The sequence below is a fragment of the Cottoperca gobio genome, chromosome 7, assembly GCF_900634415.1.
Source record: "Cottoperca gobio chromosome 7, fCotGob3.1, whole genome shotgun sequence".
Taxonomy (NCBI): Eukaryota; Metazoa; Chordata; class Actinopteri; order Perciformes; family Bovichtidae; genus Cottoperca; species Cottoperca gobio.
Window position 1 is genome coordinate 11,381,510 of NC_041361.1, and position 131,671 is coordinate 11,513,180.

The 131,671-nt window shown below is 40.1% G+C and overlaps 15 protein-coding genes, 1 long non-coding RNA gene and 1 other non-coding gene across 24 annotated transcripts in view; 13 read left to right on the forward strand and 4 right to left on the reverse strand.

The window, feature by feature from the left end:
• The window catches only part of ppardb (peroxisome proliferator-activated receptor delta b), an 8,258-nt gene extending 4,495 nt beyond the window's left edge, over window positions 1-3,763 (forward strand). The window contains exons 6-8 of the mRNA XM_029435102.1: window positions 5-211; window positions 819-1,062; window positions 1,678-3,763. Coding sequence (XP_029290962.1) covers window positions 5-211; window positions 819-1,062; window positions 1,678-1,925 — 699 coding nt within the window. The 3' untranslated portion in view covers window positions 1,926-3,763. The remainder of the gene's footprint in view (window positions 1-4; window positions 212-818; window positions 1,063-1,677) is intronic.
• Window positions 3,764-4,410: 647 nt separating this feature from the next.
• On the forward strand, window positions 4,411-10,654 carry mkrn4 (makorin, ring finger protein, 4). The gene is made up of 8 exons (XM_029436025.1): window positions 4,411-4,522; window positions 6,390-6,518; window positions 6,627-6,865; window positions 6,939-7,024; window positions 7,128-7,381; window positions 7,471-7,578; window positions 9,588-9,687; window positions 9,774-10,654. Exons 1-8 carry the CDS (start codon window positions 4,491-4,493, stop codon window positions 9,864-9,866), a joined length of 1,041 nt encoding a protein of 346 aa, XP_029291885.1. The 5' UTR covers window positions 4,411-4,490; the 3' UTR covers window positions 9,867-10,654.
• Window positions 10,655-11,104: 450 nt separating this feature from the next.
• fance (FA complementation group E) lies at window positions 11,105-16,340 on the forward strand. 2 transcript variants are annotated; one of them, XM_029436160.1, is made up of 11 exons: window positions 11,105-11,394; window positions 11,997-12,558; window positions 12,925-12,969; window positions 13,067-13,123; window positions 13,791-13,934; window positions 14,016-14,139; window positions 14,749-14,835; window positions 15,604-15,679; window positions 15,788-15,854; window positions 15,952-16,077; window positions 16,191-16,340. In XM_029436160.1, exons 1-11 carry the CDS (start codon window positions 11,183-11,185, stop codon window positions 16,293-16,295), a joined length of 1,605 nt encoding a protein of 534 aa, XP_029292020.1. In that variant the 5' UTR covers window positions 11,105-11,182; the 3' UTR covers window positions 16,296-16,340. The 2 variants fall into 2 exon arrangements, with proteins under 2 accessions (XP_029292020.1, XP_029292021.1); XM_029436161.1 differs by lacking the exon at window positions 14,749-14,835 and having other exon boundaries at window positions 11,106-11,394.
• A 2,712-nt stretch (window positions 16,341-19,052) lies between these two features.
• rpl10a (ribosomal protein L10a) lies at window positions 19,053-21,778 on the forward strand. Its single transcript, XM_029436578.1, has 6 exons — window positions 19,053-19,121; window positions 19,548-19,619; window positions 19,930-20,010; window positions 20,666-20,814; window positions 21,287-21,459; window positions 21,558-21,778. Exons 1-6 carry the CDS (start codon window positions 19,117-19,119, stop codon window positions 21,726-21,728), a joined length of 651 nt encoding a protein of 216 aa, XP_029292438.1. The 5' UTR covers window positions 19,053-19,116; the 3' UTR covers window positions 21,729-21,778.
• Window positions 21,779-23,165: 1,387 nt separating this feature from the next.
• Window positions 23,166-24,553, forward strand: LOC115011134 (lymphoid-restricted membrane protein-like). The gene is made up of 5 exons (XM_029436113.1): window positions 23,166-23,323; window positions 23,708-23,768; window positions 23,852-23,924; window positions 24,009-24,036; window positions 24,404-24,553. Exons 1-5 carry the CDS (start codon window positions 23,312-23,314, stop codon window positions 24,551-24,553), a joined length of 324 nt encoding a protein of 107 aa, XP_029291973.1. The 5' UTR covers window positions 23,166-23,311.
• Window positions 24,486-27,929, forward strand: LOC115011133 (uncharacterized). The gene is made up of 8 exons (XM_029436112.1): window positions 24,486-24,761; window positions 25,652-25,808; window positions 25,886-25,926; window positions 26,016-26,066; window positions 26,151-26,284; window positions 26,381-26,503; window positions 27,355-27,468; window positions 27,546-27,929. The coding sequence occupies exons 1-8, from the start codon at window positions 24,564-24,566 to the stop codon at window positions 27,691-27,693; spliced, it is 966 nt and encodes a 321-aa protein (XP_029291972.1). The 5' UTR covers window positions 24,486-24,563; the 3' UTR covers window positions 27,694-27,929.
• A 179-nt stretch (window positions 27,930-28,108) lies between these two features.
• Window positions 28,109-35,339, reverse strand: inavaa (innate immunity activator a). Its single transcript, XM_029436111.1, is given in 11 exon segments — window positions 28,109-28,612; window positions 29,421-30,117; window positions 30,260-30,406; window positions 30,769-30,986; window positions 30,988-30,995; window positions 31,745-31,798; window positions 31,904-32,138; window positions 32,224-32,346; window positions 32,504-32,637; window positions 33,075-33,164; window positions 35,326-35,339. Coding segments are annotated over 10 exon segments (1,773 nt in total). The 5' UTR covers window positions 33,139-33,164; window positions 35,326-35,339; the 3' UTR covers window positions 28,109-28,519.
• Window positions 35,340-37,817: 2,478 nt separating this feature from the next.
• LOC115010696 (uncharacterized) lies at window positions 37,818-42,081 on the forward strand. 2 transcript variants are annotated; one of them, XR_003832514.1, is made up of 4 exons: window positions 37,818-37,952; window positions 40,747-40,836; window positions 41,542-41,651; window positions 41,776-42,081. It is a non-coding gene; the product is annotated as an uncharacterized LOC115010696 (long non-coding RNA). The 2 variants fall into 2 exon arrangements; XR_003832513.1 differs by having other exon boundaries at window positions 41,542-42,081.
• LOC115010694 (protein FAM107B) lies at window positions 40,720-43,160 on the reverse strand. Of its 2 annotated transcripts, none has more exons than XM_029435409.1 (5): window positions 43,107-43,160; window positions 42,036-42,063; window positions 41,759-41,909; window positions 41,500-41,644; window positions 40,720-40,818 (listed from the first exon to the last, which is right to left on the reverse strand). In XM_029435409.1, exons 1-5 carry the CDS (start codon window positions 43,158-43,160, stop codon window positions 40,720-40,722), a joined length of 477 nt encoding a protein of 158 aa, XP_029291269.1. The 2 variants fall into 2 exon arrangements, with proteins under 2 accessions (XP_029291269.1, XP_029291268.1); XM_029435408.1 differs by having other exon boundaries at window positions 43,007-43,126.
• A 1,262-nt stretch (window positions 43,161-44,422) lies between these two features.
• On the forward strand, window positions 44,423-44,814 carry LOC115011476 (small Cajal body-specific RNA 2). The gene has a single exon (XR_003832594.1).
• Window positions 44,815-48,787: 3,973 nt separating this feature from the next.
• On the forward strand, window positions 48,788-60,847 carry smc5 (structural maintenance of chromosomes 5). The gene is given in 25 exon segments (XM_029435405.1): window positions 48,788-48,853; window positions 48,855-48,964; window positions 50,983-51,124; window positions 51,330-51,382; window positions 51,656-51,818; window positions 51,965-52,099; window positions 52,273-52,413; window positions 52,522-52,683; window positions 53,186-53,257; window positions 53,687-53,942; window positions 54,076-54,230; window positions 54,517-54,630; window positions 54,755-54,849; window positions 54,975-55,107; window positions 55,582-55,755; window positions 55,874-56,043; window positions 56,219-56,342; window positions 56,645-56,767; window positions 57,217-57,342; window positions 57,470-57,565; window positions 57,780-57,884; window positions 58,025-58,144; window positions 58,369-58,548; window positions 59,227-59,322; window positions 60,260-60,847. Coding segments are annotated over 25 exon segments (3,231 nt in total). The 5' UTR covers window positions 48,788-48,802; the 3' UTR covers window positions 60,395-60,847.
• A 31-nt stretch (window positions 60,848-60,878) lies between these two features.
• cfap276 (cilia and flagella associated protein 276) lies at window positions 60,879-63,773 on the reverse strand. 2 transcript variants are annotated; one of them, XM_029435411.1, is made up of 6 exons: window positions 63,679-63,773; window positions 62,759-62,830; window positions 62,302-62,415; window positions 62,096-62,211; window positions 61,484-61,590; window positions 60,879-61,278 (listed from the first exon to the last, which is right to left on the reverse strand). In XM_029435411.1, exons 2-5 carry the CDS (start codon window positions 62,768-62,770, stop codon window positions 61,491-61,493), a joined length of 342 nt encoding a protein of 113 aa, XP_029291271.1. In that variant the 5' UTR covers window positions 62,771-62,830; window positions 63,679-63,773; the 3' UTR covers window positions 60,879-61,278; window positions 61,484-61,490. The 2 variants fall into 2 exon arrangements, with proteins under 2 accessions (XP_029291271.1, XP_029291270.1); XM_029435410.1 differs by lacking the exon at window positions 63,679-63,773 and having other exon boundaries at window positions 62,759-62,898.
• A 52-nt stretch (window positions 63,774-63,825) lies between these two features.
• Window positions 63,826-75,543, forward strand: elapor1 (endosome-lysosome associated apoptosis and autophagy regulator 1). The gene is made up of 22 exons (XM_029435407.1): window positions 63,826-63,918; window positions 65,788-65,908; window positions 66,080-66,260; window positions 66,722-66,869; window positions 66,958-67,038; window positions 67,144-67,249; window positions 67,357-67,506; window positions 67,769-67,857; window positions 68,049-68,226; window positions 68,481-68,609; window positions 69,522-69,612; window positions 69,699-69,804; window positions 69,893-70,030; window positions 70,599-70,862; window positions 71,549-71,725; window positions 71,808-71,958; window positions 72,768-72,861; window positions 73,046-73,147; window positions 73,324-73,450; window positions 74,168-74,346; window positions 74,501-74,666; window positions 74,750-75,543. The coding sequence occupies exons 1-22, from the start codon at window positions 63,832-63,834 to the stop codon at window positions 74,834-74,836; spliced, it is 2,952 nt and encodes a 983-aa protein (XP_029291267.1). The 5' UTR covers window positions 63,826-63,831; the 3' UTR covers window positions 74,837-75,543.
• Window positions 75,544-76,046: 503 nt separating this feature from the next.
• On the forward strand, window positions 76,047-88,167 carry mapk14a (mitogen-activated protein kinase 14a). 2 transcript variants are annotated; one of them, XM_029435089.1, is made up of 12 exons: window positions 76,047-76,509; window positions 79,353-79,482; window positions 79,657-79,715; window positions 82,047-82,158; window positions 82,380-82,409; window positions 83,037-83,084; window positions 83,178-83,292; window positions 83,396-83,467; window positions 84,231-84,310; window positions 86,393-86,471; window positions 86,659-86,832; window positions 86,948-88,167. In XM_029435089.1, exons 1-12 carry the CDS (start codon window positions 76,391-76,393, stop codon window positions 87,010-87,012), a joined length of 1,083 nt encoding a protein of 360 aa, XP_029290949.1. In that variant the 5' UTR covers window positions 76,047-76,390; the 3' UTR covers window positions 87,013-88,167. The 2 variants fall into 2 exon arrangements, with proteins under 2 accessions (XP_029290949.1, XP_029290948.1); XM_029435088.1 differs by lacking the exon at window positions 84,231-84,310 and adding an exon at window positions 84,746-84,825 and having other exon boundaries at window positions 76,048-76,509.
• A 1,017-nt stretch (window positions 88,168-89,184) lies between these two features.
• srpk1a (SRSF protein kinase 1a) lies at window positions 89,185-102,371 on the forward strand. 2 transcript variants are annotated; one of them, XM_029435735.1, is made up of 16 exons: window positions 89,185-89,370; window positions 90,015-90,069; window positions 94,299-94,426; window positions 94,583-94,691; window positions 94,849-94,936; window positions 95,214-95,301; window positions 95,734-95,840; window positions 96,039-96,204; window positions 96,286-96,311; window positions 96,436-96,661; window positions 96,761-97,126; window positions 97,296-97,396; window positions 97,625-97,732; window positions 97,908-97,977; window positions 100,800-100,892; window positions 101,239-102,371. In XM_029435735.1, the coding sequence occupies exons 1-16, from the start codon at window positions 89,358-89,360 to the stop codon at window positions 101,421-101,423; spliced, it is 1,929 nt and encodes a 642-aa protein (XP_029291595.1). In that variant the 5' UTR covers window positions 89,185-89,357; the 3' UTR covers window positions 101,424-102,371. The 2 variants fall into 2 exon arrangements, with proteins under 2 accessions (XP_029291595.1, XP_029291594.1); XM_029435734.1 differs by lacking the exon at window positions 100,800-100,892 and adding an exon at window positions 99,503-99,595 and having other exon boundaries at window positions 89,190-89,370.
• Window positions 102,372-103,883: 1,512 nt separating this feature from the next.
• On the reverse strand, window positions 103,884-106,305 carry lhfpl5b (LHFPL tetraspan subfamily member 5b). The gene is made up of 2 exons (XM_029435927.1): window positions 105,894-106,305; window positions 103,884-104,140 (listed from the first exon to the last, which is right to left on the reverse strand). Exons 1-2 carry the CDS (start codon window positions 106,300-106,302, stop codon window positions 103,884-103,886), a joined length of 666 nt encoding a protein of 221 aa, XP_029291787.1. The 5' UTR covers window positions 106,303-106,305.
• A 21,422-nt stretch (window positions 106,306-127,727) lies between these two features.
• Window positions 127,728-131,671, forward strand: part of cpne5a (copine Va) — a 68,604-nt gene continuing 64,660 nt past the window's right edge. For both annotated transcript variants that reach the window (XM_029435702.1, XM_029435703.1), the window contains exon 1: window positions 127,728-128,071. In XM_029435702.1, coding sequence (XP_029291562.1) covers window positions 127,962-128,071 — 110 coding nt within the window. In that variant the 5' untranslated portion in view covers window positions 127,728-127,961. The remainder of the gene's footprint in view (window positions 128,072-131,671) is intronic.

Genomic DNA, 131,671 nt, shown 5'->3' on the forward strand with positions numbered 1-131,671 from the left:
TTAGCCGTTTGTGATCTACGATATGGACACACTGTGGAAGGCAGAAAGTGGTTTGGTATGGAGCCAGTTAATTGCAGGTGCGCCCCTGACCAAGGAGATTGGGGTTCATGTGTTCTACCGCTGCCAATGCACCACGGTGGAGACTGTGCGAGAGCTCACCGAGTTTGCCAAGAGCATTCCAGGGTTTGTGGACCTCTATCTTAATGACCAGGTGAGTCTCCGTCTACACAGGAAGCTGATTTGTCGGGCTGTTATCCCCAATAGTTTGAATCTTCATTTTATAACGTTGACATTTAAATTGTAAAACAAAACAAATGCCGTGAAGCTTCTTCTTCTTTTTTCTTTTGCATGTCTGTTCATGTTCATGTTCATGTTCAAAACTGCATATTTCTGCACAGTTGCAGATAAAGATGAGGCTACACTAACAATATTAGTATTATACTATTTGGAGAATTAGGTTCCAGTGGTGCCTGCGTAGGATTGTTTCCCAACATTTCCAATGTTTCCAAAAGTGAAAGCATGTTGAGAAAAGATTGCTGTAATCATTTCTAAAATTCTCAACATGTTTTATCTAAAAGTATTGTGCTTTAATCCATAGTCATGGCGTTTAGCCTTTCAAACCCAACATGTGTGTTAGCAGGGTGGTCTAGCAGCAATCTAATGAAACTGCCGAGTTATATTCATTGAAGAAAGTTGACTAATAATAAAACTGTAAAAAAAAAGAAACTCTTTTAATTTGATGAATCACTTTATTCAAATTGAGGATTTTGTTGAGAATTTTAGGCAATATTGTACAATTGTCTGTGTGCTTTCTGCAGGTGACTTTGCTGAAGTACGGTGTGCACGAGGCTATTTTTGCCATGCTGCCCTCTCTCATGAACAAAGATGGACTGTTGGTGGCTAATGGTAAAGGCTTTGTGACCAGGGAGTTCCTGCGCAGCTTACGAAAGCCCTTCAGTGAGATCATGGAGCCCAAGTTTGAGTTTGCTGTCAAGTTTAATGCTCTGGAGCTGGACGACAGCGACCTGGCCCTGTTTGTTGCTGCCATTATTCTCTGTGGAGGTGAGAGAGGTTTTCTTGTAAAGTATGAAGAATGTCATATTTGCTTGTTGTTATGTTCAGGGTATCTGCAGGTCTTAAAAAGCATTAAATAGTTTCATCAAAAAGCGGCCTTAGAAGGTCTAAAAAGATTAATTTTTGTCACGGTTATTTCATTCATAAAATGTTTGGTGTCCGGTTGCAGGCTGTCGAGAGACATTGCCGGTTTCTCTAAGTCCAAGGTGACATCTTTAAACGTCAGAGTAAAACCAAAAGAACAGTTTAATATGATATAAAACAGATAAAAGCAGGAAATCTCCATCATTTCCCTCCATTTCTGGATGAAAAATTACTTTAGCGATTAATCGATTATCAAAAAAGTTAGCGATTATTTTTCTGTCGATTGACTTAATAATTAGTCAACTGATCGTTGCAGCTCTACAATAATACTAATTCATTCTTGGCTGTATTGTCCCTGCGGGTTTTCCATCATTCTTTCATACTTTTGTCGGTATGATTTGAAGCAGTTATGTTTGATGTGGCATTAAAAAGGTGTTTTTGGTGAACCCTGCAGAAACCCTGTATATTACTCAGTGGAAAATGTGACTCATCATAAGGTGTTCCTTCTTGTTCTCCCAGATCGTCCCGGGCTAATGAACGTGAAGCAGGTGGAGCAGAGTCAAGACAACATCCTCCAGGCCCTGGACCTCCACCTACAAGCAAACCACTCTGACTCAGCCTACCTCTTCCCCAAGCTGCTGCAGAAGATGGCCGACCTCCGTCAGCTAGTTACTGAGAACGTTCAGCTTGTCCAAAAGATCAAAAAGACTGAGTCGGAGACCTCGCTCCACCCTCTACTACAGGAGATCTACAAAGACATGTATTAGTATTCTCCAGCACAGACTGCTTTTAGCAATACTGTAACAGACTGAATTTACATTCATGATACTACACTGCATTCAGTACAAGCACTGTTCCACGTACCGGCATGGATTCTAACGTACAGAAGAGGCAAAGTCACGTGGTAGGGCTAACACAATCAGCAAAGTCTTCTCAATGTCAGCATTACCCTCAGCACAGTGATGTGTGCGTGTGCGTGTGCGTGTGCGTGTGCGTGCGCGTGTGTGTGCGTGTGTGTGCGTGTGTGTGTGTGTGTGTGATGAGCATCTGGAATCATTTGCTGCAAGTCCTAGTTTCCCACAACGGTCACTTAACAGAGAGAATGGTTTGTTTTCTCGCCGAGGCTGCTCCTGTTACTTTCTAATAGCAAAGCTGACCCCAGAGCAGCGTCTAGAGAGCGCTCCTCCTCGCTCACCTCGCCTCTGTGAAGGGAAAGCATTTCATGTTCTTAACACCAATGGCAGAGCTGAAATAGAAAAGAGCTGTAAAGTTTGAGCTGTGCAAGAGTTTCTTATGATGCCAATGTCTTTGGTAGAGTGATTGTTCTCAGACTTTTGGTAAAGCTGAAGATGCACAAACTAGTTTTTGTTTACATCATCATCATCATTATCATCAATGACTGCTATTTTGCCATTTGGTTAATAGAACACAAACTGGGCTGGCTCCAGCAGTGTAGAGCTCTCTCAAAGCAGCTGTCTGTGCAATACCGTTTTTCAATAAATGTGGAGATCCAAGTTATATAGGTTTTGTCTTAAAGCCATCTACCCAAGTGGTAACTAATGGACTATGCTGCACAGATTGTCTCTAAATTGACACTATAAACACATTACCCACTTAAGTACAAGGGACCGCATGTTTTTATCTTTCTTTTGACATGCAAATGATCATGAATTTGCCATTTTAAGGTTTTTTCTTAGTTCATTCTTTGTAATTATGTTACTAACCATTTGTAATTGTTCATATTTGTAAGGGCAAAACATGAATTATTATCTTGTTTTATGTTTTAAGTTGATGTGTTCTTACATTTTACTGCCTATTTAGTTTAGGTTGTACCAAATATATCTTCAGGCATACCAACAAATGTTTCCTTGATGAGGAATTTGGATTTCACGACTTTATCAGGATTTACCTTAAACCAGCATACTGTACCACAATGTCATTGGGAAAATTAATGATGATTTAGAAATCAACTTCTAGCCTCTGGTATCATAAGTCACTTCTGTATTCACTTCTATAAGCACAGTCCTAGATTAATACCCTTTTTGTGTACAGTCTGATTTGTCTTGTTAGGAGAGCCACAAAGTGTAACAGCCTTACAATACTGTAGACTCACATTCACAAGTTTCCAACTGTTTTTCTTCCCCTCATATTCTTCAGGACTTCTTTCTTCACTGTACTTACTCTAAATGGACTTCAGTATGTCAGCACTGCTGCACACAGTCCACCTTCAGAAATCTCCCCTTGTGCTCTTTATCTGTCTTGATCCCTATCTACCTCTAATGTATGATCTGTGATACATTTCCACTGTCATCTGATCGCTGACATTTTTTTTTGCCTTAATTCCTGCTATTGGTACACGTTGCAAATTTGATATTGGTGGCTGATGTGCAGTGTGCCAACATAGCAAAGGGTGTGGATGGAAACGAGAAAGTACACCAAAAAGTTTTTGTAAGCTACCTCTATGCCTGTTTAAGTGATGGATTGACATATTTGTTCACAAAAACATGTTAAGACTTGAATTAATTTCGTCCTTATAGTCACATGTAATCTATCTGCAGATCTAGTTTAGTTACATCTCACTTATAAACTTTATTAGAAATATTAATGCTGATTTTCTCAATTTTTAGTTTTTCAGTACTGTATGTAAGTACAAAATTGACATATTTGTACTTGAGGATTTTCATTGTATGTGACTCTACTTCTGCTCCACTACATCTCAGGAAGAACTATAGTACTTTTTACTCCACTGCATTTATTTGACACTTAGTTATTTTTCTACAAAATAAGCATATGATATGATGCAGTACTATTCTACTAATTTGCTACATGTTGATAAACTACAATAAAATACTCAAGAGTATTCGTTAGTGATAAAAATATATATATATATTATTCTATTATAATATAAACGTTTGAAAGGAGCCTTTCTGCATAATGAGTACTTTTACTTTTGATGCTTTGAGTACATTTGATAATACTTCTACATAAGAATTTTTTTTGAATTCAGGACTTGTAATGGAGTATTTTTAGATCATGGTACTTCTACTAATTAAGTAAAGGATCTGAGTACTTCCGTCACCTCTTCTGAGTATATGTCTAATACACATGCCTGCAGTTTATCAACTTTTTTCATTTGTTAAAGGTTTGTTTTCATTTGGTATGACGCAGTGAGGATGAATAGGTATTTGGAATACGTAACGTAACGTACTAACGTCATCGGCGTCACGTTTCTATTGGTTCGTTGCTAAGTGGATTGGTAAAAGGCACCGGCTGTCAACTATTTAGATAGTGAGATTGACGGTGTTTGGCGGCATACTCAAAATATACGGAGGATGAACGCAGCTCGTAGTGAAAGTATCTGTAGGTAAGGGGCGGTTGTATTACAAAGCCATCAAAGTGAATATAAATCTGGAAATGAAGTGTTAATCTGATGGTGATAAACATGATCAACTTGCCCGTTAGTGCCTGTGCTACTTTTATATTCTGTCGGGCTGCATTCGAAGGCGGACGTTATGGCGCAAAAGTTACTTTTGACAATTAAAAAGTCACCTTGTAAATAAAATAAGACACCTTAGTCGGTGTTTGAGGGCGTTTGTACGAAGAGCCAAGTGAATAAACGGGATGGGAGTGTGTCAAGAAAGGATTAGTTTCGTTCAGCGTTGAACTATTAGCCAAAACTGTTGTATAGCGTTAACGTTAAATTCAATCAGTTTGTGGCAACCGCAAGCTCTCTGCCCGAGGTTAGCTGTTAACGTTGTAACCTTTGTAACGTTAGCTGTTACAAAGTGAGCCCTCGCGTTTCCACAGCAAGTAAACAAAGTCTGGAGGATGGTTTTAGCAGTTAACACACCCCTTTTCATCTTTTCACCTCTAGCTTTATACATTTGTTACTGTTCGAATTTGGCTTTTGCGAGATATTGTTGCCATATTTTTCTTTGCGAATGTGTATTAAGTGCAGTGTCTCGTAGGACAACAGCTGTGTTGACTTTAACCGATGTATTGTTTTTCAAACGGTCGGGTTACCTGTTATGTCTTAAGCTTCCCAAATGCAATTGCTACTCCCACATACAATGGTCATATTGTAGGATTTTTCTATTCGTTTAGTTTGCATGCTTATAAACTAAATGTAACCCATTTGTGCATTTAGTACAACCAAACATGCCACATTTGTTCTGATTGGTCCAAAGTCTTGACATTAGGTACGTGTGGTGGTAATTCAAAAAATGAATCTCCTTCCAGTAAGATATGAACACGTATAGAAGTTAGAGCTTTGGTGTTATTTAATGAAGCCATTTAATGAAGCCATAGAAGTGTTTAACAGAATCAAATTAATTCCATGCTAAAAGGACAGATAGCCTGCACTTTGTGTGCTACAAGTATCTGATCCAGAAACACAAGTCATTTATACAATAGAATTGCATGGGCTGGATCAGGTAATGCACATTTCTGTCTACCAAATGGGAACAAAAGGCACCGAGACATCATGCATGTTAACATCCATCTGCTAATTGCCTGACAATGGTCGAAGTGGCGCCCTACTGTCTGTCAAATGCTAGCAGACACAGGGGCATCAGACATGGATATTACAACTGTGAGAAAACACAGGGTTAGTGACTGTAATGCCAACAACAACTATATAAGAAGACTATATGATACATTTCCACAACAGTACGGATATACTTTGGGCAATAATCTAACAGCACAACTTTGACATTTTTTGATCACATGACACTTTTATCAATATTGGAAGTAAGATTAGAGAACGCTAAATTGAATTGTCTTCCGGATAAAGTAGTTTTGTTATAATGCATATCTTTTAACTTTTGAGTTTAATATAAAATACTTGTACAGCTATTTTCTTATACTATTATTAGTCTTTTTTTCTTTTTGAATTGTTTAGAGAGAAGAAACCGTCCTGTGTCTAAAGACTAACTAACTATTGTGTGATTATTTTTATTTCTTGAGATTTGTGCTAAGGTGAGCCCAGACAACACTTCAAAAAATCTATTGTGGTCACAAATGGGTTAAGACTTGAGACTTGGCTGCTCTGTGACTTGATGGATTTAGGACATGAAAGCAATGGTCTTGGGTTTTGACCAGTGTAAAATCCAGGAGCAATAAAAATATATATTTTAATTATAATGCATTGAATGGACCTGGCCTCAGCTATGTAAAAATATGCTGCTTCTGACTCTACATTGTAGAAATTTACACCTCCTTTTTCATTACAGGCGTTTCATAAATGGCTCATGCCGATTTGGTTCAAGGTGTAATTATCGACATGAATGGCCAGTTATACCGCGATCCCAAATATGTAGGTACTTTCAGAAAGGTGGATGCTGGTATGGCGAACACTGTAGGTAAGCTTTTATTTGTTATTGTCCCACTCAGTTGTATGTAGCTGAATGAAAAGAGAGGATGTTAAGCACACAGATTACCTTAGCCCATTTAATTTTTTTCACCACTAGGTATCTCCATGTCCTTCACCCTGAAGTTGATGCAGCTGTTGCAGGTAGAAGAGGTTCAGTCCCTACCGTTTCATCCTCCAGTGTGGCTTACGCTCTGCCTGATAGAAGAGGGTCAGAGCCTGCTCTTTTGCAGGCTGAGGTGACGTCCAGGGGCAGGTCACAGTCGCTGGTTCATATCTCAAATCCTCAACACAACATTGGACGCCTGGCAGCGGATATTGCTGAGGAACAATCACAAGGTATTGGATGATTTATGGGTAACTGACTTTGGTCAGCATTTCTCCATACTTCACTTTACTTTTTCCTTTACAGATACTCGCACTCTCTCTGCTTCTTGGGAATCTGTCCAAAGTTCAGAAGTTACTCAAGCATGTGCATGTCATGAAAGAAATGAGCAGGTTTGCTTAATTTTAAAGTGTGATCTTTCTATGGTGCATATTGGTGACTCAAAGAAAGTTAAAACCTAGAGGCTCATACTGACTGCGAAGTTTCTTTATGCAGGAGACTTCTTCCTATGAGCCGACGGACAATGGTGCAGCTGCTGCAGCCTCCAGTTCCCTGAGGAGTATTGAGATAATGGAGGCCTCCCTCCAGAGTAAAAACGTGACCTGTGGCATCTGCATGGACAAGGTGTATGAAAAGCTAGACCCACGAACCCATGTTTTTGGAATCTTGCCAAACTGCGATCACGCCTTCTGTTTACAATGCATTATGACCTGGAGGAAAACGAAAGACCTCGGGCCGGATGTGGTAAAGTAGGTGTCCAGTAAAAATTTTAATATTTAACTGCAGCTCACTACGCATGTAAAGGATTTGACATCAGTATTTTAATGATATTCCTCAGGACCTGCCCACAGTGCCGCGTGAGGTCTGCCTTTTATGTGCCTCACAAACACTGGGTTGAAGGGCGAGAAAAGGAAAGCGTCATTGCTGCCTTCAAAGATAAATTCAGGTAGGTCATGAGATTAAGTTTGGATAGCAGCACATATTACTACAGCTGGGCTTAAAATCTAACACGACTGACTGACTTCTGAATCTTTTACAATTGCACACCACACTTGTGAAGAGATAATTATTTTGCCTGACATGCTGTAGGGCAGGGGTCGGGAACCTTTTTGGCTGGGAGAGCCATAAAAGTCAAATATTTGTTTATGCATTTCCTTGAGAGCCATATATTTAATCAATTTGAACGCAACTTTATGCATGTATTTTTTTTTTTTAAGAATAACACGTCTCCGAGTACTAATAGCGGTATCAGTGTTGCATTGAACAGGTGCTCTTTTATTAAATAAACTAAACGCTTACGTTATTTATCTCATATTTCAGTGTTTACTGCACGGGTGTCAAACTCAAGGCAATTATGACCTATTTAACCTCTTATGTCTGTTGTTTGTGTTGTTGTCCTGCATTTTAGTGCCTTGAGATTGCTTTTAGCTTTGAAAGGCTGCTTTACAAATACAATTTATTATTATTATATCCGGCCCGCGAGAAATATCATATGTCTGTCATAACTGGCCCGCCGGTTTTGGTAATTAAATCAATGCATGGCACAACCACGGGAAAAGACATTTGAGGAAGTATCTAAATGTGAGAATGGAATGAAAGTTTTTGGAAAGCAAAGGGAAACACACGACAGATCTCTGGGACGATGTGAGCTGGACTGTTTGTGCGACATAACGAAGCATCTCGCTGTTAAACCTGCAGCTTCAGGGCCGTGTGATCAAGGACATGTGTGATGCCGAGCTGCCTGTGGCAGACTCTGATGCAGCAGGAAACTTTGGTCACTACGTGTTTCCAAACACTGAAACATCTCTACCGCTGTGTTCCCGACAGCATTCTGCTGATCAACTGAGACCAATTGCCGACTTTGCTGCTCAGATATTTTAATTGAACTGCTCAGCAACCCGTCTGCAGTTAACTTAAATATGTTCCATATCTTTTTGCACTTTATGTGTACCCTGTTTAATACATGTGGACCGTGTTTGGCCCTCGACGTAGTCCCAGTTTTTAATGTTGGCCCTCTCTGTGAATGAGTTTGACACCCCCGGTCTACTGCTTGCTTTGCGCAGTTTCTCCTCAGCTGTTTCGCGAAGGGCAGGGCTACACACACACACACACACACACACACACACACACACACACACGTGTGTGCTGCAGTCAGAGACAGAGCGGAGGAAAGGAGAGGGGAGAACTAAAAACAAATCCGCTGCTAAATGTTTTACTTTAAAATGACACCGTATAATTGTTTATTACTTGTTAATCATATTAAAAAATGTCAGCTCAAAATTGTCTGCGAGCCATATCGCGTCATCAAAAGAGCCATATATGGCTCGCGAGCCATAGGTTCCCGACCCCTGCTGTAGGGTTACATTAAAGTCAAGCAAGAAACTTGGTTGCTGTTAAAAAAACCCTCCAAAGGCGTTAAACAAAATGGCCTATAATGCATGCAATATGTGAAACGACATCAGCAACTCAAAGCATTTATTTTTAAAAGCCAAAAAGAGTCTGACTATAATTGTCTGGCTGATTCAACCAGCCTGTACATGCTAAAGTCACCTCACAATCCATAATGGGGAGGAGTCATTCTTGAGGTGTGACGCAATGTGTTCAGTCTCAACATGTTTTTAACAGGAAACAGGAAAAGCCTTAACATGAAGGAGATAATGATGCATGTTACACAGGGCCTGCAATACTTGCCCTGACTGATTGGATTTTAAATCTAGTCTCAAGCTAGAACTCTATCCATTATGGACTCTGAAGGTGCTACTTTAATACTGAATACTAAATGGGGAAGCAATTAAAAAAAAAAAAAAAAAGCGTTGCATTTGTCCATGCAGTTAAATTAAATGCAAAATTGCTTAAAATTTCAATCCACTGCTGAATTGTGTATTTTCTGAGAAATGACCATATGCAATCGAACCCCCTCCGCCCCTCATGTTCTGTCTCGTTTCATGATCGTAGTAAGAGAAGATGCACTTACTATACCCGATACGGATGCTGCCCCTTCAAAACGGAGTGCCTTTATCAGCACGACAAACCTGACCACCGCGGGTCATTTCCGGTAAATATAATTCCTGTTTTATGCTCCCAAATTCTTACCATGCATGAGATTTTATTTTTCCCTTACATTTGTTTCTTGCTCAACAGTATTATTCCGAAGAAGAAGAATACGACGGTGTAGATCTGCTTAATCTTTTCATAGCCATGACCCTTCTCGGTGATGAAGAGAGACGACGATGATGACAACTTTGGCTTTCCTTTTTACTTATCTGAGGAGTATGGTTTCTGAGACGTCTTCTATTTTTGTCAGTGCCTGAAACCACTGACTGGGGTCATGATTATAAAATTGGCCCAGAACATCACATGGCTGTGTTTTGACTCTTCTGTCAGTATTGAAGCTTCGTCTTGAGTAGCTGTGATCAAGATCCGGGATGTCAACCATGCACCATGGAGTGCCCAGTTTGTTGGGGGTTTTAATTAGTCAGGCTACAGCAGGTGATTTCTTTTCTTTTTTTAACTGACTAGCACTCCTTCGACCAGAGGAACTAATCTGTGATGTTACCTGCTGCAGTCTCTGTTTGGAAATGAGGAAGTGTACACTCGTCTCTCTATGCCACATGGTTTGTTGCCCCTGTTCTAGATGTAAGCATTCCAGATGTGATGAATCTTTAATCTGTCTAATGACCTTGTGGTTAATCTGTGGCCTTTTTAGTTTGGATTTATTTCACTCTGTGGCCATAGTGTTTGAAACAGGTTGCAGATTAATTATCCCTCAACCTGACTTCTCAACTAGCAATTTGCACAATTTTGATATTTTAAAGTGTTGTGTGGATGGTAGTTTTAATTGTCTATAGATAAAAAGTATGTTGTACCCCTTCTTGCTAATGTCCACTACTGATGCCTGCCTCAAGTGATTGTCATGAGACCCTTTTTCCTAGTTTTGGCAAGAATATAAAATGTTAAGATTTTATTTCTTTTTAAACAAGTTGTACTTGTACACAAAAAATAAAACATTGCTTCACACTTGTCTCACTGAAAAGGTGTTTTGCTTTTTTCATTTACGTAGCTATAAATTGATGGGATTTACCCACTTGTGCTATTGACTTACTTTTTTTTTCCTCTATAAAACTCATTATATTCTAGGAAATGAACAATAGTCCCATGTGCCCCATAGACTAAATAATATAAGAGTCTCATCTCAAACTTAAGGAGCACAATGAAGCTTTGAATCTGTCATAAAAAGTTGAATCTCAAAAATATGTGGTGTTAAAACCTTTAATGAACACAATGTTAAGTTTGCTTAATGTCTTCAATAAACCTCACTACGACTTATGATAAAGTGATTTTGTGTGAACTAAACATTTCTGCTCAATATGTCCGTACCAGATTTTAAGACTGAACAAATGTTATGGCATTTCCCATTTAGAATCTATTGCTTCTGAGTTTTACCACTAGGTGGTGTGGAGCACAGTTTTAGGGAAATGACACTCCCGAAGAAGAAATGTCAACAAAACTGGCGGGCTAGGTAAGCTGATAAACATCGCCCAGCCGCGAGTATGGACGCCAGTATGTTTGTGAGTCGGTTTGACGGACCGTCGAAGCTGCTGGTCCGGTCGCTGCTGTGTGGAAGCTCCGGTGCACACCGAGCTCTGAGCGTCTTCCACCGGCAGCAGCGAGCCAACCCTGACATGTCGCTGTCCACCTTCATGGAAATCCTGTGCCAAGACGATATAACCTGTCCGCGTACTGAAGCCCAGCCACTGGCGGTGTAAGTAAAAGTACACCGCATTAAGTTTCCATAAAATAAGTGTAACGTTAAATTAGTAAACTAGTTGGTACAAGTCACCAGAGAAGGGGCAACGGTTCTTCAGCGACGGTGACGTTTCTTTCTGCTAGAATTTACCATGGCAACATCAGTAGGACATTCATGTTGCTATAGAAACGACTAACAGGCGACACGTGCAGGAACGGTATAAAGAAAGAATACACCAAGATATGCATAACATTAAAATACATTGTTTGAAAGAGTTAAAAACAATGCAATCAGAAGAGTGGGGTCTGCATTAGACATACTCCATGTAACATCCAGCATCATAGCACTCCTGTTTGTGCAATCTGGGCAAAGAAAAACATTTGCCTACATCTGTAAAAAGTGATTGCAGGATATTTTAGGACAACAAATTAAGTAAACAGTTACATATATACAGTAAATATAGTGTGTTTTCTAAAGCCATTACAAATTGATAGTGTATTCGAGAATCAATAATGCGATTACTCAAGTGTGTTGATATTTTCTAACACCCTTATCTACCATAATGTCACATACCCATGCCTATGCTCAAACCCATTTTTGTTCCTCCACTATTCTAGTAAACCCCTGGTGTGCCTGTTTCCAGCATTATTCAAACAAAACCTGCTGTCATTCATTTATCTGGTCCACGCGATTCTTCCTCGGCCCCCTGTCCTCCATCTTCTCAAATGCCTCAGCCAGGACTCTCCTACAAATCCCTGGATCACCGCTCTGGTTAGACAGCTGGAAAGAAACCTTATAGCCCACAATGAGGAGCCTCTTTACACTCCAATGTGCAGCCAGAGACTCCAGGAGCTGTCGCAGCGTTTGGTTGGTTTTGGTGAGACTGGAGGATGGTCCAAGTGCCTCAGTAGTCAAACATTTGGTTTATCAGAGCTGGCGACACAACGGAAAAGAAAAGGTAGCTTTGTCACTCTGGACTCAGATGGTGAGGAAACAGGACAGCAGAGTAAACGGATAAAGATGGATGTCAGTGGTAGTGAATGTCTCGAGGCTGTAGAACAGAGGGCAACAGAAGAGACAGCAGGAAGATTAGGAAGTGATGCCCCAGCAGAGACTCCTGCTGAAGAACTGCAGACAGCAGCAGAGAGTCCATGTGATGTCCTGCCTGAACATATCAAGGTAGAGACACTCAACTGTCCTGTCTACACTGAAATATATCATCCATTTTACCAATTAGATTTCTTTCCATAAAAGAACTGAACAGAAAGTGATAAACTTATACATACTACAATATGAAATCTGCCTTTTCTTGTTGCTTCTGTTTTCTTTTGTCTGAGTCTAGTCCCCCCGCTTGTCTTGTGCTGTCATATGTTTCTCATATCGTACAGCTCTACTGACTTTTCAAGTGTTGATTGAAGAGCCTCCTGGCAGCAAGTTTCCAAAGTGATCAAATCAAGTGTACTAATCAGACCATTATATTTATTTTTATCACACAGGTTACAAATAGTTGAAATAACTAAACACTTTATTTGTGTGTATATTTAGGTGTCTGTTCTTCAAATAAAAGAATTACTGGAAAGTCAGACAGAGGTAAGAAAAAAAGGTATTATTTTTTTTTGCCAGCACAGACAGAGAGATATTTGATACTATACTAATAATAATAATTATTATTATTATCTGTTTGCAGTGGGACCAGAGCTCCATGGAGGTGTTCAAAGTGCTGAACGACTGTGACCCTGGCCAAGTATGTCCTCAAAATAATATAGCTGACCTTTTGTTAATGTTTTACCCCTGCATTAAATACGTCTGTAAGTGTAAAATGCACTACAGATTACCCCCCCCCCCCCCACTCACAATATTTTTATTTACATTTTTTGACTATGAAATCCAAGCATGTCAATTAGGTATGGGAGGGTAATTATTGCCAGATAAACCCCGACGATGACGGTGATCAGGACTCCGATGTGCAATAATGACCTGCTCGCCGTACATTATACCACTTATTACATGGCTACTTATTAAATAAATCAATAATTTGTCTCAAAATATTTGTTTTTAATAAATATTATTTTACTTTCGCAAAAAAAAAAATGTGCTCGCTTAGTTTGGAGATCAGAACTCGGTCCATATTAACGGTCTGTTATTCATAGCAGCAGTTTGCTATAAAGAAAAAACTGTTGAACTAAATTAAAACAAAATTGTCAATATTGAAAAATAAATCAAAAGTAATAATGCAGATGATATTGAACAGAAAGAGATCACCGTAGTTACCACTGGTTACTTAAGCTTGTTGTGCTCTACAGCGACACACAGGAGAATTACACCTTAGCCCCACCAGGGAGCCTAACTACACGTTTTCTTGCTGAGAACGGTGCCAGGACTAATCGCACATCTCTACCTCTCCTGTTTAGGTGGAGGTGTTATGCTGCATGCTGCGTTTGGCTGACTTACCGGAGCAGACTCTGCCTAAACTGTGCAGCAGTATTTTGGCTCCCTCTCCCGACTTCAGCTACAGCACGGCAGCAACACTCATCAAGAGCCTCCTGCTGCAGAAGGTCCATCACTGATTATGCAAAACTGTGTCGTTGTGTTTGATACTGACATCATTACTGACATCGGGTATCATTTCACTGCAGGTCCTGTCCCTGTCGGAACCGGCCTCCAGATGTCTCGTCACTGCGGTGACGTCACTATGTAGCCGTTATCCCAGACCAATGTGCCACGCTCTGATGGGACCAGTTCTAGAGGAAAAGAGCATCGGTGAGGAAAGGGTTGAGCTACAGCTGAGTAGTCAAGCTTAGTAATCAGTTATTAAAGTAATACTCCCGCAAAATGATCATTTGTACATCTTTGAATTCTTGAAGAAAACTTTTGCATGCCTTCATAGTGAACGAAGAAAAGTCTTGGTGAATTGAAGTAAATGGAGGGCCGCGTTTATCAAAACATCTGTTAACAAACTCACACACAACTCGTGCAGTAAAATCTAGCTCTCAATTATCCAGTTGTATACTCACTACTTCCATAGTAGTGATTGGAGCCACCTGCTCCAAAGAAATAGGAGGCAGTATTTCACCTCCAAGCTGGGTTCATACAATCTCTATCGTATTGCATTCCCTCCTGTGTAATGTCTGTCAGTCAGTCAGTCGGCAAGAATATCAAAATTCGACCAAACTGCTGAAACTCTGAGAGCCGGTCAAAAAACCCTGCTGTCTTATAATCTTCACGTGGGGCTGATCATCTGTGTTTACTGGAACACTAATGTTAACCGGGGGCTGCAGTCCGTGTAACGTAACCGTAGTTTGTTTATTGGACTAAATCCAAAGTGGCAGAAACTAGAAAACGACTCGCATATTCCTCTCTTCTTCCCAGTGGTAGCGCAGCCAGGAGAGCAGCCCGCCAGGGAGGAGAGAGGTCGGCAGAGCCCCAGTCTGTGGCCGATGCACAATACATGGTCAGGTACATGGTCAGGCAGCTACGTGGGCGGCAGACTGGTGCTACAGCGACTCACTATCGCCTCTAGAGGAACAAGTGGCATTACACACTGACAGCGGAACTGTCAGTTAGCATGCTAACTTCAGCAGATATCTCTGCAACACATCACAGAGACGTCAACACTGTTACCTCTTCACATAATGTTGATAATGTTAGTTCATTGCTTCAATGTTTTACGTTCAAATTATGGCATATCTCACGCATTGAACCTTTAAAACACTTCAGCACTTGCACAGGCGCTCTGTGTCCGTGAGAGTCCCAACTATTTTAAATAATAAGGTTTTAGTGGACATGCATGTGTTTGTGGAGTAGTGAGCGTACAACTGAACAAATGAGACTTTGATTATCCCGCACGAGTTGTGAGAGTTTGTAAATTGATGTTTTGTCATAGTTTTGCTGTTGTTGAATGTAGCCCATTTACTTAAATTCATTAAGAGGTTTTCTTCATTTACTGTGGAGGCATGCGATAAAAACAAAACATTGAAGCTAACACGGGGTGAGTAATTGATTTACAGATGATCATTTTGGGGTTGAAGTATTCCTTTAACTTTTCCTGTTGCAGGGGGGGGGGGGGGGGGGGTCAGAGTCAGTTAGTAACAAAGCAGCTGGCATGGATTCAGTGTCCTGGTACAAGTACATTTAAACAAGACCGATGCTTTGATGCCTTGTTTTCCTCACCTCTTGGTCCGAACATCAATTTATCCACTGTTTTGAACTTTGCTTTGTTTTCAGGGAATCCACAGGCTGAGCTGCTGAACAGACTGATAGAAAGCTGCCTGGATTCCCATTACAGACTGCTGGTGCTTCAGTAAGAAAAAACATTTCATTTATGTAGTCAAAGAAGCAAAAAATAATAATGGACTCAAAAGTTTACCAGTTGTTTGTTGATGCAGTCTTTTATTTAATTTCCCCCCAGAATGACATTCAAAATAGTGTGGAGTGAGGCAGTGCTTTCCATTATCCACAGCTTGCTAGACTCCAAGGTAACATGAATATTTACTGATGGGAGAAGTGCTGCAAGGCCACTGAGTTATAATATTCACTGTTATTAAGCTGCAAGTTTTCTTTGGTTTTTTTCAGCCCGACTTGAGTCAAGAACTGTTCACGCAGTTCACCGAACAGCTTATCAGCCAGGGTCCTCAATTCACAAAGTCTATGAAGTTTGCAAAAATGATGCTTACTGTCCTCTCCAAATATAACAGTCATGTAAGTAACACACACACACACGCACAGCAGCACTTCTCAGCACACTACATTTATATCATACATAATGGCTGAACAGTGGATGAAATAGTATTTGTAATCTTTCTGTTTTCCAGGTGACAGCTGCACACAAACACTCCCTGCACGGTTGCCTGATGTTAAATGAGACCATCTTGAAAAAGTCTCTCCAAGCTGCTTTGAAAAGAATCACACACTCCTGAAGTTTCTTCTGACTTAATGCATGCTAATAAAACTATTTAAAAAGTTCTTGTCTCCTTGGCAATATTTTAACTTGAAAATGAAGCATCTCATTCTACCAGTTTGACATAGAAAGACATCACAGTCAGGGTTACAGAAAATATTTTAAAATGCTGACCTTTGTGTTCGGGACTTTAAAGTTTGGTGTGATCGTTTAAACTTATTCTGTGGACATATGCTTGTCAAATATAATCCACAGTTATAGATTAACAGTAGAGTGAATAGAAGAGTAACAAGATAATGCTTCACACTTTACTGTCATCCGTCCTGGGAGAGGGATCCCTCCTCAGTTGCTCTCCCAGTTTCTTCCATTTCCCCCTTTAATTGTGGGGTTCTTTTAGGGAGTTTTTCCTTGTGCGGTGCGAATGTCTAAAGGCCCTGTCACACATATCCGTATGGCAGAAACGTATGCTGGTGAAATATCGGCAATAGGTTGATATAAATTAAGGGTAAGTTGTGAGCGTTTGAAGGACGCAGACGATACGCCGAACACGCCAGACATACGCCCCTGTCACACAGTTCCGTATGGCAGAAACATGTCGGCGTATATGAAAAGTAGCTCAAAATGTGTCAGAGTCCAAATACGTCCAACTTTTCCACAGCGGTGTTGTAGCTGACGTATACATAAAGAATACATAACAAATTATTATACGTATGTCAAACCTATTGATAGCATATCACTTACTTATTTAAAACGTATCAGAGCGTCTGGACAACGGAGCTGGAAAAGTGCCATCTGGTTCACGTCATGCTGATGCTGGAGAACAGAATGTACTCTTGTTGCAGCCTCTCAGCATCCTCCATGCTCTGATGATGGGTTGATGTATTCATCAAGACGTGCTGTGAAGAAGTGAGGATAAGCTACTCACAGGGACCCTATATACTATATTCAAACCCCAATAAGCTCCCACAACGCTAGCTGTACTGTAGAAACACGTTTAGTAAATTACTCCGTCATCAGGGATAATCTTAACATAGGTTACGAATAGGTTATCCACTCGTTATCAATAAATAATCCGCGAGACCATTTGATCTGGCCCTCGAGGTAATTCATAAACACACGCAAAAAATCAACTCCAAAGAAATGAATTCAAATCTACTCAGCAATAGAATAAAACGGGCGACTGACTGTTTTTCCTAGCCAAGGTCAGGGTCCTTGAACGAGTGGAACATGTCAACATGTGGTCACTTCATGTCAAAAAACTTCAATATTAAACGAGACTGTCATTGACGTCAGTGAACGCAGCATGGCGAGTGTAAAAGAGAGAAAGCTGGATGCGGAATGTCGCAATTTCCAGGAGAAATGGACGAACGATTATTTCTTAGAGGAAGTAAAAGGCCAGTGTGTCTAGCAGTGACGTAGCTAGGCCTATTTTAGGTGGGCTTCAGCAAAATAGGTGTGTAGTGGCTTTGCTCAGTGCAAAACTCCCTGACTTACTTTTCCATCATCATGCCATCTGAGTTCCTTTAATGGTAATTGTACTACCATGCAGGTGCACACAGCTCCACCTCACCTCTGGGCTAAGCCCACCCAAACTTGAAAACCTAGCTACGCCCCTGGTGCCTAGTTTGTGGGGACGTGCTTGCAGTGATAAATAAAAGGCTCTCGAGCGTCATTACAGCGCGAAACATGCCAAACTGCACGAGCTGAAAGGACGAGTGCGTTTGGATAAAGTTAACGCTCTTCAGTGGAGTTTGGCCCAAAAAACAGCTCTCTCCAGAGCGTAACATAAAAACATGGAAAAATAAAACATGAAAAAGTTGCTTTTTTTGCACAGCATGAAAGAAAGGTGAAATGAATGGGCTGTGTCTTACATTATTTTTAGCAGAGGTTATGAGTTCAATAATTAGTATGGCCCTCGAAGGATGTTGTAAAAATTTAAATGGCCCTCGATAGGAAAAAGGTTCCCCACCGCTGGTCTATACGTACAATAGAAACCACATATTATAACTAATACTACATCTTTGAACTTTGTTTTATTGGGAGCCTTTACATTTGGTCAATACAGTCTACAATTCTTTTTTGACAATTTATTTAGTTGATCAAAGCACACATTTTAACTTCTCTTCACAGGCTTTTTAATAGGGGTAAAACAAATAGTTGCTTTTAAAATACGTAATGTTTTTAAATGACTATAATAAATTCTAAATCGGCTCATGGTGCCGTCAGCCATTATTGCCCGTACTCTCTGGAATTCTCTACGACATGAACTGAGGTCTGCAACAAGTGTCTTAAAAAAAAAAATTTCCACAAGCTTTTAGTTAGGTTTGAAGTATAAAACCTTTATTTAAGAATCAGACTTTTTACTTTATTTTTATTTTTATTATAATCATTCATTATTAACAAAAGATCTGATTATTATTAATATATATATTTTGATAATACTATTATTAATAATAAAAATGATAATAATAGTACTTTCTTATCTGATGTGCTCTTATCTTATGTTTTTCATGTAGGATCTATTGCTTTTTGCTTTTTGAACCACATTGAAACTGTCATATGAAATGTGCTTAATATAAATAAACTTGACATAACATTGCCATAAATAGTAATCAGACATCAGATACAAATATGTATTTAAAAATAATTAGAAACATTATAGAGCGACACAGTTCAGTAATATAATGAAAAGTATTTTTTATTTTTAGATAGATGTGTCTAAAGAATAAACGTCGTTTGCGCTTTTGTGATGACGTCAGCACCAGGCCGCCTTTATTTTGCGTCACTTCCCGCTGCACTTCCTTTTCATCGCAGCGAGACGACAGGGACCAGCCGCAAAAATGAGGTTAGACCCAGTTCAACGAATAAATGTCACAAAGATAAACTCTTTCCACGTTTACACTCAGCTGTATTACTCGTTTAAGCTTGTAGTGTTGATAACTTGTGTGGCAGTTGTGAAATTTAGTAGTTATTCAGAATTAGTTGAAGCTAAACGGGACCGGTTCCTCTCCGGCTCTGACGTTAGGACACCACGCTCAGTTTCAGATACAATCCACCTTCATCCACACTTTTAAAACTTGTTTTAGTAAACGACGAAGCATCGGATGCATACATTAGCATCCCTAGATAATATTTAATGATATCTTTCAGAACTTCATACCTGTTTTATGAACGATTAGTCGCCACCATTGACCGAAGAAAGTAACCTGATTCATGGAGGTGTTCCGCTCTTACATTAGCTTTAACATGTTTCTTTATATTTTTGTAACAGTAAGGTCTCCAGGGACACGTTGTACGAAGCCGTGAAGGAGGTTCTGCAGAGCTCTTTGACCAAGTCAAGGAAGTAAGTTCATCTGTCATCGGTATTATATTTCTGATCTGCAAATGTCAATAACTTGTCAACTGTTAAATCTATCTTAAAATGGCTATCGTAACTTCAGAGTCAAATGGGACTTCATTAAATGTTTTGTTGGACTAAAAGTTCAAATACCAAAAAATAAAACGTTTTATGAGGCATCAAAGTTGAATATTTGAATTGTTTTGTTATTTGATTGAAAAATGACAATGTTATCAAAATATTTGCCAATTGTTTGTTTAGCGATTCTGTAATGTCAGCTCTGTGATGCCATGTGTAACTTTGTGTCTGTCTGTAGGTTTACGGAGTCGGTGGAGCTGCAGATCAGCTTGAAAAACTATGATCCCCAGAAGGACAAGCGATTCTCCGGCACCGTCAGGTTCGACCTTTTACTGTTTCACCCAACCTTTTCCCTGTGTGCTTCCAGCCCTGTCTGAGTATTAAAACAGCATTGTCTGTATGGCAAGAAGTTGCTTAAATCTCAAATTGAAAAACAAAGTCCAGACAGGCCAGGGGCAGACATGGAGAAGTACTCTGGGTAGTCTGACTGAGCTGACCCGGCTTCGGCTGGTGGAGGCGAAGCAGACGGACCCCTACCCTGGGTCTTAAAACATGAGGGAAGGTTTTGAGTGGCTGAGCTTTAAGTTCATGTCCTCAAGCCGACCAAGTTACTTTATGTAACGAAAGAGGTCAGCTGGACACCGGCCACTGTGGTGGTATGGGTAAGAATTTTTCTATTACACAGTAAAATGAGGAAGGTGTCATTTGGGGATGGCAGAGTATTTGAGTTTCAGTGTTACTAGAGAAGCAATAATTAATCACAAAATGTAAGTCTTGTTTCCTGTTCTACAAAATGAGTTTGTAAAAAAATCATAAATTGATAAATGTACATGCCAGCTTTCATTAAAGCCATCATGATTCAGTCTCTGCAGAAGTAAGCTGTCTCAAACATACTCTGCCTTGCTTCCAACTGATGCCCCTCTGTTTTACGTGGGGTTGTGTGCGGTGTCTCTAATGGCTTTGTTCCTCTGCAGGCTGAAGACTCTGCCCAGGCCCAAATTCTCTGTGTGCGTCCTGGGAGACCAGCAGCATTGTGACGAGGCCAAAGTTGCAGAGTTGCCACACATGGACATTGAGGCTCTCAAGAAGCTCAACAAGAACAAGAAGATGGTCAAGAAGCTCGGTACGAAGTTGGCGTCATGACCCATGAGACGAATGATTTGTAACGATTTAAGTGCAAAGGCTTCTTAAAAAAATTAATCAGTCTTGTTGTAGTGTTAATATTAATTTGTAGTCTTATTCCTGGGTCAAATGTCCTTGTTAGATTTAGTCTGACATCAGTAATCGTATTAAACATTTCAGTCAGTTTAGCCAAAATATGACCTTGTTTCTTTCTCCCAAGTGCTATCGACACTGTCAATTGCTCATTTGAATTATTCCTAGTCCTCCTGACTGCTCATTGTGAGCTGCTGCTGTAGTCGTGATATAGTTAATATATTTTAGTAAGTAGAACTGCATTTTAAAACAATATTGCATGTTATAGTAAGCGTCTAATGGCGATTTGTGTCCTTTAAGTCACGGGTGGGGGTGAGGTGTTTGAGGAACAGTTTCTTTCTTTTGTAACAATATTATCTCTTTTCTGTTTCCTCCTATAGCCAAGAAGTACGATGCCTTCCTGGCCTCAGAATCTCTGATCAAGCAGATCCCTCGTATCCTTGGTCCTGGGCTGAACAAGGCCGGCAAGTTCCCCTCCCTGCTCACCCACAATGAGAACCTGAACACCAAGGTGGATGAGGTCAAATCCACCATCAAATTCCAGATGAAGAAGGTACGTTCGGCAGTGCTCAAATATCCATGACGCTTTAATGGCAGTTCACTGTAAATCTGTCTTTTAACTGAAATTAATGAATCTACTTTGTGCTGTAGGTGCTCTGTCTGGCTGTGGCTGTCGGACACGTCAAGATGACTGAAGATGAGCTTGTGTACAACATCCACCTGGCTGTAAACTTCCTTGTGTCTCTGCTGAAGAAGAACTGGCAAAACGTGCGTGCCCTCTACGTCAAGAGCACCATGGGCAAACCCCAGCGCCTCTACTAAAGGACAGATTTTCTATTAATAAATGTGGAGATGCTCCAAAGTTGACTGTTTCTGGGAGTTTTTCTTGTGAGATTGAACATTTTCATTGAGTTATCTTCATAGAAATCTTCAATATTTTGAGTTTCATGTATTGGCAAAGAATTTAAACTACGACCATAAATGCTTAACATTGTACCCAGTAATGTAATTATCTTGTTTCATAGTTGGTCTAATCATTTTGCAAACATACTTATTTATATCGTTATTGTATTATTAGGCTTCTATTGTAATTTATTCATAAAAGTATTTAACTAAATGCATGGGAATAAAACCCAGGAGAAATATAGTGAAGCTCGTTTGTTCTCAGATAAAAACTTTTAAAACTGGACAATGCGTTGCTTGTGATCAGTAGATTCGTTATGAGATTGTGACTGATGAATTCTTGATGCCTCAGTGCAGTAAAATCTCCATTTTAATTTATTCTAAGCCTAACTACTACTTTGAGGTGAATGCAACATGGATATCTACAAAACTGATACGCTGTAGTTTTTGGGATTAACGCAACGAAGTCTTGATCAGACCGACCCTAGTTCAGTAACCTCTGAAGCTCTGAAGTATTATCAACCCGGTTGAGCTCCCTCTGCACTTAATACAGAATTATCCCTCATGTTAATTAACTGCAGATGTGTCTTGAAGGAATCGAACTTGTGACTGAAAGTGACGAAAGAGGTGCGGATGGAATTGGTCATTTTTCCAAATAACAAATTCTTGCAGACTAATGTAAATGTTTACAATAAATATTACCAACACAAAGTTATATTTCTGTGTGGCCTGCTACCTAATGATCCGCGGCCCGGTACTGGTCCTATGGTTGGGGACCCAAGTAATTGCAGAATACAGTGAATGTTTAAAATCAGTAAAGTGCCCTGTACACTCCTTTGACAGGTACTGTGTCAATTTAAGGGTAATAAAATATCCCCTGTCACTTTACCTGAAGTGTTTTTAGAGGAGTGTATAGTTAGGAGCCAAACGTTAGCCGACCATCTTGAAATGATAGTTGATTCATCCTTTGGGACCAGATGAGACGCACTTTGTCACCAAGGGGAACATTTCCTCGGGCAATAGTGCTACAAACGGCTGCATTCAACAATCCACAGCCAACAAAGCAGTGAAGTGGTACTCCAGAGACAAAAAGATAAGTAAAATATTGCACATGTAATATCAAATATATAGACATTATACAAATATGGAGAGAAATCATAAAAACCATAATACTTAATTCATAGAACTAAATACAAGAGTGCCTCCTTCCTATGAAATGCATAGGTAACAGGTACAGCCTCGGCTACCCATGAGCCTCTTGGGGCAGTCGTCCTGTGCTGCTTTGACTGTGGATCTCTTAATGGGATTATCTATTCTCAGTGCAGGAGAAGGGCCGAGGGAGAAAATAAACCAAACACGGACAGAAACTCAGAATATATTTGTGTTTCCAGCAACAATAAAAACTTCGCTTTTGACTGTGAGGAGAATTTAAATAATAACCGTTTGTTTAACCTGAGGAACACATTTGGATTATTCTTGTGAAAACAGCATCTGATGAAGAGATGAACGCTCAGGTGAGTTGAATAATCTACCAGCTGTCCTACCTGTTCCTGTTTATACTGAGGAATAGAGGTTATGTTTCTAAATGTTGAAAGCAAACACATCACTTATTGTGAATGTGATAACTATTGTTACCTTTTCTTTATCTTATCAGGGAAATATATTCATAAAGCAACATTTCTTAATTCAACCCTATCTTTTCAATTGTTTTCAATTGAAATTGAACGTTAGCTTGAGTCTCTAAAATGTGTCACAAATAAGAAATGCATGTAAGAATCTAAAACTTACTATTTATATTACATTCTGATGTAGTCAATACATTTTATTATTTCGTTATTATTGAAATGCTATGACTGATTGTTTGTACATAAAAAGTTATGTTTCTGAACTAATTTCAGCCTGATGAAGAGACAAACAGTCTGCCCCGCATGCTGCTGGACAGTGAGGACTCTGACGAAGGTAACAGCTTTGAAATGTTCATAAAAAAGTCCAGAAACCAGTATCATTGCTCTACATGTAAACGGGTCGTATCTCTACAACAGAAGTCAGTCAAGAGGAACCGGCACTCACAAGCTGGAACGAGCTGTCCATCATAGAGCGTGTCGGCCTCAACAGGTGACACCATAACAGATTTATCAAAGTTTAACATGAGTTAATCTGACTTTTCATCACACTTTCTCCTGTCTTGTTTTCTGACAGTGTGGAGATGTCAGAGAAAGATCTGGAGGTAAGTAAAGTGACATACAACACATGTTTCAAACAACACGGAACCCACAGTCCCCGTCCTGTAAAAACCTATTCAGAAGTTTAGCTTTTAAAGACCCTTATAAACTGGAGGAATGATTAAAGCAAGCAACACCTGTTTCAATGCTCATATGGACACCTGACTAGTGTTTGAAGACAGACTTGAAAAAGTGTGAATCTATCCTTTAATGTTTTAATTCTAACCTTTTGTGTATCGGGGGTTTTAACGAGTGTGGCTCTTGATTTTGTGCTGCACATGTTATCATTTAAACCATAAAGAATACATCTTAAAACCTCACAAAACATAAGCATCTGACATGTAAGGGTGTAATAACTGGTGTTGCTCGCAGACGGCCTTCTCTCAGATCGCTCTGGCCGTCCGCTGTGATCAGTACACGCTGAAGCAGAGGCTGCAGGCGGAGGAGCACGCGCGCAACTTGGCTGAGGAGAACATCCAGCTGGAGCTGACCAGAGGCAGGGAGACCCTGGAGGTGCAGTAAATGACACGTGATGTGTGAAATAAGCTTTAATGACACCACCAGAGGGGCAGGTGCACGTGTGTGTTTGTGTTTTCAGACGCTGAAGGGCCTGTGTCTGGACAGTAGGCGCAGTGAGATCCTGCAGAGGCTGGAGCTGTCTCTGGACATCCTCACTGGGACTGTGGAACGAATCTTCAACACAGCCGAGGTGCTCGGCGCTGTGCACCAGGTACACTGAGGCTCCTGTGCTCCTGTTTTATTTTGGGTGGCTCAATTTAAGACTTTGGTTTCCAGGCTGTGGGTCAGGGCAGCAAAAAGGGTCCCAGAATAACTCTTTTATTCATGATTATTAGGTAGTCTGAAATTATTTATTTTCTACAGTTCACTGTAGATACTTTTTTTTTGCCACTCCATTGTTTTTGTCGGCTTCTTCTAAAAGCTATGTAGAACATAAAGATCATGTAAACTTAATAAATAAATACATCTTCTATTTAGCCTGTGTTTGGTAGGTGGCACGTGCTAATTTAATTCCCTGATATGCAGAAACAAAAAATCCAAAGCATAACATACGCACACCACATCACATGATGTTAGAAGACAAATAAAACACAAAGTTTTGCTTTTCTCTTGTGAAAATCTCAATGCTTTCACCTCTTTAAAGGAAAAAAATAACCTTTTTGGTTTAAAGATTTATACATTTCTATTCATGACTTAATGAATGATTCATAAAATCATTCATTAGTGTGGAAGCCCACAGTGTACAATAGGACACCAGGGATACTTTTTAAATGCTTGACCATCATTAAAGCCTATTAAAGATTTACTCTATGACATTAAACTATACACATGAAGGATATATAAGGCACACATGAGATAAAGATAACAGGTAATAAATAAGTACAAAATATAAGCAATATGAAGTATAATAAAATACATGTGAAATAAGATTCACTAAATAAGCAGCACAGCTGTGTACACCAACTCTCTATTCTCTGTTCATGCATTTCAATATCATAATATTGATCTGCAACACATTATAAATGTATTACATTAAAGCTTTTAAAAACAGCTAAGATCTTTGGCTTTTTTTCCGTGATATTTTATTTTCCTGTCTGATAGGAGGCTCGAGTGAGTCGTGCAGTCGAGCTGATGGTGGCTCACGTGGAGAACCTCAGGAGACGACATGACAGAAGCGTGGCAGACCTGGAGGAGGCCAAGAAGACGATCCAGCAGCAGAACCCCTACAGAAACATCATCGACCCCAGAGCATCGCCAGGTCTCTGGTATTCTGTCTACAGCTGTTTGTCTTGTCCTGCCATCATGTGCAACATTTGACTGAATCTCTTGTTCTAGATCCAGAGGAAAGTGACGGCAGAAGAAAAACCCTTCAGCAGGTATGCAGATATTTGTCTTATTGAGCCATCTATTACACGTGCAACTACCTTTCCATCACTTCAACTGCCTTTTATTTATGTTCTTTCAGAACAGTGGTCGTCGCAGAGTCAGCATAACACTAATTCCCAGCCAAATCCAGGTAGGGCGGTCTCTTTAGTGAACTTCTTTCACAAATGTTATCATCCAGAAACCCAGATGAGTGTCACCCTCTTTGTCTCTACAGGAGAAGATAAAGAGGAAACGAGCTACGAGGTCCTTCAGCAAGGATTCCTTCCTCACCTGCTCGTCTTCCCACCCGAGCTTCGAGTCCAGCTGCTCTCCCATGACCAATGACGACGACTACTCCCTGGACGACAGGTTAACTAGAGACTCAATGTTTACGTTTTGTATCTGGGACACATGTTCAGCAAGTGTGCACCACCTGATTTCCCTTTTCTTTTCTTTTTTTTCCAGGCCACTGGATCCAGATGAAACTCCGCCAGAAGCTCCAGCTGCTGAGCTTCCTCCACCTCCCACCCCCGATCCAGAGTGCCTCCCATCAAAACAGCTGACCACCAGAAAAATACAAAACCAAAGGTCTGGAATCACTGTTCATGGACGAAATAGCAGAAACACTACATGTGATGAAGCTTTTGATCTTTTACCGTTTATGAAGTATTACTTTTCTTTGACAAGAGTGTAGTTAATAACCTTTATCATTAATGCTGTTAGTAAACCTGTGGTTGTCCTGCTGGGAAAAAAGTCTAATTGCAAGAGCAACAATACAAGTTTCATGTTTTATTAAATGTTTCGGTTTCATGAGAAGCAAATTATTACATATTTTCAGTTTTTAAGACAACTTACAAAGAGGACAGATGAATCGTTGGTACTTTAGTCACAAACTTGCAAAATCATTTCAAGTAACGCCTCAAAACCTCATCATGGCAGCTCACAAACAGACCTTCAGGAGTTGTAGTTGAAGGACTGTATCTGTCCTTGTTGCAGTGTGAATGTGTCTGTTGATATGCACCACTAAAGCACAATTGAGAACTGAAATGTTAAAGGTATTAAGGCTCTTGCATTATTACCCATCGCTGTCTTATAGAGATCCCTGTGTATTCATTGAATTTCAAAATCTTAAATATTTCAGTTAGCATTAGTAGGCCTACATGGTGCATATTCTTACACACATTTAATTTCATCAATGTATCAAATGAATACTCGTTAGTTTCTAGGATTGTTTTTTAATATGTATAAATATCTATTTAATTCTCTATCTTGTCCTTTTTGTTTTGTCTGTGGGCGTGGGAATAAATGGAACGATGACTAAAAGCAACAGTACTAACTACAGCCTTAAAAACACTATCAGTAAAAGTTAGTTCCCGTTGTTTTGTCCACCCTTTGTAACTTTTTGTTGACGCTGTACTGGAAAAATGTCTTTGTTACAGTTCCCCTTTGGATACTTTGCGACAGCGACACAAGGGCAAAGCTGCGTTAACAAAGAAAAAAGCAGACAAGGATAAAAAGAGGACAAATGTTCACCGACAGTTTTCTGTGAGCACGTAAGTCAACATGTTTTTTTTTTAAAAAGACACTGTGATGATGTTTCCTGCGGACACTGACTGACTGCTCTCTTCAGGTGTCGATCTTTGTGGAGAAAACGTCCTCTGGCTCACTGGCTGTATTGCTGCCGTGCGCTCTTCTGCACGTACCTGTTTGTGCTTTTCTGTGTCGCAACAATGACGTACTTCTTGTTGAAGCACCACGATGAAGCACCTGCGCCATGAATATCATCATCGGGACGTTGTCTAAAGTCATGTGCATCACTCTTTGCATATGAACATAAAACATTTTATGTTTGAAATACTTTGTGTTCTTTTACCTTCTAGTTAACAAAGCCACACACTTAACTTTCAGCTGTATTTTTTTATTATAAATATACAAAACATATCAAAACTGATACAATCACTTGGTTAGTAAGAAAACACCAAACTGCAGTGAAGACATCAAACCACCGTTTAAAGCATCAGTGACTGATTATTAAGAGTTAATAGCAAACGTTAAGATTCACTTCACCTCAAGGCTAGATGTTAAGTTTGAACTATATTTATATAAAGAAGCGCAAAGCATTTCCAAAGGTCTATCAACATTTTAGCAATATATATTTATATTTATTTTGCAAGAGGGAAACTCTCATCAGCAGATAAATATAGTATAATATAATAATTATATTAGGAATGGGGAAAATGATTTGAAAACTACTGTAGAGGAATTTCATGTGCAAAATGTGTGCCAGACACAAAGAAACTCTTGAAACCACAGCAAATGTGATTTAAATCTGTTTTGTATGAACCTAAATTCACTTCAGAAATTTTAGAAACATCTATTAGAAAACAATTTAATATAAATAAAACTGGCATACCACCTTACATTAAGTTTAAATTAAAAGACGAGAGAGAAATGTGCTGATCGGGGAACCGATAGGTCCGCGTTTTCAGCATCATGTCAACATACGATCTCACAGAGAGTCCAAAGCCTTAATAAATACAGAGATAAATAGAGAGGAATAACACGCTTCCTGCTGAACACACTACAGAGCAGCAGAGCGCTCAGTTACACCTGGCTCACAATTTCAGCATCCTCTGCAATGAACCACTGGACTGGAGTCCCGTCTGCAGCTCTCTGGAGAATCACATGACTCAAACCCTGTGAAAACAGGAATTCAGTGTTCATCTTATGCATTCTGTACATAAATATATTGTATATCCGGTTAGTTGGTCAAAAAAACATTAATCAGCAATTATTTCAATAATCAATTAATAAATGTTTGAAGCAAAAAGGCCAAATAATGTAATGTTTCCAGCTCCTGACATGTGAGAGCTGTTAGTTCATTGATTGCACTTTGAAAGTTCAACGGCAATCAAGGTCAAAGTTGAAATAATTTGAACTTTGTAGGGCAGCGCCGCTCTCTCCAGAGGAAAACAACCCCGCAGCCAGCGCAGAGTGCTTTTAGCGCTGATCATGTGAAAGCAGCTTTAGAGGAAAGAGAGCATCAGTAGAGAACAGACCCTTAAGATGTCATTCTTTAATGATCCTTTTTTGTTTTTATTGGTGCCTTTTGTGTTCAGTTTAATGTTTCATTTGTTCAATAAACTAAATAATTTGCTTCACTTTGTTCAACAAGCCATTCGTTGTGCTTCAGCAGTGTACTGCAAGCAGCAGAAAGGTAGAACCGAGCACACTGCGATATCTGTTTATCTTGAGTAATATCATTATCGCAGTCTTCAACAACATTATGGAATATTATCGTGCAGTCCTAATTAACATGGTTAGAAACTGAATATTGGGTTCAGATGTCAAACCAAGACATTTGAAAACGTCATCTTTGAATCATATTTCATTGATTTCTGACGTTTTATAGACCAATTAATCGATTTATCAGGAAAATAATCGACAGACTTGCTGCAGCCCGAATGTATATTAGAAGTCTTGTTTTTGAAAACATTATCAGTACCTGTTTGAATGGAGCCAGGTGAGGTGAGGTGGGGCTCCTCACATTCAGGGAGCTCTGCTGATCCACACAGCCTGGCCGTATCTTCTGCAGCTGATTCCTCTGATGCCAGGACTTCAACTCCTCTGACACAATATCCCTGGGCAGCAGCCTGAAGGCGTGGTTCGGGTACTCCTTCAGTGAGGGCGTTCGCACAAGCCTGGTGTAAGGTGGAGGGGGCTTTAGGATTCCCCTTGGGAACGATGCTCCCTCCTGCCACTGTCCCTGCCGAGGGCTGTGTGCCACAGGAGGAGACGACAGGAAGAACTTTCCAACGTCTGGGTCTTGAGGGGAGAGGAGGCCTTCTTCTGCCATCGCCCTGGTGTAGCCGGGGCTGGCCTGAGACTGGTTGTTGTTATTGGGTGAACTGGAGAAGCTGGAGAGCCCTTTCTTTTGTGCTCCGAAGTGGAATCCGTAAGGGGGCGGGCAGAGCTTCGGGATCTCAGTGGGTCTTTCCCTGCCAGGAGAGCTAATGTAGGAGGAGGACGAGTGCTCCGAGCTGCTGTCCTCCGAGCTGGACTGGTAAAGACGCATGGGAGAGTACTCTGGAGAACGCACCATGAAGTCAGCCACGCAGCGCCGCTGAGGCAGCCTGGCTCGCCCTCGATTTTTCTCTGAGTTGAGGCGCTCCATGTCAGCAGGTGGCTTACTTTTGGGAAGTCTGAGGAGACATATCATGTGGAATTATAAAATTATAATACATGTTGTTGTTAAAACTGTATGTAAGTATGTTAAAGTTGTATTAGTTGAAATGAATGCTCTTTGTGCATTAGTGTACTTATGAATCTGACTTCTCTGTATACCTGAAGGACTGGGAGTACTGTCGGCGTACGTGCAGCTCCGGGGTGGAGGGGGCGCTGGTGGAGTGGTTCTGACGCAGGGCCGCGTTCTTTATAAACTGCGACAGAGGAATTATGCTCTCTGCAGATATCTGGGTTCCTGCTGGACTACTGCACACAACAAAAACAGAAAGGATGATGTGAGATTTGAACACTGACACCAAGCACCTTGTTTTTCTTTTATCTTTTTATTGCTCTCTTATAGCAAAAAACTGAAATGAAAATAAACAACATTCTTCAAGAAAAGCTTAAAATTAACTGAAATTAACTGAATTGATACTAAGTAAAAATGAACGTTGGTGTATTTCATATTTAGTTTTTTAGCTATAATATATCACCAGCACCAGGGGACAGCATGATCTAAAAAACGGTCAAAATAACAGTCAAAAATAAAATAAAATAAAAACTAACACACACTCTACCCAGTGCAGTCGTGTATTCAATGGGTTGCTATCACATGTTGAGACTCCTACCTGGACCTGCTGCTGCCAGCAGACTGAAGGTTTGTGGCCTTCTGGTAAGGCTGATCCAGACTGGACTCCTTCCACGGAGAGTTCTGGATGGGAGAGCGTTCGAACTCCACACTGAGCTGGCTCGATGACTGCTGGGACGACTGCAGGGTCGTGGCTGACAGCTGGAGGGGATCTGAATGGGAAGTGCCCAACCCTGGAGGAGCGAGAGAGGCCGGGGGGGTCTACATCTGTGGACGATCACAGAGAACATCAAACAGTCGGCATCATGCTGCTCCAGAACATCTCCCATCTACGTTATCGATTACATCCTTCTAATTCACACATATGGACGCACTTTCTATAATGCATCATAAACATACCTATGATCTGCTTATAGCACTGTATAATTATAGTTACAAGCACTCATACATATTTAAAATGTAATGCTTTATACAACAACAAATTATAAAGCATTTTGTAATGACTTAAGGTCAAGTATCATAATATTTCAAAAATGGTTTATTTTCCATCTTCTTTTTTGCAAGGTGTATTATAATACCTATCGTTTTATTATAATATAATATTTTAATAATGCATTATAATCATACACTATAAGCAGTACAATCATATAATGCATTATAAGTATGTTTATAATGCATTATAGACATGGGCTTGCAAAAATATGTTAGTGAGTGACCAGCAAATTATGAAGTATTATGATCCTTATTACCTTATAAGTCATTATGAAATTCTTTATAATGTGTTTTGATCAGTGTTGTATAGCAGTTTGAATATTTATGCATGCTTATAACTATAATTGTACCGTGCTATAAACAGAATATAATGCATTATAAGTATGTTCTTTAAACATTATAGACCTGAGTGTCATAGAAAGTCCTAGCCATACTTTTATTTACTCTATGTCTAAATCTAAGCATGTTTGTCAGAGTGATGATAATCTTCAAAGCTTATGTTTATAAATTAACTCCCCACTCACCATCATCCAGGGCCACCACGTCAGACAGGGAACTGTCATCAGACATGCTCAGATCTGCAGACAGAGAGGGAACATTATAAAAGTGTCCATCAAACCCACTGAATGTGTTCGTGAGTGCAGTGCACAGTTTGGCCTGCAGAGGGCGGTCGTGTCCCTCACCTTTGTTTTGGTTGTTTGAGATGCTGATGCACGGAGAGTTGCACTGGCTCTTGATCCTTTGCTGGAACACGGCCTCCTGCAGATCCTTCACCTTCTTCTCCTCCCTCTTGCACTGCTGCAGCCGGCTCTTCTTCTGTGGTTTACTGAGCTTGTCCTCCTGGGAGAGTTTGCGGGCCGCCTCATAAATCTGCCGCTGAAGAGCCAAGTCAGTTTCCAGCAATTGCAGCTCTGAATCCTAAAATAAAAACAGATTCTGACATTTAGTTTTTGAATTGTAATCGCTTTCTTTCCACAAAAATAGCAAACACTGAGGCCCCTACCTGTGTATCCAGATGGATCAGACCTTCGTCGAGCTTGAAGGAAGCTCCAATCCTCCTTCTGACCCGGGGTAGCTTCTCATCGGGCATCAGAGGATAGTCTGAGGGCAGCTTACCAGTCAGCTCCTGTGAATTCAAAATAAAAGAGATTACAAAAAGGGGGAAAGTGTAACCCTTACACACAAAATGCAAGTATAACTAATCCTCACAATCTGTAGAACTAATCAAAGCACACAGTAATATATTGGTAGGATGTAGATATTATCATCTAAAAATGACTTACTGCCTCCCTGATGCAGAGCTGCCTGAGCTCCAGCAGGCAGAGCTCCAGACGCTCCTCCAGCGACTGGTGCTTCAGCTTCAGGGCTCTGGTGTGTGTGGTCAGGTCCTTCACTGGGGACGTGGGGCTGTCTGGAACTGCAGCGAATACACAGAAGATCAGATTATTGTCTCTGATCTTAGATCAGGCTTTCCTCATCATGATCTCTACCAGTCATTGAAATAAATTAACTTTTCAATATTATTACTGTATATCATTTATACAATTTCTCTATGGATGACCCAGGAATTCTTTCATTCCATCTGGCATTACATTTTATAACAAACATACTTGAAATGTTCTTTTTGTGTTCCTATACTGTGAGTCAAATTCACTTTGGGACGATAAGGTTAATCAAAAATAGCATAAAATGTTAATGAATCTTAAAAGTGAGCCATTAAAAGATAAATAAATATGCTGTTTTCCTATCAGAATTTCTATTGTTGTGTGTTATATTGATTATGCAGCCCTACTCTATACTCTAGACATGACATACGTGGAAATCAGATGTTGTATTTTTTGGTGATCTTCTTACCAGAGTGCACAATAATCCCACTGTCAGTGTCACTGATCTCCTCTTTACTCTCGATGGCCGTCATCTCGACTATTAACCTTTTTGAAGAACCTGTTGAAATAAGCAGATATGACTTAGATTTGTAAAAATAAGATTGATTACTTATACAGATTCTCCTGTTGTTTTCCCACCACATGGCTTCATTCATGCTCCCTGCTGCTGCTTTACGTAACAAAAGTGAAAGACTGGCGAGTGTCCTTTCACACACTTATCCATGCAGCTCTCCATCTCCCCCCTCCTCCTCCTCCACCTCTTTCTCCCTCACAAAAGAGGCAGACCCCCATGGTTGACTCGGCACATGTGCGGGGCTTAATCCGAATCCTGGTGCCATGGTGATGGGGCACAGTGCGGCTGGCTAGGGGAGCGTGTCGCCATGAGGCGTGTCAGAGGGCGTTTAAAGAGCCCGGACCCCGAAAAAGAAAGCAGATGGCAGCGGGAATTACCCCACTCATGGACTGCACCTGTTCCCCCCACGCACCCCTCCCTTTGCTCCTATTCAACCAGTGTCCAGAAAACCCTCTGGGGGCTTTGAAGTGGAAGAATGTCTCAATGCTGGGCTTGTTCACGCAGCATCAGATCACAAGGTCCCTGCTGACTCCTGTGCAACACTGCCCATTTCACTAACACACTTTCACAAACAGCACAATTCATGTTTACGGCCCACTCTGTTCCATTGCCGTCATCAGATGTTTGGTGGACAGCAACAAGAGGAAATCAATAACAAACAACAAATTGGAGAAAACATGTATCTGTGTGTGGCTGTTTTGGTGAAATCTCAATTCTTTTTAGGTCAAGTAATTTCTTACTGCTTTCACATGACTTCTCATCCCCCTAGACTTCTCCTAAAGAAGGTCGAGCAGATCAAAAGGGACAATGTTACAGGCACTAACATGATTAAAGGATATTGTTAGCCTCACTAATTACTTCAATGATAACTCCTAGAGTAGTTTCATCATGCAAACACAGCTCAGTTGAGAAGTAAATGATTAGTCAGGAATAGGGCTGAAACTCACGATTATTTTCATTATCAATTAATCTGCAGATTATTTACTAGAACAATCAATGATATTCAGTTCAATGTGACATAAAACAGAGAAAAGCAGAAATCTCCATATTTGAGAGCATGAAAACAGCATTTTCTGCCATTTGTGCAAGATTTAGCATTATTTTTACTGACTAATCGTTGCATCTGCTGTCAGAAATAATGGGGAAGCAAGTTGACATGAAAACACACTCCACATGAATGAATGTGATCCATGTATAATCCTCAACTCTTGTCTCACCCGTTATGTTTGGAGATTGGTATCAGGCCTTTTCCTGTAGGGACCAAGAGGACTCAGAGGTAGACAGGATATTATTGTGTATCTCATAGCCTGACCTATTCACCACCGCAACTCATGTGAACTGACGCAGCTATGAGCAGCTGTATCGTACAATGAGGCACAGGCAGCTCGAGTCAGTAAAACAACACTGCAACAAAGGTCCTGTATCCACCAACCGGCCTCAATAATCTGCTGTGGGCGCAATATCTGCTGACAACTCTGCTTCAGGCCTGAGCACAATGTTGGGCCAATATTGAGACAAGGCTGCAGAGAGAGATGGGGAAAGGAACAGTGCTGAGTTTTAACTGGGTGAGGTCGAGGCCTGCTGTACGCTCAGACACATTGCTCCATGTTGCAGCAATCTAAAACTAAAGACGTCAACAGGAATCCAGCCTGGTAATCAGAGACAGGCAGGGTAATGTGGGATTTACCAGCTTACACCCCATAACTCTCTGAAGACTTTCACAAGAGTCTGTGGTCGGAGGTCTAGGCTGTGTGAGTGGGTGGGTGCATTCGGGTAAAGAACAGATCTGACTAGAAGTTGCTTATTGCCAAGACGTTGATGCTATTTGTCATAACTTACATAAAAACCTGGAGTCGTGGGAGTGTTGATGGAGAGCCAAAAAGAACAATACTTTTTTTTGATTGAGTGTAACCGGAAAAGCAGTCCATTTCCTGGAGGAATAGTTGCTGATAGCACAGTCTCCACCCGGCTTGATTGATGTAGTCAAAACATCTTAATTGTGGCACATGTGATCACAACGCTAATGACGACTATCTAGGAACGTGTAAGCTGACCATCCCATCCATCCTCACTGTTCAGCAGACTGTGACAGTGTAACATCTACGGAAGTGGGTGTTTATGGCAAGAGATCATGATGTGGACTCACTGTCTCCCAGACTTCCCCCACCACCCTTTCCCATGAGCCTTTGGAGCTGCGATCTCCTGGAATGCGGCCACCACCGCCGCGCTCATTACCACTGTGGTCGGCCCTGGAATTACCGATGGGGACCAGCCTCGCCGAGGAAACAGTGAGGGATGCCTGAAACCAGACCGAGGCCTGTTCAAACCCTGTAATTAAGACTCTCCACTGAGTGCTGATACTATGGAAGAAACCAAACGACTTTACAGCATGCCTTATTTCAGAGTCTGACGAAAAGCCAAAATCCATTCAGCAAAATGGGTACACTCTGCACACAATATGGGCTGCTGGAAGAAAAGTGCATCGATGTGGGGGACCGGCAGGAGAAAAAAAATGAAGTGTTGTATTACGAAGCTGGAGTCAGATCTTTGTCTTAAGAAGCAGCGTTGAGTGTGGAAACTCCAGAGACTGCAATAAAAAGTGGTGGAAAGTAACTAAGTACACTGTACTTTATACTTCTACTACATTTTAGAAGCAAATACTTTTCACTCCACTACATTTATGACAGCTGTAGTTACTTTGCAGAGTCAAATTATTGATTCAAAATATAACAAATTTATAAATAATGATGTATTTTTATGCATTAATGCATCAGGCAGTATATAAAGTAGCCCCACCTGCAACATTAAACAAATTAATGCATCAAAATGTATAATCCAATAATATAATATATATGTTCTAAAATGGGCCATACTGCATATGAGTACTTTTACTTTTGGTACTTTAAGTATATTCTAACGGTAATACCTTTGTAAGTTTATTAAGTAAAGTTTTGGATACAGGACTTTTACATGAGTATTTCTACACTGTGGTATTATTATATTTAAGTAAACGTAGCAAAATGCAGTCAAGAGGCTGTGATAACATAAAACGCCAAGGTTATTATTAAGAGCACTGTCTGTATCAAAGACTGAAACACTGTCAGCCTCTTTCTTCATCTTCTTCTTTGTCATATCAACACTGTTAGGAAGTGCAGGGGTCTTAGTTTTCTAGCAGAGACAATGCAGGGGTAATAAGCACCATATCGGCCTGCGCTCAGTCACTGGAGGCCATATGCTGGCCAGACACACCAGCTCTGTCACAGCCAAACGACAGCGTAAATATAGAGGGCAAGAAGAGATGCTCCATTGTTCTCCAGAGGCTGAAGGGCTGACCAGGGATCATGACACCTTGTCCCTCTGAGTCATCATTTCTGAGGCCTCTGAATGGACAATGATGGTCATCTCGGGCTCCTGTGGCAGGATGTGGTTACAGCTTTTCACCCACAAGTACCCACCGTTTACAAAAGAACTGGGGGACTCCGGGGGCATAACCACACCGAGGTGTTGTCTTTAGCACCACGGTAGCACTGCATGTCTGTCAACATGTGGACTGATGGAGATTTTGTTTATTCTGCTGCTGCCACCAACCAGCCTGCTGCCCCAAATAAATCCTACAGAGTTGTTAATCAGTGAAAGCAACCTGTTCATATTGATGGTACAGTACGGAACAAGTATTGCAGAGACTTCCAGATTGTAGCTGTTTTGTATTCATTCATCATAATTGCTTAGTCTTGAAAGTTGTGATTGTGAGGAGCTTTAACTCTTTGTATATCTACATACATTTATTGTATAGTTTTTTAAAGAGCAGTGGTGGAAGAAGTACTCAGATCCTCTTATAGTACTAAACATGGTAAATATCACACAATTTAAAATCCTGTGTGTAAGATTTTAGTTCAATAAAAATACAGCGGTATTATGAACACAATGTACTTACATTATCAAAAGTAAATGCGTCATACTTTCTGTATGTTTTGGATTTAAAGTATGTTAAGTGACTGGTAACTACAACTGTCTTCAAATAAATGTAGTTAAATAAAAAGTAGTGTAGAAGTAGAAAGTAGCAGACAAAATAACGTTACCTCATAAATGTAGTTAAGTACACAACTTGAGTCAGGCCTTATCTTAATTACATTAATTCCATGTTTTTAAGAGTTATATACAGCCTAAATAGCAAATTAACGGTTCTCTAAAAAGTTTACCGACCTGTAACATCATCCCTCGCCTCACACACCTAATGCTAGCTTAATACCGGGAGTACTAATGTTGCTGCTAATGTGTTTTCCCTTTAAATATAATGTTGTTAAGCTACAGAAAGTATGTTGTACTCACCTTGAGTATATTCTCTGCTCCTCTACAGCATCTTCTCTGACTTTCTCTGCTCAGATGTGAGAACGACGCTTGGGACATCTGTTTCAGTCAACTCCACTGTCTCGGTGAAGGGGGAATCATTTAATGCATATTTGCTAAAATGTTTCTTTGGTAACTAATTTCTTCTTATATTTACGTCAAAGGGTATTGTATATCTCTTTACTATCTTAAAACTATTTGTTTTTACTCAAGTAAGTTTTTAACAGGAAAAGTAAATTGATCGGTGCCTTTGATCTCCCCGGACTCTTTAGAAATGGTTTTGCCCGTCATTGCTGACTCTCCAGACACGCTCTGCTTATATTGACACAGCACGCGACTCACTGAGGGGGCTTTTAATTTGGAAAGAGGCACAAAAGAAGAATGGCCGGAGGGAGAGACAAGTTTTGGTAAAATCCAGGACAGCTGGTGAGTAAGTGGTGGTGGTAAAAACAAGACCACACTCACCTCTTCCTTCCGCCATGATGATGATGAAAAATGGTGTTGTTTGTGCCAAGATGTGCCACCCATTCATCTAAAAATACATAAAAACATAATTATATTGTAGAGATGGATGCATGCTACTTTTGATTGCTGACTCACATTATTTCTACTAAGCTATAAATGGGCTACTTGCAGTGGTGGAAGAAGTACTCAGATCTTTGACTTAAGTAACATTAACAATAGCTAGGTGTCAAATAGGCCTACTCTGTTACAAGTAAACGTCCTGCATTCAAAATGTTACTTTAGTAAAATTATAAAAGCATCTAAATATAGGCTACTTAAATTAGGCCTAGCAAAAGTAAAAGTAGTCATGATGCAGAATCGCCCATTTCAGAATCATATATTTATTATTGGACTATAATTATTGTTGTATTAATGTGTTCATCACTTTAAAAGTTGCAGCTAGTACATTTGAATCACTTTATATACTACTGGGTAGTTTAACCTATAACGATATTTCATGAAGTTTTTGTTAATTTATCATTTATATTAATAATCTAACTCTGCAAAGGAACTAGTAACTAAATCATTAAAATAAATGTAGTTGAGTAAAATGTACTACAATATTTCCCTCTGAAATGTTGTGGAGTAGAAGTATATAGAAGGAGGAAATGGAAATAGCCTACCCATGTAAAGTACAAGTACCTCTAAACTGCACTTGAGTAAATGCATTTAGTTATATTCCACCACGGCCTGAGGAGAATTTCATGCTGTAGGATGATTTTCTTGATTAGTTTATTTATGCTTACTTTAATCTTTATTGTATCATATGTTGTGGTGAAAAGTAATTAATATATTTACTCAAATATTGTAAGTGAAAATGTATATACCTTTTTATTTGATGCTACTTTTTACTCCACTACATTTCAGAAGGAAATATTGTTATTTTTACTAGCCAACGTTACTATTTTTATTTTATTTCATTTGGATTCCCTTTAGCCACTACCAAGGTAGCAACTACTCTTCCTGGGGTCCACACAAGTAAACATTACATAATGTTAAACAAATGTGCTATTAAAAATCACATCACTCCAGTCCTGTCCTGTCCTGTCCGAATTACACTGGCTGTCAATTCTCTACAGATTTCAATTTAAGGCTCTATTGATTACTTTTAAATCGCTAGACGGTCTTTTTCTGACCCTTCAGGTCAGAGAATCAAATGTTGTTAAAAGTATCACGATCCAGGCTTAAAACAAAGGTGATCATGCTTTTTACTATTTCAGCTCCAAAACTGTGGATCACACCTCCCCTCAATATCAGATTAGATTTTAGAAATAAGATTATTGGAGTCCTGTTTTAATTCATTTTATTGTACTGTGTATGAAGTTCTGTTCTATTGTTTGGTGTTGTATTCTGTGAAGCACCTTGTAACTCTAGTTTTGAAAGGAGCTATAGAAACAAAGTTATTATTATTAAAGCAAAGCATTTCCGTGTTTAGTTACTTTGCAGATTATGATTTCTCAGAGCTATTATGAACATAGACATGGATACAACAACAGTATATAAAGTAGTTTGGATTAGCTCCACCTGGACCAGCAATATTAAAATGCTGCTTACATGTTAATGTATCAGTATCAATAATCTAGTATTATGATATATAGTATATACTAATAACAATCTTAATTATTGAGTATTTTTACTTTTGATGCTTTAAGTAAACTTCGCTGATTATACTTAAGATCGGATTACTTCTTTCATCACTAATTATGTGTTGTACTTTGGGTTTTATTTGTGTATGAGTTCCAAAAATAATCTAATTGTAATTCTGAAATAACAAACAGGCTGTTTTTATTTGCCTTCATCCCTGACTATCCCAAATGTCTCCAGTGCCTTAACCAGGCCCTTGGGTATTGCTAGCCTATATATCCTGAAAGCCTCCTCCAGATGGCCTGTGCTTTCTCCTCTGGTCCCGTGATGGAATGAAAAGATCATCTAATTAAACAAAGTCCAATATCCATGTGAAAGAAGCGTGAGAGTCCTCAGGGAGGAGAGCTGCATGCAAATCAATCCCCACTGCTTTGAATTGTGTCAAACAAAACAACACATCTCTGCAAACCATAAAGCCTTTATTTCCACAGCACACGGACACACTAAAACCAAAAGTCATGACAGAAACAGATACACAAACATGCACATTTGTGGGGGATTTCTATTAATACAAAACAGTTCCGTTGAGAAATGTCTCTGTTAACAATCCCATAGTGGACTTATAGAAAGTGAAGAATTAGACGGATGTAGCCCTTTCACTCAACAAACAATAAAACATGCTCCTTTAATCCAAGAGGAAGCAGAGAAGTTGAAAAATTAAATAGAACAATGACCATAAAAAACATAAAAAACATTAACCCTCTTGTCTTCAACAAATGTCGATCCACATAATTATGAATAAAAAAACGAGCACTTCCACTCCCTCATCAGAAACAGAACTGTTACAAAGTTTTAAGAAGGATTTTTGATGATGCCTGATGAAGATCTCTGTTAGATCAAAATGCACAATTAAAATAGCTGGAAGTTTTCTGATTCTTGCCTTAGTTTGATTTTTTGTTTTGGATATGCACACCCTACAACCTGTTTATCTAAAAAATGATGAATAAATAATAAAAGATTAATAATGAGCTGGTGCCTCTGTGATGTACAACTCAGCAGTGAACATAAAGATTGGCAGCTATGGTGAGATACTGAAGGGGCCTAACTACTCAGATGTCTGTGTCCGCCTCAGGTTGTCCTTCACACGGACAAACTCTGGGATCTTCTGCTGGTTCTCCCGCTGCCTGATCTCCTCCTGCTCATACTGGAAAACAAAACACAAGTCAGTGTCATCCATGTTACCATCCAGTTAGTACAGATCAAAGGCAGTAACCAAACTTCAATCACCAAGGTTTAAATAGTATTTAGGCGTAAACACAGTTAGATTTAGCCAAGAAATCTTGCTAGTTGTTGATTTCCAGCCTCGGGGTTGTACCCCTCGTAAACGGTTCAAAGATCAATCAGAGGGGTCTCGCATTATTTAAAGGGTAAGAGTGAAGAAAAAACGTTCTGCTACAGACATTTGTCTTAATTTCTTTGCTTTTAAGATTTTTAATATCTGATCATTTGTCGTCTTTGTTGAACTGTTATTTAAATGGCACCATTTGAAAGGTGACATGGGGCCGAACTAAACACAGCTTTTTTTTATAAGGGGCCACAACCAGAAAGGTTTGGGAGACACTGATTCATCTTTAACAATGCATTGTGATTTTAAGCTTACCATACGGTTTTTTTAATGTAAGATCTAAATTTGAAAGTAAAACACTTACAGCTGTCAGATAAACACTGTGTAGTATTTAGTATTGAGTAAATATACTAACCTTCCCCTGCTAACCCCTGGTATTGACTCTGATAATCCTTTACTAACAACCCCTGTGTGTTTTGGCCAAAATGAAATCATTTGTATTCCTTTATTAATGTCTCTCATTTATGTGCTTCTGCTGACCTCTTGCATCTTCTGCTGCCTCTTGCGGAGCTCCGTCTCCAGATCTGATGGCCGCCGTTTTGCCATCTCCTCCTCCTTGTGCAGCTCCAGTCTGCGCTGCTCCAACACTCGCTTCAGCTCCGGTTTCTCCTCCAGCAGCAGGCCCCTGCAGGGTCAGTCAGAGTCACAGTTACACACACAATCCACCCTGCTCGGTTTCTAATGTTGACCCCATTAGGATCAGATAGAGGAGGTGTTTTCAGTGTTTGACCTCCTGTACCGTTTATGGCTGAGCAGCAGCTCCCGGTGCAGGTTCTGGTAGCTCGGTGCCTCCACTGAGGAGCCGTTCAGTTTCCTGAGCCGAATGCCCTCGTCCCCGCTGCAGTCTGCTGTGGACTGACGGGCCAGCCGCTGGCGGCCAACAGACGTCTCTGACGAACACAAAACAACTCATATCACTACCTGTTTACTTTGACTTTTACCTCCTCAGATCTGATCTCTAATTCTGATACAATCTTGAAATGGATGAATAGAAAAATGTTTGACACGTTAAATACCTTTTTTGTGATTTCCATATCCTGGTTTCTGTTGGTTAAAAAGTATGAAAGAATAAAAAAGAGAAGAGACACCCTGTTAGTTATTTGACAAGTACATTATTACACAGCCACTAGCTGAGCCAAACATGTTAACATTGATGAATCAAACATCTTTATTTTGATATTTGCCTGACTGGACAGGGGGTATAATTAGATACTGTAAGAGCAGGAAGGGACAGTACCCGCTGTGCTGCTTAAACAGGTGAGCTGTGTTTAATTGGAGCAAGAAAGTGACGCAACAGCTGATCAAAACATGAACACAGTCCAAGCAGTAATTTAAAAATACAATTATCTAAATATCTGCATTTATTACACTCAACAACACGGGTTGAAAATTTGGCATGACATCCTACTGTAACACAATCGGACGCATACCTCTGCCACACCCACTGAAACCAGATAACCAGGAGGAGAGGATCACATTGAGCAAGTAACAGATGGTAGATGCTGTTGTAAATCAAACATGTTTCTGCTACAAACTGCCCTGCGGCTGACCATAAGATCCCTCAGCTCTGCTCCTGGGATTCTTGGAGCTCAGAACTTTATTGTGCTTTTTACTGTTCCTGTGACAGACATAAGCCTCCAGATCCTGCCCCTCCCTGGGCTCCTGCAGAGAGTTTTGAGCTGACAGATAACCTGACGAGTGTCTGACCTGATGGAAGCCATTGTTCCAGTCAGAGCCTGCAGGGCTGGGATGGATTCAAGCAAAATCACTCCACCTAATCTCATAATTTCTCTTACTCTCTTGAACAGACGCTCTGAATTGTCTGTGAGAACATTTTAGACAAAGTATATTGTAATTCAAACAAACCACAACTGTAAACTCACTGACAGCCTGACAGAAGTCAACTTAACCTCTGACAGATGGCCACCAAACCAGACGTTGACCTGTCACTCACCAGACAAGAGTAAACGTGAAGAAAACAACTCACTTTTTTTGCAGTTGACCCCTCCATGGCAGGACGGTGGAGGTCCACTGTGTCTGTCCAGTTACAGGGTTTCTGTTTTAATCCATTGTTTAAAGAATCACACCTCCTCACATAGTCGGTCTGTTGTCTGTTTCTCTGCTGCGTCCAAGTCCAACATATTGCTGTTGGTGAGGGATCCTCAGACTCAATGTGCCACCTAGCCGTAGTCAACAGTGGTACTATGCACTGAAATCTTATTATGCCTTTCAAGATTACTGCACAACCCCCACTGGGCATAGGAGGCTAGATTAGGTAATTGCCACAGACGCAAATGCAGCTTAAGACCGACCTAACACAGCTCTATAACAAATCAACTCCAACAACAAAGACTTTCCGGCATACTAACATGCTGCTTTGTGTCGGATTTTTCACTTTATAATTGTTCTTATTGGTTGGAGGCGTACAAGTATAACAATTAGTTGCAATTACCAGTTTATGGTATTGTGTTTGCTGTATTTGAACTAATTTAGTAAATCTTTACATTGAGGTGGAAATGATCTGAACTGTGCATAATCAACATTTTCAAAACTTCTCACAGGTCACACTGCCTTAGCAACACTCTTGGTATATCTTTGTGGTTTCTGAGCAGCACTCAGTGTGTGTTTGTACCATTACAACCTGAAGTGATATGGCACAAGCTTTAGTCATGTAGTTGTTTGCTTCTTTACTTGTGTGTTTGTTTAATGAGACAATACAGCCAGAGTAATATAAATAGGGTGTCCAGCTAAATTTAATTTGCAGCCTCATTCAATTGTTAGGCCTTTAAGGGTTAAACCAACTAAACAAACACATGGATTAAACGGCTTCAGGATAAAAACAACAGAACAGCCAAAACAGACTGCATTGACCTTAACAGTAGGAACAAAGTGTATGTGTGTGAGTGCAAGTATACGACCAGTTAATTCATTCAAAACTCATCAAATGTTCACATTTGTGTTGTTTAAGCCTCTGTTTTATTTTTTTAATTGAAACCTTAAAATTAAGATTCAGTTTTTACAGTAATTCAAGTGGTTTGTGAGATGGTAGATTGATCAAATGGCAGTTTCCATGTATACTTATATACTGTATACTTATCCATATATTTATGGATATGAACATTATTTATCTCAAACCATTTCACTTGAGGTTCAGCTTTATACCTGTTTCTTGTTATAGTCTTTTACATTATTATTTAAGTAACTTTTTAAATCTTATTATATTTGTACTACTTTATTATTGATAGCTTATAACAAGATGTTAAATTTCTTCTGTGTTCATAGATTTGCTCATTTGATGGAAGAAATAGAAGAAAGAGAAAGAACGAAATGTATTTTCCATGTATGGCCACATGAGGTCGGTATACAAATATGTGCTGCTTTCAATGTCCCATGATTCCGTTCGGCTTTTAGCTTATAACCCGACCCGGATGTTCCTCATGCTCATAGTTTGAATGGCTTGTGAGTGGGACGCGTGTGTGTGTGTGTGTTTGGTGACTTTTTGTGTGAGTAAATGTGGCGTGTTTGTGTGTGAGTGAGTCTGTATTTCTCTAAAAATCTACACAGTGATCTTATTTGATCTGGTCGGAGTTTGGCTCTACTCCGATTGGAAATGATAGGAAAAGCGCCCGCGAGCCTCTATGGCGATGAGCAGCTGGCGAGATGTTAACTAGGGCCTCCACGCTTTAATGTTGTGGTCAGAGGTGATGAATTGATCAGATATACTAGTTCTGGGTGAGTTTGGGTTCATCCCAAGCTTCACAATGGACAATGAGTAAAGAGGCGATTCTGATCTAACCACAACCGAGAAGCGGCGCGAGGAGCCCTGCGCGTTATTGATCGTTTTAAAGGTTAACGTAGGAAACGTAGATGTATGGCAAGACCGCTTGTTTCAAAAACAAGATGTCTGCCTCCTTTTTTTTGCTAAAATTGTCTAAACATTTAAAGGCACTCAGAGGTTTGAGATGAATTTCATGCAGGCCTTTTAAAGGCAAGGTAAGCGTATTTATAAAATGGGGTGGGGGGGGGGGGAACAGCGGCAAACGGGAAGTAATCCTTTCTTTTGCACCCGAAACTAAAGTTGGGAGGGTCTGATTCAATGTAATAACCGCTCTACTGTTTCCATCTAACCAAGTTTCAGTTAAGAAACAACAACTAAGTAATTGTTTCGGGACTGTTCTCCCGTTTTAAAGGGTAGCTTTACCTTTTCCCAGTCTGTTAAAACAATACACGCCTTTGCGTATATACATTTAAATTGTTATTGGGTGCTGTACTTGTTACTCTTGTCCACATGGTTGTGAAGAGATACCAAAGCAAGTTTGGTCAAAGCCACTTAATGGCCTATGCAGTCTGCTTTTGGAAGAAGGAATAACTCATTAAATTTACATTGGTATGTTAGTATTGTTTTAAAACAGACTTGAAAAAATACGAATCTATTCTTTAATGTCTTATGTACCCAGCAGTATAATTCTCTCATTTATGCAACCTTTTTTCATCTGCCCCCTCCCCCCCCTTTAAAAACAAAAACAAAAACTATCTTTTCACTCAGTTTATCAGGTACACATGGCTAGGACAAATTTCGTTTAAACGCAACACCTTGCAATAAATCTTACCCTAATGACCAGTTTCTAATGTGTCCTCCCCATTTATAACAATGAGGGTAGACTAAATATTAAAACATCTCCAGTATTTGCATTTCAACTGCACTGCAAAATACCTTCTCTAAAATGACTAAAGGTGAATCAACGCCTCTCTTAAATTGTTTCATTAAAAGCTAATTAATTAAATAAGATCTTTACTATTATGTTCTTTATACTATATTACATTTGATTATTCACATTGTGTTTTGTTTGTATTTGTGTAATTTTGCCATTAATAAAACTGATTGTAAAGAGAGTCTTTGTATTTTTGCTTTTTCATTCCCTCAGTCCAAAAGGTCCATCTAGAACAGGGATGGACAATTAATTTTTACAAGGAACCACATGAGAAACCCGAGCTGTGTTGGAGGGCCGAATCAACAATAAATTGAACTTAATTCTGCTCAATATTAATTTTCTCCCATTGTAAAAAGCAGTACATTATATATTTTGATTAGCTGCTACTGTAAATCAAAAGAATAAGGACATTCTCTTCCAATAAATATATGAAATTGTGGAGTGGGTCAAATAGGAAAATACTCCTAGAGAAGTAATAAACAGTAAAAACAATCATTACATCATTATTTTATTTTTAACATGTTATTCTTCACAAACCAATACTGAGAAGGTGTTTTACAGTATGTAAAGATAAGCAATTAATCAACTTTATACAAAAAGCAATAAGTGCTTTTGATGTTTTTCAGTTCACTTTACTTGTTCAGTGAGAAACATCCAGTCTGTCTTGAGCTTGAACAAGTGCACTGAAATCTGGTTGAATGTCTGAGGTGGATATGCGCAGGACAGCTGACAGCTGACCATCAGTGATGGAGGATCTGTATCTGGATTTGTTGAACTATATCACTGAGAATGTCTGTTCACATATGTAGGTAGATCCAAAGAGGACCAGAATCTTCTGAGCATGTCTCCTCATGTGTGGAAAGTTCTCCTCTTTCAGGGAAGAGTAAAACTCAGGCAGTGAGACTGACCCAAAGTGCTCTGACAGAAGTGTGTCAGACTGCAGGTCAATGAGTTCAAGCTGAACATCACTGGGTGCATCATCCACATTGCATGTAAATGGGGAAAAATCATGTGCATTTCATTCTCAACTGTTTTAAAGTCTTGAAATCGCCTCCAAAACTCACCATGCAGTGCTTCTAACATGGATGAGTACCTGTGGAGGTGATCAGCTGATGGTGTGGCTTCCTTCAGTGTTGGCAAGTGGGTGAGAATGTTGTCCTCCATTTGGCTTGAGAGAAGCTGCAACTTTCTCATGAAAGCTTTCACTGCGCTGTACATTTCATGCACAAAAAGGCCCTTGCATTGCAGTTTGACATTTAGTTCATTCATTAGTGCAGTCACATCTACAGCAAAACCAAGGTCTGCCATCCAGTCTGCATCTGAAAGCTGTGGGACGTCTTTTCCTTTCTTCACACAGAAGTATTGACTCTCTTCTCTCAGGTCCCACACTCTTTGTCCAGGCTGAGCCACCTGACAGCGGCGAGGTAGCCTATGTCACGATATTCAGTCTCATTTTCCTCCAAAAGTGCAACAAACTGTCTGTGATTCAATGCTCTTGCCCTGATGAAGTTAACTATTTTAGTTACAACATCAACAACATGGTTAATTTTTAGAACTGACTTACACAACACTTCCTGGTGTATAATACAATGCAAAAATACCCATTTCTCTTCAGGGTTAATTTCTGTCACTTTATACTGCATTCTCTTCAAAGTCCAACATTTTTCGCTGTCAGATTTGGACAACCATCCGTTGTCACGCCTGCCAGCTTGTCCCATTTCAGTCCCAACTTGTCCACACATGCATTTACCTCCGTGAACAAATCACTCCCTGTTGTTGTCCCTTTCATTGACTGCATGGCTGCCAGCTCCTCCGTCATTTTGAAGTCCTTAGTTATCCCACGTAGGAAGATGAGTAGCTGGGCAGTGTCATTCACGTACATCGCAGCTCTCATCCAAAACCAAGGGGGAAAAAAATCAAAGTTGACCGCTCTGTTCTGCAGCTGAAGCTCCAGATTTCTCAATCCTTCTCTTCTCCGGGCATATGAGTGCTGCAGAATCCACCAAACACTCCTTGATAAACTCTCCGTCAGAAAACGGTTTACTTTTACTAGTGATTTTGTGGGATAAGACATAAATTGTCTTGACAGCTGCATCTCTGGATGTGCAATGTTTTGTAAAAAGTACTTGTTGGTTTTGCAGTTTAGTTCTTGAAAGGCGACTCAAATTGTAATCCTTGAACACAGCGACCTGTGCACCACAAACTAAGCACACTTTACCTTTGACTTCTGTAAATAAAAGTTAATTACACCATGCACGCAATACAATGGTGTTGCTTTTATTTTGAAAAGAGTGCTGTTAAAAAATATATATATACTTTTTCATATATGTTATAATTTACGATTGTCCTCACGCGGGCCGGACTGGGCCGGCCAAAGGGACGGATGTGGCCCGCGGGCCGTACAATGCCCAGGTCTGATCTAGAATATTTGTGTGTATATATAATGAAGGAACATATGACCAGTCGTTTTGTTTTTTTACTCTACACAACTCACAAGAATATTCAATGTATATCCTGCTGTAAATTTGGATATATGGTACAGAATTACAAAATAACTATTATTCTGCCTTCGTCTGCTGAGTTGTCAAATTGTATATTTGAATATATGTCTGTATTGAGAGAATTTATAATCACATTGTATTTTTTCTAAATCATCTTGTTTTAATACATTTTCCTCTATATTTGAACTAATTTAAACACATTTTCAATACTTATGTTTTCTTCATGTTTATGATATTTCGCCTGTGAAAACATTGATTTGTTTTATTTCTGTCATGACTGTTTTATATTATGAATTTAATGAATTAAAATGTCTACGTTATACAAGTGCTTAAAATTGTATGTTTGAATGTAAAAACTCCAATAAAAAAGTTCTAGAAATAGGAAAGGCTTAAATGATCTAATTGTCTGTGTCTCGCGATAATGAACGTTAGCTTGGACGATTACGTCAGTCTTTGTGTATACACGTGACATCTTTTGTCCAACCAGCCTTCAGTTAAGACGAGGCGAAGCGCGCGAGGGTGAACGAACGTGCCTGTGTTTCCTTTAACAGGCTTCTCTTTTTATTTACCATGGCGTCCAGCAAAAAAAAGCGACAAAGTCATGTTAACAGCGACTCTCAGGATTTCTAACAGCATAGCGAACATATTCACCGGCAGTCAGCCCGACAGAACCGGAGCAGAGGGTCATTTTGTGGAGGGATCCATCATTCGCCTCGTCATGAAAAACTTCCTGTAAGTTACTGCAGCTGTCAATCAACAACACCGAACAACGTCTATAAACCGAAACTCAACTGCCGCCAGCCTGCAGGAATATCGTTATATATCATGTACATATTATCACCTTGGTGACCAACGACGACCAAGCTAGTAGCACACATGCTAACATATTAGCGCTAACTTACGCTGTATCAGGATGCTTTGATCATACCGGTCATCATTGGAATTTCAAAATAAGGGAAATGTTCTGGCGGACTCCGCCCATACCGTAACAGCTCTGAGCCAGCCAGCCCCAATCCATATCATGCAAATGTCAACACATAAGGGACGGGTTCAGGAAATACATGTTTATTTAAAGTACTTGTACAGACATGTTTATAAGATGTATGTATTTTAATTGCATATATACATTTTATTCAGTGTGGGAGTCCCTAGCATCTGCAAGGGACTTGTAAACATAGGTTGCAGACTATGCCTGCCGGCTAGCTGAAGGCTACATTATATTTGGCGCAAAGCATTGACATCTTTACCTCAGCTTTGGTCACTTGGTCTGCCCCCGAAACAGATCTTGTGACAAATGAAGTCATTGACAGTGTATGTTTTGTGCCTCTTGGGCGTGCTTGTGCTTGGACGATTTTTCATGCAGGCGAACATCGCTGCCGTATGCAAAGCTAACATTTGAATGGCACACTTTACAGAAAGCATGAGTTTGCCCGACTCTGCTTTTATTAAATAAGGGAAGGTCTCCTCTCATTTGTCTAGTTACTTGCATACAGTTTTAACTTTTTTGGCAGGTACAACTGCGTCTCCACCTATCTCCCATTCACTGTGACTCTCATCATATGTTTATTTCTTCTTCTTCTTCTTCTTCTTCTTCTTCTTCTTCTTCTTCTTCTGTGTTATTGTTCCTGTTTTCTTCTTCTGTGTGTTCACTGGCGGATAACGTTTTTCAACCAATGTTAAACATAATACTGCCACCTAATATACCGGAGGCCACTTTACCACTGTACTTTTTTAAATTAGGCCTATTTTTATTTTTGAAAGGTTAAAAATATGGGATGATTACGGGAACATATTTAAACGGGAGGACAGCGGGATAGAAGGAAAAATATGGGATAATCCCGGGGGAAAAAAAGAGAGGGTTGACAGGCTTTGATCTGTATCTAAACATCACATAGTCGTCAATTAAGCAGCGACATAATGTGTCAGTTGTTCCAAGACTGTCCTATAACAGTTATTTATTCACACTGTGACTAACTCACTATATCAAGTACAAAATCATATGTTTTAAGTCCATGACTGTGAGATGCTGTTTTATTAGCATGCTCATAATGTCTTGCGTAAATGAACGATAGCTTTGACAATGGTGAAAATATTTGTGTATATACATATACATGATGATTTGTCCAAATAAATATTTAGTCTACTAAATTGAGTATTCTACCCAAGTAATTAGGTATACTATACTAAATATACTTTAAATACATTTGGGAGGTGAGGATCGACTTCAAGCAAGTGTTACTCTTTGAGTCTTCAGTACAGTGGGAGTTGGTGTCAAAAAGCTTTAACTAGTACATCCGTATAACCGGGTCCTTTATAAAGTTTAAAGGATTGTCTGTGTTGTTAGTTCTTGCTCTCTGTGCCTTCCAGTTAAGCCCATGTCATTGTAAAAGGACAGTTTTTTTTATTGGGTCTCTCATTAGCATGGTCTTGATAAACTGTGTGGAACATTATTATTGTAAACCACTCAGATCCGGAAGCACCTTGTCTTATACAATTTAGTCAGTGCATCAAAGCCTTACCAATAGCCACACTTCATCTGAATTTAATGAAATCGGAATGGTATTATGGCAGACTTTGTGATATCCTATCGTCGTCCAACAAAATCGATTATTATATCGCACTGTGATAAAACTTTTAATGTACACCCCTAATCATTTTTGATGTATGTGGAGGTAGGTTCGATATCAAGCAAGGTGGCCCACCCCTGCTATAAAACACTGCATATAAATGCCTACCTTGTACTCCAACAGGACCTATGACTACTCTGTGGTGCATCCTGGACCTAATCTGAACATGATTGTTGGAGCCAATGGAACTGGCAAGTCTAGCATTGTGTGTGCCATCTGTTTGAGTCTGGCAGGGAAGACCGCAATCCTGGGCAGAGGCGACAAGGTAAACAGCAGAGTAGCACAAACAACTTTCTTTACATATAACCAGTGAGTAAATAAAATGCATGACATAAGGTTAATAGAGGAAAGGTTTACAGCTGATAGCAAAAGCATGAAGCAGGTGATCCCTGAACCAGTGTTGATCCGTCAAATTATTTTACAATTTTATTAGCACAGAAATAAAACTATTTGTTTATTTTTCCCTGTAGGTTGGGCTCTATGTGAAACGTGGCTGCCATAAAGGATTTATTGAGATTGAACTGTAAGTTTTGTGAAAGGGTATGCGCACTGTTCATTTGCTAATAGCAAGCTGTTAGGTCAAATATTGTTTGCATTTATTCAGAAATTTCGAATGAATCCGTTTAGAAATCGTGACAAATAAATCTTGTTAACATAAATCAGCATTTTAGAAGTACAGACAGTTCAACCTTAAACGATGCTACTGTTTTAAGCTATTTAAAGATTGAGGAATATTTGTAATATATTTCTTTCCTAAATGTATCTGATTGTAGAATCAAACCTTTTGTTATTCCAGTTACAAGAGTGGTGGTAATGTAGTGATTAACCGAGAGATCCATGTGGAGAACAATCAGTCGCTGTGGATGCTGAATGGAAGACACTGCAACCAGAAAGCAGTGGAAGAAGAAGTCAAGGCCCTGCAAATCCAAGTCGGCAACCTCTGCCAGTTTCTGCCTCAGGTATGTTTGTGTCAATTAGGTTTTCTATTTTTCAAACGTAGCTTTCAATATTTGATCAATGTGTCGGTGTGTAGACATGGAAAACACAGAATAAGGACACTGTTACCTCCATTAATCCTCACGGTTTTCCTCTTTTGTCCATACAGGAAAAAGTGGGAGAGTTTGCCAAGATGTCCAAGATTGAGTTGCTGGAGGCAACTGAGAAGTCAGTGGGACCACCAGAGATGTATGCGTACCACTGTGAGCTCAAAAACTTCCGCAACAGAGAAAGAGAACTAGAGGTAAACACAATTGTCGAACAATTAATTGCTATCAAAAAGCTGTAGAAAAGATGTTGGAATGAGAAATTCAGACGTCTTTAACAACACAAAATCAAAGTTGCACCATCTATTATTGAACTTTTTTCCTTTTATTTAAAGATGTAAAGGCAGCATTGGTTTGTTTCCCTTTTTAGAACGTTGTGAAGGAGAAGACCAGTTTCCTGGAGAAGACCAAGCAGAGGAACGAGAGGAACAAACATGATGTAAACCGTTACTACGAAAAAAAGAGGCATCTGGACGTGATTGAGTTACTTGAGAAGAAGAAACCATGGGTGGTGAGTGGTTTAACACTGTACGAGTGGGAGAGATAAATAAATACAGTGTGCAGTCAGAGTTAAACTGAATGGTTTTGACCATGTTAGATTCTTTCTCTCTGATACTAGGAGTATGAGACCACCCGTAAGGAGCTTGAGGGCGCGAAAAAGGAGCGAGACGAGGCCAAAAAGCAGCTCTCTGCCCTGAAGCAGGCCCAGGCGCCCATGCTGAGGAAGATCCAGCTGATTGAAAACCAGCTCAAACCCACCGATGCACAAATAAAGGATAAGGTGAAATAGCAAATGTTATGGGTCGAAAAGTAGAAATACTGATAATGATTTCTTTCAGCCTATTTAGTACTCATGATCTGTGCGTATCTATGTAGCTGAGAGGTCTAGCTCTCAGCTCCCTCTGATAGTTGTAAATGCACTTAAAGTGTTTTATGGGGACCCTCTGTGGGCATGTACGAGGAGTTCACATAAATTGTAAGCGCATTATAAATAAATCAGAGCATTATGCTGCCCATAGAAATGCATAATCAAAATGTTGAAGACCTTTTTGAGCGGCACCCTTGAGAATCCTGCCAGCTATATAATTACATTATAAAGTGGATTTATTTCTTAAATAATCAAAAGGTTTACACTTCACATTAATTACTTTCAAAGTAGGCCTAACGTTGTTATTAAAATAAGTGGCTAGTATGTTTGAGCATATTTTTCTACAGCACAAAGAATACTGGCTTGTGATGTTTGATATTCTCGTGATGATAACTGTGAGCGTGTCGTTTTTCAGACTGCCGCTATCAAAGAAGCGTCTCTGAAGTGCAAACAGAAACAAGATCAGTTGGATCGAAAACACAAGGAGGTGAGAAAGAGGACGAAAGCTTACAGACCATCACAGCTGATATTAAGTGCTCTATGTTGTCGTCATCTACTATTACAACCCTCTGGTGGACTTGACCACGTATGGAAGCCGATCGCTTATATCTTGGAAAAAACTAGATTTTCCTGTTAACGTTGATTGTTTCATATTTGTGTGTCATCAGAACATTACACCTAATTCATTAATCCATTTTGTAACTAGGAGCTTTAGGAACATTATTTCAGTTAATTGAACAATATATTTCTAGCTTTGTATCACGTAAGAAGAGATAACAGAAGCTTGCATTTGAATGCTATAACCTTTATTTTTATGATGCAATCTTTCATGTAGTCTATGTTGCTATGTGTGACCTTATCTGCAGCTCTGTGCTGTTCATAGCGAATGATAACTCTCCCTGTTTGTCCTCTTCAGATTGACGATATTAAACAAACACAAAGGCTGAAGCAGATGGAAGAGGAAGACCACCAGAAGCGAATCAGCAACACCAGACGGACCATTGACGACTTGAAGGCAGAGCTTGCCAAAATTGGCGACCAACCCGATGTGACGCCGCAGATCAATGCTATCAATGTCGAGCTGAGGCAAATCCGGGAGGAGAGAGCCAAGATCGAAGGAGAGAAGGCCGACCTACGCAGGGAGAAGGACAACATCTATGCTGAGTCGATAAGTGAGTTTCTCACAAACTATATCTTCAGTATCTTCTGAACCAGTTTACACAAACAAAGATCTAATCCTGCTGCTCACACGTGTATCACAGGATGTGGTTTCTGTAGATTATGTTAATTTATTTTGCTTTGCAGTGTTGGAGACAAAGCTCACGAACATGAACAACTTGATGAATGCAAAAGAGTTGAAGCTGCGAGCACGCCACAGGGACACACACACTGCCCTCCAGTGGCTCAGACAGAACAGACAACTCTTTGGTGGACATGTCCATGAGCCGATGATGCTGGTGGTGAGTCCCCGTGAATCATGCGGGTAACACTTAATTGTAACTCAACTCCCTTTAGCACTTATAAACACAGCATAAACATTTGAATACATTGTTTATAAATGCTAAATGCGGGTACATATAGCAGGATGACAGAATAAAACCTGTGCGTACAGTGCTAACTGAACCCTGAGGGTTCTTCTCTTAGCAGTGCGTCTTCACAAAACATTTGCAGCAGTCATTGTTGTGATTGTGATGCTTTTTGTATCAGTCGCACAACCTACATGCTAATCCTTTCCTCATTACTCAGATCAATGTGAGAGATCATCGCTTTGCTAAATTCGTGGAGACCCACATTTCGTTCCACGATCTGCGGGCGTTTGTCTTCCAGAGAAAAGACGACATGGAGATGTTCATGACCGAGGTCAGAGTACTGCAGATTATGTTGATTCTGGGTGGATCAGATGAACAAATCCAAACTTTGTGTGTGACATTCAGTTTTTACCTTCCCAGTTAAGTAATTAAGCTCGATGTGTTTCGACCTTCAGGTCCGTGACAAGATGAATTTGAAGGTGAACTCCATTTCTGCTCCAGAGGAGTCGTGTTCTGAGCGGCTGCCGTCCAGAAAGATTGAGTCCCTGAGGTGAGAGAAAGTTAATTTTACTTGAGGCATAATAACCTTTAAGATCAAATTTAAACTTGTATAGTTGTGACTTTTTAGTTTATATACTTACTTTGTTATGTTTTAATTTCATTACTTATTTGTAGACGTTTCGGGTTCTTCACCTACCTACGGGAGATGTTTGACGCCCCTGATGAGGTGATGAGTTATCTCTGTCACCAGTACAAGGTGCATGACGTCCCTGTGGGCAACGACCAAACCAAAGCCATGATTAAAACGGTACGTTCCTTTTCCCACATAATTCAAGTTCTCACAACACAACAGCAGGTATTAGTGTCATTAGTCATTTAAAACTCATCTTTGATAAAATAAAATGTTGTCTATCAAGATAAATGGCGTAGGTTGAGACTGGACTAATCAGTGAGGTTGGTAAAAACACACCACCAATAAAAATCACATTTAATACAATTATTTATTTTTCCCTAGTGCCTTTCAGAGAGGTCAGAAAGTTGAATTCTTCAATGCGTCAAAGAAATGAGTTGCTGAATTGAAAATATAATTTAATTGTGTTAAATTGTTCTGTGTTTTTCGTTGGGTATCTGACAGGCGTACATTTTTCTCCTGATATTTCCAAGCTGGGCCATTAACGTTAAGAGAACCTGTTAGAAATTCTTAATGTTTAACTTTGTATTTAGTGTTGTATTCTTTAAGTATAAAGGTGTTGATCTTTGTCTATCATTTCCTTCCTCTCAGGTGATTGAGGAGCCCTACCTCAAGGTGTTGTACACAACAGAGGAGAGGTACACATTGAAGAGGTCACATTACTCTAACAAGATCAGCACCAGTAACTCTGCAGTGAATCCTTCCCAGTACCTCACCATCACTGTGGACGCTGAAGAGAAACGGCAGCTGGAGCAGCAGATGAAGGTAAGGGACAGACAGGGGACCCTTTTTTCAGATCCAAGATTTCTCTGGTACTCTTGTAAATACACCTTGAGACATCTTAATATGCGAGAGTTTAACTGTTAACCCCCACTGTGACTAGACCTGTGAGTTGAAGTTACGAGAAATTGATGAGCGGCTGAAGGCCCTGCAGGCGGAAGCTGTCGCACTGGATCGCCGTGACAATGAATTGTTAGCAGAGAAGAAGCATCTTTCTGAAGTAAAGGGCAAAAAGAGACAACTGGAGCAGAAAATCAGTACCAAACAGGACAGGCAAGTCTGCCTAAAATAATCAATTGGCCCAACAGGCACAGCATATTTCTCTATCTTGTAATTTGTTGGCATATGTGACTTGATCAGTTAATTGTCTCTAGAGATGTATTGGTTTGGTTATGCAAATACTCTGGTTAATAAATTGGTCTAATTCCCTTTTGTGGACTATGTTTAGTCTGAAGCAGATGGAGCAGAGTGTCATTGACCTGCAGAAGATTGAAGAAGAGACTAAAGAGAAAATTGCAGCTGTCAATTCCCAGAAAGTGACCATAGTTGCAGCGTTCATCGCCCAAATGAAGGTTTGTATGAATGAACGTAGACCTAAGGAGCTGTGTGACTGTTTGATAGCTTAGATATGATGAAATTTAGATTTATTTATATATTGTTTTAATTACTTTAACCATGATGCTTTTCTGTGTCTCTGCATCTTCATGCTTCTGTCTTTCTCGCACTAGAACTCTAATTTCCTAGCAGACATTATGTAGATATCTTATTTGATTCATTAAACGGGGAGAAAGACCATTGAATATAGTGATAGCTTTTCTTTTTTGTTATGTTTGAAAAGCCATCCTCATAGTCTTTGTGTCTCCATCGTCTGTAGCTGAGGGCCAAGCTGACTATGGAGAAGGTGTACCTGGCGTTGGAGACGGTGGGTCTGATGGCTGAGAAGACTAAGCTGGAGAATGACTGTCGAGAAGGCGCCTCTGAACTCAAGGCTACTGATGTGAGCGTTTCACTCCCCTTTATATGCAAAGTCCTGAAAGTTTGGAAAAGGAATTAACTTAAAATAAAAATGTTAAGTTATGTTTTCAATGTTAGCTCTATGCTCATGTAATATTTGAAATAAAACATACAATCAAAGTTCATTTGAAAAGCTGGTGAAATAAACAAAGTGACAACATACATAGATTGCTGTAGGTATAAAGGAAATCTGTTAACTTTATTTTTTGCAAAATGCATTTATAGTAACACATTTTAGATGTAATGATAAAGGCTTTAGGAGTCTGGATTTCTTGCATTAAGTACCTTGAAAGTGCTTGAAAAGTGTGTGAATTTTACTTTCAAAAAGCTGTACGAACCTGCTGTACGGTACATGATATTAACTCCTCTTATTTCACAATCTACTCCTTGTTCTGTATCTTTGGTGTCTGCTCACTGCACTTGCTCCTGCAGCAAAGATGCAGCCGTCTGGAGCACAGGAAGGTCCAGCTGATAGAACAATGCAAAGGCCTGATGAAGAGAGCAAAGTCGATCTGCAGGATGCAACATGATGAGTCATTAACTGAAGAGCTGCGTAAAGTTAGTGTTTATCACACTGTTTATTATATAGCTGAATAAATCAAGCCTCAGACACAATACAATACACAAGATAATATTGATATTAGTTTGTAAATATTCATAGTTATTTTTCCCCCCGTTAATGCAGGCTTTCAGCGAGCTGCCTGACACGCTGGACGAGATCGATGCCATGCTGAACGAGGAGCGGTCCAGAGCCGAGTGCTTCACTGGCCTCAGTGAAAGTGTAAGAGCACATGAAACTGTAATCTGGCCATACAATGCTGTTAATTGTTATTTATTAATCCATTCTTAAAAATGTAGACACGACGCGATTAACTCACAATTCGTTTTTTTGGCATTCTTTCTTTTTTGGCTAGAAACGAGTGAGTCTGAATACGTCGTGGCTTGTACCCTCAGAGTGTGAATGTTTCGTACTTTAATTCTTCTTCTCTTTGAAGGTTGTTGACGAGTACAACAGGAGAGAGCAGGAGATCAAACATATGGAGAAAGAGCTGGAAGATAAGAGCAACGCCCTGAACTCCTACCGACAGAACATATCAGAGGTACATGATACGTCACTGCTGGGTGATTCCTCTCCGATTGTTATGTAAAGAAATATGGTTCAGTGTGTGATTTCTTATATGACAGAATGGCCATCCTGTGAATAGATGTGTTTGTAGTGATTTCTGTATGCGTCTCACAGGCTAAGGAGCGCTGGCTGTACCCGCTGAAGCAGCTGGTGGAACAGATTAATGTCAAGTTCAGTGATTTCTTCCGCTCTATGCAATGTGCAGGAGAGGTTGATCTGCACTCAGAGAATGAGGTAAATGCTGAGAACACGGAACGACACGCGCACTGACATCTTGGGGTCAAAGAGTGATTTCAGTGGTTGTTTCCTTTTTGAGGATTGCTCATAATTATTCACATAAGATGGTGTTGATATGTGCAACAGATCCGACCACAACAGATCTAATGGTCATTTTTTAGTTTCAGTCGATAAGAATTTGAATTATTACCACTCTTTTTAAATGCTGTCTTTCAATGCAGGAGGAGTATGACAAGTATGGGATCCGAATTCGGGTGAAGTTCCACAGTAGCACTCAGCTCCATGAGCTGACGGCCTATCATCAGAGCGGAGGAGAGCGCAGCGTCTCCACCATGCTCTACCTCATGGCCCTGCAGGAGCTCAACCGCTGCCCCTTCAGAGTGGTGGACGAGATAAATCAGGTAGTTCTCGCTCGCTCGCTCACACACACACAAACAAACAAACAAACAAACAAACAAACAAACAAACAAACAAACAAACAAAGTTGCATCAGCTTTGCTTTTGTTGAACATGTCCACACAAACAGCTGCTAAAGAGGCATGACTAACCCGGAGTCTTTGTCTCATAATATAGGAATTATGAGCCAAAACATAAAAGTGCCAATAACTCTTATTAAAACGACAATAGTTTGTTTTGCTGCCCCCAGTATTCTGGGACCTGTAGTATTAAACCGCATTTCCTGTTACCACCAGTAAATGGGGTTCAAATCAACCGGGCCTGAAATCTTAAGGATTGTCACTTTAATGAGATGATAATGTAGCACATCTTCAGATGATAAAACAACCAATGCATGCGAGACAATTTACAAATCATCGTTTTGTTCTGTCCTCTGAAGATTTTGCATGTAACTTAAGGATCTGCTCACTAATATAAGTTGTTAGCAAAGCAGCCAAGTCGTCACTTTTTCTACACAGACACAAAACATTGACAAAGACAGATGGAGTTTATATTTTATTATTTTAACAGGAATTTTGTAACAAAATTGTGAAAAGTTTTTTTATAAACCCATTTAATGCAAAGGTTAGTTGCCCGCTGCTTGCTTATGTGGATGTGACTGAAAGGATTTCTCTCTTGTGTAGGGAATGGATCCTGTAAATGAGAGAAGAGTCTTTGACATTGTGGTCCGCACGGCCTGCAAAGAGACAACATCCCAGTACTTCTTCATAACACCCAAGGTGAGTGTTTGTACCTTGTTTATAAGAGTGTGTGTCCACATATCGTTTTTTCTGGCAGCGAGGCTCGTGGGGGGAAGTCACACGTAGACACAAGAGCTCAGATGGTAAAAAGAGATGGATCTCAATTAGTGTGTATTTACTTTTACTGTGTATTCTATGATGGCTGCAATCAATATTTTGATATTAACAATGGATCCCATGACTACGTGTGTGTGTGTGTGTGTGTGTGTGTGTGTGTGTGTGTGTGTGTGTGTGTGTGTGTGTGTGTGTGTGTGTGTGTGTGTGTGTGTGTGTGTGTGTGTGTGTGAAAGGTATTGTGATGAGAGAGAAAAACTCTACAGTTCCCCTGAGCTCAACTGAATGCTTTAACATCTTTCAGCTCATTGTTTTGGTTTAACGGCCTGCAAACTTACGATTTTCGCTCACTCTCACCGCTCTCATCATTTCTGCCGTTGTCAGCTAAAAAGTTCCAAAAATCCACTGTTCACTTACTACTCTGCACCTAACATCAAAAAGACTGTTAGCAACTAGCTGGTGAACATAGCAGAGCATTGAGCAGCTAAAGAGGCAGATATTTCCCTCAGGTGTTTGAGACCAGAAACGGAGTTAAAAGACTGATTATTGGACTTTCATTCATCAAGTGGTCAGACTCATGACTCCAAATAAATGCCAATGTTAGTCTATATCTGCTGGATGTGTAAATAAGCAGCTAACACGTTTGCTATACAGTATAGTATATGAACTTAAAAGGGGAGGATATGTCAGTGTTGTGTTCTCAGCTTGTTTCTGCTGCCCCCAAGTGGTTAAAAAAAGAAGCATTTATTGCAGTTGTAAAGTGTTTAGTGTGAATCTGAACGTCTGCTGTATTATGTGACCCGTGAGAGTCTTTGTCCTTCTTTTGTTCCTGAACTTTTGCTCCTGCCATGTTTGTCTTCAGCTGCTGCAGAATCTCCAGTACGCTGAGGAGATGACCGTGCTTTGTGTCCATAACGGCTGCCAAATGCTTCCTCCCAACCAATGGGACGAGAAGGCTTTCATCAAGCGGTGTCTCCAAAGAAAAGCTAAGGCATGAACCCACCATCGGACCTGTCCTGCATGAATACAATTAGTTTCCAGTTCAGTGAGTTCAAAATATACAACTGTTAAAAATGAATATGTTTATCATTTATTATCATTTCTGTTGAGCTCTTTTATTTCAGATAGAATATGCTTTATGAAGGTTTTAATTGTTCTGTGGAATGTTATTACAGAAGCCTAACGTTATGTTTCAAATGGGAAATAATTAAGCATATTGGTGTTTTCTCATTTGCACATTTTTCCATTTAGGCAGCTGCATGTTTGTTCTTTTGATAATACAAAATATATACCAGTGTTTCTCATTTCTTCAGCAACAACACATGCACATGTTTTAATATGTTAATACAAATATTCAGCTGTTTCTGTTCTTAATGACTGTTGACATTTATTATTCATAAAATATCTTAAAGGAAGTTTTTGAATAAAAAATAAAATCATGTTATTTTGATCACCTTTGTTACTTGTGTCATTGCGCTCACTGTACATGTGTATGACATATGGGGGCAAAGTAAAATCTTCAAACAGCAGAAAATTACTTTTGTACTTTCACTACAGATCTACTACTAAAATCTCAGTAATGTGACGGAGCTCAGTGTTCATGTATCCAACATGTTTATTGAGTGTTTGTGGTTACATTACATTATCATTATCATTAACATTATCAGTGTAAAGGCATCTTTCTTCACAGTGTTTACTTTCCACATTCAGTTTTCTAGGTCTGGTGTTTGGATAAACGGAAGCGGCACACATTCACTGAAGGAACTCCTTTATTTAAGTAGCTCTCATGTTGGTAGCAGTTGGAGATAGTAGGACTGGAAGCTTAACGTTGAATAGAAGCTGCCATCTTTCTCCCTGGTGTAGCCCTTGCTTGAAAAAAGCCTGTGGAGGGGGGGAAAGGGCATTGTATTGGTATTTGGGACACACCTCGCTCCACACAAAGCCAGATTCTCCCCAGAATCAGTGGGTTTGGTTGGCGTCAGATTCTATCGGTCTGGAATTTGAATCTAAAGTTTTAGGTTTCTTAATGTTAATGTATCCACACAGACAACTGCTGCAACAACCAGGGATCGTACTAAAACTTTACCTGAGCTTCACTTAATGCTGTAAACGGAGCACCTCTGTGGATCCACCCACACTCTGATTTGCTCTTGTTCCTTTTCCAGCATGTCCTGTTTTAAGTGCTCCTGCTTCCTGTGAATTGACATATAAAATGAATGGTAACACTTTATTTGGATAGTCTGCCTTCAAATAGTTTAGTATTTGTAACATTTCAACAGCTTACTAGTTGAGATTCAACAATTCTACTGCTTTGCTTTGTCTTAAGATGTTTCACAGATTATCTATAGAGTTTATGTGAGAGTTCAGGAACATAGCTACATGTACTTGAACTACTCACTCAACCTATGCTAAACAAATTAGCATAGTTTAAGTGAGTTGTAAATATTACTCAAATATTCTGTGAATATGTAGGTACAGTATTTTCATGAATTGTCACACTAAAGATCATTTGTTAAACCTCTACAGACAAAGCAAGATGGCTAAATTGTTGAAATACTCTCTAAACTATTTGTAGGCGGACTATCCAAATAAAGTGTTATCTGATAAATAACATGATTGATTTAGACTCCTGAGATGCCACTGCCAACACAGTGAGGTCGTACTGCCAGGCCACAAACTTAAATTCACAAACACCCACCTTTGGTCCTCAGAAACGGTGTCCTTCTGGTATAACGTCTGGTTCTTTCCCCAGAAGATGTCCTTGTGGTGATCGTAGACGGACTTTAGATGGAAGTCGAGGCTGTTGTTTGGAGCCTGATGTTAAGAAAACAGTGGTGCATTCAAAGTACTTTTCTTGAAATGTTTTCTGATTACATAAGTGATGGTCACCATTATGCAGGTTACCTGCCGCTCATGCATAACAGTCCGCCGGGAGCTGGCCAAAGTGGCTGTTTCATGGAGGCGACTCCAGGGTTCCTCTGTTTGAGCGAGGTGAGTTGGTCTATCGTATGCTTTCCTCTGATCAATGGGAAAGGAATTCCAACAATAAAATAGAACAAAAAAACAATTAGTCTACTAATCGTTGCAGCTCTATAGTGAACACATACACTTTTTTTCATTCGCTATTTGCATAGAAATATTTTGTATTTTTCTATTTCTGTTTGAAGGCCATCATTTGATTTCCCAAGGCTTGATTATCAACTTGTTAAGGTCCCATGTAATATTTCAGAAGGGTTAATAGGAGCCTATCAGCATATTGTTATGTTACATATGTTATTCACTTACAGTATTAAACCGACAAGAAAAACACAGAATTGTGTAACTTTAGGTGATGTTCATTGAAACATGTAGAAGAACCCACCTGCTGCATCATGAAGCCTTGAGACTGAAGTCGTTAGTAAACTTTGTGAAGGGGAAAGGATCCCGGCCTGACCTTTAATAACACAAAGCTCGGTTGTTGTTGCTCTTCTATCTAGTCTCACTCGAATGTTTACAACCACGTTTCTTAGCAACTACAAACTTCCGGTTCAACCTTTCAAAAGAAAACGAGTGTTGGCAAATATTTCCCTCCTCCCACGTGTCACGGGGTCGATATTGAACCAGAAATGTTTGTAAATTATTATTATTATTGTCTTTTCTTTTCTTTTTTTTTACTTTTTCATTGACAAAAGGATGATATACAAAATTCAGATAAATAACAATAACAGCACACACTAAAACGAATATAAGTGATACAAATACATATGAAGATAATTTGTGGAATATACTAAAATACAATTACATTTAAAAAAGAAATACACGAGTGCAAATATACAAAGGTGCAGAGGTTTCAGAGAAAACAAGTTTCATTATTTTCCAAAAGCTTAGCTTATTTTTACATTACATTACAGTTCATTTAGCTGACGCTTTTGTCCAAAGCGACGTACAAAAAGTGCAAACAATCATGGAGATACAACTCCGACCAGCAAGAATCTTGTAAGTACATTAGCTTCAAATAGGTACAATCGTATAAGTGAACACTGTCTTCAAATAAGCCAGTTTGAAGTGCTACATAAGTGCAACATATAGAAACATGTTCTTTATAAACCGAGTGATTTAAGTATATACTATCAGTCGCTATAACTATGTGTACAGATAATGACTTCTACAGTACAGAGCACTTCTACAGTAGCTTAAACATCCACATAATGTTAGCATATGGCAGGTAAAGTAGCCTACAAGTCCGCCCATTGTGTTCCAACAGTCAGGTATTAAAAGATGATTCAGAGTAAGAACACACACCAGAGCATGTCGCCTCCCAGTGTTTGTTCACCGCTGAGACTGAAGCCGCGCCTCCAGACGCCGGCGGGAGCGTGTGAGTGGGCAGCACCTGAGGGTGCAGGTCAACCTTCTGCTGCTCCGGCTCCATCACTTCAGCACTGACAGGAGGCGACGATGCAGCGAGGCCCGATACACCTGCGCCACCTTTTACTGTGGTTGCTTTATGCACGAACCTCTGCGGAGTTGCCCATGTGCAAAGAGGTGAGGAGATTAATATTGCTAATAAATTGTTATTGTTAATACACTTCTATTCAACCCATCCAAAGCTAAACTTACTCATATGTGTCAATTGTGCATTTTAAGGTTTTATCAGGTACATTTCTTATGGATGAGCAGCAGAGGTGCAAATGTAATTTAAATAGAGTATCGTATGCTACATGCAACATTTCTGAAAATGTTAAAAGATGGCTGACCTACTGTATGTCTGATACTGGAGGGAAACCTGTTGAAGTGCTTTGTTTGACTTTAGCCCTTTAAGTTAAATACAAATAAAGAAAAGTGTACATTTTCTAATGGGCCATTTGAATCAGCACAATCCCACAGTGTTGATTTTAGCAGGACTATTGAAACACGGTGGCCTCCTTCACATATTGTGAGTGGGAAAGTAACATATGTTTCGCTTGCAAGTGTTTGAATTACAATACATTAGTCACTTCACTTCTGCTGGCTTCAGTGTTTTCATAGTTATCACACACTTGTTTTATTAGAACCTCCATTTGTTACATCATCTGCCGTGCTCTCCTCAGTCCTTCTATATCTTTTTTTTAATTTGCATAACAAATACAGTTTGATAATACTCGTAATAGTGTGTGGAATTAAGGCATCAGAGAAGGGCAAAGTTATCACAGGAGACCTGAAGTCTTGTAATTTGAGATTAATGGGTTTATAGGTGATGATGATTTGAGGAAGGAGGTGAATTAGTTTCCATGCCAGTCCATTGACCATGAGGCACAGCTGCCATTATGTCCTGTTGCCTTGGTTTCCTCATGTTTGTTTAAAGGAGGCGATTGGGCTACAGCACATCCCCAGTTTTTACATCAGTTCCTCCGACCCAAACACGTTCATCTGATACCCCAACCACAGCTAATGTAGCAGCTCTAATTGAAGACCTAGAGGAGCTGCTGCCGCTTTGTTTCTGTTAACTATTAATCCCACAAGTTTGCGTGTGGGTTTGGATTAGTTCCTTGAAATATAACAGCCTGCTGTTGACCATGATTACACAATGTGCCCGCTCAGTTCTCACAACTACTTTCAGAAGGTGTCAGATCAACTTTATGCCACATCCCAAATTACACAATTACGGGTGGGACAATGTTTGTCAGTCAGAGCTCCTGCTGTCTCAAAAGTCTTGCGACTACACTAGAAGCTACATGTTTACAAAAGGATTACACAAATCAGCATCTCCCCCCTTGGCTATAAGTAAATAAACCTTGAAGGGAGTTTTACTGGTACAGAGTTGCAGCACATCCTTGAGTGAGATAAAAACAACATGTGAGACAGCCTCCTGGGCAAATATAAGCCGTGACTTTTATTTGGAAAGGAGGCTTGCCTGGTTTTGGAAAATAAATTCCAGAGGTATAAAACAATCTGGTGACATCATTTTAATAACAACTCCATTTGATGTTCACATGCATGCTGACTTGTATCTTTATTAGAGCTGCAACGATTGGTCGACTAATTGATAATAAGAATAATCCTCAACTATTTTGATAATCGATTAATAATCAATGAAGTAATGTTTCGTAAAAGAATGGCAGAAAATGCTGTTTTCATCATCTCAAATATTGATTTGATTTGTTTGATATATTAAACTGAATATTTTTTGGTTTTGACTGACAAAACAAAACATTTGAATACATTACCTTGGACTTTGAGATACTGTGACATTTTTCACAAATCTTTTACATTTAATAGACCAAACAAATAAATAATATGCCAGTTACACAAAAAAGATTTGTTAGTTGCAGCCCTAATATTTATGTATTAATACAAGTTATTTAATGTATTCATGATATGTATATAATGCATTTTTAGCTGTGTGAAACTAACACCTGTGTTTTGTCCCTGCAGTCAGATTATCACTTTGAGTACACAGAGTGTGACGTGCTCGGGTCACGATGGAGAGTGGCCGTTCCCAACAAAGCCGAAACATGCACAGGCCTCCCAGATCCAGTGAAAGGCACTCAGTGCAGTGAGTGTCCGACTTTTACAGCTCATTTTATGCACACCCTCAAACTGTATCACAGCTTTAATATGTAAATATAAAATTATTGCTGCATTTGATCTTCTATCTCTTCTTGTGTCGACATCTCCATGATATATTTCCAATGCGGACTCTCTTTCTTTCTTTTTCTTCTTACAGCCTTCTCCTGTAGCGAGGGGGAGTTCCTTGACATGCAGTCGCAGCAGTGTCAGAAGTGTGCTCCAGGCAGCTTCTCTCTGGGCACCGGTGTGGCCTTTGATGAGTGGGACAGCCTGCCGTCGGGTTTTGTCACCCTCGGGGTGACCACGAACGGCGGGGATGGCCACACAGACTGTTCCAAGTTAGTATATCCCTCACGTGTTATTTTCAGCGGTGAAAGAAATACCACACTGTGAAAAAACTCCAGTCTCCTGCATTTAAAATCTTACTTAAGTAAAAGTACAAAAGTATTAGCATTGAAATATACTTAAAGTACAAAACAGAAAAGTAAACATTATGCAGACGGGCCCATTTAAAAAAATAATATATATTATATAATTGAATTATAATTGTTGTTAATGTGTTAAAGGTGGAGCTCATACTAATTACTTTATATACTGATGGGTAGCTTGTGTATTTCCTCCCGGAGATCAATTAAGTCTTATCTTAAACTATAATAATACATCATCATTTATTTGTTTATTATATTTTGTATTATTAATCTAAATCTGCAAAGTATCTACTACCTACATTTAACAAATCTGACCTTTTCTTAGTTTCAAGAAGCTCATCAAACTGTTTCTGCTGCTGATGTTTCTGCAGCTCAACCTGGACACCACAGGGTGATCACGTCGCCTCAAACACAGATGAGTGCACTGCAACGCTGTCCTATGCTGTGAGCCTGAAGAAACCTGGAACTGCGTCCTTTGAATATTTCTACCCTGACAACAGCATTTACTTTGAGTTCTTTGTAAGTGTTTTAAAACAGCTGTTGATGTTGACAAAGACACCTACAGTTATATTGTATAACCTCTGGCTCGTTTCTCCCCCTCCTGTAGGTTCAGAATGACCAGTGTCAGTCTACAGACTCTGAGAGCCGCTGGATGCAGATCTCTGAGAGCAACTTTAGCAAATACACGGTTTGTCTGAGTGTAGCTCTTCATTACACCTGCTGGCTTCTGGTTGTCATTTGCTGGACAATTCTCTTTTGTTCCTTTCCCATTTTCCACATTCACTCTGTGCAGGTTGAGCTTAACACCGGCAACAACGTGCTGTATTGGAGAACCACTGCGTACACTCTGCAGGGCAGTGATGTCAAACCCGTGCTGTTAAGAAACATTGCCATCTCAGGTAGATATATCGCCTGTAGCTTGTTGCATGCAGCAGTTTTAAACATTTGTTCACTCCTCAACTTTTTCCTGCTAATGAGTAAAAGTCGAATGATGGTTTTCTTGCAGGGGTGGCCTACACATCAGAGTGTTTCCATTGTAAACCTGGCAGCCACAATGAAAAAGCAGGATCTGCACGCTGTACCCCCTGCCCTGCTGATACCTACGCCAACAAGGGTGCCACCGTTTGCCGTCAGTGTGAAAAAGACAAATATGCAGGTCTGTATATTGTATTTCCAAAGCTGTCTGCAAACACGAGTCATATCATTGACCGGCACGCTCTTCAATTCGTAGATACGTCTGAACTTCTATTATTCTGTATTTGCATGTTGTCACACATGCAAGGCAGTCTGTATGCAAATACTGCATTTACTGCTTAAGTGTGAGGCTTGTCTTATCTCTGGATCTTAATGTGAGCCGTGTTTCCCCTCCTCCCCGCCCTGCCTGTCGTTTCCCCTTGTCTCGGTTTCTATTTTTCCAGAGGCGGGTTCAGGGAGTTGCAAACCGAGACCTGCATGTACAAACAGTGACTACTTCTACACCCACACTCCCTGTGACTCTGAGGGAAAGGTAATATTGAAAAATGACATGACATACAGGTTCAGTAGGGGTGAACACACAGAGAGAGATTTCACCTTGAAAAAAAGCCTACAGCCATCTGGTGTAACGATTAGGTTTCTTTAAATATGAATTGCCTGTGTGCCACAGACCATCTGGTGGTTTCTTTCACATATTCATGTCTGGCTTGCTGTGCGTCTCAGACTCAGCTCATGTACAAGTGGATCGAGCCTAGGATCTGCAGTGAAAGTGTTGAAGGAGCAGTGACGCTGCCCGCATCAGGGGAGATGCAAACCTGTCCTCCATGTAACCCGGGTTTCTTTGTCACCAACTCTTCCACCTGTGAACCCTGCAACAAAGGTTTCCACTCAAACGGCACAGGTGCAGAATCAGTACACTCCTCATACTCTATCTTACATGCATGTCATACATGTGTACCTTACTCAAGATGATAATAATAGCTTATTTACAACCTTTGAGAAAAAGACTCCCCCAGTAATGAAAGTGTTGCTGTAAAAATCACCAAAATTGATGTCTTGACTGCAGAGTGATGAAAAGTATATAAGACTGTGTCTGATGTTTATTTTCCAGTTCTTTAGTACACATGAACATAATAACACATTATTTGCTCACAGCCTGTGCTAAGTGCCCTGTTGGCACGGAGCCAGTGGTGGGTCTCGAGTACAAATGGTGGAACACGATGCCGAGCAACATGAAGAGCTCCACCTTCCGTCGAGAGTTCGGCGGCTCTGAACAAAGCACGGGTGAGAAACTTAATATTAGGCAACGCAGTGTACAGGCAGAGGGCAAACACCACGGCAGTTCATTTAATAATCATCATAATAAATACACTGAGGCACAGAGCAGAAGGGTAACTGAATCACTAATAGCACAACTGAGCATACAAAAACTAATTTTCTGTTATAGAAAAGTGTAAGCTAAGGACAAAGAGGGATAGAGAGTAAACAGGATCTATCTCATAAAATAGCCAACACAAAATACCCAGTGTTTGACAAAATAAGATCCAAAAGCTTGTAAGGTTATTTTGTCAAACTTCTATTTCTATTGTCCAAAATGAACGTATACGTTCAGACTTACTCATGGCACTTACTTATGCTCTGATCCTTGTTTACAGTATAAGTATGCCACAACAAAAGAAACAACCTCTAAGACATAGACAGACAGACATTTATAAATGCACTTACCACATCATCTTCTTTTTAGGTTGTTAATTATAGATATAGAATATTAGATATTACCCCTATTAACATCTTTTTCTGTTATTATCAGTAGATAGACATATTAATTATTTCTGTTTGTCTTGCATTGTTAAAATGAAGTCGCATTGAAATTGTACCAATACTATATATATAATATAATAGTACAACATTATTTATATATACTGTATATCATTTTATTTCATTTACTTTTTAATTTATCTATTTTTTTTCTATGAACTAATATTGTATTTATTTTAAAAATTTCATTAATTGTGTTATTGTGCTTGGGCAACACATGTCGAATGTCATATAAAGCCTATTGAATTGAATTGAATGTGATGATGAGTTATTTAATAGATGCCGCATGTCCACTTAAACTACTGTTTGTGTCTGCTTTGCTAGAAGTCAAATATCAGAGCGTGTAACTGTTTTTAAAAATGTTATTTGTAATGGCAGCTTGGGAGGTGGCTGGAGAGTATGTCTACACCACCCCCGGGGATCAGGACACAGACTACCTGATGCTCACGCTCAATGTCCCTGGATACAGGTAAAGTCATACGTGTTTCTTATAGGAATTAAACATTTATATAAGTATAAACTATATCCCAGTTGAATTAAATATCACTTCCTCAGGCTGCCTCAGTCCATGACCAAAGACAGTGAGAGGAGTGAAATGTCTCGCATCACATTCGTCTTTCAGACCACGTGTACAGCTAACTGCACATTTTACTTCCTGGCGGTGAGAGGAATATTCAAACATATAAAGAAGTAAAGCTTGCCCTCCGCACGAGTATAGGTATTTATGAAATGAGTGTTTTTCTCTGCAGGGTTATAACCGGTTCAATAATGATGTGGTGGAGCATTGGAAAGGCAGCAACAGCAAACAGTCGTACTCTTACCTGATCCAGAGCAACAGCACCGCAAGCTTCACCTGGACTTTTCAACGAACAGAGGAAATTAACGTGGTGAGACTCATCCCCAATATCACTCTTGATCTATGACCTTCCCAAAGCTTCACTTTCTCAGCAGTATCTTTTTTACTCCTTACTCGACTGGCATGTCCAGAATGCAGCTTTTAGGGTTTGGTGCAAAAATCCTTGTTCAATTAATACAACTGGAGTTCTCTTCATGGTACAGCTTTATAGCTTTCAGTAATATGCACTCTATGTCTGTGCTTATATCGGTATATTTTATTCATGTATATTGTTTTACTCTTGTCTCTACCATTGCTTCTTCTTTTCATTTCTCCCTTGGTGCAATTTTTGTTTTTAAAGTTAACTTGGTGAACTTTAATGAGATATACTGTGAATGTGTTTACACGTTATGGCTGTAATGATGATACAAAAGTGCTCTAACATCATGTTTGCTTTGCTTTGATCGTGTGAGTTTCCCCCCAGTTATTGCACTGAACGCTAGAGGGCAGTCAGAAGCTGTGTGTCCACTTTGAAAAAGTCTGAATGTCCATGAGAACATGAATCCTAAAACATTCCTTTAAGCATAACCGATCACTACACTGTGTTTCTCTTCCCTCAGGAGAGGAAATTCAGCTCTGATTCTGCAAAGATCTTCTCCATCCACATCACCAATGTGATCGGAGGTGTGGCCTCTCAGTGTCGCCGCTGTGCCCTGAGCTCCGCTAACGCCGGCTCCGCCTGTGTTCCCTGCCCGCCGGGACACTACATGGTCAGTGGGACAGGAGTGTGTAAGAGCTGCCCACCAAACAGCTTCATCAGGACCGACCAGCCTGTCGGAGAGGCCGCTTGTGTTCAGTGTGGACCAAACACACAGAGAAACAAGGTGATGGGAGCAAAATATTTAGCACTGAAAATACAAATTTCTGACTAAATCTACTACTGAGTAAATGTATGCAGGGCTGTTTAGGACACAGAAGTTATGTCCTTTGTGTTCTTTTCTGGGATTTAGGGGCTTGAACGACCTTTCTACAAATATTCATAAATTATACACACTGGGAGATTTTAAAGGTTGATTTTCAGATTTTTAAAATCTTTATAAATCTCTCTATATTTAACTTTGTTTGGTCAAAAAAAAAAACAATCCACTATCTATCGCTGAAGTAGGTAACACAATGGTGATTGAGCGATTGATTACAAACTGGGTGTCTTTGGCGACATTACTGGAAATAAATCTTTATTGTACACTCACAGTTCTGAAAACCTGAAGCTCATATATCAACAATAAAAATATTAATGTTGGTCTGCAATTTACCTCTTACTTGCCTTCTTTTAAAATATTTCCCATTTATATCTTGACCCACACGATGAAGCCTTCAAACATCAAAAAGGAAATAAAAAATAATAATAATAACTCTAAAATATGTATGAATCTACTGTAACATCAGGCAGAATAAGGTGTTCACATGTTTCTATATTCCAGCTGATACATATCTGCATTTCCCAGTTGTCTTATTTGAGTTTCCCACAGCCAGTACACCCACTGTAAACACAATACTCTCCATCCTCCAGGCACACACAGCTTGTCTCAGTGACTGTGCACTGGACGTACAGACGGGAGGAGGCGCGCTGCTGCACTATGACTTCTCTCCTCTGTCCAACGTCACAGACTTCCACAGCAGCCCCCGCTTCACCAGCAAAGGCCTGAGATATTTCTATCGCTTTAATTTGGGTCTGTGTGGGAAAGAGGTAAGAAGCCGTGATGACTTTTGTTTTTTGTAAAGAATGTAGTGTGATGTTGTATTTAAAACCTGCTGTGTTTCTCTCACAGGGCAGAGTGCCGGCTACCTGTGTGGACAATGTGACAGAGAGTGGGAGAAAGGTCAAAGGTTACGTCTGTCAGTCCACTGTGGTTCCCTCGGACATCAGGAGTCAGAGCGTGGTGTCCACCCAGCCTTTCATCATTGGTGACTCACTCCTCGGTATGGAGTCAATGCTGCAACCAACGATAAGATGATGTCTTTCTAAGATTTCCTTCAACACCAAATTTAGTAATGATATCAACACACATTGCCATTTATGTTATATATTGTTAGGTCTGCTGGGATGTTGGATCACATCTAAATTGTGACTGAATGATACGCTCTAAACTATTTCAGTTTATTTTTTCAGTGTTTTCAAATCTAACATGTCGTCACCAGCTCAATCTAAGGGGTTGTTCAGAATAAGAGACATTCTGCTAATGTACAATTGTTTTTACTTTTAGCACTTCATGAATTGTCTCAACAACCATTTGAGAGATTTCCATTAAATATTTGCATTCATAGTTCCTAGAGGATAATTCTGAATGATTTAGGGGATCCTGTGACCTTTCCATCTGCACCACCTATGAGCACACATTTTGGTTTATGACCCACCACCTCTCCTACAGATAGTAGGAGCAAGACACACACACTTTATAGCTGTTAAGCCGCTCTGTTGTGTCTTTCCCTTTTACATAGTCGTTCCAAGTCTCTTTTTGACTTTGCAGCTGTTTTGTCATTTTATGTTTCTTTATGGTCGTTTTGAGTCTCTTCCTGGTTGGTACGCGTCTCTGTTAGTGACATTAGGTGAAGGCCAGAGAGCCCCTGACACTTCGGGCCCCTGGGCCTTTGCACAGTAGGCTCGTTCAGTAATCCATCCATGGTCGAAATATACAGTGCTTTGTGGGATTGCTAGTTTGAACTGCTGACTTACATCGTGTGCATGTCATATATCAGATAAATATGCTTTGTGTCCTCTTATTCTGAAGGTGTGACCACCGACACGACCCTGAGTAACATCTCCTCCCCAAAATGGCTGTTTCCCTCTACGTCCAGCCTGCCAGATGTCATCTTCTATTACAAGTAAATAAGATCACAACGTGTCTTTTAATGTGTTGCATTCATCTATTGGGGTACTTTCAAGTACACATTTTTAATTGTAGTCTATGTAGTCTAACTATATTACATTTGATTTTTTGAAGTATGAAATGTAATGCAGAATCTCAAATGTATCACATAGTGGAAGTTAAGACCTTTATGTTTCCAGGTCCAGTGAGACGATTAAGGCTTGTAAACAAGGCAGGTCAGCCACCATCAGACTGAGATGCAACCCCACAGTGACTGCTAAAGACCACTTCACGCTGCCAAGGTATCTTTCACTGTGACCAAGATCAACATTTGATTTGGCACACATAGTGTATTACAACAGCCATTACATGCCACATACTGAGCTCTGAGAATCTGAACTGTGGACAAAGTCCTTGGAGATTTTTTTCTTCATGTGAACGTTGTAATTATCTCTCTTATCTGTGTTTTCCTCCACAGTAAATGTTCAGAGGGGACGTGTGATGGTTGCACTTTCCACCTTCTGTGGCAGAGCCAGCATGCATGTCCACTCTGCACAAAAAACCACTACAGAGAGATTGTCAGCGCCTGCATCCAGGGAATACAGGTAATACTGCACAAGCAAAAAATAATTACAAATATCTTCCCTTCTCAACACACACAAACCCATCACAGGTCCATCACAAATGTGTGTTGTGTGGAGAGAAAAGTCCACCCCATAATCAAATATCAATCTAGATTGTTTTGGTGTGTGTTGCGAAGTGTTGAAGATATCGGCCGTAGAGATGTCTGCCTTCTCTCCAATATAATGGAACTAGATGGCACTCAGCTTGTGGTGCTCAAAGTGCCAAAAAATACTTTTTATGTATCATTTGTAAGCAGTGTTTGACATAAAAACAAAACATTACATTACATTACAGGTCATTTAGCAGACGCTCTTATCCAGAGCGACTTACATTGAACTAAGTACAGGGACAGTCCCCCTGGAGCAACTCAGGGTTAAGTACCTTGCTCAGGGGTACACTGGTGGCAGCCTCGTATTGAACTCCCGACCTTCTAGTGTTTTTGTTTGGAAGGTGTACCACTAGACCACTAGGCCATCACCACCACCAAAACAAACAAACATATGAATCTTCAGTGCAAGTTAGCTTAGCATAAAGACTGGAAACAGGGGGAAACAGCTGGCCTGGCTCTGTCAAACAGTAACAAAGTCCGGCTACCAACACCTCTAAAGCTCATTGTTCCTGAAAGGAAAATACTGAAAACATAACCATTCAACTGAGATGTGCCCAAGGCAATCTAACTATTTGTGTGTGTGTTTCAGAGAACCACCTATGTGTGGCAGCAGCCATTGCAGTGTTACGGAGGAGAGTCACTACCAGCACAAACAGTCAGTGCTTGTGTGACTCTGGATTTCTGGCTCAAATTTGGTGTTTCCACGGGAACGATTGCTGCTGTGCTGCTCGTCTGTATTAGTTGCTATTTCTGGAAGAAGACACGCAAGTGAGACTGCTGAGCTTCACATTTCCTCTGGTGTTTGTTGAAGCATTGATATGTCATACTAGTAAATAAGATTAAAGCTAAGAGTATGAAATGTCCAAAGAGGTGACTGTAATTTATGCTGACAATGTGTCATTTTCTGTCACTCTTTGTGCAGGTTGCAGTATAAGTACTCCAAGCTGATGATGAGCTCTGGGGATAAAGAGTGTGAGCTTCCCACTGCAGACAGCTGTGCAATAATGGAGGGAGAGGATGCAGAAGACGACCTCATGGACCTAACCAAGAAATCCTTCTTCACCAAAATTAGGTCCTTCTCCCGAGAGGTCAGTAACCTCTTCATTTACACATATTGAGCTACTTAAAAGGCAACTTCTCATGCTTTGTGTTATTATCTTTGTGTTTTCAGAGGTCATCAGATGGATTTGACTCAGTTCCACTTAAATCATCATCTTCATGCCATCAAAGAGAGGATGAAGACTCTGATGACGATTAATTCAGAGGATGAACAGATCCTTCTACCAGAGTACGGAGGAAATGCTGAACTACAGATAAACAGCTTCAACAGACGGAGTCACAGAAAACAAAGATGGGCTGTTGAAAGCATTTTATTTATTACAAACGATATAGGCTTACTGAAGGAGTTTTAAAATAATGCAAAGAACGACAAATATAATTAGTGTTATTTGCCAAATCTATTATTGCAATAGAAAGTCTTCTGAATTTTCAAAGCCCAATGGTGTATTTCAAAATTATTTAAGAACCACACTGTTAATGAAGTTACAATTGTTGTAGATGTGTAAGACTGTGTACATTTGACATGACTGTGAGTGTGTAATTCATTTTCATTGTTATTTTTTATCATGCTATCCTGTTTATTTTATTTTATTAGATCAGCCATCCAGTTTTTATTGTTTTTTTTGGCAATATGTGAATTATACTTGCTTTTGAGAACATTTTCTGCTGCGCCTAAGGTTATGATTTAATCTTGCTTTATTGTAAAGTAAAGACATTTTCTACAATAAAAACAACAACAAATGTGCATCTCTAGAAAATTAAGAATAATATATAGTAATAATCTAATGCTACCTTCAGGTGTTCTTCGTAAGATCATATACAAAGCATGACAATAATTACATCTCTTCGCAGTACGTAGGCTATATCATATAATACTGTTACTACTTTAAATGTTTAAATTCGTTTTCATGTGCCTTTGATTAAAAAAATATGTATTTAAAAGTATTTTTGTGGTTGTTGGTAAAGTTAAGAAAAATACAAGGTGAATTGTAACTCACATGCACATGTAATATATGCTTTATATTTAATCAAATATTGTACATCTACATGTCATGATATCTAAATTAAACAGGGAAAAACAGAAAAGCAGGATATTAATCCAATATGTTTCTCAATTTTCCAAGGATGTATGAAATTATTTTTCCTCAACAAGTATCACATCAATATCACACCATAGTGAAATATAACAGAAGAAGAATAACTCAAGTAGTGCACTAAAGTGCTTTCATTTTCTGCTACTTTTTATCTCTTCACTTCAATTGAATGTAATATTGTTATTTTTACTAATTTTACATTTATCTGACAGCTATGGATACTAGCAACTTTGCATACTACGATTTTACATAACACACGTGATCATATTATAAATAAGGATGTATTGTTGCACCTGAAAGCAACACGGGTTTCAGTCGCTGTCCTCGTCTTGTAAAACTCGTCTGTCCCATGTTGCTATCTCTCGCGAGACTTTGCGACGTGTTGCAAGCGGGGTGAAATCTCGGGAGCTGTCTGAAAGCAGCAGAGAGGAACAAACAGCGTGAAGAAGATTTAAAAACGTGCATTCAGCAGACGGTGATTCTGCAACATTTCGCAAGAGGTCTGCGCCGTAGCCTTCGATTATTTAAAGTTATCCAACGACGAGAAACGTTTAATTCAGCTTCTCTTCTCGTAACTTTGGGGAAGTTGAGCTGCACGGCTCGGAGTGCCCACCTCGGAGCAGAAAGTCGAGTCGGTGGTCGGCAGTTGTTCTGCAGGAATGTCGCAGAAAGAGAGACCCAAGTTTTATCGACAGGAGGTCAACAAGACGATATGGGAAGTCCCGGAGCGGTACCAACGCCTGTCCCCGGTTGGCTCTGGCGCCTACGGATCCGTGTGGTAAATCACTTTGTACTATGTTAGTTTGTGAACGCGTTTCTGTTTGTAGCCTGGTCACCTAATTTAACCTCCATTCATTTAGACGGGGCCTGTGCTGCAGATGCTAAAGTTAGGTTAGCTCGTCCTGATTGTTGGCTAACAAGGTGGAGCCACGATGTGCCTTTCAAGAAGAAAACCTGTTGACTTGTTGTTTTTCTCGTATTAACCACTTATAAAACTTGTATTGAACCTGTGTAACTGCATATGCATGTACAGAAATGCACTGCAGGAAGCTACTCACTCACAATAACTAAACTGTTGAAGAAGTACGTGAGTCTTTATCTGATCACTGGGCATGTTGCGATCACAGAACTGACTAATCAATGATTATTTATAATTACACACTGTAGCTGCACATCCTGTTTCCAGGGGCTTCTTTAATGACATTTGGTTTAGAAGAAGAGCTTTAATTTACATTATTAGTTTATAATCCCACCAACAGGTGATGTAATCCGAGTAAGTAAAGATGGGGTTAACGGATAACGATATTGTGCGGAGTTTCTACTGTGCATATATATATTATTTAACTAGTTAAAAGTCTCATTGACGAATGTGACGAAAGGGCATCTTAAACATAGTTATAACAATGAACGCAAACAAAAATATTGTGCACTACGAATGAGTGAGCACAATAATGAAATCTGTTCATGCACTTAAATATATGTTAATAACAAATATTGCAAATATTTTAGTCACTACCATTACTCACTATCATATGGACGACGTGACCATATTTAAATGATTGGGGCCTTCATATAAATATTGAATATAATCTGATAATGTCTCAGAGTAAACAGTAGTGTTGATAAGGTGTCCAAAAGAAAGATGTTTTCAAACTTATTTGAACTCATGTTGAATAGTTTAATGAACTCAGATATGTGCATATCAACAAACAAATCATTGACAGTTTTGATCAATGATTGACGTAATTTAGCAAGGAACAATACCTCATTCCATTAAAGTCTGTTAAAGTTTTTCTTATATTTTATAGTCTTAATGATAATTCTATTAATTGTAAGAAGAATTGACAGATCGATAATTAAATAAGTGTTTAGTTGCAGTCCTAACTGCTAGTCCTGACAGTAGTATGACTGTAATACTTCCAACTTTACTGGTCATACAAATCCTAAATGATAGGTAGTCTCATCAAAATATAATTTCAATACGTCTTCCAGCCTTAATGAAAACATCTTGATAACTTCTCATCTTCTAGGCAAGTGAATGTTTTCATTAATGATAAACACGTTTGCAGCACGGAGTCATTTGCATTTACAGTGGAGATGGGATCTTTCCTCATGAGTTGTGTAGAAGACCTTCCTGGTGAGGTAGATTTTCCTAAGGCTGCTTCGTGGTAAAAATGTTCGCTTTCATAGGATAGACCCTTTGCATTGGTCTGGTGATTAAATGTGCTGATACTATCTAGGACACGACGTTGTCAGCGGTACACTTGATTTAGTGGGCAGATGTTTGTTTTGCAAATGGGAGTGGACAGCTGTGCTGTTGCTGGGCAATAGGATAATCTGTTGCTGGTCAGATTACTGTCCGCTCACTACCAGTGCATTGAATGTGATTGTTTTTTTCTAAACCGGACACTGGCTTATACTGTCTGTGTTTACAGGATGGACTACATTTACTGTAAGTTTATTCATAATGTAAGTGCACAGCCGTAAGGTTTAATGTAGTTGTTGCTGAACATATTATGCATAGTGCATGTTTTAATATCTTAACACATGTGCACCCACATTAAGACAGAAAGACATTGGTGTTGGTTGATATAGATGGAAAATGTTGGATATTTCTGCTTCAACCACGTGATGTTGCTGCGTCCCTGATCATGCTGGTTTCTGGGTCCCAGCTGTAGTCACTACTGGCTGTGACTGGTTAGGTGAGCCGAGCAGGAGGAAGTGTTGGGTTTGGCTTAGAGACAGTCAGCCTTTAGAGTGCAGGACAGACTGCAGGCAGGGCTGCTACCAATCTGCTGAGAGGTGACATTTTCTGCTGATGATGCCCTTTTCCGCAGCCTTCAGAAGCTCTTACTGCACCTTATTTGGTTTAGAGAGCAAACTCAGCCCATTCTGAGACCAAACTGTTTTCCTCATCTGCCTAAAAATGACAAGCTTGCTTTTCATTTCAAGCTCAAAGTGTTAAATTACATTACATTACAGGTCATTTAGCAGACGTTCTTATCCAGAGCGACTTACATTGAACTAAGTACAATGTATTTAGTTCAATGTAAGTCTCCCTGGAGCAACTCAGGGTTAAGTACCTTGCTCAGGGGTACACTGGTGGCAGCCTGGTATTGAACTCCCGACCTTCTAGTGTTTTGTTTGGAAGGCGTACCACTAGACCACTAGGCCACCAAAACAAACAAACATATGAGGCTTCAGTGCAAGTTAGCTTAGCTTAGCATAAAGACTGGAAACAGGGGGAAACAGCTGGCCTGGCCATCACCACCACCCATCTGTAGGTTTCATTCTTTAAAGCCGTTCATGCTGACAAAAAACTGTAGTGAGTTAGCGCTGCAACGACTAGTTGACTAATCGATTAGTCGATCGACAGAAAAATAATAGGCGAAGGCGACTATTTTGTTAATCGATGAATCATTAAAGGAATTCTTCATGCAAAAGTGCTGTTTTCAGACACTCAATTACTCTCAATCTGCTTTCTCTGTTCTATACCATAGTAAACTGAATATCTATAAACTGGGATGGATGCTATTTTCGGACCGTTCGTTGCAGCCCTAATATAAGTAGTGTTACTATTGAGATTTATGTTTACATATTTGCCCACTTTTGTTTAAACAGTTCTGCAAGTGATATGACGACTGGTTTGAAGATAGCTGTGAAGAAGCTGTCTCGGCCTTTTCAGTCCATCATCCATGCCAAGAGAACATACAGAGAGATGCGGCTGCTGAAGCACATGAAACACGAAAATGTGAGTACACTTGTTTCTCTTCCCTTTGTTCCGTCATAAAAAACAGTCGTTTGTGTGCGCTTATGCAATGCCTCACAATGCGTTTGCTTATTATGTTGCCTATTTGCTTATAATTATGGGTTTAGTTGCTGCCTGTAGTTCTTTGTGTTAACAGTGGTTTTCATATGTTTGCAGGTGATTGGCCTTCTAGATGTCTTCAGCCCTGCTACTAGTCTAAATGAATTCACTGATGTGTAAGTTGAATGTGTTTGTTTAGAATAACCTGCATCCCAAGTTCACCTTAGCAACACACACGCTTTCTAAACAGTGTTCAACAAACTGTAGCCTTTAGTGTCGCAGCAGCAGACAATCCTAGCTGTGGCTGGGAAACACCTGGAGACAGGCCAGCTGACTAAACACTGGAACATTTCTTAGACTGTCCACTCTGTTAGTTATTCACTCGCTGGCTGCTACTAGAGTTATTTCACCACCAGCTTCCTTTACTTCCTTTCCTGCTTTGTTGACTTTGTGAAACATACCTGCTTTGCTGGCAAACAGGTAGTTATTGTTTGTTGGTGTTAAAGGTTGTTAGAAGAAGCGGACAGCGAGACGGTGACTCAGTCCTCAGACGAGCGTTCTGCCTCCCCCGTCATGTGGGGAATGTCTCTTTCTCTTCTCTACACACTGAGAGACTTGTATTGAGATCAAATTGTGACGCCAGATTTTAGTTGACACCCAACATAAGAATGTGTCTCAACTAAATACTTTGAGTCAGATTTTAATTCCCTTCTGAGTTTTGATTTCATACTTCCTTGAGATTTGACTGATCCTAACTATTTTGTAGCAGTTTTGGAGTTGGCAGTGCAGTACCGGGCGGGGACCCACTTAATTCTGAGGGCCTTGGTCAACAGAATTGGCTTTTTAATACCTCACATGCATGTAATTTTGTGTGGGAAGAAACCCACTCTACTCACTAAGAGAATATGTCAACTCCCAAGACCAGAACCCAGGAACTTGGAGACAGTGCTCCCTGATTTTTAACAGTGGTTAACCGCAATGACTGCTAAACAGATACTGCGTCACATTTGAGATTAGTCATACAGATGAGGATGTGCAGTAGCTATTTGGTGTGCCATCTTATGTAATGGCTTCAAAACATGTACCAGGAAGTTTGGCATATAATAATCAACTATGTTCACTTGTGAAGTTATTTGTGTCACCTACATAGTACTTGTAATGCAGGGTTTCCACATTTGGAAAATAGCACCTTTGCTCTTTCCTCTTAAGGTTAATGTTTTTTATTTAATTATTCCAAAGATAATGTGCGATGAAACTCCAAGTATTATACACTGCCCATGACAGTCAGCACGTATTTTACTTCATAATAGCCCACCTCTGCTATAAAACACTGCAAGAAACCCTCCATGCATGCTACAGTACATACGCAGTCTCAGATGGGGTTGTGATTCAGGTGGATTCATGCCTGTATTGAGAGCTGCCCACTGTCAGATCACCCAAGATGCATTTTACTGCGAAATGTGAAAAAATGACAGCTGGGGCGGATGTAGAGAAGTGAAGTGTGCTGAAGTTTGCCTTTTTTCCCCCTACGTCATGTCCCCAAATAGCTTCTCTCCCATGCAGCGGAGCAGTGGAGGCTGTGCTTGCTGTTGAAATGGAGATCCATCCTCACAGATCAGCATTATGTCATGGAGCACTAAAGGCAATACAAGATCACACATGTAGATTGTGTGTGTGTGTGTGAGACAGGGCTCCTGAAAGAGGGAGAGAGAAAGAATAGACAGAAAAAGAAAGAGGGGAGAATAAACGCTGAGTTACAGGCTGTCAGAAGGAAATATGGGTCTCTATCTGCACATCTGCTGGAACATTGTAAATGTTCTGAACACATTATGATATCTAGGAAAAATCCCAGATATGCAGGTTCTGTAAGTATGGTTTGCCTAGGCTCTAAAAATACAGACTGAGTCACAACGCTGTGGCTTTAGCTCCTCAGAGCTCCTGTTTCTATAGGAGAGAGGAAAACAGAGGTCACTATTTATATCCCTTTTTTTTTCCAAGGCGGGTGAACTTTTGAGGGTGTCTGTTCAAGTTCAAGCGTAACCAGGTGCTATTTTAAGTTCTGAGAATAGAAGAGTATTCATGATGTGTGTTTGTTAAACAGCAGACTGACGAAGCAGCACATGGCTCTGTGTATTTTGGCTGTAGCACCCTGCTCTTGCTTTCTTTCACAAGCGTTGTTTGGGCATTTTAAACAGCTCTAGGATTACATTTGATTTATCCACTGATGCAGTCCCATTAAACTGGGTATGTTGTTAAATGACGCTCCATTTGTGAAGGGCTTGGCCTTTCAGTGCCTCTGGAGAGAAAGGAGAGTGAAGAGAAGTAGCAGCTAAACCGGTTTAAGCTCACACAGCCATATGGGAAATTAGTTTCAGACAAACAAACTCTGGGGGAAAAATGGAAGTGCAAATAAATTCATTTATATCCACCTGGCTTTTTATGAAGAGAGAAAAAATTGACATGCCATTTTTAATATTTGTGTCTATTTAAACTTTTATGATTGGCAGGTATCTTGTGACTCACTTAATGGGGGCAGATCTCAACAACATAGTGAAATGTCAGAAGCTCACAGACGACCATGTGCAGTTCCTCATATACCAGATCCTCAGAGGGTTAAAGGTGAGGCTTTAGAGAAATGGCTCGACATTTGGGAAATAGGCTTATTTGCTTTCTTGCATCTCAGCAAGAAAGAGAATGAGCTTATTTCCCAAAATGTTGAATGAATCATTGGTTCCTAGATTGTACTGCACTGCCTCTGACATTATATGTACTGGTAAATCAATACATCTTTAAAATGATAGTGTAATTTAATTCACATGTTCTCCTCCATCTCTCTACAGTATATCCACTCGGCAGACATCATTCACAGAGTAAGTGCCATGTTTGAGTTTTGTCCGAAAACAAATGTCATTGTGTCTTTGACCCCGATTTGAAAGAATAAAAAAGTGTCAGGGTTTATGACATCTTCCATTTGGCAGAGTTTGGCCTGTGCTTTGTGCAAACATCGAAGGGGAAGGGAAGTCATAAACAGGACCTTTACTTTTACACGCTGTTAATGATGTAATGCTCCTATTTTAGGGTTTACAACGAAGGGATACATTCAATCATGAAAAGTAGGACTTTTTATCTAGATCAAGATTTCAGATGTACTGTCCATCCAAAAGTATGCTCTTCACCTAAACTTAAATTACATTCATTCTAGTGCTGCCCCTCTTAGTTGACAAATTGGTAGTTTTGGTCCTAGTGTTTATTAGTAAAAAAAGAAAAGAAGCATTTTTTCATGCTAAATGACTTATTTCCAAGATTCTTATAAGATATTCCATTGTTAGTCCAACAACGTGGACGTTTGCAATGAGCACGTCTCTGGTAAACACAATATTTAAAGTGGTGCTTTTGCATGATTCTTTGTGGAGAAGTCAACAAAATCGTACGAGTGTTAGTCGACTAAGAATTTCTTAAATAGAGGACAGCCATAACTAGGTCTTTCATCTCTTCAGGATTTAAAACCCAGCAATCTGGCGGTGAATGAAGACTGTGAGCTGAAGGTCAGTGAACTGCTGCTCTCATTTAAAACATCGATTTATCCTGAGTCCACAAATGTGAATATAACACATTTATTGCTCTTCAATTGCTCCCAGATTTTGGACTTTGGTTTGGCCCGGCACACTGATGATGAGATGACCGGCTACGTGGCCACACGCTGGTATCGCGCCCCAGAGATCATGTTGAACTGGATGCATTACAACATGACAGGTAGAGACATTACAAATATCTTCCCCAGTGAATGTACATCATGATAGAAGAGTTGACCGATGAGTGCATCTTAATGTTTGTGTCCTGCTCTTCTGTGTTTCAGTGGATATTTGGTCTGTGGGCTGTATAATGGCAGAACTCCTAACTGGAAAAACTTTGTTTCCTGGAACTGACCGTATCCTTTTCATTCGAGAGAACAGTATGTTCAGAGCTCAGATAGGTGGAGACACTCTGACACAACATTTGCATAACAAATGAAACCGGTTAAACGCACATTGACATTTGTTGTGGAAGTAATGATGTTTGCTGTTTTTGGACAGTTGCAGAAACTGATCTTCAATTGCTTCTTTTCTGTGTCCTCTCACGTAAACTTGCTTTTTCTGCTTTTCTTTTCAAACATAACGCTGACTGTGGTGTTTTTAATTTACACACAGATAGTACCTGTTTCCACACTTCCCTCTGTCTTGACACATGCCCTTTGCTGTAATGTTTCCACTGGCGTGCCTCAACTCTTCCTACACCGTCAGTATGCACCGTAGGCTCGGGTCCACTTTCTGCCTGCACAACTGCCAGTCTTTGTATGAGCCTATCAATCTGCACTGTGTGTGCTCAAGATTTAGTTTATCTTTCTCTCCCCCTGCCAATGTTTTCATACTAACGGCTGCGCTTGTAAGTTAAGTGTACAACAGGGCTGTCCGCTGCCTCCACTGTTGTGTTGTTGTAAGCTGCCTGCAGGTTACATTTCAAATACTTTCCCTCCTCTGTGTGCACACTTAAATGTAGGCTTTCTTCGTTCGTCGCATCTCATGTGTGAAATAGAAAGTAAATATAGTGAAATGTAATATCACAGATGGTTTGTAGGTGACATAAGTTTCACAAGGAGGATGAGAAGTTCTCTCTTGTCCAGCATCTGGTCTTCCTTTACCGTGTGCCGGTAGACATTGATCAGTTGAAGCTAATCATGATGCTCGTCGGAACACCAGGGCCCGAGCTCTTGATGAAAATCTCTTCAGAGACTGTGAGTTCACAAAGGAATGCAATGTTTTTCTCTAACCAGTTTTCTGCTCCAACCTTGCCACTCTGTTGTGCAATAACTTGGTGTTTCTGTTGCCTGACTGACAGCATGCTATCTAGCCTTCAGCTTTGTGGGTGTGAGACCTGCTTTCTGCCTCTTTAACTGGGACAATTGAGAAGAATTACATTTTTCATGATATCATTGTTATGACAGCTCTGGCTTTCAGTGGTGATTGACTGTAATGCAAAGTATTGTGTTGTTGTTTTTACTCTAAATCGTAACTTCTTTTAGGTCACATTTTTGCTTCAAGGCTTACATTTTTTTCTCAACGCAACATTTTAGTGCTTCTAGAGTTTAGCCGCACAGTGTTTGATTGAGAAGCAGCTTCTTAACCAACTCTGCTCTGTCGCTATACTCCCCTTAACACAAGCTTCATAGATATAAACCAGCTTCAGCAGATAATGCGTCTAACAGGAACGCCCCCAGCATCTCTAATAAGCAGGATGCCCAGCCATGAGGTGAGCAGGATTCACAGTTTCTTTCTTTAGACCAGACCGTAGGCCGGGGCGGAAGGACTGCTGGACCTTTTTCTTTTAAAGCTACGCAGCTCTTGGCTTAGTATACTATATTTATCCTGACTGTTATCCCCAAAATGGTTCCATAATAACATCTTGAATAATATTAGCAGTAATATTTGATGCTTTCCCTGTTTTTAAAGGCTGCATTAGTATAGTACCGGACTGTTCTTGATGATCTATTATTTACTTTTACCCACCTAATCATTATCCACATTGCTGGATCACAGGTATTTGGTGAAAAATATTGTGATAATTGATTTTCTCCATATCGCCCAGCTCTAACGATTTAATTATGTTAATTGTTTTATAATTGAATTGCCTAAAAGTCAATTAAGTTCGCCACACTGAGAGCATCGCTCAGCTGGTCTCGCACTACTTTGGTCATGTGGGTTGTAAGGAGCAGCACGGCCTTTTGGGGCCTCTACCTGGGATTTAAGTTTTCCGGTTTACTCCCAGTAATTGTGTGTTGGCTGTCTGACACGCTTGTTGCATGAGGTTGTAACAATGATTGCCAGAAGTGGTTAAGGCATTTGTGTGCTTGTCATTTCACTCGCTTATTATTAAAATGTCTGAGAATTAAACGTGCACTTTGTGCAATAACTAGACTTGCTGTTAGTGTTACAGTACTTACTAATGGCACTTTCTGTGTGAAAGATGCTTTGTTCTGTGGTTTTTTCTGTTTTTGTTGCACATTTCTTGAAACTTGCTGTCTTGCTTCTCTCAACATGTTATTGCGTATATTGTATGTTATTTTTCACTCCAAATGATAGAATAATTGTCAGTCTCCAACATAAACTTTTCTTTTACACGTTGGTTTTTTTATAGACATCTTGCTGTTGTGAGGCAACAGCTCAGGGCTGTCAATCATATGTTTGACGCAAGCTACACACAGCAGCTGTGTAGTTGCTTTTGACTGCTTTGCATCTCACTTCAGGTAGTCAATCACCCCATGCAAACAAACGGAGCTAAAAACTTAACTAAAACTAAAACTCGCTAATATGTCTCTATAAAAAGTGGAGTTATTTTTGTTTACGTCGCTGTAATTTCTGCCATGGGCAATAAAAAAAAATAGACTCTTCCTCTTCAAAGGAGGACCGTGTTTACTGTAAACTGCACTGATCCGCGTCGTAATACACCAGGGCATACGTCAACCGTTAGCTGCGCGGGGACAAAAAAATACGGGTGAAAATAAGATTTTTTTTTAGTGAAGGTATGTTAAACACAAACAATGAGCCTTAAATATACTGCAGAGAGCTTGAGCTTTAACACCGACATACTCGTTATAGTATTTGCATACATTCAGGATTATGTGATGCAGTGTACATCAGTCACATCAGTACATGGAAATGCAAGAAGTGAACAGTAATAACTTGATGCAGGAGGCTACTTTGAACAGATTCAGTAGCATGAAAATATGTGAGCATTACGAAACAGTTGGTACTTAATGTATGCGACATGTTGCGGTTAGTGGGAGCTGACAATTGATTTACTGCATGTATTTTCGCAGGCCAGGAACTACATCGCCTCCTTGCCCACCATGCCCAAGAGGAACTTTACTGATGTTTTCATTGGTGCCAACCCACAAGGTAATGTACCTTTTTAAATTTAATTTCTTCCATTAAATAGTTTTGGCTTCTTTCTGAGTACTATTGGTTCAAAACTCTCAAAAACAAAATGACAGTACACTTAGTATTTAGGATAGTTAGGATAGTTTAATGCATCATATATTGTTTGAGATTGAGCTCTGTTCACATGTGTGACTTGTTTTAAAAGCTGTGGACCTTCTGGAGAAAATGTTGGTTCTGGATACAGACAAGCGGATAACAGCGGCCCAGGCTCTGGCTCACGGCTACTTTTCTCAGTATCACGATCCGGACGACGAGCCCGAGGCCGAGCCGTACGACCAGAGCTTTGAGAGCCGCGAGCTGGAGATTGTAGAGTGGAAACGTATGTCATTATTCTACACAGAAAGTCTTTATAATACTGTAAAGGTATTAATGTTTGCTATACTGTTGAGAAAAGAACCCGGATTTGAGTTTGAACATTTTCTCATTTCTTCCAGGATTAACCTACGGGGAGTTGTGTAGTTTTGAGCCACCTATCTATGAGGAGGACGACATGGAGTAAAGAGACGTGCTACCCAAATCAAGTCCAGCCTCCGACAATTCGTAACAACCTCGAACGTGTGCATTAGTGTTAAACAAACTCTCAGACACTTGTATCAGAGTGCCTACCAGCCTTTGTCATTCTTTATTAGCCAAGAAAACATTGTCCACAATTAGCTCTTGTAAGGATATCGTTATCAGCGCAGGGAAAGAAAGAGCTTGACCAGTTATCATTATTCTTATTTATGAACCACTAATGTTGATGGTCTGTTGCTGGAAAATGTCATTTCTTGCCAATAGCTGAAAATCCTTTTATATTCTTCAGATTTTTTTTAAATTTAGACTTCGATGACTCGTCACTGTGACACTGAGATGCTGAAACACCTGGACCTATAGCTGTGCTGTTTTGTGTTTTTTAAATAGTTTATTGAGTAATTTATGAATAAGCTCCTGTGTCCATCAATTGAAAAAGGAATATGCTATTCTACCACTCGCCCTGCCAAGCTGTCGCATATAGCACTGGGTCACGTGTATTTGTAAAATGATTCAGTTATGATAATTGTTCCTATATTTAAAAAGAGATAACTCTAGAGGGTTTCATATCTGTGACATAAGTAGATTTGATGTTTTTAGGTATTTGACAATTTGAGAGTGTTCTGTGTAGTCACTGACCTTCAGTGCTCACCAATTGAATTTCACACATAATGTTTATTTGATAGTTTAGATGCTCTGTGAGACTCTTATACATATTTTGGCTATACAGAAATATCTGAGCCTCTGCTGTTTCAGGACAGTACTAATCAACAAGGCACCTAAGTAGGAAGAAAAAATATTCAAGGTTACATGCTCTACTCAAAACTATGTAAATATCTGTGCGTTCTTTTTTAAATCTCTGACTTATTGTGCTTATGTTATGAAGCAATCCCTTTTAGTATGTACATCAGTTAAAGACTTTGTGTGCGTTTTGCGAGAGTGTGTTGTTGGTTTACAAGAATTTGTAAGTGTCATGCTAAACCGCTTAAATGTAAAAGAGGGATTTCAAATGTATTTATACTTTGTGGAGGTGATATTTATAAACAACAATCGACAGATCCCTTAAACTATTTTCAGTCCGGCAGAGTAACTACTATCTTCAGTCCTTTTTGTTTAACAAAATAAAGACTTATTTTTAAGAGACCTTCGGTTCTTTTACTTTATTTATTTTCCATTTTCCAAACAAGTTTTTATAGTTAGTGCCAATCCTCTGTGATTTCTCTTGATGATTAATGAATGAAATGATGTGGATGATTTTACCAAAATGACAATGATGTACACAATTATTTTGCATTTTGAAAATTCATGATGTGCTACCACATTTACTGTTTGTCCTGTTCTTGAGCAAAACACTCAATAACTACAACATAACATTGAAAAACCTTAGATTTTCTGTTCACTCACAAATATTCAAAAAGCACTTTGTCTTTGCTTTTCTGAAGAAGTCTGAGTGCACTGTGAAACATGCAAGAGGGATGACCGCTGCACTTTAGTCTGTGGTTCAGCAGTACCTTTTTCAAATGGAAAATCTATCTACAGTATGTCTCTTAAGTGTCAAATGCCTATTAAGCCACAATTTCCTACACAAGACACTGACAAAATAACGCTAACAATATACTCAGCCCTGATATTATCAGGTGAAATTAACTTAAAACGTGCATTTTGTTTCAGCACCCATGTCGGCCAGAAAAGTATCAATAAATTAGTGCAGAAAGTTATGTATTTACGGACATTTAAATAGTGGCCCTATTAGTTTGTGATATTGTTAAAGGTCCCTCTTTGTACATCTTAGTCAGACATGTTTATAAACCAAACTTGATGTTTTTATGTATTTGTCAGACAAATACAAATATTAGATGCAATGTTTCAATCAGATTTGGACTTCATTATGAATCATAATTTTAAAAATATATATATTTACATCAAAGTATATAATATATAGACATACTAAAGATATATATTTGAAAATGTGGTGAAAGTGCAACGCTTTCAATGAACTGTCACTGTATTGCTGAATTATGTGGCTTTTTGGTTGGTGCTTGGAGCGAGTGATTTTAGTGCCTTTTAAACAGGATGCTTTGTATATTGCAATTGCATGACTGGATGATCAGGGGACACTCGTAAGCACCGCTGAATATATTGGTTAAGAAGGCTGCTCACTGTGTCGGTTGCCCTGCAGCTTCCGTGTAGTAAAATCATAAAAAGATTGTCTGGTGCTCAGGTGGAGAGACATCACTGGGAAGCTCCCTCTTGAGCAAAACGAACAAGTGCGCATGCGTGGAACATTCGATCACTGGTGGTGTAGCTAACGGCTAAGCTACGAGTCCAGCCAACATGGAGCGAAAAGGTAACCCTTTACACCGACACGCCGTACACTGTATGAGCAATGTTAGTCCGTGTGTGTGTGTTGACACTGCGGTTGATATTCCTCCGCGGTCACGAATGTAAAGTGTAGCCTTGCTGCATACATTCAGAGGGAGGTTTAATTGTAACGCGTCTGTCGCGCACTGTTGAGCTGGAGCTAGCTCTCTAGACATTAGCTTTAGCTTCAATGGGACATGTCAGGATTATGTAGCTGCGTTTAGCTTTTCAGCTATGTGCGTTAACACACAACAACCTAAAACACCGACAACATTATTCACTCGTCATTGTGTGAATAAGCCACTAGAGTGACAATAATTCATGTCAGACTATCGTTAACGTTACAGTCTTTTAGCAGGACTGTTACCTAGGTGGGTAGCTTAGTGATGTAAATTAACGTCAGACGGCGATTAGACAGATGCACCGTAATTGTGATTTAGACGTTGGTGGTTGCATATATGATATAATACAGTGCATAATGACCGGGTTTATGAGCTGCAGGATCAGGGTGAGGTTGTTATATCCTTTTCCTCAGACAGTGTCATCCTTTTTCTTGTCTTGAGTGTCAAGTAGACAACAAACGGCAGCCAGACAATGGCAAGGTAATTGGTCACTGGTTTCTTTTGACAGTTCTAGCACTCCAGGCGAGGAAGAAGAGGGGGAAAGCAAAGAAGACCAGCAAAAAGTGAGTTTTTTTTTTTTAAACCTCCATTTAAAGCGCCTCTTCATTTTGTACATACAGACATGCATTTTGTCAGTTCAGTCAGAGGTGGTTTATTGCAGTTTGACATGCACATGGTCCAGACGTTTAGATGTGAAACTGACACAAGGTGCATGCTTGCACTTTATTTTGGTCGTGCATGATCCAAAGATAAAGAGGTGTAAAACTAAGGTCAAGAACTCTGGGTTGGTTTCTATAGCTTTTAATTTTTGCACGAGGTTCATGTAAGCACATTTGCATTAATCAATTGTACAGTTATTTGAACAAGATATAGTAAATTGTAATCTGTGTAGAGTGTGCAGTATGCATTGCTGGAAATAAACCACACAAAAACTATATCCTATCATAACAAATGTTTATGAATTGTTGCATTAAGATTATGCAACATTTACGGCAGAAAATAGACTACTCAAGTGTTGATCTCCAATACTGATTGTTTTAGTGTACCTAACAGTTTACTAATCATGCTGTCAGTGGCATCCTCCAGAGTGTTGCATAACAGCCTGTGCTATATTTAATACCAGAGAATGAAGAAGCCCACATCAGCCCACCGAAGCATGGCATTTCAATGAAACAGCACTACTATTGCATGCAGATACTCACCTCCTGACAGCGTTATCTTCATGGCTGACACAGCCATGTCCATCAGGCAGAAGAATCATATGATACTAAGAGGCTAAAAATAACTTAAAACGGTACCGTTGCATGCCACAGTGAGTACCATATGTATAGAAAATAGTCACACTTGTGAAGGACATAGTGGACTGTCGGAGCTATAGTTCTGAATCAGCTGTCAGGATAAATATCAGTTTTGCCTCACTTGGAAAATGTACATGAGAACATCTTGATTATTACACACATAATTTATCACCCAAACTGATGACTACAAGCAAAAAATAGATACGCTCTCCCAAAATTGGAGCAGCGATGTATTTTTCTTTTCATAAAAATTTGACAGATTGGAGTTGTGTCTGGGGCTATACCTTTGGTTCCTCCCTGTCTTTATTATTCAATAGTCAGTGAAGAGCCGTGACTGACTATTATTACCAATTCTGATTGCTTCCTAAAAATGTGTTATTAATTACAAGAAATATCGCAATACAAGAATAGTCAATGCATTTTTTTTAATGGAAAAAACACCATTAAAAAGTCAACATTTAATTGAAATACATTAGTAATTGCAGCTGTTTGTTTTGTCATTGGTGCACAAGCATGCCTTTAAATCTCTGCTTCAAATAACTGTGTCAGGCATTAATAAGTAGGTTACATATTATGTGGAAACCAGCAGCTCATTTGTGAGACACTACTGACCGTTTAGGAATTTATTGGACTGTGATCTTAGCTCTCTTGGCTCCTGTGGTGATGAGCAGCCTTAATCTGCTCATGGAACAAGTAACATCAGGCTGTTTGGCTTTCAAGTTAATATTAGGAACTGTTGGCATACATGGATAATAGGATATTACACATAAATACACAAACAAAGTGCTCACATGCCAGTGTGATTTAAAAAAATGCACAAAAACGACTGAATATGTTTTTGTGTCCTGAGCTGTAAAAACGGATCCTTTTTCCTACACATTAGCTGTCTGCTATACTATATTGTGCTTGACTAAAACAACATAACTGTTTATTTTCAAGACTTGTATGACTTAATTAATAAAACTTCAAATGACAGATTAATTTGAGCACAGTTTTTCATACATTCCCTTTTTTCATGTGCTAAATGTCAAACATTAATTGTGTTTTTTTTTAGCTTCTAGGTCAATCTACAAAACATTGGGTTTTATTCTAAAAGCTCTTTTCTTAAAGCGAGTGCTTGGGTAGAGTGCGCGCAGTTAGACAGACACGTCTTATCACAATCCCGCGATGGCCACAGATACCAGATTGTTATCCTTTTTAATTTGTCTGAGCATTTGATTTATTGTTTGCTGTTGGGATGTAAAAAATATAACAAACTGTTTCTAAAATACATTCCTCGCCCCAAGCTTTAATATCTGGATTTTTGTTCAGTCTTCTATGACTTGCTCTAGATGTACTTTATCTCTTCCATCTGACAAACCGACATAATGGCAAAATAATTGAGCTTGGTAATTGCGTGACACACAGGCTTGTATCCTAATCTCTTTTTAATAATGATGCATATATTTTTTTCTTTTTTTAATGCAGCTGCAGTTTCTTTTACCCTGATCCTGGAAATGAGTTTTATATCTACACATACCGAGTGCTAAAGTCCTGATTCAACAGTGTTTTATATTTTCCCAAACAATGTAGTTGCACACTTAACCTAAAATAGGACTGCGTTAAGATTTAGTAAAGCCATTCTTATTCAGACGTGTTGAAAGCTGCATAGCTGTGCATTAAGAAAATATAGCCTCCAGCACAGATTTCTTATCAATGTCTTTATCTATATCTAGCTGGAAGGAGAAGTGCCAGTGTGGATCTGTTGTGGCAGGAAGGGTTTGACAACCTCTCTTAATCTACAGCATGAACAAGGTATAGACGTTCAAATGAAGCAGTTCAAAGGCGTGGTCCACCTGAAAAATGTTTTTATAACTCAAAAATAGCAGATGCATATTTATTTTAACACAAATCTCACAGATTATCTCTAGACGTTCCTAGCTAGATTTTTGAGCTGCTGTTGAATTTGAAAGTTATTCAGAATATATATAATTCTTAACGGTGTTTTTAGGGATCCACTCATTTATCGGCTGAACCTCGGTATTGGTATTAGCCTTGTTGACTACAATCAGCCTTATTGGCAAATAAGATGACAATCACCTGATGGCAATGGCCAACGTTTTTCTGTTGTGATGCATCAATTTTGGTTATTTGCAGTCGGACTCTGACATCAGTTACCAGCTGCTGATTTGGAGAAGAAGCCACGGGCTGGACATGACTCTGGCATAATGTAAAAGGGCAACGGGTGCCGTGCGCACATGTAAATGCACTGCATGGTTAATGGACTGCATTTATATATCGCTTTTCTAGTCTAAACGACTCAAAGCGCTTTACAACACAAGCCGGCATTTACCCATTCATGCACACGTTCATACACTGGTGACAGAGGCTACCGTACAAGGCTCATTAGGAGCGGTTAACATTCACACGCTCACTCACACACCAGAGCAATGTGTATCTTGCCCAAGGACACTTTGACAGGGAGTGAGGGGGCCAGGGATCAAACCACCAATCTGATTAGTGGACGACCGCTCTACTTCCTGTGCCCTGTGTGGTTTGCAAATAAAAGTGAAAGAAAAATGTGATTATCAAACTGTGTCGGAGAAAAATCAGTGACAAGAATGTTTTATTCTGTATGAAAAACACGAGGTGAAAGTTGGTGCTATTTATTGTTTCTAATAGCGTTTACATTTACATTGAAATCAAATGTATTGTTTCACAAAACAAATAGTTAGTATTGAAACATTCTTCTCATTGAGTAGGTGGTTGTATAGCAGAGAAAAAGGCTTTTGAAGCCAAATCTTTTCTTTTGAAAGAAGGTTATAATAAAAGTTGTTTCATACATTTGTATAGTTGAATTTGTACTGATTTTTTAAAGAGAGCGTAATGAAAAAGTTATAAATTTTTTATAATAAAAATAATAAAACGAGAGGGGAATAAATAACAACAAAATAATCGTTATTTTAAACATCGGTATAGAATTCCAGAATTTCACAATCGGTGGATCCCGTGGTGTTTAACATAAATTAAAATGAAAAGTGTAGATACATTCAAAGGGTTAGAGCAGGACAGATACTGTCAAACCAACAATACTTTAACGCAGTTGCACCAATGCTCACGATGTAATTCCCAGGTGACATCAGTCAAATTAATTAAAGGTCTAGTGTCTGGCCAGTACAGCTGTCCTATGAGAATAATGCCAACTGCTGCGCTATTGTTTTGTCTTGCAAACCTGTAATTGTTAGGTAGGATTTGGGTGTGATTACATTCATGGGGTGGTGGCTAATGACAGTTACTTGTTAACAAACTCGGTAAAAATAGAACCTTTCTATTATCATTGTGAGACATTTGTTGAATCTCAATGCATTTATATAATTAAATGACAGGTAATTGGTCAAAAGTGCTGTGAAGGTTAATACTTTTAAGATTTCTGTTCCCATGCAGGAGAGAATATATCAGGGACTCTGTTTCTAATGAAGTCTGTGATGGTTTGTGTGCATGTCTTTGTCCATCAGGCAGCCAGTCAATCCCAGAGCTCGACAGCATCTCCAGCAAGAAGCCTCGCCTCAGGAACCCGAGGAACCTGAGGAGATCCTCGGCTCTGATGATGAGGAGCAGGAGGACCCCAACGACTACTGCAAAGGCGAGTCCCATCCTATTCAATATTTTTACCTTCACGCTATAACCCAGTTATTGTGAATAACCAGCTTTTAACATTGAACATTTATTGTCTTAATTTAACTAAGATTACCTGAACACTGTGAACTGTTCAGTCAACGTGCATTTTCTCCTCCTCCAGGTGGCTACCACCATGTGAAAGTAGGAGACCTTTACAACGGAAAATACCATGTTATCCGGAAACTGGGCTGGGGACACTTCTCCACCGTGTGGCTCGCCTGGGACATCCAGTACGAGAAAAAGTTTACTGCATATTCTTACTGCACTGTTTAGTTTTTGAAGCCTGAAGTTGGATACAGATTCAGTAGCAGCTGTCTCTGAGACTGTTGTGGTAGGACCTTGTACGATGCTTCCTGTTAGCGAACATTACTTGCTCTGTGGTTGCAGGGTGAAGAGGTTTGTTGCAATGAAGGTGGTGAAGAGCGCGGAGCACTACACGGAGACAGCGGTGGATGAGATCAAACTCCTCAGATCTGTGAGTAGATGAGTTCAATGCACACAGAAGGTTTTGTGAGTTGAAATCAGGAAGGACAGTAAATCTTCCAGGATCTTTCTCACAGGGAAAACCTTTACAGACCTTACATAATGTGTGACTTCACACACACAGTACTGTGTAACAACATTAGGCATGTTATGTATGTTATAGTATAACGTGACTATAGATAATGCCGATCCTGCATTGGTCCAGTCTAACATTAGTGAGTGTAAATCCTGATTGTTTGGATTGCGTTGTTCTGTTTCTTTGTTCCCAGGTTAGAAACTCAGACCCCAATGATCCTAACCGGGAGATGGTGGTCCAGATGGTTGACGACTTCAAGATCTCCGGTATCAATGGAACCCGTATCCTTTAGAGCCAGATATTGTTAATGCTTCCTGGATTCTTTTTATGATGTGATCTGTTTAATTGCTTGCTACTGGAAAGACTAAAGCATGTTAATTCTTTGAAAAATACTTTGAGAAGGAGAGGATCATTCTTTTCCTTGGTGTCAAATTTAGCTGCAAGTAACAAAGTAAACAACAGCTGATGGGTGTACTCAATGGAAACTTGTGTCCCAAACAGACTTCCAGCTATCACAACACTTTGGCTGACTAAGCTCACCTGAAGGCCACAGGGAGAGCTGCAGCTGTAACATGACACTCTAACAGCGCTGTAGTGTTTGCACTCCTTTGACCCATTTATTTTTTCCAGAGTAAATAATGCTAATAACCTTCTCAATGTGTTGAGTACATTGTTTTCTTCTGTTGTATTATCTTAACTGCTGTGATCTTCAGATGTCTGCATGGTGTTTGAGGTGTTGGGGCATCACCTATTAAAGTGGATAATAAAGTCTAATTACCAGGGGCTGCCCCTGCCGTGTGTGAAGAGCATCATAAGACAGGTAACATTAGACCCACAGTGTCACTCCTTTTGTGTGCCTCCTGATTCAGGTTCAGTTGTAGCTTCCACTTGATAATGAGCCACTTGATAATTAGCCAACCAAAGGAGATCTAGAGAAAAGGATATTGAAATATTTAAAAAGTGTTTATTTCTGTTCAATACAGTTAAATGTCTCCAATTTCAATTAATTATTTTCCAGGTACTCCAAGGTCTTGACTATTTGCACACAAAGTGTCAGATCATCCACACGGACATCAAGCCGGAGAATATCCTGATGAGTGTTGATGAGCCTTATGTCCGGAAGCTTGCAGCTGAAGCCACAGAGTGGCAGAGGGCCGGGGCGCCTCCTCCCTCCGGTTCAGCAAGTATGAGACCAACATATTTTCACATTCACTCATGAGCTCAGTTTGGTAACAGTATGTACTCATCTGATATTCTCTTTTCAGTAAGCACAGCGCCAGCTCCAAAACAGGTACAACCCTTTTTACTTTTTGCTTTTTGCATTGGACATCAGCCTCCCACACATTTACAGCAGTCCTACAGATATGCAAATATCCATGACAGCTATTTTTGTTTTTTATTTTCATCTCTGACAGACGGTAAAAATGTCCAAGAACAAGAAGAAGAAGTTAAAAAAGAAGCAGAAGCGTCAGGCGGAGCAGCTGGAAAAGTGCATACTTGACCTGGAGGAAATGGAAAAGACCACAGAGACACGAGAGGATGAAGAGGATGAAGATGAAGACCCACAGTCTCCAATGGGACGGGCCTGCGCTCCTCTCAGACAGGTGTCTGTTCTGGAGCTAGGAAATGAGGAAACGGAGGGTAAGAAGCCAACATCACAGGAGTTGTGCTTCTTAAATTTGGATCGCTATTGGTTGTGAGACAATAATAAAATCATCTGTCTTTTCCTCATACTTTCAGAGAGCAGTGTGAATGCAGATCTCATGAGGGTGGGACCAGAGGGGCTGTTGGAGGTTAACTGTAATGGCCATGTGGAGGCGGAACGGAGGAAGTCTCAGTTGAGGGACGAAGACCAACACAATGGCAATACAGAGCCCACAGAGGAATGTGCCAGTCAGGAGGAACGACACGAGGAGTCCCCTGTTCACTTCATCTGCAACGGTGTGGACTCTGCAGATCTCAAAGAGTTAGACACTGAGACTGAAGGCAGGGGCGCTCGCAGCAGTGGATTCACTGAGAGACGCCTTCATGCTGGGCTGGAGGACGGAGAGCTGGAACAAAGCATTTTGCAGGAGGAGGGTGAGGACGGGCCCGAAAGCCTGGACGGTCAGTCATTACATCTACTAACTGCATAGATATTGTTTTGGTAGCTGTTTGCTTTGGCTGGGCTGCTTCGGAAGTTTAATAAAGGCTCAGCCATGTAAACTTTGAAATATTGATTGTTAGATTGTTAGTCCATTCTTATTTCTCCGTCTCTCTCCCTGCTCTGATGTAGGTAAACTAACAGCAGGATCCCTGCTAGTTAACCCCCTTGAGCCACTCAACTCAGACAAGATCAAGGTCAAGATTGCAGACTTGGGAAATGCCTGCTGGGTGGTGAGTAGCTAATGACCTGAGGGATTTCCTGATTAGGGACACTTGCAGTGTCATCTAGATACTAAAATAGAAATACTTTAATCTTCCAGCCCTTTGTTTAAGTTGTTGTTGCTCTCTGTCTCTCTGTCTCTCTGTCTCTCTCTGTCTCTCTGTCTCTCTGTCTCTCTCTGTCTCTCTCTGTCTCTCTGTCTCTCTCTGTCTCTCTCTGTCTCTCTGTCTCACACACAGCACAAGCACTTTACAGAAGACATCCAGACACGGCAGTACAGGTCCTTAGAGGTGCTCATTGGTGCTGGATACAGCACACCTGCTGATGTATGGAGCACAGCCTGCATGGTGAGAGATTGCACTGATAATCAACTATCGCACTGTGTCAAAACATAAGAAAACAAATCATAGTCCGGTGTACTTTGAAGTGTTATGAGAGTGTAGCAGGTAGTGTGAGGGATTAAATATATCCCTTCATACAGAGTCTTTTCCTGTGTTTATGATGGTTGTGTTGTCTTCTCAGGCCTTTGAGCTCGCCACAGGGGACTACTTGTTTGAACCACATTCTGGGGAAGATTATTCCAGGGATGAAGGTATTGCTGGGTCTCCTCTTCCTTTTATGCAGCTAAAACTGCATAGCATTATTCATTAGTGCTATATTTAGTAGTATTTCTGAAATATATGCTTAACTGGTAAGACACATTCATTATTGGTTAGGGATGTACCGAATAGTACTAAGCTTCAAAGCTTCATACATAACGTAGACATTCAAATCTGGGCTCAAACCCAGTATTTCTGCACATTTGCAGATAAAGATTAGGCTACACTAATATTATTGTTATACTATTTGTAGAATTTGGATTCCACTGGTGGCGGCTGGGATTGTTTCTGACTCCTGTGATCCAAACATTTCCAATAACTCCAGAGTGTTGTAAAGTCCAAATGTATTAAAAAAAGATTGATGTAATAATGTCCAAAAAGCACAACACGTTTTTATCTAACATAATGTTTCAATCTATATTTGTTGGCGTTTAGCCTTTTAAAAAAAATCTACATTTTCACTGCAGTCAAAAAGCGGCTCTCTCTTAATTTAATCAAAAACAAAATTTACAAAAAAAAAGACATTCGGTACAGCCCTAGTATTGGTGGTAACCTTTAACAGTTATTGCTACTGTGAAGTGCTGTGATGTTTTTCTTGTGAAATTGGCCCTCGTTGGTGTTTTATTGTAATTAAAAATTGACTAAATATCCTCACATCTAATGAGAGTTACACAGTAAGCATGGCAAGTTTGGACCTTCACTCCAAGCTATTGTGCAGTTTGCATAATAAGTTGCAGTGCACTTTACTTAATATTCCCCAGTGTTAACACTTAAATTAGTTACTCTATTACAGTGATTTCTAATGGTTTCAAATTCAGTAGAAATGTAGATGTGAATCATGCACCAACATTCCTGTGTTTATTTCCTCTCTAACACCTCAAACCACACTTTTACTGCACTGGAGACGGGGCCATCTCTCATTTCATCTCTTCCTCACTCACTCTCCATGTGTCATAGTTCTCATCCTTATGCTTTCTTTATGTTGATGTTGGCCGGATGCTTAGCTTGATGTTTCTGTACTGACTTGATCTTGCTGCGGCATGTCGGGTATGATTCACCCTTTAGTTTATTGCCACATGCCCCGCAGATGTGAATCTGCTTTCTCACCTAACAGTACATGAACTCACATTCTTCCACAGCTTGTTGTTGTTTTTATTTTTTATTTTTTTTACTAATCACTCATCCTGTATCAGAATTAGTTGTACTAGTTTTAGTGTGCATGTTTTTGATGGCTGTGCTTTATGCCTTATTTTTAGTCTGATTCAATCTCCACGGTTTGTTTTCCTAAATGAAAGTGAATGGCTATATGTGTTCAAAAAAATATGAAATATGAATATAGGCTTCCCATACATTTTTTGTCATATGAGGCTGTCATCATCCATTGTTCCTAATGCACTGTTCCACGTGGCTGTTTGCCATCTCTCTCCTATCCCCACTCCCATTTTCAATCTCCTCCTCTCTCCAAACTGTTACCCTCTGACTTTCTATTTCTACTCCTCTGATGTGCCTCATTTCCAGACCATCTTGCTCTCATGATTGAGTTGCTCGGTAAAATCCCTCGTCACTATGCTCTGAGTGGGAAATACTCACAGGAATACTTCACCAAGAGAGGTACGCTACCCCTCTGTCTGTGGCTCGCTCTGGGAAAGGTGGATGGGAGGTGAAGGGGGAAGGTTCTTGTCAGCACTCCTTCCAAAGTGGTTGTCGTGTAAAAGGCCAATGGAGAAAAAATTATGAATACAGACCAATAAATGTAACTTTAAACAGGGCCATCAGACATTGATTCAAGTGTCAGTAGTTCTGCCAAAGATTGTCTGGCAGAAGTACACTCAGAAACTCCTTAGTTGTAGCCAGATGGCTTGGCTGCATTGAACCTTGAAGTGGGAATTCTATTATATTCCATGGTAGTCAAATGCATTTAACTTGCAGTGTTTCCCTTTATTACAGTGAAGTGTATATGATATGAGCTTCAGAATATAAAGTGGCATCAAAAAGTGCAAGTGTTTATAAGTGCGTACATCAAAAAGTGCAAGTGTTTATAAGTGCGTACAGCACTGTTATAATTATGGAAGAGTAAAAATATCTGATCCATAAGGGATCCCTGCCCTGAAATAGTTTTGGCATCTCAGGCAGTCGGTCATGTTCTGCACGGCCCGTTAGAGGGTTTTAATCTGAATCCAAGTCTCTATCCTTGGAAAACCTCCCAGCTGCCATTCACTATGGCACAGATTCTTGGTCAACCTTTGTAATGATATAGTGTGCTGATTTATTTAATTTAAAAAGTAGTGTTCAAAGTGTGAGGAAATTGTCAGGACCTTTATGTTAAAACACACACATGAGGATGAAGCTGGTGTATGAGATGTTGAAAAACCCTACCATAACTTAATATGAACAACTGAAGGTGTTTTCTTTAAGATTGAAGTACATACTTATCAATTAAAGAATACAGATTTCAGAAAGACTATTTATTCCACACATGTTTGTGGCATCTGAAAAATGGGAATTTTGTTAGTATCAGGTCCAGTGTAAACTGGAAAGGTTTAAGAACCTTACAGCTCTGGTAATGTCTGGTGGCCATGTTGGATTTCTAACTGTAGATCAGTGCACCTCAACCTCTGCGACAATCTGGCCCATATATATATAGATATATATATCTATCTATAGATAGATAGATGTGTGCTGTCAGCTGACCTCTCTCTTCCTCAGCCATCCACCTACACTCAGAGTGGGCCTGTGACTGGGACACTGTCTGACGAATCTGTTGTGTGTCTTGTCTGTGTTGTCCCTCTCCTCTTTGCAATCGTCTGCTGTGTAGACCATATAGCGCTGATCATTGAGCTGCTGGGGAGTGTCCCACGCAAACTCATAATGACCGGCAAATATTCCAAGGATTTTTTCACCAAGAAAGGTAAAACAAAGAAGCATCAGTGTCAAAATCAAAGAAGGTTTTCTGCCTGCCTGTCGATAAGTTCAGAGCCGCTATATATATATTTTCACACATGTGTGAAATGTTGATGTTTTTTCCCTTACACTTTTATTGTGAAGACATTTCCAACATTTGATATTATTATTCAAAAGAAGTACCATACATCGACAGTTAATACAATACAAATATTTAATGTATTTAATTTCTAGCTGTTTTCTATATGTTTTCACAGACTTAGATACCTGGTAGTCGGGAATTTACTCATGGGAAATTGTTGTGCTGTATTGCTGCATGGCTCTCTGATGCAGCGCTGTCTGTTGGTCTACAGGTGATTTGAAACACATCACCAAGCTGAAGCCATGGGGCCTGCTGGAGGTGCTGGTCGACAAGTACGAGTGGCCCCGTGAAGAAGCCGAGTGCTTCACTGACTTCCTGCTTCCCATGCTGGAGCTGGTCCCAGAGAAGAGAGCCACGGCCTCAGAGTGCTTGCGCCACCCCTGGCTCACCCTCTAGTGGAGACCTCCAGCCATTGCACCTCCCCTCCCCCCACTCTCTCCAGAGACTGCAACAGATCACTTTCCAGTTTGGGCATATCAGATGAATATTTATTTCTCTTTTTTTTTTCTTTCGTTGTTTTGGATTTCTTATGTTCTTGTTATTGAACTAATGCTTCTGTGTATGTTTGCTTTGTATTTGTTGGTTCTTCTCTCGGTGTGATGACGTCCGGAATTCAGTGGATAATATTACTTTGTGCTCATGTTGGCTCCAACCTGCTGTGCTCCGTTCACCCACCCAACTAAGCAATCCTGTTATTGTACTGCTAGTGACTCATCCTTGTTTGTTACACTCCTGCACTAAAACCCAAACAAATTAAGGATATGTAGCCTCTCATTTTGTCCCCTTTTAAAGGATTTGCTATCACTTTTTTTCTCGTGCATTTTCATTAGTGCTGTGTTTTTTTTATGGATTATTTGATCTTATATTACACATGCAAGGTATACATTTTGTATTTGTAAAGTAGGCTTAGGAAGTTGCACACTGGGCTGACAGTTACACTGACTGTGTTAATGTTCACGGTATTTCTCCAGACAGAGATTCTTACTGAGACATCAACTGTCTGATAATGTAGGTCATCTTATTTAGCCATAACAAATCCGTTGTCACCTGGTACTTAGTATGGTTAGTCAATTATGATAAATGAGAACTTTCATTCTCATGGGAGGCTGGTATTCTCATACAACTATTACAATTCAGGAATATAATGTTTTAATGGTTTCAACAAGACGACATGTTAAGAAGCCCAATTTAAAGGAACAAAAGTGAAAATAAACTGTATATATCTGTACCAAAGAGTTTGCCTTTATGTATATTACAGTTATGTACAGTTTTTAACAAATCTTATATCTTAGCTAAAATTATTTAGCTGGGTAGCCGTGTTTTAATAAAGCGTTTGGGAGATGTGTTCGAGTTCAGTTGTATGTATGGCCAACTGTTCAACTATGTCACTGTTTTTACCATAGACGTGGTGAGATCTGATGTTATGTAATGGTGTCCCAAATTGATCATATCAAAGTAACCTGTGCATTGAGTGTAGGTTAAAAACAACATTTACATCAGTGTCAGATTCAAGAACATAGACTTGTAAACTGTCAATTTACACACCATACAATAAAAACAGATGTTCATACAATACAAAGTGACTGTGTCGAGCTTGTTTATTAGCTGTTTGACATCAAGTACAGCATTAAAACTCAGCAGTCTGGTTTGTGGAGCAGTAAACTCACTGCTACATTTCAATAATCAAAAAGTCCTACAGCTGCTGTAGTCAGGTGAACAGTTTGACTTAAACTACATCTTGACATTTCAAGCTGCTTGTTCAGAATCTGCATCTCACTGCCATCCTGAAGGTTCATCAGGGGTTTTCTGTAAAAGAAGGAAAACACTTTTATTTAATGGCTTTAAGACACTGTTGCCTCCTTATTGAGTTACAACTGACTCACATTACTTACCAATTCAGCTAATATTGAGAAAGGTGTGCTAAGATTTGGGTTTTACCAACATTTTAGAGTTTTGTTTTTTTAATCCCTAAATAAAACTGTAAATTGGAGTATTTATATGTAGTATATGATCATTCCCTGATCATTGTGGAAACACCAGATTTTCTCCATAAGTGCAAGTAGAAAAGTAAAAGGAGAGAGTAATATCAATAACATCACATCACAGTATGAAAAGCACAGGTGTAACAAATGTAATGAATGATGGCTGAATTCCTTTTAGCTGCTTCAGCAGGCTCACCCTGACTGTGATGCTCACTGACAACATACACCTGGGATTTTCCTTCTATGACAAGTCAAACTGTCTGCTGTGGACATTTACATACATTAACTCAAGTACTGTACTTAAGTACACTTTAAGGTACTTGTACTATACTTCAGTATTTCCATTTTATGCAACTTTATACTTCTACTCCACTACATCTCAGAGGGAAATATGGTACTTTTTACTGCATTTTATTTGACAACTTTAGTTACTTTGCAGATTCAGATTATAAATACAACATATAAATCAACTGATGCATTATTATGGATTCTGCCAACCATCTGTATATAAAGTAATTACAATGAGCTCCATCTTTACCAGCTGCAACATTAAAGTGATGGACACATGAATGCATCAATAATTAGATCCAATAATATAAAATATATTCTGAAATCGGCCGTTCTTCATAGTGAGTATTTTTACTTTTGGTACTTTAAGTGTATTTTAATACCAATACTTAAGTAATTTACTTGAGTAAGATTTTAAATGCAGGAATTTAACTTGTAACAGTGGTTTTCTACACTGTGAAAGTAAAAGATCAAAGTATGTCTTCCATCTCTGAAAAAAGGGCCTACAACCAGCATTCAGACTCCCCAAACCAAGCTCAAGAGTAGAGACGGTTACCTCCGTGCTTTGGTCCACAACCCACAACCTTCATCTGTTTGCATTACCTGCTCCTCCCTCCACCTCAAAGTCGTCCGGCAGCAGTTTGTCCTGCCGGTTGCCGAGGGTGAAGGACAGCAGTGCCAGGATGAGGGCGTCCAGGATGCTGATGATGGCCAGGATGTAGGCCCAGCGCACCGTGCAGTTCCCCAGGCTGTACTTATCTGTCCTCTGGCCACACATCCTCTTCACCTCCGGAGAGTCCCAGCCGTCCGGGTAGATCATGCAGCCCATCACCATCAACGCGGCTGCGGGGGTGGAGCCTTGCCATAATTACCCCTTGTGTGCTCTTACTTTGAGAAATTGTTTTTGGGAGGTTCTTCTGAACTCCCAGCGCAGAATAAGGCAAAATGTACCCAATAAAGTGCAAAGTTCATTTATTTATGTTGCAACAGCAAAGCATGCTCAGTGGGGCTGCTCGTATGAATTACTGTTGTGAAAGTGCTTAAATGTTAAATGCTCTTCATCTGCTAAAGTGTCCTCTGGGCTTTTGCCACAGTTACTGTAAGAATTTAGAGTCATTTCTGAATTTTGAGGTATTTCCATTTTATGTGACTTTGTAGTTTATACGTTCCTACACTTCAGAGGGAACCTTTTACTCCACTGCATTTACTAGTAGTTACCTTTGCATTAAACATATTGGTTTGTGACCCCATTAATCATCTCCCCTCACAGATTTATATGGTGACCCTTTGGAGGGGCCCGATCCCTGGGTTGGAAACCATTTAAAGAAACTACCTGACTGTAGCTGAATGCTGCTTACACATTGCTACATCAGTATTACAATTGTAATATATGATAATATATCAGTCACAGGGGACAGTTTACTGCAGAACGAGTACTTTTACTTTTTATCTGAAGAATATTTTGTATATATTGTATATTATATATGACCAGTTTCCTCGTCCCGTCTGTGTTTTAGGTGTGAGTTTAGATCAGTTAACAACAGCAACACCTGATCTTGTTACATGTAACCAATCTCTCCATCAGAGGTGTCAGAGTGTCAGAGTCTGAAACTGGATCCGTTATTGGCTTCCATAGTGAAGAACAGCACGTCCAGCACAAACACACACCTCGTCTGAAACCAGAGAGGTGCGAAGAGGAGTTCATCACCTCACACTCATAAGAGAGGTCTCACTCATCCTTCAGACCCACGGCTGCTTTTCAGAGTTTTGTTATCCAGGTGCTGATCTTTGGTAAAGATTTGAAAGGTTTTGTGTACCTTCCTGACAAAATCTAAAAATGATCTGGTCTTTATTTGGATTTATTTAGATGCTGACAATAAAGCAACTATGGTTTATATACATATATATATATATATATATATATATATATATATATATATATATATATATATATACAGTATGTATGTAGTTTTAGCTATATGTATGCATGTATGTATGTATGTATGTATGTATGTATGTATGTATGTATGTATGTATGTATGTATGTATGTATGTATATAATGTGGATGTATGTTCTTTTGTGATACTACAGAATCAAATTATTAATACAAATTATTGCCTAATCAACACATAATTTATCATCTATTATTAAAGGTTAATATAAAACTGTATTGATCCTTTGGTGAAATTCACAAGCTAAGTAAACAGAAGTACCACATTACATTCATTAATTACTAATAATTCTATAATATAATATATATTATTCTGAAATGGGCTGTAGTGTATAATAAGTACTTTTACGTTTGGTATATATTTTGAGTATTTCTACACAGTATTATTGCTATTTTTACTGAAGTAAAAGTAAAAGTAAAAGATCTTCTTGAGCACTTCGTCCACTACTGATTATTAGTCTTTATTACTACTAGAGTTGAATCTAGTTCTAACTACTTATTATCCTGTTGGGTACTAATAACTACTTGTCATATTTTATACATTGACACAAATGTTAAGCAGCAACTAACTATGACGGCCAAACAAATGTAGGGCAGTGACATTAACCTCCTAAATGTAGTGCAGTATAAAGTACCTTCCTTACCTGAGGCCAACTGCATCCATGCGCAGATCTTGTAGACGTTGCCGGCGTTGCAGAAGAAGAACAAGCTGAAGCAGACCATCGTGGCGACGATCAGCAGCGTGGAGGTCCCCACGAAGAACATGGCGGTCCTGAAGGCCGGAGAAGGGATGGAGCTGAAGTCCAGCACGCTGCCCTTGCAGGTGAGCTCCGAGGTGAGCGCGTTGCCGATGCAGTAGTGAAAGAGGCCGAAGTAACCGGCCTGCGGCGTGTTGACGCTGTCCCCGATCCAGTAGGGCTGGATGAAGACCACCATGGTGATGATGACGAAGCAGATGGTGAACACGGCCCACATGACGCCGATGGCTCGAGAGTTTCTCACATAGTTGGTGTGGTAGATTTTAGCAGCCTCCTGGGCTGGAAGCAGGTCCATGTTAGCGAGCTTTTCTTAAATATCTATCTCCTCATGTAAATATTCTTCTCTGAATCTAAACATTTTTCCTACAAGTTTTTAAACTCAATCGTCATGTCGCGAGTCTTTAAACTCGTCACATCACACAAACTCACACAAACACACTTGCTGCTGTGGCTGCTTTGCATTGAAAGACCTGGCTCAGGATTCAGCACCCTGGACAGCACCCTCACCTCTCTAATTAATGACGTTGTTCTGACGTCAGAGATTGAGTAACCAAATACTTTCTTTACAGTAATTAGTTTTTTTGTGATGTGCAAAAATAGTGACTTATTTATATAAGAATAATGACAAACACTGGATTTGTCTTTTTTTCTTAAAGAAAAATGTTGTTTGGGACATTTCTGGGCATCAACAAAGAGCCTTTGGGCCACATACGGGTGTGTAACCCATAAGCAAGAAGCAGGTTGCTAACTGATCACCAACAAATCAAGATACATCAAGTATTGTATTTTTACATTCTCACTGCAGTTTTACTGCATTTGCTTTAGTTTCTTCATTCTATTCTTTTTTTTAAACGTCATAATGTGATATTTAGTGGATTTTGCCTGACAGTTTCCTGAGGTTTATGGATGATGCACAGAAAGCTTAAAATAAAGGTCTGCAGATATCAAATTCAATATCCTTCTTATAAGAGAATTGCTTATCTGGAAACTTACTGTCAGTCACAGGAACACAATAAACAATCTCACATGGACAGGTTTAGAGATTTTCATTATTTCTGCAGAGTGTTGGGAGTTCAGCAACACTGAAGTCTGAGTCTGTAGAGGCTTAGAAATGGCACAGATGTGAAAAACCTGACATATGTGGGCAGTTTCATATCAAACTTGTGTTTTCCAAAGCCAGCTGGTCTGTGATGCTTCATACCAAAGCAAGGATCCATCTCTCTCAGTCACTTTTTTCCATTTAAATTGCCCCTCTGTGAGCTGATATGTGATTAGTGTGATAAGTAATTTCTCAGTCTTAACTGCTGGTGTGTTAGTTTTTATAACACTAACTGTGTCCAGTTAAATAACAACCACACGTATGGTTTCACTCCTTGTACGTTCTTTTTTGTGCCATATTCAGTTAGGGATGACAACCCTGGCGTGAGGCTGACAGGGGGCAGCCGGAAAGAGCATGCCACCATCTGGACCCTTCACCCTGCAGTCAGTGTTCATAACAAGGAGCTTGAGGGCCTACTACGTGACACTCTGGCATGTGTACGGAAAAGCATTCAGGGATGAGCGGTTGTCCCGCGCCTCCACAGGCTCCCTGATGGCTCCCTGCAGCTCAGGGGAGACAATCAGATGCCGGTGAGGCGTAGCAGTGAGGGAAACATGACAGAGAGAGAGAGAGAGGAGGATGAGATGAAGAGGAGACGTCACAGCTTAAATAAATAGACTAATCAAACTCTGTCTGTGGTTTGATGGAGGAAACATGTAGGGGAGCTTTTGAGTGCTGCTCTAAGAAGTATCCATGATACATCTGACAGCCCGTTCATCTCATCAAGATTTCAGTCAAGCTGTTTCTTCAGAGATGCCTTGAAGAGGAGAGGTGGTGCAAGCATCTTTGTGGAAAACATAGCAGAAGACGGACATTTGCTTCAAGGTTTCCTGCACACACAAACACAGATATACTTTACACTTTTAGGAGGATTTACCTTTTTATTTGTCTTTATTTGTTTTCTGAAATAAAGCCTTGTTTTAGGCTTAATTTAAAGTAAAATAGAATGAAAGCCTGTAGTGATATAAACACTTATGTTGCGCTCAGAGCCTCTAGTTGTGAATTAAAAGATACATCCACGTCCATCTGTTTTTGACTCAGAGCAACGCTGCTGTGTTATCGCTCCCAAATGAAGATGAAATGTGAGTCTAAGGGATGATTTGCAGATATTAGCACAATGGTGGATAATAAAACTTTTCTCAACGCATTTTGATTTTACAACCTTTTTACCCCCGTCACAGACAGGATCTGACATTAGCAGGAGGATAAAGGTGTTCAACCGTGTTACCGTTTTCGCACCCCACTGCTTGTTTGATTTAAGAGGTGCCATCGTCTGCTGAAAATAAATTAAAGTAGCATTCTCCTTCACTTTACAGGGATGAATGAAACTTTGTTTGCATTGCTTTTGCAGTCTGTCACTTATTTTCTCCAGCGCTGGCACAGCAATTAAACAAATTGTGGAGATAGGACTGGTTGACTTGTCACAACATAACTTTGCAAGAAGACAGTAAAATAAAGCAATCCAGCAAATTTCAGACCAAATTGGAGTTGATGGTAAACTATGTAACAAAGACTGGAGCTGGCCAGACTTCTCCAATCAGCAGCCACATGTGGTATCAAGTGTAAACACACTGTGTGAGAGCCACAGACCTTTTTACACTTAGAGGACTTACCTGTGGGTTCTTTACCTCAGATGAGTGAATTCCTAAGCAAAGCTGATAGCTGAGCTCTTCTGCCGTGTCATTCTTATACCTCGGGGAGTCAGGTTTGTTTATCCATTTGTTCATAAACTCCTGGGCATAACTGCTGTCAAAACAATCTGCAAGTCTGGTTTTCTGTGCAGAAAATTCCCAAGCAAGAGAAAAGTCAAGAGGAGTGCAAGTAAGTGAACCTTTCTGCACAACACAGATAAAAGGGATTTTTAAAATATGGTTGTGAAGTAAATAATATAAATTAATATAATTATACAATTAATATATCTGTGGTAGGCTCATAATAATCTTTTAGGCTCTAGTAAAATGTTATTATCCAGAACCCTATCAACTCTGATGCGTAGACAAACAAATCTTTAAACCCTAAATAAAATAACAACTTTAAACTCATCAGCTGCTGGCTGTCAAAGCTATAGTGGAGGCAGCTCAAGCAGCACTCCTTAAAAGGATGTCTTCGAGTCTTCCACCAATGAGACAAACCTCTGCAGATTATCATTGCTCTGTAGGTATTAATGTGTATGAATGTATTCAGTCACAAGCCACTAAACCTCCCCTGCTCCTTTTGTAAATGGGCCAGTTCTATTTCCTTGGTTCATCATATTTCTTTCCATAATCCAATACAAGGTGTGTGAGCTGTTGTAAAATGGCCTCTGGCACTTCTAATAACCTTGGCAGCTTTATTACATTTATGGCCAACTTTCATCAAATGAGAGACATGCTTATTCCGTGATGTGATTACTGTCTGCTGCTGAGGCGGAGTGCAGCATAATGTTTTCTGGAAATGTGACAGATATTCTATCATAATCATATGTTCTTTTGCCATATTATTCCCTGATGTTATGTGTCTCATCTTACTTCCCATCAAAGTGTCTGCATGTGTTTGTAAAATATGCTTTGGATTCATAACAAACAAGCACTCCAGTAGATTTAGATGCCAGTGACAATTAGAGATGAAGAAGCATTTCATCTCAATATTAACCGTCTTTTAAACTCACAGATTTCTGTTCTGACTGACCAAAGGTTTAGTTAGTCGCCTCTACTTTGCATTCAGTTTAATAATCTCCTCTGCTCAGTATGCAGGAGGGCTAACTGTCTTGTATCCATCCCTTCATTTCTATAGTTTTAATCTCACTAGCTTTGTGCATATCCTTCTAAACACCCCCTCGTGTTGCATCAATAACCTTCACCCTCAACTGTACTGTGGCTTTTGTTCCTCTGCAGCAACAATGTTTGAAGATAATGAGCTGTGTGAGTTTAGTGCAGGTGTTCGAATGGCTGCTGCGGCTCTGCCCAGAGAAAAGAGATGAGCATCCACATTTTTGTGCTCCTCTCAGAGCAACAATCAAAACATTCTCCTCCCCTCCCTGATGCTTGACCTCGCACTTATGTCACCCCCTCTTCATTACAGCACCGCAGCTTCATATATGCTTGTCCAGCTGGCTCTGAGGCCAGTTTTTCTTTCATCCCACCTCTGTTAGAATCGGCATGGTTTGGCAGCAGATCCAGAGCTCAGCCAAGAGAAAAGAGCATAATGGGATTTCTCCCCCTCAGCAACCTAGCATCACAGTATTTGGGATGACTGAGGCATCTGCAGAGGAACTCTTGGAACGTGTTTTTGGTGTCACACTAATGAGAATTTCTTCCTACCACAGATTTTCTGCTTTAATGCAAAATAATAATGACAAACTCATCACTGAAAACACAAAGTGTTTTTCTCTCTCGTATGAAAACATCTTTTATTAGCCGAGATTGTCCAAGAGGGGGCAGTATGCCATTAAGTGTATTGAGCCGGGTCACTTATTAGCATGTATGCACAGAGGATAGATTAACAGTGTGCTCCTCCCATTCCTCCACTAAAACAGTGTAGAAACAGCCTGTCATCACTGTTTATATTGTATACATACATACACACACACCTGCAATAAACAGGAAGATTTATTTCAAAGTCAATATTAAACAAACCTTTTGAGAGTCCTGTAATGTTTGTTTTTGTCGTGCAGGGTGTGTTATCTTTTGATGCTGAAAAGGACCTTAAGTGTATTTTATAAATCCTTTGTGGTGTGATGTTCTTTGAAGAGGCTTCTGAATCCTCCATCATATTAATACACACAATCTTTAATCACATTGCTTTTCCTATACAAACACTTACTTTAAGTCATCCCTCCCAGTCTTTCGTTGTGAATCATGTGTTTATTCTTTGGATGTCTTGCAGATTCTGGGATTGAAGCCCAGTGTGTGTGTGTGTGTGTGTGTGTGTGTGTGTGTGTGTGTGTGTGTGTGTGTGTGTGTGTGTGTGTGTGTGTGTGTGTTTGTGTGTGAACATGTTGATAACAAGTGTGAGATGGGGTCATCATTCAGTCCTCCTGACAGAATGATTCCCTGTGAAAACACTGCAGCCGCCTCTACCAACACAGCTGCTACCAGTGCAACAACACCAGCTTAATTTCCGAGCTGCACGCGCGCTGCATGAGATATCAGGCAGGGGTGCAGGTATGCAAGGACACGTGTGGCAAGGAGGCATATTTATCTTCGGGGGGGGAATCTCATCGTTATTCTTTTCTTTTTTTAACCTCCTAAGACCTGAGGCTCTGAACTTTTATTGTGTGTGTACACTCTCGTATGTATATTATCAGAGGCGCCCTCCAATGATTAAAGAAAACACGGCTATAATTTCAATCATGATGTGCGGCGCCCTTTTGAAATGTCGCCATCAATATGTCTGTCAAGTGCCCTGAAACAGAGGCGAGGGCAGCCGCCACACAGAAACAGTTTATGGTTTGTAATGTGTGCATGTGTCTGTGAGGGCGTTTGTTTTCCCCTCCTTGACCGGAAAATGTGGTGCACCGGTGCAGAGCTGTGGGGAAACTCAGACTGTTAATTGGACTGTGAAAGATTTCTACTGCAAATTCAGCCCACTCTCCATGTCCCTCTTCTTCCTCTGCATGTTCACACCTCGCTTTGTAAAAGGGTTTTAGTTTACAGCATGTCCTCTATGTCTCTCTCTGGCTCTATGTTCCAATTCCATAATTGTATTCAGCGTCTAAGACAAAATATTCACGCTTTAAAAAGCTGCTGCGCTCATTCTCTTTTTCTGGCTGAGAGTTGGATGAGAGGATCGATATCGCTCTATTGTCCCTATGCTAAATATGATGCTAGAGCTAGCAGGCGGTTATTTTAGCTCAGCATAAAGACTGGGTACAGCTAGCCTGGCTCTGTCCCAAATATAAAACCCATATCTTGTTTAATTTGTGTAGAAATGATACGTTGTGGTTTTATGGGAGGTTAGTTGCTGGACTTTTTCCTCCCTCTAGTTTTGTTTTCACTTGGATGTTGCCAGGCAGATTTTCTTATCTTTGAAGTCAGGCAGCTGTACTCTCCCGCCAGTGTTGCCAGATTGGACTATCCTTTATGTGACTGGCTGAATAAAAAACATTTTTGGCGGCTTGTGATAATTTGGACTACTTTTTGTATAAATTTGACAGTTTCTCCCCCAATGTATAGTGAGGCCATGAATTGGCCTCTCCTTCCCTCCGATTAATATTAGTGAGATTGACAGGGCGCTGAGTTCAACATCTCACCTGCTTAGACTAATACTATCGTAGTCTGCCACAGAACATAACAGGAAGTATGTGGATGAACCAAAAACCCCATCCGATGAACATTTGAAAACAACTGGGCTACATTTAGAGTGGGCGTGTTAAAGTCTTTGTTTAGTCCACTTGATGTCCAACAAATCTGGCATCACCATGCCCTGCTTCCAGCTAAACTAATCCAACCAGCTGCTGGTTCCAGCTTTATATTTACCGCACAGACACAAGAATGATATCGATCTCATCCTCATAACTCTTGCCAAGAAAATGAAGAACCCTATTTCTCAAAATGTTAGTCCTTTTAAAAAGAACATTTAAATGTTTTCCTAAAATATTCTCACAACCGTCTGTAATTTGTTTTTAATGCTCTGCAGCTGTGAGTTGCTCCTTCACCTCCTTTGAGCACTGCGCTGTGGGACAGAAGTGCCTCAACTGCACACTCAGAAGTGAGGTGCATTTAGAAAGCATGCTGATATACTCAATGTTCCAGTGTGAACGCACAAATACTCAAATGCTCTCTCTTCTTCACGCACTTTTTGAAGAAAGCTGATCAGATGATTTACTATTTGCATCAAGCACTGATGAAACAGCGACTGGTGATGATGCCCGTTCATGTAAACGGACAGTAATCCGGGATGAGAGCGACTGGATCGAGCTTCAGACGTGGTTGCTGGGAATGCAAAAACATTTCTATTCTCTCAACATTTCAGATTGAATAACATTTAGTGCTGCTATCTTTTTCTTCAGTGTATTTTGTCTCAATTAGACATTTCTTTACTCTGGAATTACAGTTTGTACTACCCTTTTGAGTTGATTTATTACAGTAATGGAGGCGCAGGAAGAAAAACCAGTTTAGTTTAAATCACTTCACACCGCCGAGCATTTAGCCATTAACTGCTTCTCTTTTACCCACAAAGGAAAGCAGAGGTGCTCCATCACATAAAGCAGTGACTGCGGCAAAATACTGGAAAGCATGAATAGGGATCTAAGAACTTTATTAGGAACCTGCTGACCCAGTTGAAGCCTTCAGTGTTCAGCTGTCTGTTTTATTTCAATCACAAACCTAAATTTGTGCTTCCAGGTTGTCCGTCTGTTTGTCATCTGCTCATAGAAACACGTACTGAGGCTTTACACGAAGAGAAGGTAAAGGCATTGACTGTTTAACTCTGCCCGTAAAGGAAAACCATAAACAATGTGTGATTGCAGAAAAGTGTTTACTATATCTGAGTCCCTGCACTTTGAGATTGAGATGCTCGAGTCGTTTGCACAATAAAACAAAGCACCAGAAACACAACAGCAAAAGAAAAGAGTCTAGCGTGAGGAATCTCACATTCATAAGCATTATAAGCAAATACAACAGTTATATAATCAACATGAGTCGAATCTTCTTCTGCATTACCTGTCGAGTGATTAGATTGTGGAGGCGAGCGAGTTGTCCTTTCTATGGAAATTGTCAAGTGGCAGCTGCTGGTGGTGCGGTGGTAAGGAATAGCTTGAAGGGTTAAAGACTGCTGGCGTTAATGGCACCACAGCAGGCCTGTACGGCTACCCGCACTTACCACTGATGATTGTTTTATTTTTTACCCTGACAGCAATGACATCCCCGGGCCTCTGTGACAACGTAAAGCCCATCAACTTCTAAAATCACGCTGCTCCTGTAATGAGGAAAACCATAATGGCAAATCCTGCTCGGAGCATCCTCTGGCTGTGATGGCGGCACCGGAGGGTATGTGCACATGGAGCGGGCTGCTTCAGCTGGCGAGCAGCCTTTCCTCATTATCTAGATGTGAGCGCCACAAGGGTCGAATAACGCAGAGGGTGTGGAGTCACATTAATCATACTGTCGCATACGTACAGGTCCACTCCAGAGACAGAGTTCACACCCTCGCATGCTAATGCTCTGAGGAGGACGGCAACTTGTGTCCTCACTCACTCAACCACAGTGGCATTTAAGCACATGCACCTGGACAGTGGCACTTTATATTTTGTGACTTTGCTGGCAAATCCCTTTTGATAATATTTGTGGATGTGTGCTGTAATGGTAGTCCTCCTTTGCAGCTCCGGCGCAGCGGTACTCCCCTGCACCTGATCTCTGTGTGGGAGGAATCCTGATATCTCTCCTCCGTGAGCCATTGGTTGTGCTTGCTGTGAGTCTTATCCTGCAACGTTCACATATCACTGACTGTGTATTCATTTCCACCCATACCGCACACAGTGCACAGGGGATAAATGCAATGATTTGCATGGATATAGCTTTGAGAAAACACTGTGATGAAAGTCCCTCCTGCCCACGCTGGAAAGCAAACTTTGATGAGGGGTAGGAGGGAAATGTTTTCATGGCTCCAGGCATTGGCAGGGGCAGGAGGCTGCAGTGGTGCAGCATTTAAGATTAGGCTGCTTGTCGAACAAATAGATGAGGTCAAAATCCTTTGGGAGGAGTTCACTTCTTCTCCTGTCCCTAGAAGTTGTCTCACCCATGGTGGTGATGCAACTCACTAAAGCAGTTTTTATTAGGCATCTAAATCATCCTTACTTTACTTTAAGATGAGAAGTGGGGCCACTGAGTTTCAGACTGAATTGCTTCAGATGCGTCCTGAGGTAGAATGATTAGTGGGCGTGTTGCTGTTGCATGAAGAAGCTGAACTGGATCATTTAGATGACGCTGTGGCCTGGGATTCAGTGGATGAACACATGATCATTTTTTCTCAGGCTCCCTTGCTCCGAGGTATTTCAATACATTTTCTTTTATTGGTTGATGTTGGACATTTTGACTTTTGCGGGTCATGCAAGGAACTTCTTGTAATTTAGCTCCTAAGAATAAATGAAAGTGTTTGTGATTTATTATTTATTTTATTTATCTTTGTGAGAAATATTTAAGAGTGACAACATGTTTGCAATTGCTGGAGATTGTAACCAGTGCTCACTATTTCCAGGGCATGTGTGAGGACTAGGTTTGTCATGTAGTTGTGATGTTGATGGTGTTCTAACGTGTGCTACACTTATCTTTGTGAGGACCGCTTTGAGTTTTAAACCTTGAAAGATTGAAAGATTTTATCAGGTCTTCACTTCTTCAAAATGCTGTTTGAGGTTTAAGGATCAGTTTAAATGTAATATTATAATTAGGTTTAAGTCAGCTGTGTTCACAACATTGACATAGTTTGATATGGTGCAAACAGTTGCTTACTTATAAATCTGGCAGGTATGGGGCAGCAATAAAATGTGGAGTGGTGTTTCTGTGCAAAGTCCACTCTTCTCTTTAGCTTTGGTTTTGGTCTCCACCAACTCCTGGGGGAAATATTGAGCTGTACAGCTGCTGAATGCTACAATATGTTCTCCAGTTGATTGAAGCTTTGCCTGCTGGTCCGGTAGCATAAAGTGGGTTATTCAAGCTGTTCTGTCGTAGCGTCCTGATGCGACTGAAAACAACGCTGGTGAGAATGAACCAAAAAAGTAAAGTTACAGGCCGGAATAGAAAGGCTATAAATCTCCATAGAGCTGAAGGGAATTTAAGAGTGGACTGATAATCCTCTGGGGGTTCATCAGTAGGAGAGTGTCCTCACAAGTACAAAAATGTCTGTGTTTGTTAACAATCATTCATTTCTTTTTGAATTCTTTCTGGAGAACAAAGGAGGAACCTGTCAACGTTTGTGTTGCTGACATTTTTACATTTTTCAGCCTTTGAAGATATTAAGTCTTTTTTTCAGTAAACCTTCCAACATGTCTGTTTCTCTTAAACTATACACTGGAAGAAGAACAGCCCTCTTTTAATTTGCATCTTATTTTGGAGAAGAAAGTGTGGCTCTTTCTGTGTGTGTAGATTGGGTATGTTTCTGAGTCTTTTGACTATTTTTAGTCTCCATCCTCTCTAACCACTGAGGGGCTTCAGCTTCATAACTCTTGAAGTCTGATCTCAGTTGCCCAAAGCTTACTTGGGAGGGATTTCATACTTGTGAATTAACATATTGAAGAGCAGACTTGACCTTCCTAAAGCTGCTGAAAATACCCTGCAATTTAAAAGGGCTATCAACCAATTTAACATGTCCAAATCAATTTACCGGTGGTAGGGAATACTCAACATTATCGGCAGACACGACTGGTAATATTGGACGGTTGTGCAAAAACCCAAATTATAGTCAATGATGAAGATTTTTGTTTGTTTTTCTGCTCAATGCCAACCTTTTACAATTCTCCCTTTCTACAATATCTTAAAGTCAGCATTGAACATGGAGGTGTAGAATCGTCCAATATGAATGTAATTTCTTGGAGTTGAACAGTTCTATAAGGTCGTCCGTGGCTCAAGTGGCAGAACTCGGTTATTTCGCCTTTTGGTTTGAAACTACAAACCTCTAACAGAAATCTGTAGATGTGGCATTTGAAAGATAGCTTTACCAGACAGGGAAGATGCGTCCTAGTTGCAGAGGCAACTGTGTTAGTGTATCTCAACATCACAAAGACTTAATGGGCTCACAAGAGATGGTTTAAATATGTTATGCAACCAGCCATCTGAATCCACTGCGTTCTTAGGTTTGCATCGATACGAGCTACCAATGTGATCAGCCTCCAATCACAACTGACACTGCAATCCGCCATTTTATGAACAATAGGAGGAGAGAGAGCCTGTTATGAATTCTGGTTTGGTTTAGTCTCTGTGTCTTATTTTCGTATTGCAGGAAACAGTTGGCATCAAAGACGAGTCTGTGTCTGGAGGATAACAGTAACACGATAAGCATACTTTTGATTTATTTCTCTGAGTCAGTATCTACAAATTTTAGTCAGCCAGGATCATGAGGTGTGGTTTGGAACCACTAAGCAGGCAGCTTCAAGCGTGCATCATGTGTTTACTTTATGTTTTACTGTATACCAAACATTATGTAGCAGAATAAGAGTCTCAGAAAACTTACTACAACCTATATTTTATAAGTGACCACAGATGACAGCAAGCTTTGAACCTGCATGAAAACGCCTGCAGCGGCACACTGAGACAAAAACATGTGGCAGGCAAGACAAATGCAGCGCAATGAGCTACCATCAGGAGATAACAACTAATTGGAGAGTTGAGTGTTCCCTTCCGCTCAGAGGGCTGTCTTATGATTAAGAGAGACCTATGAATATGTATACGACGTGAGCACAGGGATGGCTGGATCTAGGTCAGGCTGCTGGTGGATGATGAGTTGCCTGTGAAGTGAAGCAAGGAGACGTGTGGCAACACCACGCTATCCACGAGAGGCACGCAGATGTGAGGGACCTTCCGCTTTTCCAGATTATGCTTCTAACAAGTTTATGGGCTCTTGGCATTCATAAGGAGGTGGTCTCATGCAGCGGAGGAGCCCTAAATGACTTCTCTTGGGATCATTTCTGTCTGTTACAGCTTGGCATTTAAATGGAGCAAGTGGATGCATTGACTGGTCCATCTACTCACTCTGCAAACCGATTGTGAAACAAAGATGGTAAAGTGATGTCATTTGCTGCTGGAGCCTAGAGATAGTTGTACTTTGACGTAGTTTGTAAAGAGAATAGATGCAAACCCTTCAGAGTCTGAGAACAAAAAAGATTCAGAAATAATCAGAAATAGTGAGGCAAGAGTTCAGCTGTCTCGGGTTAGGTATCACAGCGGCTCATCCCTCGTAAGTCAAAGTGAGAATTTTTAATGATGCTTTAAGTTGTTCTTCTGCAATCATTTCTCTCTCCATGATCATTACAACAGAAATTACAACAGCTGATGCATTTCACAGCTTGTGGTTTTGCTACCAACAAATTACTTTGGCTTATATTATCAGCATAAAATGGCCTAACAAGCTGAGTTCAAAGTTAAAGTTTGTTTTGGATATGAGGCAGAACAGAACATACATGTCTGTTGCAGCCAACCTGCTACACAGCAGAGTCCTCCCTGCTGTCACAGATGCCTGACTAACAGATCTGTCAGACGATATGAGAAAAAGCCCCCAGTATTATTTTCTTTTATTAAAATGTGCAAGTTATTTTTCTTCTATCACTTGCAATGCACTTGGGAATCATGACTGGTTATATGACTCATGCATGCATGCATGACAGCTCTCAATAAATTCAACAATTTCTTTCAGTTTTCTTTCTTTTTAGAGGGAAAACAATTTGAATGAATTACCCCGTATTACCTGTGCAGCATTCTAAACCACAGAGAACCAAATCTGTGATACTGAGCTGCCTACTTACATAACTGCAACTCTACCTGTGACTGTAATTCTCAACTTTATTATCAGACATTCACAACATAAAGAAGATTGTGTTTGTGAATTTGAGAGCATGTTTCAGCCAGAACACTGAAATATCTCCACTGTACTTCTGTACCTTCACTTTACGGAGCTGTGATGCTTGTTCTCAACATAATGAACTCCCTGACGGGAAGTGAACGCAGCCGTTTCCTGTCACCACCACTGAAAACTGCCACGGTCCAGTGTTTTAGTGAGAATGGTGGAGCGGCCGCCAACATCACATTTCCTGGTGCTCATTCAGTGTAACGGATCCGTCAGCCACCAACAGTGATGCTAATACACACACATGTACACACATAACAGTAATGCATATACACACATACTCACATAAAGAAGCCCTGTCCTATCACACCTCACACTGCACTATTTCCCCGTCACATAGAAGATGAACAAACTGAAATCTCACACTCTTCTTCTCTGCATGCTCGAGGAAGTTCCAACCACCTTACATCAGTGCAGCTCAGTTGGACAGTGCAATTGAGGAGAGATGGACCAACACCACTTCTCTGTTGAGTTCAATTGCTCTCTGTACTTTCATGTATGACTGCAGATCCACTCACTGCTCCCTCATTATGACTTGCACCTCACCGCGCCGGAGGGATTTAATGCTCCCTATTTCCTTGCCTTCGGAGAAACCACAGCGCTGATAAAGTGATCGGATCATCTGAAAAGGAGAATGACAAATGTGTTTCCATCCCGGCACAGGGGTATTGTTGATTTATGTCATGAAAGAATGAGAGTGGAGCTGTTGTTTTAGTCTTGCAGGAGAGAAGCATCCACTTCTGGCTTCATGTTAAAATTAGGGTTAGGGTTATGTATTTTAGAAGCATTTTTGTTATTTTTGGTGAAATACGCTTTACATCCCGACATCAATCAATAAATGAAATGCTGTGAAAAAAAAGAAGAAATAAAATCGGGTATCTGTGGTTGTCTCAGGACTGAAATAGGACCTGCCTGCCTACCTGCCTGTATACCTGCCTACATACCTGCCTCCCTACCTGTCTGTATACCTGCCTACATACCTGCCTGTATACCTGCCTACATACCTGCCTGTATACCTGCCTACATACCTGCCTGTATACCTGCCTACATACCTGCCTCCCTACCTGTCTGTATACCTGCCTACATACCTGCCTGTATACCTGCCTACATACCTGCCTGTATACCTGCCTACATACCTGCCTGTATACCTGCCTACATACCTGCCTGTATACCTGAATGCCTACCTGTCTGTATACCTGCCTACACACCTGCCTGTATACCTGCCTACATACCTGCCTGTATACCTGCCTACATACCTGTCTGTATACCTGCCTACATACCTGTCTGTATACCTGCCTACATACCTGCCTGTATACCTGCCTACATACCTGCCTGTATACCTGCCTACATACCTGTCTGTATACTTGCCTACATACCTGTCTGTATACCTGCCTACATACCTGCCTACATACCTGCCTGCCTACCTGTCTGTATACCTGCCTGCACGCACTCTGGACGTGCACTCACCGGAGTCTTCCACAAGCTGCTGGCTTGACAGCTGTGAGTACTAACGTTTATAGTGATCATTTTGGGAGAGTAGCTTTGGAGGGAGGACTGAAGAGACGAGCTGCCAGTGTTGTTAACTTGGTGACTTTCTTACCTTTGCCGAGGAGGTCATGCTGTCGGTTCAGTTTGTTGGTTTGTTTTTCTGTTGGTCAGCCGAATTACCGTAAAACTACTGCTCTGATTTTTGTGAAACTTGGAACTTGAAAAGGTGTAACATGGCCTAGGAAGAACCCATTACTCTAGGAGCATATCCGAATCATGTCATGCATTATTTTTCACTTGACGCCTAGGTGGAGGTCTCTGAGTGCCCCCTTTTTTTTATGAAAAGGGTACACACAGTAGTTGCTGCAGGGTCTGTGTTTCAACAATCTGTGACGGGCCAACTCTTCTCTGGATAGTGATAAATACTACATCCGGACAGAGACTTTTTTCACACTTGAAATTATCGCAGAGGATCTAAATTGAATCCCTGGTTCCTACGGTTGGTAAAGTTCCTTAGTTCCTCAAAGGGTCGGATCAGTTACGGAATTAATCACAGGAAATGCCTAATATCAGACATAGGAAAAGTTGATATACAAAGTCAAAAAGTAAGATCTATAGTCTAAGTCAAAACCCTGTGTAAACACAGTTAAAAAACACATGGAATAGATGTGATGAAATTACAAAAATGATTTGCATCACCACATTTTTAGCACAAACAGCCTCATTAAAACAGAATTCAGTAATTGCAAGAAGTTTGTCGGTCAGTATTTTTCTTTTGATCTTGTGCTGCTATTTTCTGATGCATAGGCTGCCAATGTGTACCTTCAACTACTGAATTCTGTCTCTGGACATTGTGGCATCCGTTATTTTGAGTGGGAAGGAAAACAAAAGTTTATTCTGTGGTGGTTTTGTGCACTGGAACACAACAAACCTTTCCACAGATGGCGTGCTTGTCCTTGAAAGGTGTCTGCTTTTCAATGAGTCGCGAACAACTGAATCAAAACAATCAAAATTCCACTTTTAGCAACAATCATCGTGAGAGTTCATATCCAATATTTCTTCCATGGTACATTTACACTACGTTCCTTCACATTTTAAAGTAGATGCATGTTTTCAGATGATGACATTAAACCTTATAGCGTGCTAGGCATTTATTTTAAACCTTTTCATAAAAAACAGGAAATGCCAGCAGCTTTCACAAGATACCTTACTGTATATCATAACCTTCAGTAGAAGAATAAGTATTCAGATCATTACATCTAGCAGTACCACAGTAGAAATACTCACTTTTGGAAGCCCTGCTAAATTGTGCTTATAGAATTTTATTATCACTGTAATTAATCAAATGTCAAGTGTAATCATGTAATCATGTTGTAATGATAAATCCACAGAGAATTATCATCCAACACTGCAGGATACGCAGCTTTTAAGTCTCCTTTAGCTCATGGTTTTTGTTTTATTGCACATTTACCATATGTTCGAGTCATCAGCCCTGTTTTCAACGGCCATATTCAGCAGCAGATCTCTGATAAACTCATGGACCTTATCTGCCTTATGCTGTCTCTGAAGTTGGTGCAGAGCTAAAAGGCAGAGTAAATATTGGACTTTCATTTGTCAGGTGGCCAGGTACACAACTCCAAATGAATTTTAATGTTGCTCTGTGTATACTGGATGTGTAACAGAAACGGCTTCATGCAGACTGTGAGAAAGCACAAGGGGGACATTCAGTGAGAGTGTTGCACCTGTGAGACATTGAGCTACAGTATGATCCAGAAAAGTCCAATTGGAGTAAAATGTATTGATGGGCTTGAATTGAGAATTATCATACACAAGCGCCATTTGTGTGCTCAGCACTCATTAGCCTCTCTGTGATCCCGTCATAAAGGGTTTCATTTTATCCTTATGCGTTACTATCGACATTTTTGCCTTTAAATTCTTTTTGTTCATACATTTGGCTGTAAGGGTTTATCTTTTCATTTTTTATTTAGAATTTTGGAAGTTCAACCTCAACTTCTCAAATATATAAATACTCCTAAAAATACTTCTGTATATTTAAAGTACCTCAAAATGGTACCTAGTAATTGTAGGACTACTTAGTTAATTTCCACCACTGGTTATGAAATGGGCTGCCATATTTGTATTATTAGTTCATTTCATGTACATGATTATATTTATGCTTATTTCTTCTGGCTGTTGATGATGTGAGGACGTTACACAGGCTTTATACTGTATGGTGCTGTACTGGGCGTATACCAGTCTGTACTTAGAGAAGTCATGATATCCCTGTATTCATCTAAAACTGTTGTTTTGCTGTTTTTTTCAGTTATTGAAAGTCTTTGGCACCTGATTCGACATCATGGTAGGTAAGAAAGTAGAAAGGCAACTCTCAAGCTCTTTGTTATATTCTCCACACAACTACTTCTGTCACTTTTCATTTGTTGTGAAGCGTGAGACAGTATGAACGCCTTAGAGGAAAGACTATCCAAAACTGTGAGCTGTTATCCCAGTTTGAACAAAATATAATTGCATCTCACCTTTCCCCATCAGGGCAGAGTATTAACCTCACCTGCGAGTGTATAGAATTAAAACGTTTGCCTTCAGATATAGTCAGACGACTTGTTATCCTTACCTTAGTTTTATACTTTGCCTGCTTTCTCCCCTTGTGAAGAGACAAAAGTGATGCCAAATTAATATGACACGTGGCACAGCTGCATTAGCTGTCCATTGTCACGCCTCTTTTATACGTCACAGGTGCCAAAAAGACTTCCGAAAAGTACACATCTGTGCATCCTCGCTCATAGCTCCTACAGAAAGACTCCTCTCTCCTCGTTCCTCGTTCCTCGCTACTCCCTCCCCGAGATGCATTTTAGGAATTGAGACATCTTTCAAGATGGCTGGCTGAGATCGATTTCAGGGTCACAGAAAGGAGGATGGAGGAGACGAGGAGGCACAAAATAGAGAAATGAGAGGAAGCCATGTATGTGGCTGTCTATCTAGTCCAGTGGTTCTTAAGCTGGGTTCGATCGAACCCCAGGGGTTCATTGAGTCACTCTCAGGGGTTCATTGAGTCACTCTCAGGGGTTCATTGGCTGCAGCTGATCACGCCACATTGCTTGGCTTTGATATCTGTGCTGCAGGGAACTTAGTAGTCGACTTGTGGCTGTTGTGATTGTACGTCATTTGTGATTTTCTTTTAATCTTTCAATCCCTTCATACTAACTATGTCGAGCAAAAAAAAAAGTGTTTTTGCAAGAGTACCAACATTGTCACGCAGATTGCTTCGAAAATTCTGAGTTCATTCTCATTTTGGCGTACATGGCCGATATTTTCGATGCTCTCAATCATCTCAATCGACAGATGCAGGGCGGAGGAGTGAACATCATCGAAGCGGAAGAAAACCTGAAGGCGTTTAAAAAAAAGCTACCTTTATGGAAACGACGAACAGAGAATGATAACTTCGCAAACTTTCCCCTATTGGAATTGGGGACATTTCTGTACATGGGGAGCTGAAGCAAGTAATTGCCATGCACTTAGATGAGCTCGCAAAGTCTCTGGACGAATACTCCCCCACCAGAGTCATATCCAGCATGGGTGAGACAGCTGTTCACGTTTAGTTTTGCGACAGCAGATGTCAACGATGAATACCTCGACGAAATCATTGAACTTCAACAGAGCCAGCTTCAACAGCAACTCTTCAGAACAACAACACTCTCAACGTTTTGGTGTCACCAAATCGTACCATACCCTCTTATTGCTAAGAAAGCCCTTGAGATACTCGTACCGTTTGTTACAACGTATCTTTGCGAGCAATCCTTTCCGAGGATGATAGACATTAAAAGGAACAGACTTTGTTGGGAAAATGATATGAGAGTGGCACTTGCCAAAGTGAAGCCGCACATTTCTGAACTTGTATCTGAAAGGCAACAGCAAAAGTCACATTGATTTGCAGTAAATATTCATTGAGTTATGTTTGTGTGGTTTTGTGTGCAACTGATACATGGTTCATTTTGTGCACTAATAAAATATATGCCTATGTTTTGAAGAAATCATATTTTATTTTTCCAATTACGAAGGGTTTGGTGAATGCACTGATGAAGCTTGCAGGGTTCAGTACCTCCAACAAGGTTAAGAACCACTGATCTAGTCGCTTGTTTAGCCTTTGGTCAAGTCATTTTTGTGCTAAGCTAACCGGCTGCTGGCTGTAGCTCCATATTTACCCTACAGACATGAGATGGGTATCAACATCTAACTCTTGGCAAGAAATTAGTGAATTTCCTAAAGTCTCAAATATTCTTTAGCTGGTGGTGACTCATATTAAATAATTAGTTATTGTTATAAATGGAATCTTTACGTGAAAAGTAAAAGCTCTCTGACAAATGTAATAATAATAATAATAATAATAATAATAATAATAATAATAATAATAATAATAATAATAAGCTTTATTTGTATAGCACCTTTCATACAATAATTGCAGCCCAAAGTGCTTCAAAGCAAAAACATAACAATTAGTACAAGATTAGACATAATGAGAGCATTTACAGTACAATAATCACAGTGTTGATGCAAATGAGTGTGAAGTAGCATTACAAATAGTATAAAAATAGCAGAATAGTATAAAATAACATTGGAAATCATGCCTGGAAACCACATTCTTGTAAATGTTTTAAACTATCACTCATATTTTGAAAGCATGAGATCAACAATGGCCCCTGTGGCCGTTCAACTGGTTTACTCCCTTTGCTACACATTCTTGGTAGTCTTAAATCTATCGGTTAAAGCCAGTTTTTTTCACACATTTATCAGAGAAACTTCCTCTTTTTCCCGTGGTAAAACAGTCTATTTGATCTCAGATTTTTAAAAAATACACACTCTGAAATTTATTGAAGTTACCTTTACACACATTCAAACCAGTTATAGCAAATATTAACAGTACAGAATGAAATCATTTAAATTAGTTTAAAGTGGCATGAAGTAGCAGCATTAAAGAGTGTATAAAATATCACTATTAAAAGGCTAAAGTAAAGAGATATGTTTTTAGCTTACTGTTGAAGATATTGAGCGAGCTTGCCTCCCTAATGTCTGCAGGGAAAGTGTTCCACAGCTTTGGTGCATAATTGCAAAAGGCTGCATCCCCAATTTTCTTTTGGATGTTTCTGGGAACATTTAATAAACCAGTCGTGGATGATCGTAATGTTCTTGGGGGCACATAGTTGATTAGAGAGTTGGCAGTGTAACTTGGTGCAGTTCCGTTTAGGGCTTTGTATACAAGGAGGAGGACCTTAAAGTCTAAAGGTTACTGGAAGCCAGTGTAGAGCGGCTAACACTGGACTGATGTGGTCTCTCCTCTTGGTTCTAGTCAGTAGCCTCGCTGCAGCGTTTTGGATCAGCTGAAGTCTCTCTGTTGTTGTTTTTGGGAGGCCGGTAAAGAATGCATTACAGTAATCGAGTCGGCTTGAGATAAAAGCATGGATTAGTTTTTCAGCATCCTTTTGATTTATAAATTGTCTGATTTGAGCTATATTTCTAAGGTGGAAGAATTATGTTTTTGTCACCTTGTTTATGTGGGATTTAAAGCTTAGGTCTGAGTCTATGATAACACCAAGACTTGTGACATCAGGTTTAATCCAAGGAGTAAGTATCCCCATGTTATTCAGCATCATCTCTCTTTTTGTTATAGGACCATATATAGGACACATTTAGTAAAAATGTTTTCAACAAAATTATAAATTATACAAAGTAAAAATGTAAATAATTGCACTTCCTTAAAATACTGTACTCAATAGAGTACATGTGTGTATATATAAGTGTTAGCCTCTTCTCATGTTGCTGTAGGCTTCTCGTCACTGCAGAACAACAGTGAGGCTGAAGTTTCTACCCCATCCTCTGGCCTCCTCCCTCTACTGATGCTGAGCAGGTCTGGGTGGTACCACTGCTCACACACACACACACACACACACACACACACACACACACACACACACACACACACACACACACACACACACACACACATACACACACACACACACACAGACCCCCCTCAGAGAGGGTCCATACAGCCATAATTACACTCCTGCCACAGCTATAGGAAGTGGGGTGGCTGCGGGTGGGGACAGTGGAAAGCCTCACAGCAGGCGGCAGGGAACATAGCACTGAAGGGAGATCAAAATCAACCAAGCAAGGACCACCACGGGGCTTAATTACTGAGTGAACATAACTAATGATGAAGCTGCTCTCTGCTGGGGCCGTGTCCGAATTGTGCAGCCCTCATCAGCCTCACATGCGTGTGTAGAAGTATAACTATAGCAGTGTGATACCGCTGTGAATAGACCTACAACAATGCTTGCTGCTCAGAACTGATGCGTGGAGAGTGATGGATGCAGCTTGAACCTCATACAGTTTCTGTGGCTGCATGATTCATGTGTGAAACCTGGAACATAAGCAGGTGCTTCTGTTTGTAGCATATAGTATAATTTCCATATGTCATAAATTGAGGCAGCTGTTCATACCTTTTGTGCAAATTGATTATTTGGACAGGGTTTACTTGCTGTTTTCCCGTTTGATAACTGTGAATGGTTTCAGAGGACATGAGGAGTGATTTCAGAATGATTTCTGAGAAAACGTTTTGCAAGAGAGAAGCAATCACATTGTGTAGTGATCCTGTCCTTGGAGATTTTGCGGTAGTTGGTTGCTGTGACACACACACACACACACACACACACACACACACACAAACACATACACACACACACACACACACACACACACACACACAATGCACGGATATCCACAGATTCTGAGGTAAAGCAATTTGCTATGAATTATATGTTTGACAGGTTGAATTTATCCAGATTTCACCGACATTGTTCAATCAAGGAAACGATTAAATGGAAATGGAGCTCCCCTGGTAAAGTGCAGCCTCCCATACAGACAGGCTCTCCTAGATATGAATATACAGTAGGTGTGGAGCAAAAAGAAACGTCACTTTTTACTGGCAAGATATAGAGGAACGATGCTGTGACTGAAGCTGCTGCAGTTTGAGGAGCTGTCCAGATGCTGAAAGAGCACCTGGCAGCCTCTCAATTAATAATAAGTGCATGTTGCTCTGAAGGAACTGATGTCATTTTAACATAAGGTGAAAATAAACTATTCATCTGTTGCGTGCGACCTAAAGGTTCAGATTGAACATGTTATTTTGTCTTAATTCGAGGTGTTAATTTGACTGTGCAGGGACCTCCCTTGGAGTTAAACCAAAACAGCACAACATACAGAATTGCATTCTTCATAACCGGTTCAATTCATTAAACAATATTTCACCTGTTTAATCTGTTCTAAAGTAACAAGTGAGAAAATACAATCCAAGGCTATATCCACGCCCCTCGGTGCTAATTATTTTTTTTGTTGGAGGCTCTTAAAACCAATTTGGAGCAAGATATTGACCCGTTCAGTCATATAGCGGAAGCTTGCCATGAATCTGCAACGAGCAGCCCCGCGTGTAGGAGAATGCAGACAGGAGGGGTGGAGTTCACAGCTTTTACTTTTCAGACGCAGCTCTGGCAGAAGAGCTCATTCTGTGCCTGGTAAACAGCGGAGTTGGTGCTGATGCGTCCTTGCATGTGATGGCACTTTAGTCAAATCAATCGACTCACTGCTGCAGCCTCCCATTAAACTTTCCATGCTGTTGTCCGTCCAATGGACAACACTTAGGAGGTTTGTGTGGACCGTATCCGCTCCTGCTCGCTCTTCCGCTGCGCTCCTCCTCTCCACCGTCGGCTCTCCAGGTTCATAGGGACTCACGCGGCTCGGGGAGCTGGCCTGGGTCTCCTGCACACATGGAGGGAGACGTTATGGACAAAGTGGAGGCCACGGCGACGGTCCGTGACTTCGATCCCATCAGTGGGAGCATCCCGGCCACCAAAGTGGAGATCACCGTGTCCTGCAGGTGAGTCCACTCCGGTGCTGATGCTGCTGTCTGTCTGCGTCAGGGGCTTGGGAAGCTCCGCTATATAGGTGCATTTTTCAGTGAGGAGACAGGACACCGTTTGTAATAAGTAACGTGCCATTTATCATTTTGGTAGTGAAATAAATACGTTAAACATTTTAGAAGAATAAAACAACTTTACAAAAGCTAAAATGACTCAAATCATTTCGCAGAGATCATTGGTCTGCTGAAAAGACCCATAGGCATGCAAGACGACAGTTGAACATGGATTAATTTAAAAGAGTTTTTGTTAGATTAGTACATTTTAAAAAGCGCACAGCACCGTATTAGTATTACACACAGTGATGCTGAGAATGATCTCCAATATACTTAGTGAAATACACAACAAACTTTCACGCTTTTGTGTAGTCTGTCCTGTTCATCGTTGAGATGAACACTTCGTTGTCTATTTAGATAAATGCCGATGTCTGTCAGTGTCTCGTGGGTTTACAGCACTGTGTGTGTGTTTTGCGCGCTCAGAGTCGCGTTCAGCATGAGATATCGACCGTCATAGAGTTTGTTCGCGTGCCTGAGAGATTTCCCCTGAGGCAATTGGTCGTGTGTGGAGCTATGTAACCGATTTACATGCTCCGGAAACGACACTAGTTTGTCACAGAAACGTCAAAAACATCAGTTAGAACTAAATATTTTTGTCCTCATTGTCCATTAGACTTTATCTGACTTTCACTGCCCCCTCCCCCAAAACCCCCCAAATACCACGAAGATGGCAATTGCCTCGGCTGGATAGGGCGGGGCAGCGCTGGTTGCAGGTAGAGTCACTGTACAGTATGCTGCAACATACACTGATTTGTATCCACTTGGTACAGTTTTAATTAACGTCTCCTCTTGCATTTTTTAAAAATTTGTGTTGAAGGGCATCCTGTGTGTCGTTTTGCCATAATCCACAATGTTTAGTCTTTGTAGCTCCTGGCTGCATCAGTGTTGTATACTGTACATGTAAATGATGTTTTCCCATGTGCATTGCTGTTACAAATTCTCCCATAGAGATTTCATATATGTATGTATGTATGTTAAGCTACAGGCAAGATATTTATCAACCAAACATCCAGCTCTTCACTCTCTCATCTGCATTTAGTCTCTGTCTAGTCTCTAGTATCTGGAGGCGAAACTGATTGATTGTCTTTTTTTTGTTGAACATGCTGCTATGTCATCCATTTTGAAATTCTGAAGATGTTCAACAAACCCATCATTGCTGTTGCTATGCAGGCGACCTTATAACCCATTTTGTATATTAATTAATTAGTCACATTTCAAAAAGAATCTGTTAACTTTTATATAGTTGACAGCTTGGGAGGATGGTGCAGCTCTGGGGAGAAGGCTGCTGTTTAAAGAAGATGAACAGCATTAGGGTTGCAACTAGCTATTGTCAGTGCAAAACCCAAAGATGTTTAGTTCGATATGATATAAAACAGAAAAGCAGAGCATCTGCATATTTAAGAGGCTGAAATCCACATTTTCTGCCATTTTTGCATGAAAAATTACTTGTGATTACAGTGATTAATTGATTGTCACAATAGTTGGCAATTATTTTTCTCTCGATGGACTTATTATTGCACCCTTAAACAGCATTAAAACCTGGACCTACTGTTGGATCTTGTGTTTATGTAACAAAACGTAGGTTGTGTGTGTGTGTGTGTGTGTGTGTGTATTTTATCTATCGTGTGGCATGTGTTGTGAGTAGCAGCTGCACTTGTGTTGTTTCCCTCTTGGTAAACAGAACTACATTAAGCTGGGATGTGTTTCTATGCCCTCCGGCTCAGTCGATCTGCAGCTCCCTTGTCTGTCATTAATGTCTCTCCAAACAAAGACTTGCTCCAGGACACAGTTGGATATAAGAGAAAAAATTCATTCCTGCTTTCATTGGGCCTTGAAACAATCTCTGTTATAAATGCAAAGACTTCAGGTCCTGTCTTTTCTTCTTCATGACATTGCTACAGCAGCTCATGTCTGACCTCTGAGGATTGCTCCCGCTTATTAGCAAGTGTGTATTTAGTCTGTCCAATAGAAGCAAACAGAAACAATGGGTGTGATGCGGGTGAGAGGCACAGGCTCCACAACTCTGTGTAATTGATTTAGTAAGCCTGAAAGCTCGGAGATTGCGCCGCACATGGAATTGAATTGCGGCATGCAGTCCTGCAGGCATTCTCATAACCCTCTGCCAATATTACAGCAAGCCCCCTGACGACCTGGAGGGACTGAAGCAGACAACCTCTTCTCAAAACAAGTACATATCGCTGTGATAGCACATTGTTCACAGTCTATGGCTCTGATGGGTTTTCCTCACAGGTCAACCAGTGATCTGAGCCCAGAGCATCTGCTTCTTTGCTTGCTACAGTTTAACTAAACGATAAGATGGCTCTTCAAACTAAAGTGGCCTCTTTTCCTACATCTGCCTTACCAAACACATGCCAGCCAATGCAGTTCAGTGGTTTAGGGCCAGTGGTCCCCTGGTGCTTTTACAGGCTTGATCCCACCTCTTACGTGACAGTAATGAGTGTGTTCATTAATTAATATTGAAGCAGCTCTCGTGAATATTTCACAAGTTGTCTATGCGGTTTCCTACATCACGCTTTAATTAGGAGCAAAGCAGTAAAAGTGAATCCTGCTGGATTGTAAAATGTGCCCTTTCTACATCTCAGTTTACCCGACCATTTCATGTACAATGTCTTAAGGGAAACCGAAGCTTCTGTTCTGCAGTTTTACTGTGAAGCACACTTTTATGTAATGAATTATTTTGGAAAAAATGTGCACATGGACGAAAATCACAAAGCCCCTTAAGGCTTGACACATAGATCTTCATTTAAAGAGTTTTTGTCTTGTGGTTCATCGCAGGACAGATCCATGGAGAGGATGTTAGTAATGATTTGTAAATGAACTGTTTACTGTAGATGCCTCTGTGATCAGAATGAGACACCAATGTTGATAAGCTTGATAACCCTCACAAAGGTTTACAACCCTTTTCAGAGTAGAGCGAGAGCAGATGCCAAAAGCGAGTTTTTGGCATCTGATTTGTTAGAAAACTAACTATCCAGAGGAGATTGAAGGAGGAAAAGAAAACAGAATTTGACTGTCATTGTGAGTGCATGAGATTCCAACAAAACCAAGCACAAGGAATTAATTTTTATTTCCCTCCCACTTAAAAACACGTCAACAGAGGGCGTATTATATAAATATATTGGTCCTTTGCAATGTCAAACACACCACAGGTATGCTGTTAAAAGTGAAATCAGCTGACAAAGCCACCCTCGCTTCCACTGCGCTCAGCCTCCCACCTGACAGCTTGAACATCGAACTTTATCAGCCCCCATTGCCCATTTCATCGGGACGAAAACAATGCACCTTGTCCATCTCCTCCTGTTTTCTGCAGTTGGAGATGCTGTTGGCGCTCGCTGTAACCATTCATTTGCTGTGATAGATTGGTTGGTTAGAGTAGCACTGCATCCAATCAATGCACTCCATAGCTGGGGGGGATCTAACTCAACCAGGCCATCCCGCTCCAGAGGGAATCATTACCTGGTGAAACACACAAGGGGTCACATG

Excerpts from the sequence above, each read along its gene's own strand:
- mapk14a (XM_029435089.1), top strand. The coding sequence starts at position 76,391 with ATGTCGCAGAAAGAGAGACCCAAGTTTTATCGACAGGAGGTCAACAAG. Across the intron at positions 83,085-83,177 it reads ATGAAGACTGTGAGCTGAAG|ATTTTGGACTTTGGTTTGGC; the intron begins GTCAGTGAACTG and ends AATTGCTCCCAG. Across the intron at positions 83,468-84,230 it reads TTTGTTTCCTGGAACTGACC|ACATTGATCAGTTGAAGCTA; the intron begins GTATCCTTTTCA and ends GTGTGCCGGTAG.
- srpk1a (XM_029435735.1), top strand. Across the intron at positions 97,733-97,907 it reads TATGGAGCACAGCCTGCATG|GCCTTTGAGCTCGCCACAGG; the intron begins GTGAGAGATTGC and ends TTGTCTTCTCAG. Across the intron at positions 97,978-100,799 it reads AGATTATTCCAGGGATGAAG|ACCATATAGCGCTGATCATT; the intron begins GTATTGCTGGGT and ends TCTGCTGTGTAG.
- cfap276 (XM_029435411.1), bottom strand. Across the intron at positions 62,212-62,301 it reads CTGTTATGCATGAGCGGCAG|GCTCCAAACAACAGCCTCGA; the intron begins GTAACCTGCATA and ends TCTTAACATCAG. Across the intron at positions 61,591-62,095 it reads ACCGTTTCTGAGGACCAAAG|GAAGCAGGAGCACTTAAAAC; the intron begins GTGGGTGTTTGT and ends GTCAATTCACAG.
- LOC115011134 (XM_029436113.1), top strand. Across the intron at positions 23,769-23,851 it reads CAGTGAGGACTCTGACGAAG|AAGTCAGTCAAGAGGAACCG; the intron begins GTAACAGCTTTG and ends TCTCTACAACAG. Across the intron at positions 23,925-24,008 it reads GAGCGTGTCGGCCTCAACAG|TGTGGAGATGTCAGAGAAAG; the intron begins GTGACACCATAA and ends GTTTTCTGACAG.
- LOC115011133 (XM_029436112.1), top strand. The coding sequence starts at position 24,564 with ATGTGTGAAATAAGCTTTAATGACACCACCAGAGGGGCAGGTGCACGT. Across the intron at positions 26,067-26,150 it reads TAATTCCCAGCCAAATCCAG|GAGAAGATAAAGAGGAAACG; the intron begins GTAGGGCGGTCT and ends TTGTCTCTACAG. Across the intron at positions 27,469-27,545 it reads CGACAGTTTTCTGTGAGCAC|GTGTCGATCTTTGTGGAGAA; the intron begins GTAAGTCAACAT and ends TGCTCTCTTCAG.
- lhfpl5b (XM_029435927.1), bottom strand. The coding sequence starts at position 106,302 with ATGGACCTGCTTCCAGCCCAGGAGGCTGCTAAAATCTACCACACCAAC. Across the intron at positions 104,141-105,893 it reads ATGGATGCAGTTGGCCTCAG|CCGCGTTGATGGTGATGGGC; the intron begins GTAAGGAAGGTA and ends CCACCCCCGCAG.
- mkrn4 (XM_029436025.1), top strand. The coding sequence starts at position 4,491 with ATGAACGCAGCTCGTAGTGAAAGTATCTGTAG. Across the intron at positions 7,025-7,127 it reads GTCATGAAAGAAATGAGCAG|GAGACTTCTTCCTATGAGCC; the intron begins GTTTGCTTAATT and ends TTCTTTATGCAG. Across the intron at positions 7,579-9,587 it reads GCCTTCAAAGATAAATTCAG|TAAGAGAAGATGCACTTACT; the intron begins GTAGGTCATGAG and ends TCATGATCGTAG.
- rpl10a (XM_029436578.1), top strand. Across the intron at positions 19,620-19,929 it reads TCTTTGACCAAGTCAAGGAA|GTTTACGGAGTCGGTGGAGC; the intron begins GTAAGTTCATCT and ends GTCTGTCTGTAG. Across the intron at positions 20,815-21,286 it reads GAAGATGGTCAAGAAGCTCG|CCAAGAAGTACGATGCCTTC; the intron begins GTACGAAGTTGG and ends TTCCTCCTATAG.
- fance (XM_029436160.1), top strand. The coding sequence starts at position 11,183 with ATGGACGCCAGTATGTTTGTGAGTCGGTTTGACGGACCGTCGAAGCTG. Across the intron at positions 12,970-13,066 it reads TACTGGAAAGTCAGACAGAG|TGGGACCAGAGCTCCATGGA; the intron begins GTAAGAAAAAAA and ends ATCTGTTTGCAG. Across the intron at positions 13,124-13,790 it reads ACGACTGTGACCCTGGCCAA|GTGGAGGTGTTATGCTGCAT; the intron begins GTATGTCCTCAA and ends TCTCCTGTTTAG.
- elapor1 (XM_029435407.1), top strand. The coding sequence starts at position 63,832 with ATGCAGCGAGGCCCGATACACCTGCGCCACCTTTTACTGTGGTTGCTT. Across the intron at positions 69,613-69,698 it reads CTCAATGTCCCTGGATACAG|GCTGCCTCAGTCCATGACCA; the intron begins GTAAAGTCATAC and ends TCACTTCCTCAG. Across the intron at positions 69,805-69,892 it reads GCACATTTTACTTCCTGGCG|GGTTATAACCGGTTCAATAA; the intron begins GTGAGAGGAATA and ends TTTTCTCTGCAG.
- LOC115010694 (XM_029435409.1), bottom strand. The coding sequence starts at position 43,160 with ATGTTGGACTTGGACGCAGCAGAGAAACAGACAACAGACCGACTATGT. Across the intron at positions 41,910-42,035 it reads ATATGGAAATCACAAAAAAG|AGACGTCTGTTGGCCGCCAG; the intron begins GTATTTAACGTG and ends TGTGTTCGTCAG. Across the intron at positions 40,819-41,499 it reads GGCAGCAGAAGATGCAAGAG|TATGAGCAGGAGGAGATCAG; the intron begins GTCAGCAGAAGC and ends TTTGTTTTCCAG.